Source organism: Centroberyx gerrardi, chromosome 19 (genome assembly GCF_048128805.1).
Source record: "Centroberyx gerrardi isolate f3 chromosome 19, fCenGer3.hap1.cur.20231027, whole genome shotgun sequence".
Classification (NCBI taxonomy): domain Eukaryota; kingdom Metazoa; phylum Chordata; class Actinopteri; order Beryciformes; family Berycidae; genus Centroberyx; species Centroberyx gerrardi.
The window spans coordinates 13,240,806-13,382,743 of NC_136015.1; the positions used below are offsets into that span (position 1 = coordinate 13,240,806).

Consider the following 141,938-nt stretch of genomic DNA (forward strand, 5'->3'; position numbering starts at 1 on the left):
TTTAAATGATCATTTTGGGCACCATTTTTGGTATCTTCGCTGATGCTATAGGTAGAATTGCTAGAACAGTATGCTGAGTTGATTTGAAGATGCACCTTGAGGCCGCTTTCCCACTGAGCAAACACCACCATAAGGATTAAAACTTGTCCACACCTCAGGCGGAGGTCTAGCTGGCAAAGCGAGCTATACAGGCTAACTTATTAGTAACATAAACAACCCTTTTCTCTGACAGTTGTAGACAGAAAACACTCTGCAGGTATGGCTTTCTGTAGGCATTAGAAATTTTAAACTTTTGAATTTCTAATGGTTCCTCAAGACGCTGCAGTTAATCGATCATGCTTACAGCGTAACATTGAATATGTACCAGAAAATAATAGCAGCGCTGCTCTTGGATTAACCAAATGAGGAGCGGCTGGGCGGTGACATGGTGATGGCGCTGTCATTGTGCAGAGATGTTTTTGGGGTAGAGTTGTGAAGAGATGTTATCCTGGGGAGATGGTTAATGGTACCTGGAATGGAAAGTGAGAAGACTGAGAGTAGATGCGTTCCAGCGGTGAGGAGCAGCAACAATGATGTAATGTGTTGCATGATATTAATAAGAAGTGCTTTCATTCTATAACCACCGTTTTGATTTTCACCATCACTGCTCTTGATACTAACAACATTCCTGCCCGAAAGATGATGTTCTTTACTGCAATCATGGGTATGACAGTGAGTACCATTGTGATTGCATCATCACACATTTCACAATACCACAAAAGGACACCCAATTGGTCAGTTGACTATGGATGTTATAAAATGCTTAGCAAAGTATGAGTGCGGTGTAAAAAGCTGTTGTCAATGTAGCATGATGAATACATAAGAATAGAGAAAGAAGGATTGTTAACTACAGCAGCTCCTTGATTTCCACTACTTAGCTTAGCCATCTATTCATAAAGCCTGACTGGAACTACCCGTTGTATGAAGGTCTGTATCCTGGCATCCACAGAATTGGTCCTGGAATCCAATTGGAATTTCAAGTTATCCCTGGCCTGGGGCTAAAACCTCTCCTGAGGCCTTTTCTAAGACACAGCTATGTCACATTTCAAATCACATATTCAGTCAGACAGTTCTATTCTTAAAGCAACAAAATTCCAGACATTTTCTTTCTTTAAACATCTGCGATATTGACCCTGCTTACTTTGCAACTGCTGGCTTTTCTGGGTTTGACTTGATTGGGTAGCAGCTAAATTGAGATGATCCTGGTTTTGTTACGCTCAACAAGGAGCAGGTTTACAAGTTTTGCATCACCACTGAAAAACCTGTAGCCTGCATTTACAAGACCCTTATTGTCTAATTTCTATTCTTTCTACTGAGGGTATCCAGGTCTGCAATAACATGTTACTTCAACAACATAACAATGTTGTTGAAGACACCTTTCAATCAAAGATCAAATTGACAGCGTCGCAAGAGAAATTGCCTGTTTTACCATTGGCTTTATTCATCTGTTTTCTTTCTTGATGAAACCTCAGTTTTTAATGGTTTTGTGCAAGTGCATAAATGTTGAGTGTCAATATCTATTATCTAACTCTGTGTTTATGAATATGTAATGATGCCTCTCAGAAATTGCCATGCGGGAGCGAGTGCCGTCAACCTGCCTTTGATTGTTGTCATGCTTAAGCGCGGCTGCCTGTCTCTTTCATGTGCGTTCCCGCCCCGCATGTGTTTGCCTCTCATGCCAGAGCGCAGTATAGCCAGCTATCAGAGGAGCGAGAGCCTGCGCTTCCCGAACTTCCCTGACACATGGCAAGATTTTTGTCAAGCCTCCCCTAGAAAGCAGCAATGCTACCAATTACCTCTGTGGAACCAGCCAGCCGTCTCCCCGGTTTGACAGATGACTTTGACCTCAGCAAACATGAGGACCTTCTTACTGCTGGGTCGACACATAGGCCCGCCGCTGAAGGCAGAGGATGGGGGGTTGATGTGGGGATATGGAGGATGAGAGGCTGATTCCCATATTGCCTCCTCCGTAACACTGTGTGAGGCAGACTGGCAGGCGAGGACAGGTAACTTGCCCTGATGACTTCGTTCTGTTTGACTCCTGTAAATGAACCCCTATGCAGTCTTATCTCTTATCTTACACACACACACACACACACACACAGTGACAGTTTTTTTCTAATGATAGAGGTCATAACCTACTTCCCGCTGGGACCGAGAGCTTGGCCATACTTTCACTGAGCCATGAGCTATAGAGAAGACTGTCAGACAGGCTGCAGGACCTGAATGCAGCTCGCTGTGGTCCAGATAGCTGATAACAGACATTGAGGTTGATGAGTGACTCTTCTAGTGGCTGATATGTTGCTGTGAGGGTAACAGGAAGACGGTTTTTGTCTCTTCTGAACAGTGTAGAATGAGTAAGCATCTAACTCTTAGTAACGCTATAGGTTCCCTTTAACTTCATGATGAAATAGATACGACTCAAAACTGTAATGCTACTATGAGAAGGAGAGTAAGAAGAGCTGCATACTTGTTAAACTATTACCCTCCTAGTAGATATACAGTATACCCCAATATACCCTCCTCAATATATCAATGATATATCAAGGTGCTCTAATGAAAATGCCAAACACAGTGGAATATCTCAGGTCTAAATAAACTCTATGTTCATATGCACCGTACGCACTAGGCAATGTAATCACAACTCTGATGACAATTGGCTGAAACTGGAGCACTGCTCTTTCAAAAAGTGGCACTGCATGACTCTTCATGCTGTTATTAACATTCCCTGTGATATTACACATTGCAAAATCAACCTTGTGTTAATCAGAATAAGGCTCTCAAGCCCTGCGTACCCCACGCAGTGACTTGATCCTTTGTTTTCTGTGCCACTGTTATTATCAAAACCCAGCATCGTAATCAAGCCTCTTGAAGCAATGGAATTTCTGCAGCTTTGACCCACCAGGCAGAGAGTGATGAAAATATGCCTCTAGTGTGTGAGCTCATTGTTGTAGGATTGATCCATACTGTGACCACAAATATAAAGAGCACATAACTGGGTAGTAAATTTCACACCTACTGTTATGCTGCCCGGGTCCTTAGTTCACTCTACAGAGGAAAACTATAATTACTACAATGCTTACAATTTGATTTACATTGGTATCTTTCAATCAACTTCTTGAAATTCACTGCTGTCAGATGTTTTTGCTTTACAACAAATCCAAAGTTGAAAACTCAGAGCATTTTGGAACATTGGAAGCTAGAACATTTCCATTTACGTCGATAGTGTTCATTCAGCAACCAAATAGCTTTTATGAATATATCATCACAATCATTCTGCCTCTGAAGTTCAAAAGAGAACATAGAATTGAGAAAGGAAAAATATTACCGTCCAGTGAAAGAGGGTTTGCTAAGCTTCTGAGTGTTTGGCTTTTATGGTGCATGGAGTAATTGATAGAATAAAGGATAACTACGCCATAAGGTGAAATACTGTGTCTCAGATGATGCCTTACTAATAATTCATTCTGAATGTTGTACTACTTGACATTGCTTGAGTACCTCTAAAACTGAGTTGTAGCTTGTACCTTATAATTTCCTCTCAACAAACAAGTTATTATTTCCCAAAAGGCCTGGCGATATTGATATTTTCTACAATTTAAGCCCTGATTGTCAGATTCATTTCTCCTTCATATCAGCCTTGGGTTAGTTTTGTGTTTCAAGGTTACGATTTGAAAAGGGCTCTGTGCCTGCCTGGCAGCAACTGCAGTGCAAGAGCTGGACCCCATGGTGGGCACCAGAGGCATGAATTTGAAACAGTGTCTGTCAATTCATCCTCAACTCCCTCTCAACACAGTTTGGATAGCAAAATAATGAGGTTCACCCATCTCATTTCACCCGATGATGTTTGACAGAGAATTAAGGAAAGCGACTTGAAAAATTAAATCGCAAACTTTGGACATTCAGCGACAGAGTTGGAGCTACTGTAGAGGTCAGAGTTCACTCACACATGTCAGAGTGGCGACCCTTAGCCCCGGCCAGCTGTCATCACAACTTGCCACACTCCTGGCATCTGGAAGCCACACATTTATGCAAATGAACAGCAATTAGTACGTGGCTGCTCATTTGCCCTAATGCGCTCCCCAGACACGACCAGAGATCAAGGAGGAGAGAGCCAACGGATTTTAACAGGGGAAGGTAAAATACCATGAATACTGATTTGCCACCTAACACACTGGCCGACCCTCCTCCAGTCAAAGCTCTGCAGAATATGAAGAATTCCAGAAGAGTCAATTTTCTCCTTTGGCAAGCTTGTTAGTGACAGCACACAGGCCGCCACTGGAATCATTAGTATAAGGGAGTTCACCATACTGACACTACAGCCGAACAAATGGCCCCTCAGAAGAGACAGGTAAGGCAACCCCCATTACGCTGTGGGGGAAGACAGGAATGACTAGCTCCTGCAGCTGATTAAGTCACTAGGGGCATCCCAGTCCCAGCCCATTATCTCCCCACAGCGCCAAGACGAAAACTCAAAAGCTCACCTTACTTTAGACCATCAGCACAGGTCCAAGATCATCTTAGCTTCGCTGAACCCTGACCTTAACTACTGAAGCGAAAAATGGAAAAACAACCCGAGATCAGCTTCTGAGTGGGACGCATTGCCCTCCTGCTCCAGTTTCACAATGAAGATGACAGTGACACACATTTGGAGCAACACCTTGGTCCCCTGATCTCCAGACAGATGGCATGTGCCAGTTAGAGTGCGCCCTCAGCTGCCTGCACCGGCCCGGCAGGGAGGTGCTGTTGCTAGACGATCTGCCCATCGACTACACTCCATCCGCCATCAAAATTATATGACCAATATGCTCTGCTTCAGCGGGGGCTCGGGAGAATATGCCATTATGGCCTATTTGCATCATGCGCTGTTCCAATCCAATAAAACAGAATGTCTGAAGAGCAGAGTAAGATATGGGTAATAACCTTGAAAAACACTGTGCAAGACGACCGCTGTTGTATAAGGAACAAGTTCTGCTTTTAACCATTCTGACAGAGTGTACTTCACCTTATAGTTATATGTTAATCAGTATAGACATCTATCATGAATTTCCCATGGGCAAATAGACCTAATGGCAGCGGATATAACTAGAAAGAGGGAGGACGCTACAGTGGACTCTGAAAATTACCTTTTGTATGAAAATAACTGTGAGCTGATAATAGTAATTCAAAAGTCGCATATGCATTCATAACTAATATGAAAATTGGCAATGTGATGCAGTACAATTTTCTGTGCTTTCAAGAGCATCACACTTTAAACAAGTAATTACCCAGGCAGCATCATGAAGATTGCTGTTTATTTGTTTGGTAACAGGAAATCCTGGCTGCACAAGGAGAGGCGGAATGCAAATCAATTTGGAGTACCTCCTTCCTGCTCATTACCCCTGCCTGTAAGCTTCACTTTTCTTCAAACCGCCACTGAAGGGCAGTTTGAAGAAAGGCCGATGGTTTCAGGCACAAAGAGACACACAAAGTCAACCCAGTCGACAAATAACTGCTGGCCTCTCACTGCTCCAAGAGGCTGTCGCATCGTGTGGATGAGAAAGCAGTGATACAACCAGAGACATGTTAAAACTGTAGTACATCCCTCAGATCTGTATTAGACACACACAAACATGTTTGCATATTTACATATCATTCACACATTGCTTAATCCAGTCCAATCCGTTCTGATCTTACAGACGTTTCTAGGTGCTGAGAGGTAGGCAGGACAGAGCCATTTATACAGCAAGCACTTTTACAGCACACTCAACCCACCTTCACTTAACACAGTCTGGAATTTATGCAAAACACTAGTTAATGACTCAGAGCTTTGATTCATCTTAGGTGTTATCCAGCAAACAGCAGCATGTCAATTTCTCGGTTTAGACTCGCAGCATATATTTGACGAGCACATACATGATAAGCCCAGATGTTAGAAGTAAAATTACCAACTAATCTTCCGCTGGCAATATTTGCATAATTTTACACATGGCTTAACAGAATTAAGGAGACACTTCGCCGCTGTCGAGCTTTGGGGAAAACAACCCAGAGAAGACTCTGCGAACAAGGATAATTAGAAATAAGGCCATGCTCAGGTAAATACAAGACATCATTACTCAATAACGGCAAACTCTTCACGCCATAAAAGGGACATTATTGCCAGATTAAATGATAGAACCATCCAGATGTTCAGATAAGAGCTGCTAATTGAGTTGAGGCGGGGAAAAGTTGGGTGTCCTCATAAAATACGCAAATGCAATGAAAAAATGATGAAGTTCACACTAAACAGTTGGTCTCCATTGTTGCGGTGTTTTCGCCCCTTGCAAAGCTGGTCTAAGCAGAGCGCCCTGCCAGAAAATACAGCTGTGTAAACAGATAAGGGAGAGATAGGAAGAAATTATTGGGCTACCGTGTCCTATGACTCACACACTCTGCCCTCGTGTCCTCCAATTTAGCAGTTTAATGGTGCGTTAACATTGAATATAAATGAAGTGAAAAACCTTTATTGTTTGGTGACAGTATGTAAATTTGCCTTTGATTTCCCAGCTTGATGTCATACAGCGTTGTATTGTCCACAAATAGAATGACTTTCTGTTCCGAAGTGTTTCATAACTTGATTAAATATTTCCTTAGTATCTTTGTAAACATGAGTATATAGTATACTGCTGTGAGACATGACACTGATGCAACTAACACTGTTGAACACTGGGGATCGTGTTAGGCAAGGGTTTACCAAGCCTGTTTATCAAAAGCACGGTGTAAATAAACTTGACTTGACCTTCGTGGTTAAATAAAAGTATCACGTTAGCTGAAGAGAATTACCTTTAAGCACATAGAGCTTATTTAAAACAACAATCGATTTCAAATGACCCAACACCACAGCCAACACAGGCCCTGTCATCTCAGAATGACCAGTTGAATGAACCGGTGCCAGTAAGTGGCGTCATGGGAAAGAGCGGGACAACAGCAGAGATAAACAAAGATTGGGCAGACAATAGAGCCACCTGCCTCTTCTCTGCCTGAGCCTCCAGCCACTCGGCGCTGCCATGTGGCTGTGGACCTCAAACAGAAAGACATGGCTTTGGGCAACATTTTGGGCAATATACACAGGCAACATTCCCAGCAATGGGAAATGAAGTGAGGAGAGGAAAACAAATTGACTCCAGTTTATCTAGGAAGAAAGAAAGTGTTACTGTATCAACAACCAGTGAGGCGACTCCTTACCGACTCCAATACCGCCTCGGCAAAAAGCAGCTCTGTGGGTCAGAGACTGCACAGTAGTGAACAAAACACTACTCACATCAGCCTCTCTGAGTCCCAACCTTGAGTCCTAGAGACACCATAGCACTAAAAGTGGTTGATTATGACATAAGCACAAACAATACAGATGAAAAAGAGGTTGTGTATCAGGATACTGATGTAAAACTGACAATTTTCTCTGAAAATGTTGCATAGCTCTTGTGCAGAACTTAGGGAAAAAAAGGGAGAACAATAAATACAGATTCTAAATTTCAGCTTTCAAGATGCACGTAACATCACTACAAAAATGTTAAATTGGAGCCCATTCCATGCTAGACTGTCCGCCTCACGACTTTCCCATGATTCACCGCGTGAGTGATTAATAATGATTGCAATTTGCTGCAATTAATGCTCTAATCCAGCGGTGTTCCGGCTAATGCAAGCTGTTCACTGCTTTTTCCTCTGAAATCTTTTTGCATCAGCTCATCTTAACGCGCCGAGTCTCCAGCACAACAATGACATCACACCGCTCTAATCACCCTCGAGCCGCCGGGGAGGCGTCCTGGCATGACTCTTCTACCTCGACGACACACAAAGAGAGGCTGTGTTGCCGCTGTGGGTGGCCATTACTCACTCCCAGCATGGCAGGTGTAATCACCCAACCCTTTCCCAGCATCCTCTCTGTTTGCCTAGAGAGGTCCTGCCATGGGGAGAGTGGGGCTTGAATCCTAAAACACGTGCAACTTTGTCACAAAGGGTTTGAGAGTGCGCATTTACTTTAGACTTTTTAATGAGCTAATTCACTTTTGATTACCTATTAGGAGAGAAAGAGCAGAGCCCAGGATGGGCCTCCACGTCGGGCTTAAAATTGAGGCTCTTAAATTACCTCGCTGTTGTTTACTTTGATAAAAGCGTGTGTCTGTGGGTGTGTGTGTGTGTGTGTGTGTGTGTGTGTGTGTGTGTGTGTGTGTGTGTTGACATGTTGTTCAGTCCTGTGGCTTGAAAAGAATGTGTCTTTTCAGATGCTGCAGGGATTCAAGACATTGAATTCTCTATTGTGTCATTATTTTTAGAGCCACATTCTGGCCATATATATTGGGGTGTATTCATTTAGGGTTGTGACAATATACCTGATTCACTTTACCATGGTGAGAATAAAAAAAAACAATAAAGGAAGTTACTTTACTATGCTTTGGCACTAATAGCATATTTCCCCAATCATTAAGAGACATATTTTTGGCTGAGATCACTGTCATGAAAATTTGATGTCGGATCATATCTTAGGGATTGTCAAAGAGTTTGACTTGTAAATGGAAAATGGGCATTTGTAAATTTTCTTCTACCAGAACTCAAAGTGCAGGTCTGATTCGCTCCAATGTTGATGAACATAACACACATAGAAAACTCTTAGCCTAAAAATAGACCCAAGATTTAGCTGTCTCTTAGTCCTCGTATTGAGAGCTTCGTTAGGGTTTTGGGGGACCAACAAGTACCGTGTTTTGTCTTTGATGGAGTGCCAGGTCTGTTATTACTGTTTGGATTACAGATTGGAAAATTAAGCATTTCCCTTTTCAAAAGCTAAAATTACAATCATCTGGTGGGAGTGAGAGAAAGTCAAGATCACCTCAAGTTTCCCAATCAGGCTTTTAAATTCTACTTTTTTTTCTGCTTATGTGTTAATATGCATATCTGCTTATCTGCATGTGCACGTGAAGACAGTGGACAGATAGGAAGTTAGGCCCACAGTATTTTTTCTATAAGGATAAAAATCACATTTATTGAATGGTGTTTTATATTCCTCATCCACTATGTACCACTCACATGTAAGCAAACACTTTGATCCGTTTGATATTGTTTCATTGAGCCACAGTGGGACTATGCATTATGAATTCTAATTTGTTGCTCTGTTACAATGCAGCTAATCTCATCAATTCATTAGCATCCTATGGAAAAAAACGCATGTAGCGACAGCAGGCACAGATACCTGTAGGCAAGCGCTGACAGTTGATTATAATTGGGTTGGTAGTATGCCCCATGCTTTCACATCACATCAAGAGGAGTGGCCTGAGAGATAGTTAATGCTGGATGGCTGCTACTTCAGACTGGTACTCCCTCCCTATTCTCCCTTAACACTACAAGGGAGCTGCTGTGTATAAAAATAAAATACGCTTGTTGCTATTATTCTGGATCTGAGGATCTGAACATCATGTTCTAGAGTACCATATGCTGCCCACAGATGCACAGAGACACGCACATTCAGAGAAGTGGGGGGTGGGGGGGTGGGGGGCGGAGCCTATCCCAGCATACATTGGGCAGAAGGCAGGGAGACAGGTCACCAGTCCATCACAGGGCGAACACACACAGACAGACAATCACTCACACTCCAATTCAATTAAGAGTCTCCAATCCACCTGGCCTGTCTTTGGAAAGTGGGAGGAAAACCACGCAAACACAGAAAGAGCCAGGAACCGAACCAGGCTCCTTCTCACTGTGAGGCCACAGTGCTGCTGGCCACTGGGCCAGCGGGCCGCCCCACATGCATACACCCACACCAAGTCCATCCTTTATCCATCCTTCAAGTTCAGATTCTGCCAAACTCCTAGAGAACCAGTTGTAACTTTGTTATAGCTAGTAGCATCTGCACAGCTGCACTCCTGCCTTGTTGAAATAGCTCCTGGTTCAATACAGAAATTGTCAAATACACTCAAGTATGGTTGACTGAGCTTGCCAAGACCCTAAGGAAGTTTTCCGAAGTCCTAATTTGATTACAACCTTACCTAAGCAAGTGCAAGGAATATGAAAGCAATCCAGCAGTGTGTGTGTTAGGCTACTACGAGATAACAATCAAAGTGACGATATCCTATATAACACATACAGTAAATGCATCAATGTGTGCAAAATAAATCTAATAGGTGGAGTGCTGGCATCATATACACTCCAAATGAAAGACATTATGCCAACATTACACCTGCACTACATGTGTCGAACGACTGGGTCTCCATTGTAAGTCTATGTAAATTGTTGGCATAATCTTAGAAGTTTGGTCAGATGTTACAGGTGTTGGCTCTGATGCTTGGTAGGCGCTGCAGGTACTGGTTCCCTAGGATTATGGCAGAAATTAATTTTCATATCCACGGCATCGTCCACTCTCTCTTGCAAGAAGTCTGTTTTGCATGTAAACAATGCAGCAAAATAAGCTTGTAAATGAGACTTCTGATGGGATGAAAAACCTGCAAAAAGCTAATTTTATGCCTCTCATTTAAACAATCAAAAATCCAGATTGAAGCTTTAACTAGACCAATAATTATTCCTTGTCAACAGGGAAATGGAGAACTAATGTAATGCATAAATGTTGCCTCTGTCTCGAAAGCAATAGAGCATTTCAGATTGCAAAAGCAAGCATACCAAAAAGAAAAACAACATTCAGGATGGTTACTCAGCCTGTCGGTAAAGCTGATTTGCTTCTTTGGTAATAGCCATACAAATATAAGCAAAATCTACCTCCCACTTCAATGGAAGTCATAGGATCGACTCTGACATTTGAGATTTTGGGTAAGATCATCCTAATTTGTATTGAAATAGATATAAAGTGATTTGACCAAGAAATGTGAAACATGTCACAGTTACCCCGCATTCATGTAGCATTAGGTGTGGCTATATTTTGCTTTTCGTGTTTGTGAGAAACATGCCATACATAGTTTCTGTAAAACTATGTATGGCATGTATGCTGGCTTTACACAGGAATAAAACACAGATTGGGAATTCTTTCTGGCACAGATCTGATCTTCAAAAATAATACATCTTATTTCCCCCTGTTTAGACAACAATGCAGAAAGTGCATCTGTTGCATAAAGAGTTAAAAAAATTTCCCTGCATGAATCCAGCAGCTAAAAACTAAAAACTCCCTGAATCACATGAAAATAACAGGACTAGATCTTTAGAATACATACCAAAATCAATATTCATAGACCAAGCAGTAACAGATGCATCTCAAAAGGTACTCTTAAAATCTGAGGATGAATCTTAAGTATGCATGTGATTAATACAACACTGTTACTTCATACAGAATGGGACACACAACAAGACTCAATTCAAATGTGACAGGGAGTCATGGTTTACTTGACATAAACTTTTGGTACATTGAATACCCATTTTGATCAACTTAATGCAGGCGAGCTCCACAAAACGTTTTCCAAAGATGCTGGTGTAAGAATTAGCCTTAAAGGCAGAATCCTTCTTGTATTCAGTGAGCAGCTCTGACACTTTTCTGTCTTGGTAAACTGAGGGATGAAGTCAGAGTTGAACCACACAAGGATCAAGTAACAGGACACGTTATGAATACAGACACAGTCACTGTACTTCGTGGTGTATGACAGTTTAAGACAGTGGTACAAACTTGTAAGGCAATTATAAACTATACATTCTCTGAGGGAGGGGGGGCTGTGGGCGTATCATTTAATTGAATCAATTCAATTCCTTTTAGGTAATTGAATTCATAATTGCTAAGGCCATTATGCATCAGGGAATATTGAGGATTGTGGCTTTAAGGCATTCACATTGTTGTAGATCTGTTTTAAAAAACATGTGGACCTAAAGGCATAATTAAGTAAATGACAACATCCTGGTGTAAATTATAACACATGTGCTTCAATTAAATCTTTAAACAAAAAATGAACGGGTAAAGGTTTGCTATAGATCAAAGCAGGGTATAAAATGTATGTTTGGTAAAGGCTACTCTACTTGCAAAGCAATGATTGTGAAGAAAACCGTCAAGGGAACGAGTCAGACGGGACATCACTCAGCGCCCGGTTCACTTTTAATCTCCTCCACACTGTTGAAGTGATTGGCTAGCTCGCGCAACACGGCTGTCCTGCCCAGATGGTCGTTCCTTCTCTTCTCCATGATCATGTCCTCCAAACTCTGAAACTCCAGCACGTGGGAATGTTTCTCGGACAGGAATATTTTCAACCTGTAGGGCTGTTTGCCTATCCGTATCTCTCCACCCATTTTGAACTCGCGCTTGCCGAACCTGCACCAGGCGGCGAAGCACTCTGAATTTCTCCAGCTCAGCTCTCGGTCCTTCAAGCCGACTTGCTCCATCGCGTTCTGCACGGCCACGTCCGGCGCGAGAGGCTTGAACCTGTACAGGTCGTTCACAATCCGACACCTCCTGCCCTGACTGGCGTCTGTCAGAAAGCTGTTCTTCACCTCGGACCGGTGCAGGTGCACCACTTGGAAGTCCCCCACATACACGGCCCAGTGCGGGTACTGGCCGGTAGCCACGAACTCAACCAAGTCGCCCGCTTTACATTTGTTCAGCAGATTCTCCGGGGAGTAAGCCTCCAGGTCGGCGGACTTGACGCTCTTCTCGTAAATGCATTCATCTCTGTTGTAGACGGCGCACTCCACCTCGTCGCGCTTGTCGTAGTGTTTCTCTTCCTGATTCTGGTCCTTGTCGGTGCCGTCGGCGGCACTGCCATCCTCCAGCTCGTCGTCGTCGTTGGAGAAGATGTAAGAAACGCCGATCCGCGGGCCGTCCTCGGTGTCCACGCCGTTCGGGTCCACCGTGGGAACTTCTGCGTAACTTAAATGTGACAACTTGTCCACCTGGTTTCCCATGCCGCCGCCGCCGCCGCTGCTCCCCGGTGGCAGCCTGTAACGCGATCTGATGCTGAGCTGTTACCAGTCGCCAAACATCACCAGCGTCTGCCAGCGGCGCACAAACCTACATAACAATAGAGGTCAAAACTTCCTGCACCCGGCGGAAAGGGGGTTTATCCAAATTACGCATAGGAATATCTCCAAGCTGTGACCGCGAAGGCAGCCTGTTGGTGATCTATCAACAAGTGGAGTCGGGAGGAAAACGCAAAGTGGTTTCAAATGCAGCGAGGAGAAAGATCCTCCAGGTGTAGCCTCGCTCCCGGAGACTCACCTGCCGTTTCCCTGCGTAAAGTTCCGTCCGCCGGCTGCCACACAAACAGAGAGAATTACAATCCAAATCCTCGCCGCACAGGAGCCACGATATGTATCTTTTCTCCGCCGCAGATAAGGTAGTCCTGTAGATGGCTTCCGCACTGTACAGCACACATGACGGTGAGCTGAGTGTGTGTTTGGAGGCAGATCTGTGGCTTGGCATCGCCACGGCGACTGTACGATCTGCTTTTAAAGCGGAAGTGCGCGCTATTTTCACGACCGCCCCTTTAATACCTGCATGCTCCTCATCCCCCCACACACACACACACACACACACAACTGCGCTCCTGAATGATGTACCAGAAATAAATGTTCTACTTTCCATTTATCAGCAATTAAGATATAATTTATTGCCCATTTTAGATACAGCTTCTTCATTTGATGCACCTTGGCTTTTCACTGTGGAAGCTGGAATACAAAGAATAAAAGTATATATTATAAATATATAATTACCATCACGATAAAAGCCTGTAATATTCCTAAAAATATTCCTATAGGGAATATTTGGTGTAGTCACTAGCGAGTTTATAGCGAGCTTATATTATTTTATAATGTTCTTTATCTCCTATGGTATTCCTATAATATTCCTATAATATTCAAATAGGGACTTGTAGTTTTTCTGTAATATTTCTAGTATCCTTCTAAAGACTTGTAGGATTAGTTAGGAATAGTTAGGAATAATTAGGAATAGTTCTTTTCTGTAAGGGAAATTAATTTGTGTGACCACGAAATCTCTCAATTTATCAAAAACTGATATTAAGTAGGATAATAATTTGCCCCTTTTAGATGACCGTTTCTTTCTTTGATGCACCGTGGATTTTCACTTTGCAAGCTGAAAGAAGAAAAAAGCGGAGTGGGGAAAAAAAACTTCCATCCAGGGGCTAAGTAGCTGATTGGAGACAAATCTACCGGATGACAGGGGGAAAAGGTTTCCAACATCTGCATTGATATTTTACTGTTTTGACCACCTGTCTGTCCTTGGGTGAACTGCAGCCGCACAGTCATTTGCTCGCTCTCCTCTCCTGGTGGGACCGTAATGTCTCCATTACTTTTGTAGTGGCTTCTGGCCTGCCTAGACTCGCTCTCAGTCATGGGCTATTTTCTCACTATGTATCCCACAGGCAAGGGGAATGTGCACAGTATGCCCCAAAAACGGCACACTGCAGCAGCCTCTCCGTGAAAACACCTGTCCTGAAAGTGTGTGGCTGTGAGTGAGAGACTGGAGAGAGAGAGAGAGAGAGAGAGAGAGAGAGAGAGAGAGGTGGATGAGAGGGAGGATGAGATTAGCTGTGGGGTGTTTGACATTTGACAGGCTGCAGAGGAAAACATGACTGTTAAACTCTGTGAGTAAGACAGAGAGACAGAGAGGTGTACTTTGTTAACACGGAGCAGAGCTTGACCCTGACCTCCGTTTCGAGCCTGGTACCCACTAGAGAGATGGGTTACAACCAACTGCAAAGTCTCCCTCCAGAAGTCATAGATACAGTAGATATGACTGAGGACGTGTCATGTGTCTCAATAGAAAAAAATACTCTCCTTCTTATCCCTTCCCTGTCTAGTCTGATTTCAGCAGACAGGATGGCTTCAGTTGCCACAGTGGAAAGAGAGGGACAGATTAGGAAGGAGGCCACTTTAGACTTTGGCAAAGCTCCCTAAGACTATCAGGTGAATTAAGAGACTGGGCTTGGTTAGAGTGACACAGGATCAGAAAATGTGATTTTCAACTCTATGTAATCCAGATTGGATGGTTTTTCTTTCCTGTTTACTCTCTAATGGAAAGATTCAATCTGGGTCACAGGGTTCAAATCTGTTATTTCTCTGCGTAGATCCAGCTCTGGACTGTGCCAAAGTCAAGATGGCTTCTGAAACTGACTTGCATTTCTGTTTTGTATGAGTGAGGAAATGATTGGGTTTAGTTCGGCATTACTGAGAGCTCACAACAGAAGTTTTCTTGTGCTCCAGGGAAGTTTGATTCAAAAAGTGTACAGCTATAACAGATGACACCAGGAGGGAGATAAACTACAACCCATCATGTACTGACCAGATAACAAGATGCAACATGATTCATTCGCAGCTGGAACATTGTCTGAGGAGAAATCTCATACTTCCACAGTTTGCAGACTTGAAATGAGGTAAAGATGGCAAACACAGATATCTAAGCAGCAGAATGGCAGTGCAGTGTGTAAGAAGGCACTATAATTTCCCCGTCACCTTCACTGACCTTTCATCACCATTGGCTCAGGCTGTACATCCACAACCTAAAGCTTTCTTTCATCCCATTCCAGCCTCAAGTCGTGCAGCATTAGTTAGTGGCAACAATGTATGTGATGAAGTCAAACATAATGCATATACTCCGGAACATTTTCATATCAGTGGAGGATAAGGTGAGGACATAAGGAAAGAGACGAACTATTAGAGCCCATTTGACTGCTTATTGGAGCTTGTTATCCTCGGGTGGTGTGACCCAGTTTACGCCCCTGGTGCCCCCTGGTGACACACTGTAATTTGTGGTGCTGGGAAATTACTGGAGCAGGGAGACCTGGGAGACGTAGTCAATTAGGCAGGGCTGCACCTGTCTGGTGGGGGCACAGCCAGGGGCGAGCACAGTCACAGACCGCAACCTTAATCTTCACCCAGGATATCCGTGGCGTTCATAGATTTCAAAAGCTTCAGATCGGTGAGTGTATCAGAGATGGTGCTTGTGTTTTTATTTTTGAAAGCGCCCAATGTCCATCTAAATCTATGAGGCTAGGTGAACGGGTGTATACTTGAGGCAGATGGACAGAGCATCCGGCTCGCCGCGTCTTGCACACCATCTGTTCCACCTGGCTTGGAAAACATCGACAGAGTACAGCCTAATATCATGTAATGTGATTGGCTATGGTTCAAAGCCAATGGGGGGTTGGAATCAGTCTCATCAGTCTGTGACACGGTGATGATCAAGTCCAAGTGTTGCAAAACCTGCAACTCATTGATACATACACTACCAGTAAAAAGTTTGGACGCATTTTTCATTCTCTTAAAGCCATTTTGATCTAAAGGCTTATGCTTAAATGCTTGAAATTTGTTTTTAGACAAATATAAATAGTGAAGTTGATGCCTATGTATGGATTTCTTTCCAAAGCCTTTGCCTTTCCATCAAGGTAAAGGGTGGCTACTTTAGTTTTGATTTGTTTAACGCTTTTCTGGTCACTGCATAATTCCATTTGTGTTATTTCATAGTTTTGATGTCTTTACTATTATTCTAAAATGTGGAAAATAGTAAAAATAAAGAAAAATGTGGTGTGTCCAGACTGGTAGTGTTTAAGGAAAGATGACACTGCAGACAATTTAAGGGAGGAAAAAGATTTTTTTCTTATTACATATTTATTTATATTTTCATATACTTTTTACATATTCATTTGTAATAATAACACGTATCTCTGGAGCAAGGGGAGATAGGCGGGGATGGAGGAAGGGCATGTTGTGGAGGAATGTCACTTTCTTTTTTTTTAACCCATTTAATTACAAGAGCATCATATCATTATTATTCGGTCAATAATATTCACAGTCCCATTAAACAAGCTACAACAAAGATTTCCTAAAATGTAGGCTGACATATAAAACTAGCATTTTTTTTTTAAACACTGGTGGATGGAAGGGGGGAATCTGGGATGACTGAGTACTGCAGGGGGACCGACTAGATAAGGGTCTGGCAGATCGTGGGACTCTTATTGTGAAATGTAGGTGTGTACGAAAACACACCGTGGGACTGAGTGAGGTGTACAATACACACGCACACACAACATACGCACAATGGTCTCTACACAGTCATCATGCTTCAACGGGACCTCATGTTAGTCTCTTTTTCTACATCACCATCATGTTATTAGAAACAACAACCACAAGTCGGTCAAAAAACTGCAGAAGGCAAATCCCTTCAACAATAAAGAAAGAAAAACTCAACAAAATGAGTTACCACTCTAAATGCGATAAAAAGTACTCTATGTCCTCGGAGCCACACTGAAAATTCATGACAGACATCAGACACTTTTTGGGCCATCACATCTCTCACTCGCTAGGCGAAACATTAGCATTTCTATCCCATGGGTCTGTGGCAGGGCTTTGAAACAAAGTTGCCTACTCCTCTCTGGACTACAAACCCTATTTTTCAAAACACGGTTGTAAACAGAATCCCTTGGAGAGTGCGGTGGACTGGCCAAGAGTGCACTGCACACTAACTGGAGTCGAGCCAGGGAGAGATCCTGGCAGGCAGCAGTGGCAACGGGCCTGGGTCAAACACATAGACTCGACTGTTCTGTTGGATCACATTAGGTGCACTTGGTTAATCTTGTCAGATTTTTTGGAAAGGGGTGAGGGTTAACAGTTTGTGAACCAATTGTGTTGATTTCATTGATTAGATATACTCAAATGCCTCTAAATCATTTCAAAGAATCTTAGAAAATCTAAAAAATGTGAAAAAAAAAAAATAAAAAAAAAATAAAATCAATGGATTTGATCCAAGACCTGGTAGCTGTTGATAGGCCAACATTAATAAGGCAGCAAAATAAAAAAATGACAGTAAAACAGAAGTTTCTGAAAAAAATCACAATAAAAGAAAAAACCAAAACAAGAAAATTTGGTCTTTGGTGTTCTCTCATGTTGAGAGAGAAATGTTCTGCAAAAAACAGGATAAATAACAGCAGGTTCCTCTGATGCCCAGTCAAATTCTAATTCAAACCTATTTGAGTTCCAAGATGAAACACTGCCTAGTGGCAAACAGCGTGAACTACAGCTCTGAAATCATGCGAGCAATACTAGGGATCCAACCGATCCAATGTAAAAAAACAAAACAAAAAAAAACATTTCACATGACATTACTTCATCCACAGGTTTGGAGGAATCCCGCACAGTGCAAATTATAAATGCCTCCAATATCAAGAACAAGTCATGAGGAAGGTATTCTTATGACATAAGTTGTGCAACGGTATCATGCATCAGATCACTTAATGTGAGACAATACAGGGAGGGGGGGGGGAGGGGGGGTGAGTCCAAAGACTTGGTCCTAAAATGCATATGTCACATGATTCCTGAAGACGTCCATTCAACACTTAGGTCATTTATTCTGTGGATCATTTTTATAACATCTATAATATTAACCATGTTACTCTCTCCTCTCAAGGATAACAACAACACCCGTTGACTGAAGGGCAGAGGACCTTCGCCTGTCAGTGGCGAACAGCGCTTTTGTTTCCAGTAGTGTCCCATTATAAGGTCTTCTTATATGCTGCACCTGCATCACTGTTATATACTGTGATGTCAGCACCACCCCAACAGATAACACTGCCTTGTTACAAACACGAGCAATCACATGGGGGAATAGCTTGGGGGTCGGTACTGTACTAGTGTTGACTAGTCTTTCAGAAGGGCGATGCCTCATAGGCGAATGACGGGTGGGGCTTAGTTTCCCATGACAAGATATGGATGGAAGAGGGCGGGGCTTGTGAAGGTTGGCGTTTCCTTGTGACCGGACATGGAGAGGCGGGGTTGGAGCATGTGTGAGAATTTGCTCCCTCGCTGGGAGGTGACATTGCAACAGAAGGTGGTCCTTTTCAATGAGATGGCGTTTCATCGCGACCAAATGTGGAGGTTTTGGGGCCTATGTGGCCTATGTGGGCTGGTCCTTCTGCAGCGCTGAGATGTCCAGAGAAGGAGGGGCCCGCCCACTCCACTCCTTCAGCTGGCCCTCCTTGAAGAGGAGGTTGAGAGCGGGCAGGGGCACGCCGGACTCGGCCGGCGGCTGGCTGAGAGGGCCCGACACCCCGCTCTCCGGGTCAGCGGTCTGGCTGCCGTCCTGCCAACACAGGGCAAAGGTCACCGGTCAGAACACATGGTGCAACAGACGGCATGTGGAGCAAGGATGAATTTTTCTGGGATGAAAAGTGTAGGCAAAGGCCTGATCTAGGTAGAATGGTCTCATATAGGTAGAAGGCGAGATGTTCAAAACTAAAAGTTATTAATATTTAGGCAAAACACAGTCCCTATGTTTACAGGCATGGAGAATTATGTTCTTAACCTGGTTTTGGGTCAACACATGTAAACATTATAAATAATATAGATAGAATAACCCAGGTAAGCTTGTACTCCTGACACCTGACTTACAATATTAAACATGTTACTGTGGCATGTTAATATCTTACTCCTTTCACTTTTATTCTTTGCAAACTCAGACTGGCACAGCCTTATGGGTACATTTTGATCTCATGAGACACTTGCAACTGCAGCATGCCGTTAATGTGAAGCAGTGCAGTGTTTTTGACTGCTTGAGAAAAGTTTCTACTGGATGTGATTGCTCAAAATACCAGCTCATCCTCATCCAGTCAAGGTGCCGTGCCTTATCAAAATAAAGGAGTCCAACAGTATAAACTTAGGGAAACAGATGAAAGAGCAAGGCGACTTCTTTCCCAATGGCAGTCTTTCCCCCCCATCACCCTTAATTTCTATCTATAGATACTAGTCAAGCTGCAGCCATCACTTGCTCCAGTGGTAGCGAGTTGTATCAAACTGCCAATCCCTTCACAGCGTGTAAAGGGTTTCATTCTAAAATGCTGTAAGCCTATCCCTTTTGGGAAAAAATGATACAGTACCTGCTGTTCACTGCTCCATTATACCATCAAATATGTTTTTATCTTAAATATGTTTTTGTATCTTTTTGTAAGCAAAGATCTAGTTAGCCAGTAACAGCAATAATCAATAGTAAATTAAACATTGATGCCAGCAATCAATTTGTAAGAGTGAGACACATTTTCAAAATAGCAGATATCTCATTTTGGAAATAAACTCTCTATCTGTTGTCCAGTACTGACCACAACCAGAGAGATCTAGTTGTGTATAAAACCTAATTCTGGTTGTTAATATTTTTCTGCTGTAGGTAGATGGCCCTCAACCCCAATCACCACCCTCCTTCCAGGGAGGCATTAGCAAACACCCTTATACCTACTTTTGCAAAAATAAGAAAGTGATTATGTGTTTTGACTCTTTCACCCAACAACCTCCTCTCAAATTGTTAATTCTTCTTCCATGCAGGTCTTGAAGACGCCCTCATCCGCCACAGAAACAACTTCAAGATTTTCAAACAAGAAAAAAAAAATCCAACCCACTCTCCTCTTTCATTTCCTATTGAAGCCTTATGAGTATTGGATTGACAGCGCAAAGTGAGGTAACAACTGATTCCTGCCTATTGGAATCGGCAGCAACCTCACCCTGATTCACCTGCTTCACACCAGCAACCAATATCAGCTGGGATTGTGACTGCTGGAAATAATCATATATCATTTTGAGATACTCATACATCATTTTGGCCATTTTCAGAGAGGTTTAAAAAAAAAAAAAAAGGATAGTTCTGGTGCTAATTTCTGATTTGATGAGTCATGTTCAACGTTGTTGAAAAAAATACCTGACAAACGCAAATCTGTGACCATAAAACTGTTAATTTAAATATTGATCACACTGGTATTAGAGCTACTGTATATTTCTTGGTGCAAGAATACTATTTAATCATTATAATTTAACTAATATTGACTCAAAATAAAAGGTTTACAGAGTATTTGCATTCTTTTTATTATTGCTGAATTACCAGTTCATGAAAGCCATAGGCCACTCGAGGGAGTGCACTGTGCTTCACATCATGCCGAACAAAACCTCTTGCGTGTCACAGCCTCTTATAGCTCACTGTTTGACTGGAAATTTGAATGGGGTGATGACATCACTGGAGGAGGCCTTTAAATATGCCAGAAACCTTTGCTGTTTCTTCAACTGTGACCAAACTGGTTTTCAACTAGCCTGCATACTAGAGGTAGTTGTATCTGAGCTACATTAAAACAACAGTGCTGATAAAGTCAGATATAAATGATTAATGATTATCTTGAACCTTAAAGCTGTAAAATGAAACCTTTCTTATCTCTAAGTCCTCATATTCTCACTGGACCTTGTTGCTTCTTTTCCTTGCTGCAAGTCGTCTCAAGTGGCAGAAAGATGGGAGAGCGCTCTTACCTGGAATGACTGAACGAAGCTCAGCACCTTCAGTGATAGCTTTCGGCTCGAGTGAAGTAGCTCTTGGAGGCTGAAACCACCAAAAAGTTGAAGTCAAGCATTGCTTCAACACTCGTTTTAAACAACTGTGAATTCATTTTTCTGGAGCGGGGGAATGAAAGTGGCACTGAGTGCTGTTTTACCTCTCTTTGCTGCACAGTTTGTGCGAGGCGATCTTTCGACACACTTTGCGGTTGAGCTCGGAGCTGAAGAGGGGCATGCCGAAGCACAGCTCCAATGGGACCCACTCATCTTCAGATGACAGGGCTGAAAAACAGGGATTGGAAGGGGAAGGGAGGGATGGGGAATAAATACAGCATAAATTGTTAAGAAATCAGAGCGGCACACAAAAAGCAAGGGACAGAATTGTTACTTATCACAGAAAAAAAAACTTTTTTAAACAGAATTTTAAACAAGGGCATGGATGTAGGTTTTCAAAAAAGTATATTTTGCTTAAAAGTTATTTTACAAGTCATCTCCCATAATAAACTGTTCCAGTCATTCCAAATGAGTATGATAGCAAGAGATTGCCCAGTTACTGAACTGTTGTATATTAAACCTAACTGGATGCATATCATGTGACTACAACATCCTGGGATTGAATCTGGCCCAGAGCCTTTGTTGCATGTTATTCCCCTTTCACGCCTGTCTTTCTCTACTTTCAACTAATCTAATTAAGGTAAAAATGCCCAAAACATAATCTTAAAAAATATATACTGTACATATAAACCAAAAAAAGAAAGACCTACTGTCCGTCTTTCCTTTGCCTTCTCCGTTGTTCTCCTCCGTCACCAGCTCAAAGGACTCCGTGCTGCCGTTGGTGTCCAGGCCTCCGCCAAGATGAGTGTCTCCTTGGAGACGAACAACAACTTTCAATCAGCATTAAGGCATCGAAGGCCTGATTCTGGGAAATCGATTACGGCTAAATTACGGCTTGAATGACCTTCAATTAACCTCCATTATATGCACAACTTCAATCCAAGCTTTGACTTAATTTGTGTAGATTTGTTTTGTTATTGCTGAATAAAGACCATGGGTTTGTCCATTAAAATAAATTGTGCACTGTATTAAAATGCTTTTATGTGCGTAGCTATCCATGTCCAACAAAATCTGTGATCAATTAGATCAACAAAATTGAATCAGAAAATCTCAAGGAAAAGGCTAAGAATGTTCGATCTGCATCCATTAGCAAGGGCTTTCACAATAAGAGACACAATTATACAGACAAACAGCATAATTAAACTGGACTGCTAGCAATCCTTATCAAATTTGCACCATCAGTGCTAATGGCCATCAGAGGCAAGGACATCCTTACTAATTCAACTATATGTCTTGTCACTCAAATGCTCACACGCACACACACGTACGTAGGCACGCACACACACAAACACACACACACACAGTCAGAAACACGAACTTCAAACTTCAAAAACACATTGGCCAAGAAGAGTCTTTGCTTCTCTGAACAAAAGTGAGTGTGTGATGGAATAAGGGATCATTTCAAACACAGCATGGGTCTGTTTTGGGGTCCCATATGTAGCTGAAACTGTGTGTGTGTGTGTGTGTGTGTGTGTGTGTGTGCGTGTGTGTGTGTGTGTGTGTCCTTGGCCCCCACCCCTGCAGTCAGTGGTGTCGCTGGCCCTGCGGCGGTGCCTGTTGTTGGAGTTGAGCATGGTGATGTAGCCGCACTGGTGCTCCAGATCCACATGCTCCTTCAGCGTCCGCAGGGCCTTGTGCACACACATGTTGGAGTAGGAGAACTCTGCAAGGGAAGGAGAGAGAGGGACGGGCCACATCACTTCAACTCACATCTGGGTAAAGTTACTCTGTGGCAGACATCCTGGGAATGTTTCATCTTGTATGGCAAAAATGGATCCAGTGGGAACGTCCCAAAAGTGCACTCTTGCACTCCAGACGGGACGAATGCAAGCACTCAAAGGAGTGAATGGGATTTTATGTGGATTATCTTATTGAAAAGTACTGTGCCAGTTTCATATGAAAGGTATTTCTCTGGCGGATATAATATTCTGAAAGCAAAAGTATTAGGAGGATGAAGGATGAGAATCGCATTAAATTGTTACCATTAAGCTGGATACACAATAAAAGGATTCAAAAAGACGATTCAAAATGCTTACATAGGATGTTTGGAGAGTTAAGCCCTCAAAGCCAAAATAGGGATGCACCGATACCGATACTGGTATCGGTATCGGTGCCGATACCAGGCTAAAATGGAATATCGGTATCGGAGATTTTACCCAAGACTAAAATCTGATACCGAAAGCCATGAGTAACATGTAAGAAATAAAAGCAAACTGTCTTGATTTTATGCATTTGTGGCACGTAGAAGCCTGTATTTCTCAAACAGTGGGAAAAACAAGGATTTTATCTCAATAATTTTGTCCATTGACCCCAAACTAAGGAAGTAAGCCTGCACTGTTCAGTAAAAGTAATGGATCGGATCGGTACTCAGTATCGGCCGATACTTAAACTTTCATACTCGTAATCGGTATCGGCATTGAAAAAGTGGCATAGGTGCATCCCTAAGCCAAAACAGTGAATATTTGAGTCACCAGAGAAAGGACCACAATTGGCTTGCTGGATTGAGGTAGTGTTAATCATTTACACACAACTTGGCACTGACTGATAATCCAGCATCAATTTTAACAGTGAATAATGATATTATTATTAGCCAATAACCTATTCCTACTGTATAACCTAGGAAAGTTTGGCCTGTGCCAGTGAACCTTCAACAAACATCCCCTGACGACAAAGTCAGTCTCCCATTCTGTTTCAATGGATCAGCTCCAGGCTGTACATTAGTCAGGCATCACACATTAGTCTTCACTCTGTGGTTTTGAGCTTTGGGCTATATAACATCAATTACCAATTAATTTTACAGCTGTATTCACATAGCTTACCTCCTTTCAGATCCTCCTCATCGAAGGGGAATGGGATGTGAACTGTTTCTCCGTGGCCGTGCATTCCATGACCCTGAGGGTACACACACAAACACACACACACACACAAACTTTATCAGGCATTAATGTGGTTTAAAGTTTTTCTGTATGTGTGTGTGTGTGTGTGTGTGTGTGTGTGTGTGTGTGTGTGTGTGTGTGTGTGTGGGTGTGTGTATGTGTGCACACGCGCTCACCTGGATCAGTACTGCAGAGTGTGTGAGGGCATCATTGAGCATGGTCAGCACGTTGGACGTAGGGACGACTCCGGGGTCGTGACCCCAGGAAGTGATCAGCAACCTGTCATAAACCTGAAACAGAACACTGGTTCAACACAGGATGTTTCCACAGCAGACACCCACTGCCTTAGCTGTAACCATCGGGAATGCAGTATGATGGTAAATAGCATCATGTACTGTATGTGGAAACACAAGTAGTTTGGCTCCAGCAGCTCATGATTGACCATCCATCTATTATCTCTTTCTACTATGATTTGAAGATTCTGGGATTTATCAAATTAAGTTTCTACACATAATGAATAATCCTGCTAGTATTGCTAATATTAGAATTGGTTAATTCTAGGAAGTGAGAAAGATGTAGAGGAGGAATCATCTCTCCTTGCATGCTTCAAAACTGACATGTCAACTTGTCAGCAGAACATGCTCAACGTGGGATAATGACAGACCATGTGTCTATTGATATGATGTCATCACCCATCCCACTATGCAAAACATTAACATCGGTTCAAAGTTCCCACTGTGGCCCTGATGTAAAATTCCATGACTTTCTATAACTATGTCAGAGCGCTTCCATGACCTAAAAATGTTATTCCTTCCTGGTTTGTTAATGTTGTTTTCAGCTCAGAAATGTAAACAGTCTGGTTTCCACTGCAGTTAGGATCGCTGTGGAGAAAAACATCTGAAAACCACCATCTAATGCAATGAATGTGCGAAACAAGTGGGAAAACACATGCTGCTATATTGCTGTAAAGTGACCCATTTGTAAAATTCCTTGATATTCCCCGACTTCCCTAGAGAATTTCTCAAATTCCCTGATGTTCCCTGCCTGGGGAAGCAGTCTTGGATTTGCTTCAGACTACCTGGTCCTCAAATCAAAATGGCAAGGTCACAGTTTAAAAAAGAGGTAGGTGTCAAACAAGACTGAAGAAATATCCAATCAGGTCTTCGGTCTGACACTGAATATGTCTTGATTTTCACTAGCAACATGTGGCTTTTCTTATCTGACCTCAAAGAGTTATCTAGTCTAGGAAAGACTTAATTTTATCTGTGTACACTCACACACACACACACACACACACACACACACACAAACTCAAACTCAGACTTAAATTCAAACTCACACAGCAGTTTGGACTAACCTGGAATATATCTAGTAGTTTGGACTAACCTGGAATATATCTAGTAGTTTGGACTAACCTGGAATATGTCTAGTAGTTTGGACTAACCTGGAATATGTCTGGCAGTTTGGACTAACCTGGAGTATGTCTGGTAGTTTGGACTAACCTGGAATATATCTAGTAGTTTGGACTAACCTGGAATATGTCTGGCAGTTTGGACTAACCTGGAGTATGTCTGGTAGTTTGGACTAACCTGGAATATGCCTGGTAGTTTGGACTAACCTGGAATATATCTAGTAGTTTGGACTAACCTGGAATATGTCTAGTAGTTTGGACTAACCTGGAATATGCCTGGTAGTTTGGACTAACCTGGAATATGTCTAGTAGTTTGGACTAACCTGGAATATGTCTAGTAGTTTGGACTAACCTGGAGTATGTCTGGTAGTTTGGACTACCCTGGAATATGTCTAGTAGTTTGGACTAACCTGGAATATGTCTGGTAGTTTGGACTAACCTGGAATATGTCTGATACTTCAGACTAACCTGGAATATGTCTGATACTTCAGACTAACCTAGAATATGTCTGGCAGTTTGGACTAACCTGGAATATGTCTAGTAGTTTGGACTAACCTGGAATATGTCTAGTAGTTTGGACTAACCTGGAGTATGTCTGGTAGTTTGGACTAACCTGGAATATGTCTGGTAGTTTGGACTAACCTGGAATATGTCTGGTAGTTTGGACTAACCTGGAGTATGTCTGGTAGTTTGGACTAACCTGGAATATGTCTAGTAGTTTGGACTAACCTGGAATATGTCTGGTAGTTTGGACTAACCTGGAATATGTCTGGTAGTTTGGACTAACCTGGAGTATGTCTGGTAGTTTGGACTAACCTGGAATATGTCTAGTAGTTTGGACTAACCTGGAATATGTCTAGTAGTTTGGACTAACCTGGAATATGTCTGGTAGTTTGGACTAACCTGGAATATGTCTAGTAGTTTGGACTAACCTGGAATATGTCTGGTAGTTTGGACTAACCTGGAATATGTCTGGTAGTTTGGACTAACCTGGAATATGTCTGATACTTCAGACTAACCTGGAATATGTCTGATACTTCAGACTAACCTGGAATATGTCTGATACTTCAGACTAACCTGGAATATGTCTGGCAGTTTGCGGAGCCTGGAGCCCTTGGAGAGCAACAGAGACGGCGGGCCTTGGCCGGTCACATGGTACAGGTACAGCTTGAACCAGATGGAGCTCACCTCAGGGATGGCCGGGCCAATGTGCTGCGGGGACAAACACACACACACACACACACACACACGACGTATACACAAATTTAAGTGCACAGAAGCATAAATAATGTATACATATGTATACACACTCACACAGACACACTGTCTCATTTATCACATACACACAGAATTTAAAATCAAACAAAAAGCAAAAAAAGCCAAAAGAAAATTTTGGTTTGTGTCATCTCACAGGATTAGGAACCTTCATTCTCTGTGTTGTTCTTCTGTCAGAGAGTATAAATTGAAACTGCTGTTGGAGATGTGAATAGAAAAAAAAAAGCACAAAGAAAACAATTCATCGATTCCCATTTCACTGAGTCCCAGCAGTCTGAGAATAAACAGCAGCCTGAATGTTACAACAAGAGTTTAACTTCTCTCTCTCTCTTTCTGTCTCTGCGCTCAGCCAGAAAGCTGGAGCATGGCCAGGCGGTGGAATTGCTTATGAGTCTTTCTCTCTCTCTGTAGCTTTGTTGTTGGGGGCAATTGCAGGCTGAGCATTCACACACAGCACATACACGCAGTCACACACCACCCCGGGCTGTTCACACTGCACACATAAGAGTATACACACAGCAAACACACACCCACCAAACAGATCTCTCTACATCCCCAACACACATGCCACTTGATCCAACTTCCCAGCCTGCCACAGAGTATCCTCCAGGCTTCAGTACCTGAGGCGTGCAGCTGCTGATGGGCCTGATCTCATTGCTAAGCGGCGCCATGGAGACCAGCAGCTTGTAGTTCTTGTTGAGGACGCGGCTGCAGGTGGCCTGGTCCAGACCCAGCAGACTCTCACAGCGCAGCATGTCCAAGGGGAAACCTAGAGGGGGAAGAAACGAGGGGGCGGAGAGACAAAGAGAGAGACAGAGGAATTTGGTATGTGGAGTAGACTGGGAGCCAAGTGAGAGTGATTGGGTCTTTCTGAACATGCCTTCTTGTGTCCTCCATGATGTGCTTAACACTAACAGTAACATTGAACGTCCGAGGTACGATTCCAAAACAACAGAACGCCAAGAACAAAGGGCAGATAAAGATCCCAGAAGTTTACTCGCCAGCCGAGGAAGCATTGGATGGTGATTTGGCCGATGAGGATGAATGGGAAGCCCAAAGATTCATTGCGAGAACAATCATGTCCAAAAAGCGCCACAGTCTATAGCACAGAGCCAGTTTTAATTGATCGCATGACTTCAAGCACACAGTCTATCCCAAACTATAAAGATGCGTTCTCTGTGCTCATGTTCTTCAGAAGATTGTTTTCTCCAAGACAACTTGGGAAGAACGTTCTCCACAAGAATACAAATATCAACTTGGATCGGCATTCTTGGATCTGATAATCACCTACTGTCTCTGGACTTACTGACAGATATACAGTATATCAATGCACTGATATGAACTGCTGATATTGCCCTTTCACAGACAAATCAACATCAGGGTATAGTTCTGTGGATATTTCCACCATCACTTAAATTTAGTGAAAGAGGTTTAGGCACTAATGTTTTACACTGATTCTACAACCTAGAGAAGAACAATCATTTACAAAACACGGTTTATGCAGTCTGATCGCCGTTTTCATTTTGTCTCAGTCTACAGTAGGTTTTGATGATGATTTGTTTACGATGAATAATTTGAGTTAACCATTCAACTTTACAGCTAATTTAGGAGGAGTGCAGTGCTGAAGCAATGAAGAAGACCAGAGTGTCTGGTCTGTTGGCAATTCACAAAATTTGTTTTTGTTGGCAAGACAAACTTTCCTGTGTTCCTAAGTGAACAATTATCAACTCATCACTACTAGACTCAAAAATCCTGTATTAGTAGGGGCTTAGTTTGAGCCAACAGGCTCTCACAGCGCAGACCATCCAGAAGAAGCCTAGGAGAGCAGATGAGGAGGATTGAGAGATAGACAATCAGAACTGAGGCACCCAGCCAACTCAAACAAACAGCATCTGGTGGCACAATGGTAACTACAAGGAGATTTGCTTTGTTGTGGCTGGAGGAGTTACTCTCTGCCGCTCCCCCTGGGGACACTAGTCAAAAAATACAGCTTTATTATGGATTCAGTGTATGCCACTATCCAGAAATACACCACCATATTCAACAGAAACCGTCCAGAATTAGACAGGTGTAAGGCAGACAGACAGCTGAGAGTGACAGCAGTAACGACATGGTGCAGTCTGTCTGCCACAACACCACAAGTGGAAGAACACCTTCCTCTTTGGTAACTCCAGAGGAGCTTCCACCCTGTTCATGAACTTTCACATGAAAATGACACTTCAATACTTCAATATTCATCGACCTACTAAGACTAAAGGGTTAATTCAAGTGTTAAGTGGGAGTTGTTCAGCTGGGGAAGAGAGACATGACATCCCAGACCAACCCCGTCTACTTCACCACACAAAACACTGCAGTCATATGTTCTGGACTGTCTGATGAGCCAATGGCAGTGATTCAGCTTCTGCACATTTGGGTCACAGTTTGGGATGACCGGTTGGGATTTTACTAATTGGCATATAGAAAAACAAAAGCACTTCCAGTAACAAGACAGTCAATTATATTTAGGTCAGAAACATATTTGCGGTTCCATGGCAGAGCAGTTTTGGCATTTTATACATTTTTACTTTCTATTTTTTGAGAACCCTCCATCTCCCTTAAGAGAATCCAGACCTCAAGCCTACGACCATCAAAAGAAACATCTAGTAGAGGCCGACCACTTTCATCGATTCCGGGGCTAAATTTCATAAGACTTGAATCAACTGCTTGCTCACATTTCAAGTCACAAAGATGTAGGCTAGACTGATCCTGTGCTTTGAATGTCACACACACACAGTTAATGTCAGATGACAATGTCAACAAGACAACTTCCTGTACACGCACACGCACACACACACACCTAAATCACTCTGCACAGAGTTCTCACCCTCAATTCCGGTTGTGGCTAACCAGTCTGACTGATATCTGCAGTTTTGAAAGTGTGTCTGCAATATCACTACAAAATGATGACTGCATTTTTATCATTAATCATGTTATCTGTCAGCAGAAAACTAATTGCAGACAACACAGAGGGAGCAAGGGAATTGTGTGCAGGCTTACATAGAAGTAGACAGAAGTATGAGTTTCCATTTTGTTGGTTAGCTGCTGAGGAGAGGGGGGAGGGGAGGGGGTGTTCATTTTAAATTGCAGGCTCATTGGGGCGGGGGGAGGCAGTAAGGGGGCCTGAGGACGACTGGAAACCAAATTCAGTATGCAGACCAGATCTGACCTGCAGGCTGGGTATTTAACACACGTGATCTAGAAACATGTATAGGAGTGTGATGCATCTAGGTCTGGTGTGATGTTACCTATACTGGGTATGAGAGGGAGTGTGACAGGTCACTGTGTAGTTACCTATGTTAGGTATATCGGGCCCCTGGTCCTGAGTGAGTTCCTTGTTGTAGCGCAGGAAGAGGATGGTGTTCTTCAGGGTCAGAGCGTGGTCAAAGTATCGCTGGGCCTCGCCCTCTGCTGTGCTCTCCACCTGGGGACAGAGACCAGGAAGGAGCTTGAAGCGCAGTGTGTGCGCATGCATGTACTGATTCCATGTGAGCATGTATAAACATCAAGTTTTTTTCACACATGGCCAAACATTTGGTGCCAGCACTAAGGCTTTACCTATGTGTATATCACTTTGCTACATCGAGCTAGCATCCCTTAATGTCTCATAGCAAATGCTGGCTTCCATCAAGGTTCAGACTGAGGCCTCACAAAGGGAACACGTTAAATGAATCTTTATTTTCAATGTTGGCATCATTGGTCTCACCTTTTCCAACTCGGCCAGGAAGCTGTCCAAAGTCTCGTCAGACAGCTTACCCACCTCAAACATGGTCACTGCATGGCTCTTCAGGTTCTGGTAGGAAGACAAAAATGCAGAAGAACCTAGTTAGACACAAGCTGTGGGATCTACAGTCAATGTCCAATGACGACGCTACCAAGAGAACTGGCTGTGCATTTATTGTACTTGGAGATTAAAGTCATCTGTTTCTATTATGCTGTCAACATTGAAAGCTTTTGTGTTGTGTGTGTGTGTGTGTGTGTATTCAAATCCCCTCACTGACCGGAGACAGGTTGCCCATCATGAGGAAGGCGGTGAGGGTGGAGTCGAAGAGGAAGGCGATCCTCTTGGTGGGCGCAACCGGGATGCTCAGGCTGCTGACGCTGGCTGTGTCTGCTGCCGAGAGACAGAAATACAAGACAAAAATGAAATAAATTCTGTGCAGTACCATTAGTGCATATATTAGTAAGGTTGGCCCCCATAAGAAATCAAAGCCTTAACACTAGTACTGTGAGTACAATGCTCTACCCGTTAAACTTAAAGTGACTCCAAACTACACAAGTGCTTTCTCGTCCCCCAACATTTCGCCCCGCTGTCTCATAAAGCAAGTTCAATATAGTCTCACATAGCTGGTTATCAACTGGCTCTGTCAACCCAGGATTTACCTATCCAGAATGAGAGCATTCACATGAAAGAGGCGGGGTTTGTAACAAACAGCCAATCACATGCAACATGGACAGATCCAGATCAGTGGATTTACTCATCACTGTCGTTAAGTTGTTGCAGCAGCAAAAGTAATAGGATTCAGTGGGGAAAAGGAAATATCATATAAGCACAAAACTAGAATATAAAAAAATAATCAAACAATTAAAACAATACACTATAAATAATTTTGGGATTATGTAAACATGCTGCCGACAATTTTAACACGTTAAGTAGATTGTAAAAGTGTGTATGGGAAAGAAATGGATTGCTAACATTTGTGTCCTTCTCTCAAATGGCAGGTAGCTTACATTACTTGACCATAGTTATCAATAGTGAATGAAATTTAGGCCTACTGTTGCATATAAATTGCGCTGAAATTATTTCATAGGATTCCTGAGAGTGGTTTGTGCAATAGACTTCACTTATTCCATCACTGCAGCCCTGGGCAACATGAGGCCGGCTTTGTGAATATGAAATCTTTTCACAGCCTGAATATGATAACACAATATTGCATCAATGAGAAGAATGAACACGTCTACATGACGGGCAGTGATAAGAATTTACACATTTACACTATTTGCAGTTTGCAATACTATTACTTTTCACTGTTCAAGTGTGTTTTTGTATTGCTCATATTTATTCATTCTTTTTGATAGAAGCCCTCTTTCATAGCCAGAGTGGGCCAATGGCCAGGGAACGCTACAAACATTTATTATATCTGATGTAGCCTAATAAACATTATAACTCTGATATAATAAATCATCACAGAAAACAAAGTGGTTCTACCGGTCTGTAAACACAGTCGCCCTGCTAACAGCCCTTCTCACTATCTGTTAATTCAATAGTTTCCCCGTATAGAGTTCTTTTTATTACTTGTCACTTTCATTTGAATTAAATGTCTCTGTTTCTCTCAGGATCCTGTAGGAATGGTGATTCCATGTTTCCACAGTGCTGATTGGTCAGGAGGCGGGCCTTTTATATGTTCTGATTCCATAGTCTGAACTGAACCTGCTCCGGAGCAGGTTAGCCGTGCAGTAGAGGTTACCACGGTGATCTACCCCGGTTATAAGTGAGCCACCTTTGTGAGACTGAAAAGCCAGAGTTAAGCCCAAAGTTAGCTCGCTAGCACTTTGTGAGACAGACCGCTGGTCCAGTGTTTTGCTTTTCTGTTCACTGACACTTTTTAAAGGATTTTTGGGGATGTACATATATACTTTTGCATTTGAAAATAAATCCCAGCATGCCCTGGGGTGACCCCCTGGGGCCCAATCGTGGGGCCTGTGAGGCTGCCTGAGCCAAGGGCTACAGAGTGGAAACCCAAAGGACTGAGTGGACACATCTATTTGGGTTAACAACACACAATGTTTAAAATCGCCACTTTGAGAATATCCAATTTGTAAGTTTGAGTATCTCCATTATTCATAACGGCACCAACGGGCATTATAAAGTTAAAATGAGACCAAAATGCTATTAATGTGAGCATAGCTTTCAGACCTGTGATTCACCTTTCTTAGGGACTAATTAGCACTGTTGTTTCAGAACGTTTGAAGTAACAATCAGAAAGTAGTGTGTGCACATACACCACACTGTGTGTGTGTGTGTGTGTGTGTGTGTGTGTGTGTGTATTTGTTTGCATACATCACAGTGTATATTCATGTGGATGTGTGTGTGTGTGTGTGTGTGTGTGTGTGTGTGTGTGTGTGTGTTCAGCCAGGCAGCCAGACCTTGGTCCTCCAGGCTGGTGGTGTCTGTGTCGGTGGCTGAGGAGCCTCCCTCCATGACGGGACTGCCCTGCTCCCAGGACAGCAGCATCTTCTGGGGGTCCATGGTGCTCCTGGCACACAGCAAACACACAGCCACACTTACTAACCACAGAAAGAGTACAGACACCACGACTCATGCACTCAAACCATGTGCGAGTTGAGTTTGTTGTTGTATAATTGTAGCTCCCTTCACAATTCAGAGAATTTCCATACTGATGAGTTGTAAAAACAGATATGGAAGGAGAGATGGCGAAGAATTTACTAGATGGATATGTATCAGATGGATGAATGGATAATGAAGCCCCAAATTTGAATTTAATTTGTCTACATAAGACATAAGTATCCTCACATATATAAGAGTTTGCTTTATATTGGAAAAAAACAGCTTTTTGCAACTTTCATAACCCATTGTAATTCAAAATACAGGTTTGTTTTACTTCAATGTTTAAAAATATTACTATAGCTCAACTAATAAGCAAAGCAAAATGTCTCAAATCCAGCAAATCAAAATGTAAACAAAGCCGGTGTTTCAACAGGGGGCACCATACTGCTATTGCGGACTGGGATGATAAATGGATGGATGGATAGATGGATGGATGGATGGATGGATGGATGGATAAATGCATGAGTGGATGCATGAGCAGATACATGATAGTAACAGATGGATAGAAAGATGGGATAGATGGATATTAAATGGCTGCATGGATGAACAGCACATACTTGAGTCTGTTGACAGAGGGGGCGCTCTTCCAGGTGGGGTGCAGCTGCTCTGAGCTGAACACCTGGCCCTTCTTCAGGGCGAAGCCCAGGCGACAGTACATGGAAACTGCATTCTGATGGGACACAGCAGAAACACAGTCAAACAGCCTTGTCCTTCGATCCCACTGACTTTTGACATTGTACATATCAGCCTGCTGCAATGCAGTGAAATGGTATCAGAGTTTGATGTCATTAAAGGACAATTCCACCCTCAGACTCAGTCATATTGTTATTTATCATCAATCTGTGATGTTCAATACATTCCAGCAGTTATTTTGTGATGAAGTGTTGTAATTCACCTTTTTGTTGTACCCACTTTTCCCTCAACCTGCCTCGTCTACCTCTACTTCAGTTTGTGATTTCCTACATTTCCCAGAATGCCTTTCGACAACCTCCAGAGAATTTTTGTACGTGTAGGTGGAGAGGGCAATAACGACAGTAACAGTAAGAGCTTGACAGCGAGAGTTTCCAGTTGAGCGTTAGAGTCAGCTCTTAAGTGCTGAAGTGTTTCAGGGTGAATTTTCCTTTAACTACTGTCGCCCACAAAAGTGTCAAAATCCAATGTTGCTACACTGCATAAAATAGCCCATTTAACAAGTCATTTAGTATACTTAAAATCCCATCATCCTTAAAGCAAGTGGAAAAAAAAAATCTGGGGTGAGATAGAAAACATCTCAAGGGGTGAGACAATATCAAGTGTTTGCAATGCAATTTCATCTGTTTTGAGAAAGTCACAATATCTTGAAATAAGATGGACCACTCCACTACTATCAAGATAATGTGATGGACTACAGTGAAGTCCAAAAAACAACATAGCAACCCTTTAGTCACTTGGATGATGTCAAGCCAGAAGACGACCACTGTTCTGCACTCGGGCCGCTGGTTGGAGGGAGACTGCACTGCCACCACATGGTCAGATTCTATTGATGTCGGTGCCGATTTGTCACGGTTGAAACGAGATTGTGAAAACTATCCAAATACTATTTTGAGTGATGCTCACTTGATAGCCCCACAGAAACTACAATACAAAGCCATTACTCTACTCAGATGCCAGATGGCTGAAACTTCCTTAAAAAAAAAGAAAAAACAAAACACTGTGTACTTTCCACTTGCAGTTCTCTGACTGGCTGCCCTTTCCATCTTTTCATTTGCTAATTTATTCAGTCTTAAACTTCCCTTGCCATCCAATCTTTTATTCAGGTTGAGGAAGCCACCTCAGTCAAGTACGGTGGGCTTGATTGCTTCCTGCCCCTCAAAGCTCTCTAAGTGCGTGCCGAGGTCAACTCTTAGCCATCCACTTCCATATCAAAAGAAGCACAGCAATGGAAAATTGTCAAGTCACTGAGGCCATTAGGTAGTCGTTACAAAGGAAACAGTTTAATGCAAGACAGGATGGGGAAAAGTTCTGCACCAAAGAGACCTCTCAGACATCTCAATCATCTCAAAGGTTACAGGCTTTCTCTTGGAGAATCATCGCCGCTGCTACCTTCAACCGCCTCCCTCAAGTGCTGCTCTTCAGCAGGAGGAAAGTGATGGAACGGAGGGAGAGGGGCGTTCAGTTCTTCACACTGGAGGTCATGCCACTGAAAGGGAGTCTAGCTCTGCGTCTGATAGAACGTGAATGGGAACTGGGGGAAACTAGGTCAAACCAGTTCACCCTCAAATGGCCTTGCTCGGTCTGTGGCAGTGCCAAGGGGCATGGCGGATCTCATCTGACACAATATGTGTGTGTATGTGTGTGTGAGAGGGTGTGTATCCATAAAAGAGACAGCCAAATTGTGCAGAAGTATTTGCTTGCCAGGCTACACACCATGCCAGCTTCTCCCAACAATATCAGCAAAACCGATTTGCACACAATTTCATTTGAACAGCCCGGGGCCAAAAAAAAGAGACAGCAATGCCAATGTACTGTTCTAATAAAACAATATCATATATTTAGCCTGCAAACTGCCAGCGTCTTAATTTAATAATGGCATACCTTTGGAACTCAAATGACTGGAATACTATTACCACAGGAACAAGAAACAAGAGTTTAATCTTTCATTGATAAACTTCCTATGAGATTTGATGGCAAAGATAAATCTGTGTATTTGGGTCCAATTAATCATTTAGCAAAAAACATATATGGTCCCTTTAACTTTCAGTCTAAGCAGCCAAACTGTGTGCCTTCACGCATACTGAGAGAGCGAAAGTGTCTCCTTTCAAAATCCCATCAAAACCGCAATGGAGCCCAAGAAAAATTGCCTCCTCCATTTTGTCGCTGTCATTTCTGAGAGAGGGACCACATTCCACAGTTTTTCATGCTCTGGTGAAAAGGGGCATTTTAGACTATACATTACAATAGGGCTCTCACACTCTCCAGCAAGTGGATACTCACCTTCACTAAGCCCAAGTCAATCTCCAACACATTCGCCAGCTGAGAGGCACAGAAGGAGAAAGAAGATTGAGAAAAAAAAAAAAAAAAAAATGATTTGGTGGAAAAGCTGATCAATAAACACACACAGACACACACACAATCATATTCAATGAGCACAGCAAGCATGCACAAAAAAAAAAAGCCTACCTCCGATACATTTGTCTGCTCATCAATGGACACAAAGATTTTGTAGAGAAGCGTTTCAAAGTAATCGCCCTGGACCCGGTTCATGACGAAGCCTTCCAGCGGCGGCACTGACAACGGATCAGACATAAAACACTGTAACTTCTGAACTAACAATGCCAAACACTGTTTTATTTTGGTCCCTATGCAGTCTAATTGATTTCTCATGCCTAGGTTTTAATATGTATTTGTAATAGCACCATTAAGCCTCTTTTCAGATCAACAGACGTCCATTACCCATAATGCTCGGTGATGGCTCCCCCATTGTGATTTAGATAAGACTGTTCAGAGGCTAGTCAGTAACTCAGAGGCAAATAATAGCAAGTAGGGAGAAGGAGGAGATTGGTGTGTGTACTTAAAATACCTGTATGTGCGTACGTGCATGGACGTTCAAACACACACACACACACACACACACACACACATAGATCCACCTGAGATGCAGCTGTCATCGGATATGGGGACATCCAAGTAGATGAAGCCACGGTTATACAAGCCTGGATGGAGAAAACAAATGTTTTAGATCCCATGCAAACACACTATGCTGAACATCAGAGAATCTATCACGGTCCTGTAATCCAAAAAAATGAGAGAACATGAAACTGTACAACAAACCGTGTTGGGAAAACCTCAAGCCAATCAAATCTCATTTAAACAGCTACTTGTATTGAAATGGGCCTAACGGAGTCTCCTGTGTTTAATTCTATTTGCTCCAGTCCACTTTTCTCCAACTTTTCTCCAATTAACATTTAAACTGCATGGACAGATACTCAGTCCCAATGCTCCTTACTTGAAATTCACACCAGACCTTAAACCACAGTGTTGGCATCAGCATCCATATTCAGACTCAAAGCCGCAAGAAAACGGCATTTTGGTGGTGCCTTGCCTCCGTAATTCAATGTATTTCCAGTTGAAACGGGATGTTAGAGCGGGACATAACGCGGGGAGACTGTTCAAAAGTGGGCGGGTTGGACCAGAACAAACGTGGAAAGAGGAAAGCAGCGCAGTATATTGCATATTGCAAATTCCAGATTCTTCAAAACGAATAAATTCCAGCCACCGGGACGCAGCCATGGTGTCGTGTTGGCACTTCTGTCACTTTGAAAGCCGTTTCATGTGAAGGGCGGAGGGGAGGAGTGTTCAAAAACCTGTGCTGGTATTTTTGGTTGGAATTTTTATGTATGCCTGCTGGTACACCACTAAAAATACTGTGGTCTCCAGGGAGAAAAAGTAAGGATTTTGATATAAAAATAGAAAAAAAAAAAGAATTTTTTTTTTTTTTTGGCAGCTACTGTTAAATGGTGTATGCTGTGATATGGAGAATTAGCTACCAAGGTGAAAAGTAATTTTTCATTTCATTGTGCCTTTAACCCGTGCAGCTGCAGTTGTTTTAACTGGTAAAGGGACGTGGGAGGGGAACTCACTGAGGACCACGTTGTACTCCATCGATCCAGCCAGCTGGGGACCAGAATCTATCATCTTATCAATGGACTTCTTCTCCGCTGGGGAACAGATCTGTAACCACACAGCAAACAGACACCATTAGGCTACACATACATGTGTTAGTTTGTGTGGGTCACAAACATCTAAAATGAACACCTGTAGTGCTGCAGTGGTCGGGAGGATGATTATAATTGTGTGGATCCCTAGGTTGTCTTTCTATCTTTCACATTGTTTTTTCTTCTGGAAGGTAGACGATCTGGTGGGAACTTGGCAAGTCTCTATATTTAGTGAAGTGTGATCTCCACACGGTGCAGAGGCTCATGGGATGAACAGATGTAGATTGCTACGAAAGCGCGATGAGATGAAAATCATGCTAACGTGACCTTTTCTCACTCGATGTGAAGATCAGTAATACATGTGGGTCAAAGGAAACCAGTCCTCCCCTCACAGTGTCTCTGCTCTATGCCTTCAACTGTTGCAAAAATAATTAGTCAAACCACTGAAGATACAGTAGATCAGTTGGAATTCCAAGCTCAAACTGAGAAATCACAACCACTTCATTACCGAACCTTTTGCATGTCATTCTCTCGCCCCACTCCCACCACTATATGTGTAAATATGTGTAACAATGTGCATCTTACCCATCCCAGCCTGCTATTACTACAAATAAACTAAGAACTTGTGAAAACACACATCTATCAAATTAATAGAAAATGTGGAAAAGAGAGACAAGTAATGCAGGTGTCGCACCCTGATGTCGTCCTCAGTGATGAAGCCGGTCTGTGCCACCCACCACGGCTCCACGGAGATCTCCACTGGCTTGGCCGGCAGCAGGTCGCGCGCCGATTTCCTGCGGAAGAATTTCTGACAAAGGAGACAAATGGGGAAGCAGGTGAGGTGAGCTGGAGTCAGAAATTCAAGAGTATTAAGAGACGATTGGTTATGGCGTTTTATCTTGAGCATGCTACACATTTTGGCAATTGTCATTACATTTATGAGCTGAACAAGTTTGCTTATACGTTATTGCTTTGCTGTAAGTTATTGGCCAATCTCGATAGAGTGGAAAGGGAGATACCACTTGATTAAAGATTCACACAGCATTCCTATGGCCTTAGACAGTTCACTCTAAATGTGTGAACAGGAACAAAGTGTCCATACTATAAAAACTAGAAATCTATCAGTCTAATCTATGATGTTGTCAATGAATAACCAACTTATTAAAGAAAGTTTATTTGAGTAAGATGTCTCACTTTGGAGGACCTGCACTGGTTCATCAGGTCAATGTACTGGTTTCTCCCAATGCCAAGCAGCCTCAAACCTGTGGGTTGATGGGAAAATGAGTCCAACAGATTAAAACGTAATCATGCCTCAGTAATTGGCTGTGAACTTGTAGAAATCACAGCACATTAACACTATAGCAAATAAATCTGGCTGCAGTGCAGCGGGAAAGTGTCTCTGGCATTTTTCAATTATAGCCTCTCAGGCTCTTCAAAAAATGAGGGAGAGTTATAGTAAGAGGCAAAGTAAGTAAATTGGTTTCCAGAATATTTCCAACCTCATATTGGGGAGTTATTTCGGCACAAGGAGTGGTGAGAGTGACTCATCCCAGCTCCGCAGAGGGAGTAGTTGCACACACACAAATTTACACACACACCTTCTCTCATACAATCCCCTGACACACACACTGAAGCACGACCAGCCCTTCTACCAACATACACAGAGGGATCTGAGCGGATAACAATATGATACCGAGTGTGTGTGTGGGTGTGTGTGTGAATTTGTGTGCGTGTGCATTTTTATCTGCGGCGAAATTAGCATATGTGTCAACATTCAATATCTGAGTTAAGTTAGTATGAGAAAATGTTACGCCTATAGCACAAGTTTGGCGGTCATTATACTGCACAGATAAGCAAATTTTGGCCCTAAATCCCAGCCTGTCCGTGGTGGAAGGTGCCCCTCCTCTCCCCTCCCCTCTGGTGCCGAGGCCATGAAGGGGCAGAGCAAAACGTGCTGGGCCCGCTGCCAAGCCAAGCAGGGACCGGTCAGAGATGCTCGCCTTTCAGCCTCTCAACCTAGCAGAGTGCCACACGCACATCCTGCTGCTTCACAGAGACACAGACACAACACACAAACACATTCACATCATCCATCCTCCCACGTAAATCTCTCCCTCTCTCGCTCTCCACACACAAACAAACACACACACACACACACACACATTCGCTGCCTCTCTCTCCCCACCCACTTCTGCATGACACACTTCCAAGCCCCCTCCAGGGAGATTAGAGGAGAGAGGCCCCTCTGAGCTCGGCTCTGACAGCCTGCTGGCAGCCTTCTGTCTCAGCAGCGTGAAGGTCCCGCTCTGCCAGGACTCAGTCCCTCCTGGGCCGCTGCCTCGGCCCGCTCCACCTGAAAGTCATGGAACCCTGCAGCTGGCCGTGCGTTTCACTTTCAGCTCTGATGCAACGGTATCAGGTTTTGCAATCATTTCTGAGGAACGTAGTTCCCCAATATATTTTTGTGATGCAGGAACACATCAGAAATGTATCTTAAAGGGGCAGTTCCATTTTTTGAGAAGCTAATTTGATTTACCATGAAATGGGATTTATTTCAGTCTATCCAAAAACCATTTGGCCAGTACTTTGGTTATTGAGATAAACAGAAAATATTAACATTTATTAGCAATACTAGGGCAGTGGGATTGAAAACCATTTCTTTGACAAATCAATGTCCATTCATATCCTAGAGTATGTTGTGAAATAGTTTGGAAATGGTTGAAAAGATGCTGCATGTGGTTTATAGAGATGTTTTTTTATCCCAACTGACTTGCAGTAGCTTTTCTAACAAAAATTAACAAATCCTGCCTCCAGTGTCTCAAAAACAAAAGCACTGAGGCAATGACTGTTTCTGGCTAAACAAAAAAGAATTCTAGTTTAAGACAAATCAAAAATACCTCCTGAAAACCTGAACTATCGATCTGAACTATTATTTAAATAAACATACGCTACACCTACTGAAGGCAGTCCTTGAGTACGACACTGACTCGTTAACAATGTCAAACTGGGAAAATTAAGCCAATTTCTTAAAAAATCTTTTTTGTTTGCCCCAATTTAACTTGCAAAGCCTCTGTGTTAGAAATGCAATTTTAAACTAATGGAAGAAAAACAACAGCAACTGCTAAATAGGTATTTCATTATGGGTTGCCAGGGCAGCCAATATGAGTTCTGAGTTTCATAAGCCAGTGTAGAGATCTGCATGCCACGCAACATGAATGTTGTACAATGCCAAATATTCCTCAAAGATCTTTAAGTTTAAAGATAAAAGAGCACTAATGTCACACTGTACTGGGGGGAGGTTAATGTTTTGCAGCACTTCACAGTGACTGTTCCACCATTCACTGACAGCTCTTAACAAATAAGGATTGTGGACTCAGAAAAGAGATGGGAGAGAAAGGGAGAGTAGGTGTGGGAGGCACACAGAACATAGTAAATAAAGTGATTTCTACAGCGTGGGAGAGAAGGTAAATTGAGAAAGAAATACAGAGAAATAGAATGGAAAAAAGAAAAAACTCACAGTCAGCAGCAGTGAAGTTGGGCAAGGAGTCGTAACTCTTCTCACTGTTCATAATATCCTGGAGGGGCAAAAAAAAAAGAACGAAAGAAAACGGGGGAAAGAAAAAGAGAAGAATTAAACCAATTTTTCTTCTCCCCACTCTATGCCCCTTGCGTCTGATTAATAACAGGATTAGCAGATCTGACTGCTGCACTAATTTCTACTCACCATTTTCATTAAGTGCTTAAGACGGATTATCAGAATATGACATAGCCTTCAGCAATTTAGTGTCCACGGTTACAGCTCAGTCAATTTTAGTTTCGTATGCGTATGGGTGAAGCATTTTCACGCATGAGCCGAAAACTAAACGGTTTGTGTTTGTTCATGTTTATGAGTAGCATTGTAAGAAAGACCACTGGGCATATTAGTCAAGTCTGTTCAAATGAAATGGGAAGTATGCTAAATGAGGAACAGTTAGATGGAGGTACAGTAGCTACGACCAGCACACATACTGAATGTGCAACATCGCTGCGCTCAGTCTTTCTAACATAGCTGACAATGTCAAAAGTGAAGGAGAAGTGCACTGGTCAAAGTCTACCTCAGACTGCCGTGTGAGCCTGGTTATGCCAGTCTCAAACAATAGATTGAGCTTTATCAGTGAGAGTGAACCGTTATGCAGACCAAGCCTAAACTGACCACAGTGCAAACAGCAAAGATTTTCTCTGGGCTTGTTTGTCCTGGACTCAGTCCTCTGTGTCTCCGCAAGCCGGTATAAGAGGCTTCATTAGACGCTGAGTGACACCTAGTGCCCGACTGACACCAAACCTATCAGCATTTGAGAAGCATTACGTTACGTTTTACTCTGAAACAGCAGAATGAGGTTCTACTCAATGCAGAATGCTTGATAGACTAGCTCAATATTTCTTATGAATGTACTGACCCTAGGGCTTGGCAATACATGCCATGTTACACTACTTTCCCTATTTTTTTTGACAGTGTAACGATATTTGACAGTTTTTGGCTTTTCCTACACCATTTAATGAGAAGTGTATGACTCACTGATACCAATGACTTACACATTAATCAAAATGTTTACTCTTAATGCTCTGCTTAAAACATTTTTAAAACTGTGAAATCGATTTGTAGAAAAAGAAGGTGAACATATTCTAAAAATAAATAAAACATCAATGATAGTGTTACTGTAAAAATGCATACTTTTATGTGGATCCATTCCAGTATACCCTAAAATATGGTTTATTGCCAATCCCCAGGTAAACCCTGAACTCATCGGGCATGACATCAGGAAGTCTGTTGTAAGACGCATAGTGCAGATCCTTCTTATTAAAATGGTTTTAGTGTAGTGTTTAGTTTTGGTCTGATGCTGTGGTCTGATTTTCAACGATGCCAAAATAGAGGACATTGTTGAATTTAATGTAACAGTGACTGGATCTTCCCTAACCAATTAGAGAATCTTTGCTATTGCACAGTAAGAAGTCCTGCTTTGCTCCTGTGAGTTTACCCAACTCACTGTTTCTTAAAGCACTGATGAAATAGTTAAAATCACCAATGTTATTGTCTTGCTCTTCAGAGGAAAGCAATGCTAGACTCCTAAAACAAGGCTGATTGCCATAAACTGTTTTTCATGGCTGATACAGACGAAGGGAGTCGTGACGCTCAGACATTCCACATCATGTGCAGATCTTTCCTATTCCACCCTGTTCTTTTCTATTCCATTCTGCCGTGGGGTGCAGCGTGTCGCTTACCTCCATGATTCCTATGTAATACGAGAAGGGAGTGACACGCAGCCCTTTGACCATGATGTCAGACAGGTGGTAGGGGTAGAGCATCAGGTGGTCCCGGCTGTACTTCAGGAGCTCCTCGTAATACTTGCGCTCATCCTTCCTCACGTGGCGCACTACACAGAAAACACACACACAGGTTAAAAAAAGGAATATTGATTTTGGACAACATGCTGACAGCTCCATTATATCGCATGGGAATCAATACAATTGATCACATGAAGGTTATATTATTACATATCTATTTAAAGATCATTATGATATAATTTCCACTGAACTATTATTTAACTGGTAGTTTAAACACGTTTCTGTTAACTGAACAATGTCTGTGTCACTCATCAAACTCATCATGTGTGCAAAAAGGGCAATAAAGTATTTCAGTGATCCAAGAGATGTATCTGTAATTTGTATGCTGGTATAGTGAATCTATTTGTTGCCAAGCTGAGATTTAATGGTTGACCTGATGCAGTTAGAAACACTGTTAGCCTATCTAGAAATAAGAGAGTGGGTGAACTTACTCTTGATCCATGAAATACCGTGAAATTCTAAGGGATAAGTAAGCTCCTTGTTTTGATTTTTAGCCTTACACTGATGAATAATGCATGGTGCAGTGTAGTACAGCATAGTGTCAGTGTGTGTGTGTGTGTGTGTGTGTCTCTAACCCTGGGGTTTCTCACGCAGGAGGGGCAGACTTGCTCACCTAGGTTATTGCGGAATCGCAGCTGATTGCGAATACTGTACAGCAGCACGTGCTTCTCATACTCGCGCTGAGAGTTTCCCAAACTCTGCAAGAAAGAAAAACACAGGAGAGGTGAAGACTGGATACACGGCAGCAGGGAGGTCGGTCAGCTGGCATAGTCAAAGTCCCTTTAAGAGTAATAATACAATACTGTCTCTGGTATAGTAACACAAAGCACTCCTGCACTCTCAAGCGCCGCTATGCACCCGCCTCCAGTTACACGACATCTTGGCATAATAGCTCAATCGTTTAGCAGGAGGTGGGATTTGTGCAACCTATTAATAGTATAACAGTCTTCATATCTTTGCACATTGCAATTATTTTGAGTAGGATAGCCCACAAGGGTGTGATTACTATAATAACAAGTGATATCCATTCGATATCATCATCATGTGGTGCCACATATCATGTCAATCTGTCATGTGATGCAAATGTAGTTAGCCACAGTCACCGTAGCTTAGCTGTAATCTAATGATGGGTAGTTATGGCTCCGGCTGAATGGTAAAACCCTGCCGCTGCAGATGAGGTTAGCAAGCCGCTCGACATTGACAGCTGCCTGGACCACACAGAGCACGCTGTCATTGACTGTTCACCCCCAGGGGGACAGCGGTACCCACTAACCCAGCTCGGTGGGAACATACCTGTTTGACATTAGCTGGTAGCTTGTTCCACGGATAATTCTGCCTGATGTGAAATTCCACGTCCGTGTTCATTGCTAGCTAGCTGGCTAACGGCAGAATCCCACAAGACGATCAGAAACGGGCTTCTGGGCAAGTCCACACTGACTGTACCCCCCGACACCACACAGTCGAGTAGACCGACTTTCGATTCTCAAAGATTTATTGTCTGGAGATGATTTTCCTTTGCAATAAACGTCCACTTCCTTGTTGTATTTTCGAACGACCCGTTCGTCACGCTTATGGCTATATTCGTCACTTCCGGTCGAGGCGTGACCGTGGATGTGAATGGAGCGCGAGGAGGCAGATGAGAAGTGATGAGGTCATCAAACATGATCGAATCATACAAACTATAATTGTCTCCCACCTAGCTCTAAAGTGTTTGTTTGCAGTGTCATACAGCATACAACAACTGCTGTGGCAGAAGACATTATGACTTTTAAGACACAAGTTTGACAAGTTTGGTATGACTCATACCAAGATGTCAGATGGTGTTGGGGGGGGTGGGGGATTGGGGAGGGGGGTGAGCAGATCCATAGACTATCAGATAAATGCTGGTAAGGGGGATGAGGATGACCTTTTAGAATAAGCCATTTTAGAATAAGATAACATAATTTAACACAATTTGAGCAGAGTCTGGTCTTGCTGTTCACTGAACTAATTTCATTTCATTATACATTCATTATCATGGCCAGAGAGCCTCGTGTTGCTATGGCTAAAGCTCTATAGTCAAAATAAAAAGCTGTGCTTTTCTCAGTATTCTCATAGCTTTGTATGTCTATAGAAGCACCGATTCTTATAGGATTTGATTTGCAGAAGGACGATTTTTGTAGCTGCTTCTATAATAAGTGATATCCATGCAATATCACCACCTGTTACAATTACAAAACATTCAGGTCTATTTTACAGCGATATTGTAGTCTTAGTTCAGTTAATTAGAACTTCATTTGTTTTCTTGTTGCATAAATAAACCAAACAGAGACCATCAAAACGTCTTCAAAGATTTGGCTTTTGTAATTTCTACAAACATTCAGATTTGAGAATACAGTTCCAGCTCAAGATTAGCTGCCACACATCCTACTGTCAGTCCTGGCATCAACAGCCCTTCAGTGAATTGAAAGAATTGGGATAGGCACAACAGAGAGTGGAAAAAAGTCCCCAAAGTCACTTGATTTTCTGTTGCAGAGATATCATCGGATCAAGGCTTTGGGGTTTTAAGCTGAGGCAAAATTGAAAATCAGAGTCTCCCCCATGCACCCCAACCTGTATTTTTGGGAAGTGCCCTTTGTGAGATGTTCAGCCCTGCTGCTGAAGGAGTCTGTAATACACACCATGACCTACCAGCATTAAGTTGTCACTTGGTAACCAGTAGCAGAGTGTAGGATTTCAGTGTGTGAGAAAGTCCACCAAAGCTGTGTGTGCTGCTGTCATGATGTCTGACTTGCTGACAGCTCACTTCCATGTAGCTATGTCATTCAATCTGTCCACAAGTATCTCCAATTCCTTGTCATACGCAGCTAAACAAACATGACAATAACTCATCTCGCTGCCCCAGGAGCTGCAAGATGGACAAGTGAGGGCGGCTGAAGATAAGGCCTCCTTTGCAGTCTGGAGATAAAGAAATGCCTACTTAGAGATATCAACCGTAAGGAAATGGAGGCTTAAATATAAGAACTGTATCTCTTCCTGGAGAATCTGAGTGGAAATTGAAAAAAAAAAATGAAGTAGAGCTACAGCGTAAAAGGAGAAAATATTTCATTACTTTTTAATCTTTAATTTAATCCGTGACTTCAAATAAAGTTACAGATTCTGTCCAGGCTCGTTCTTATCTTTCAGCAAGGTATGAGCACATTTCTACTGTTCGTCTGCTCTGCATCAGCCACAAAAGTCTCTATTGCTTTTTTAATGGGGTGCTATGGTAACCTAAAGAAACTCTGGATTATTAGACTGTGAGACTTACATATATACCCAGAGATAATCAGAATCCAGACTCCTTGAGGCCTGAATATACCACTACAGAGACCACAACGTATCTCCACCATGGATACTATTTGGCACCTTGGCACACACCTTGGCACAAGGCAAACAACGCCTCAAACAGGTGAATGGTTCTCCACTTATACACACGCATATACAAACAGCACCACACCTTGAGGCAAACCAAGCCTGGGTCTTTCAGCTGTTCCTCCTGATCAGGCCGGCCCATCAGCGCTACACTATATTTACCTGCTTCCTGGGTTACACAGCCCGGGGGAGGGGGGCTTAAACAGCACAGGAAGGTGGATAAGGGTCGGCAGCTCGGGGACACTTTCATTAAACGGCATCCTTGGTGGGCTTCAGGGCTGAGCCAAGACCCCAAGATGATTCTCTCTCCCCAGGCTATTGTAAACACTCACTCCACTGGGTCCTGGCAGAGTTGTTAAGCCGGCAACTGGGTACCAAACAGCTCTGTGTCACATGAGCGGCCTGGCTGGAGTCACAGTGGCCCAGGATACTATTCTTAGCTGCAGGAATGTACACAGTGGCCTCATGGCAAGCTCCGAGAGCTCCTCACTGGAAAGCCTCGTTGTACCTCTGCTTCGCGCTCCTTCTCTCTCCCTGACCACGCTGCGCACTTGACTCTCCTATTTGCTTTGGACAATGTTTTGGTTCTTTTTGGATTCCAGCTGATTTGTTTTTCTGCCTAGTCTAAGGAGACACTGCGGATATTTCTGATTTACTGAGGACAGGAGGTAAGAATTTACCAGTTGGTGCTGCTGAACTGACAACAGATTTGGCATACTTATCAATATAACACTAATGTTGTGATTTATTTTTTCTATGTGTAGTTTTCATTGTTTAACCGCACTACTCTTTAATTTGTTAAGTGATATCATTAGTACGTACTTCAGCTGTATGTTCCTCCTTCTCGATTTTTTCTAGACGTTATTATTGTTCTTCATCTCAGGTCTAAGGGAGTCAGGAGTCACAGACACTGCAAATGTTTTACAGGGAGGATATTCATAAATTAACCTTGGCATTAAGACACAATATTATTGTGACAGTTTCCCAGGAATAAATGAAATGATATTTTGTCACTAACAAACTATACAAAGGGAGATTTATTACATTATTAATGTCTAGAAACATCACCGAAAGTATCCAAAGGGTGTAAATACAATTTATCCATTAGTGTCTGACTCCTCCTAATGAATAAGCAATTTAAAATGTACATTCTGAAGCAGTCCACTATAAGAGGCTTGGGGTCTCCACCAGCACTGGTTTAACAAAGTCTGAGGGAATAATGCCAGTTGTGGAATGTCACTCATGGCCATTGGCGGTTCATAATATAGAATAATGATTAGAGGTCCAAATATATCAGACAGGGTGGGCCTGCGTGTGTGTGTGTGTGTGTGTGTGTGTGTGTGTGTGTGTGTGTGTGTGTGTGTGTGTGTGTGTGTGTGCGTGTGCGTGTGTGTGTGTGAGTAAATCAGTAGCTGTCGCGGGGGTGATTAGAAGACTTAGTGTTGATAATAGCCCTATGAAATTCCCCCACTCTAAACAGCAAGATCATCACAAACCCTCCAACCAGGGAGGGAGAGAGACTGAGAGGAAGAGAGAGGAAGAAAGAGAAAATATAGAAATAGCAAGAGAGACAGAGAGGAAGAGAGAAATACAGAAAGGTGGAGAGACAAAAACAGATGGCCTGTGGCATAACTCTGATAAAGTTAGCAGTGATGAGTAGCTGGATAAGGGAGATTTGGCCTAATGCTACATGGATGCATCAAGATAATTTAGGAGAAGGGGTTAAAAATAGAAAGCTGTGAGTAAGTAATTGGCACATTAAGGACAGCTGCTCTAAGAGTTCTAAGAGTTGGAGAGTGGGTTAATAAATGGAAGAGTTCGCTGTCAGCTCTGTACTGTAACAGGAGGGATCTGCGTGCTGAGGAGGGTCAGAGCCAGGTCAGATGTCAAATTAGACAAGGACTAAGTGAAACTGTTCTCATATTTCTACTGGTATGCATAATCATTTTACATGATGTGATGTTGTGGACATATAGTTCCATATAGTGAAGAATTTACAGATGACCCTAATCAATTTCTGATATCTATCAATTCAAGCATTCTCTGTAATTTACTGTGATTTCTACATTCATTGAAAGCATTAATGCATTATGCATCATTCATTAAAAGAACTAACCCCAACCTAACCTGTGTGGACCAAAGCAACAGCCTTAGAAAAAAGGAAATTCATGATGGAGCAAATAAATTAGTAGGAGGAAGGACAAGGTGTGCTAAAGTAGTTTCCCAGGCTAAGTAGCTGAGGATAGTGCTGGCAGGTGTAAGACTGTTTGATGCTGAGGGGTTGTTCTGGGTCACCAGTATTTACTGTTGGGCCCTCTGAAGGTAGGCCTAATTAAACAAAACATTTATCATGCAGAGTAGCCACTTGATAACCCCACTGACCTGCTCTCGCCCACTCACCCTCTTCTTCATCACAACATCCAAGCCAAGTTTCTACCCTCCCCACAGTTTAATAGCGCAGGACAGCATAATGGCAAATCCTTTGTTTCTGTCAACCTTTCCCAATGGAAAGTAGAAATACTCAAAAACTATGATCATGACGTGATTCCTCCTTCTTTTGCCTTTCTCTCTTTCCTCTCCTTCCACAGAATGGCCTGTAGATCACGTGAAGTTTTTGCTTTCAAAGACTTGGAACTTCCCTCCCATCTACTTGCCCAGCTCAACGTCCTCCGGCAGGAGCGTATCCTGACAGACGTCCTGCTTTGCACTGAGCACCGGGAGATCCCCTGCCACCGGAACATCCTGGTCTCCAGCAGCCCATACTTCCGCGCCATGTTCTGCAGCAACTTTCTGGAAAGTAGCCAGGCCCGTGTGGACCTGAAGGGAATCTCGTCAGACGTCCTCAGTGGCATTGTGGACTACGTCTACACAGGCGCCATCACTATCACCATGGAGATCGTGCTCCCACTCATGCAGGCAGCATCCATGCTTCACTATGGACGTCTCTTTGAGGCCTGCTCGATGTTTCTCCAGGAGCAGCTCAGTCCAGACAACTGTCTGAGCATGATACGACTTTCTGAGATCCTTCATTGCGAGAGTTTAAGGGAGAGGGCAAAAGAGATGGCTGTGAGGTGTTTCTCTGATGTGGCCGCTACAGAGGACTTCTGTGAGCTGTCCCTTCCTGAACTCATGTGTTACTTAGAAGACGACCGACTTTGTGCGGAGGAAGAGCAGGTGTTTGAGACCCTCTTGGCGTGGATCCACCATGACCCATTCTCACGACGCGGTGCTATCCATGATCTCTTCAAGAAAGTCCGTCTTCGCTACATACACCCAACTTACCTGTTCCAGTTTATCGCTAATGACCCATTGGTGCAGTCTTCCACCCTTTGTACCGAGATCATTGAGTCAGTGCGCCGCCTCATGCTCTCTGTCAGCACCAAGTGCAGCCGTGAGCTCAAGCCACTTTGGACCACACCGCGGCGTTACACCTGCCGAGAAACGCTGGTGGTGGTTGGAGGGCGCAAAAACAATGAACAGACTTCTCGAGAAGCGTTGCTATATGATGAGAGGACCCATCGTTGGCAGTGGTTGGCCAAGCTGCCTCTGCGCCTCTACAAAGCCGCGTACGTGTGTATTCATAGCATCCTGTATGTGGTTGGTGGGCTCAGTCTCTGCATGACATCAGGCGACAGCACAGTCAGTGCTACAGTTTATACACTCTCCCTTAAGACCAACCAGTGGCGGACTGCTGAACCTATGTTGGAGCCACGATATGCCCACCAAAGCGTGTCCTATCTGCACTTTATATTTGTCCTAGGAGGCATTGGGGTAGACAAACAAATCTCCCACTCAGTAGAGAGGTATAACAGTATGTTTAATCAATGGGAGCCCATGGCGCCAATGCCCACACCGGTGCTGCATCCAGCAGTTGCAGCCAGTGATCAGAGGATCTATGTTTTCGGAGGGGAGGACGCCATGCAGAACCCTGTCAGGCTGATTCAGGTAGAGAAGACTTCTCGCTTCAACATTATTGGATCAACATGAAGTTCCAGTTCAACATTATTGCCAATCCAATATGGCCATGGCCTTTGTCAATATGTGCAGATAGAAAATATATTTACTGTAAAAATCCAACACTCATGAGAAACTCCAAAATGTTTGAGTAATTATTATGTATACCAAATATCACACAAGCGGATGGTGAATTACAATCTTATTTTTTGATGCTATAGTAAACAGGTTGGCTAATTGTCCAATGATATGTGTGGTGTGTCAATAGGTGTATCACATCTCTCGCAACCTGTGGTCCAGGCTAGAGACCAGGACAGTGAAGAATGTTTGTGCTCCTGCTGCCGTCATCGAGGACAAGATCTACATCATAGGAGGTGGGCCCAGGGAATTGTTTAGAGCCTGCTTTTTCATGTATGGAAAACAAATAGGTTGTTTTCCCCAGCTGTTACATATTTCCACATGAAAACATGTTCATGAACAGCTTTAGATGTAATTTCAAAGAGAATTTTAAATGATGTATAGCGTGCATCTTTAAAGATGGCCTCAATGAATATTTAATTTCCAGGGTACACCAGACGAATGATAGCTTACGACACCAAAGCCAACAAATTTGTCAAGTGTGAGAATCTGAAGGAACGAAGGATGCATCACAGCGCTACGGTGATCAACAACAAGCTCTATGTGACTGGTGGACGCATCCTCAATGGTCATGATGTCATCGAGGACTCAGACTGCTTTGAGTGTTATGACCCCAAGACGGACGTGTGGACCTCGAAGGGCTCCCTGCCGTACAAGTTGTTTGACCATGGCTCCCTGCCATTGGTCTGCGTTTCCAACAGACCCAATCCGCCATGACCCACCACCCAACCCAGCCACTTTAGGTCAATGCCTTGCTACATGTTCTACATCCCCCCTTTTGCCATGATTAATTGGCCTGCCTCTAGCTACAAATGGGAAACCATCTCAAACTGATTGCGTTCCTTCACGCAGCTCAGCCTCTGCTGCAACTTAGCGGCATGTTAGGCCAGGCTGACCATCATCTGTGGCGTTTCAAATCAAAGGAGACCTCAGCTGGCAATCAGAAGTGTCATGGCTAAGGCACCTGCGGGGGAACTGAACTGAGAACCCCAGAGATAACGAGAGACAGGCATACTTACACAACAAGCAGCTGTTCAGACACATACGTAATCCAAAAAAGCTCTTTCCACAGATGGCTGCAGTGTTTTGACGCTTACTAAAGGCGTTAATGCTTTAATTTCTCAGACATTTATTTACAGCGTATCAGTCTGTGTGTCAGTTGCAGTTGAATTACCTAGAACAATTGAATGCACAGTGAATTCTGCGTCTGCTGGTTAACTGTATGGGCTCTGCTTGTCTTGTGAGACGGCAACAGACAGATCAGGCATAAAATACATAGGCACTTTAAAGAGTTTACATTCCTCCTTGACCCACATGCTTCTATCAGAGTTCACTTCCTGATGAGAACAATCAAGACAAAAGATGGACAGCTCCTCCTGCTAGCAGAGCCGCTGGCCAAGTTAGCTGTGGCTGCTACCATATTTGCTGGAATGTAGCTGGGAAGGAGAATTTTGCTGAAATGAAATTATCTGGGCCAACACAACTAATTTAGCCAGCTTGATTTATGACTTTGGGAATTATTACTGTATCCCTCAACAAAGTATGTACATCATTCTGTCCTATGTGATGTTGTTTGACTTCCAACATCACATACTGAAAGTAGAATATGTCCAAGACTTCAGAGATGTTGTAGATTAGTCTAAGCACTGTATAGAAATTATTTACAGTGTTTCCTTTAGTGGTGATTTATCTTTAATTTCACCATGTGCTATTGCAGCTAGATGAAAGAACTAGCCACTGGTTCTGCGGGCAGCTATGTTGATGTGTGGACATGTGACGTTGCTGCATTTGAATGCCCAAGGGTGATGCAGTGACCTACTGAAGGGCAACCATGAGAGGAAAGGGTGTTTTTAAGGGTTTACACCATGTGCTCATTTGCAAATGTAACGTGCAGAAGCATGTCCACAGATCAAACCTTCCATTCATCTGATAAAATTCCTGTAGAAGAGAACAAACAATTGAGAACATTGTCTTTAGATATCCAAGAAAAAACAGTGCAGTTGTGCATAAACATAAACAGCTCTCAGTGGTGTGTATTGGAGTCCAAACTGAACCACACTTATTGTATGGCAAGAAGTTGTAAGACACTGGCCACTGAGGCTGTGGACACCTGCCTACTTTTGCCTTTTCCTTCCTTACCATGTGACGCTCTTGACCTCTATGGAACAGAGATTCACCATGGTGCTCAACCAGTCCCTGTCCCTGGTAACAATCACCATGGCAACCCTATTATCACATCACTGGATCATCCTGTGGCATCCTGTGGCAGTGAATCTATTTATTTCAAATCGCATCACTGCTCAACTGCATGATGCATAATGTGTTGCTGTTACTTGCACAAAAGATAAACTTTCTCTTTAAAATGTATAATTTACCACTGTACAATGTACACACATTTTGGATATTTATTACCTTGTGTGTGACTTGTGTTTTTAAAAGAACAATATGTTATTTGTGTATGAATGTAGTGATACTACAAAAAAATCCAGTTTCTAATTTATTGGTTTGAATCTCCCTAAAATACAAGAACAACTGATAGAATCTCTCTTTGACAGTGGTGCAGATTTTGTCTCTCTTTTACTAGACTGTCTTCAGTTGAACTAACTGGGATCTAAATGGGTCTCCCTTTGTAGAGTGGCTGAGTCATGTTCCTTCATACTCAAGGGATGATTGTTGATGGTGACACAGGAACATGTTCACTGGCTATCAGGTGACACGTTGGCAGCTATGCATACATCAACAGACCAGTACCAGTGCAACTTGCACTGAAATATTGGATTACATTTAACTTTGATGCAGACGTACTGTTGTATACACTGACATTAAGTCAAAAACCCATTTACAGTCCATTCGGCATGATATGGATACATCCCTTATGTTAGCACATGACGGTCCTGTGCCGAGCCCCTTGACCCCTCAGGGCACGTTCTGTCCATAAAGTGTGTCTGGCCTGGGAGGTCGACCTGTAACAGCTCCAGTTACTAACTTCCCCTTGAGAGGCTCACTGTGTGTATGGTATGGCCTATTTGTATGCGGCCCTCGGGTGAAGTTGACCTTAGGGGAAGAGATCTGGGATCAGCTTTCGCTTTTAAGTTTTAATCCTTGCCCATTAGTGGGGAAACCTTGAAACCTGCCCAAGAGCAGCGACCAAGGGCTAATTTCATCACACTCCACATTAGCAAGCCCCGACTGTCATTGGGTTAAATGGCTCCTCGTTAGCCTGGTCACTCTGAATGCCTCACAATATCCCTGTGTGTGTGTGTGTGTGTGTGTGTGTGTGTGTGTGTGTGTGTGGCCTGAACACCTACAGCCTAACCAAATCATTTCAATATGGCATATGTCACCCAGCAGAATAGCTGTTCTTTAACTCTAAACCATAAACCTTCAAAGTTTAAACCTATTGAGAATATGACTGTGACCATTATGAGTAATTTGCCATCAGCTGGGTCAGCTGTCATTGGCTCCATTCAGTTAGCCAGTGCAGCATTTGACAAGAACAGCCTATGAAACTTTTTTTTATTAAGCTGCAGCTAAATACACAGCCTATTCGGACTGTTTATTGATGTGTGTTTGCTTGCTGCCTTACCATAGAAACCGGTGTGTGAGGGTCACCCTTCAGGGAGGCTGTGGCCTGGCAGGTTATTTTCAGTGCCTGTTACTAACCCATCAAGGGATAACGTTTCAATGTTAGCCCATGCACGTACCCACATAAGTGTGGTTAAAAGACAAACATGCACACAGAGCAGCATGCATGCATCACCACACACACACACACATACAAACAAGCAACCCCATCAGTATAAACCATACCCCATATAACCCACATAGATTCTCCAAAACAAAACAGAGTATTTGAGCTCTTTCAGCTAGGGTTGAATCACCTGTTAAGTAAAGATTACTTCCACTGCAGTGACAGTAAAACATTCTTGCCACTTCTGTGTTAAAATGAGGCAGGTAAGGAATAACCACATTGAAAAATATAGTTTGAGATCACCAATGCCATCCCATGCTAGTTTTAAACAACTTTTTTAAGTCCATCTCATTCACTATGGCAGCTTCAGTTCTCAACAACAGCAAACACTAGAGATGGCGTGTCTTTCCTGGTTGGATCACAGCACCCAGAGGCGCCTACACGGTGGTTGCCCTTAGTGCTGTTTTGAAATACTAAGTGAGGGGTTTCCCCGCTGTGTCATGTGAGAGGCTGTATTGCCTTGGCCAGGCTGTAACTTTACCCCTGTGTTAATGTGATAGACAGTGGGATTAGGAAGGTTTACCCCTACAGTATACAGCTATGGGTGAGCCATACTGCCATCCGTTCCTGGGGTAACAGGTGGTTTAGAAATGCGAAGAGATAAAGAGATTCAGCCACCTGTGTGGCAATTTGATTCCATTTTTACTTAAATCCTACTAAGATTACATATCAACCTTTTTAGATATGCTTGTTTTGAAATTGAAATGCAAAATGCATGTCTTTTTTTGTTTGTGAGATTATATTGTTTTAGTACATTAGTTCAAGTGTTGGTAAATGGTAAAAGTGTTATTATGTATTATATACAGTATATTACAAAATACACTATGGGAGTCATGTGTGTTGTCACATCTGAAGCTGCAGCAAATAAAGGTTTTGTCTGACCCCTATTGGGCAGTACTGGGCAGTACATAAAGCTACTAAAAATGTATTTTACCACTCTCAAACATCACTGAACTTTTAATAGAACGTCAGAACCAACAGCAACAGTAGCTCACTGAAAATAAGCAATGGAATGAATATTAAAGTTGTGAATGGCTTTCATTTTTCTAATCACTGGAGTAAAACTAAGTAAAAAATTCCTAAAAAAAAAAAAAGTCCTAACTTTTGCAGCACATATTGAAAAGATAGTTTGAATGCCAATACAGTTGTTATAAGATTACATTTGTCAAATATCTGCACAATTGGACATGTCAATCCAATATTGACCAAGTAATACAGTTAAAAAGGAATGTAATATCCTTCCTCTGCCACCTGATGTCCCCATGATGATGTGATGTGTTGAAACAGAGCAACTTGCCTTTCACTGCACCTCTATCGCCCCCTGCTGGTTAAAACAAGCATCTTCACTGAGTTAAGAGACCCTGCGCTTCAAGCTTGAGGCTTTGCTCTGTAACACTGCAAATTTGTGGTACTAAAATTCAACCCCACATAATATGTTTCAAATAAGAGATATTGGAGTCTTACATAAGAGTCTTGATCATTTTATTATAATTTCTTTCATAAAAAAAAAAAAAAAATCACAGTACAGCATGCACACATTCCTTACAGGGGTCTAAAATAATCTGGTCAGACACACTATTTCATTGGAGTATGGCATCATCATTTAACAGGCTGGGTAGGCTTTCTGCTCATTTGGTAACAACTGTCACAAAACAATCAAATTATATGTACATGTGACTTTTTGACTTTTTTGTGTGCGTGTGTGTGTGTGTGTGAGTGAAAGAGAGAATGTGTTATTTGAAAGGATGTACAATTCTATATGCATATTGCAATGACAGAGCCATACAGTTAAAATACAATAGCCTACATTCAATTCAATGGGATGGTTTTTTTTTTGTTACAGCCAAATACTAAAACTTGCAACCATTCACACAGACCTTCATCCATGAGGAACCCTAAGAAATGGCACTATGGACCCCCAAGAGGTGAAAAACAGAGATTTAAAAAAAGAATGAAATTAAGACAAACTCAACATAAATAATACATTGGTCCAGTAAAAGTGCTATTTGAGACTTAGAAGGGTATCTTAACAGGAAGTTTATAGACCATACAAAAGAAATAAAATCTCAATATATTAGATTGACACAAACCATAATAACACTAATAATAAACGTTTAAGAGAAGAATTTCAAACTCAAGAGGCGCAAGGAAAAACTTAAAAGAAACACGGCAAACTTATACTTCTAATATGTAAAAGCATAAAAATCAAGACCCAGGCATGACTGCGGTGCGTGTGACGATGCCAAAATGTGTCGTTTTTCTATGACGTCTAAATGAAGGCATTTCAGCTGTGCCTGTATCTGGATTTTTTTACTTTTCCATACACAAAATCCAGTATAATTTCCCCATTCTTTACATCACTTAGTAAAGGTTTTTGAACATTAGAGTCAGGATTTTAAACAATTTAGATATACAGCATGTACACATTCATAACCCCACAATGCTGTGCTTCTATTGCCCAGCTTGGAACACGGCAGGGCAAGAAACCAGACCTTGGATTCCTCCTGTAATGTCCCCCCCATTTAATTTTAATCATAAATATGTACAATAGGTCCATAATTACAAAGGCATTCAGAAAAAAGTTATTATTTTGGCACCAGGCACAGACTTTAATGTACATCATAACCAAGTGGCTAAAACCCACCCAGAAAAACACTATTCTTGCCCCTCAACTTGTCATCTCATCAGAAAGAATAGTAAATATGTATTTGACAAATCTCTACATTTGATGAAAACTGGCTAAAAAAAATAAATGATGTAACATTTGGCATAATCTTGTTGGAAGGAGGAGGGAGGGGCGGGGGGGGTGGCAGACAACTACCCCAGCAGACCTGACGAGTGGATCTACAGTGCATTTCTGTCAACAGACAATCGGTTGTTCTTCCTGAGTGCTAGTAGTAAACAGGAACAGGAAAACTTATTTACAGCTAAGATTTGGGTGGGGCCTTTGTACTATTTACACAATATCACTTCAACGCCTGGCCGGAAGAACCACGGTATCCTGCGACTCGTCCCACTCTCGTGCCAAATATACAGACTCTTACTTGGTTCACCATCGTGACATCAGCAGCTTTATTTACCCATGTTACCACCCATAACATGCCCTGAATCATTACTGCCACTCACTGAAAAATGGTTCTCTCCACTGCTATCTGGCAGCCAGATGGATTACAACAAGGGGGCGTCCTGACCAGTGGTCTTTTTCACGAGCATCACAGCAAAGCATGCCAACTTTTCCTGAGAGGGGGTAAGGTATGAGAACCCTTACTAACTTTGGGGTGGTGGACTGGGTTCATGGTCACTTCTGATTTTTATTATTTCATTTTTTAACCATTTACAAACACTGCAGTGAACCTACAAATGACCAGTCAGCCTCAACTTAGATCAAATAAGATGTTTTTTTGTTTTTTTGTACCCTGGCAAGATCCTTTAGAGGAGGGGGGTGAACGAAAGGAGGGAAGCGTACATGGTGGTTCCTACTTTCTACACCTCATTGATGGTGCGCTCCGAGGGCCGGAAGTTGGTCGAGCTGGACGACGACATGTAGAAGGACTGGGTTTTGCGGTTGAGACGGGCGCGCTTGGTGGCCACGGACAGGCTGCGCTTGCTGGAGGAGATGATCTCTGTGATGAACTTTTTGCAGTCCACGCAGACCTCCATGGAGGCCCAGTCCTCAGTCAGCTCCTTGGGAAGCTCAGGCTCGTCCTGCGACCTGCCCTCCTTGCTGCCACTGCTGCCGTGCTTCGACAACCTGAGGACAGAGAGAAAAGAGGATGTGTCTGTAAGATCTGACGGATCCCAGCCTGTTGCTAGACACAGGGTGGCATTATGGCCGACTTTGTCCAGTATATATATATATATATATATGAAAAAAACAGGGGATTCTGCAGTGACATACTTGTAAACAGTCCTGCGTAGGCTGTGTCGGTTGTGTCCGGATGCAAACGGGGTCTTTTCGGGCTGAGCGGGGGCAGAGGCTGCACTTGCCTCTTCCTTAGCCATGGCACTGGGGCCCAGCGAATAGATGGGCAAGGTGGAGTAGGGCTTAGATGGCAGCCGCATCTGAGGTAAAAATGATGAAATTAAATGAAACGCTATTGAAAACTGCTTTTGCAACTCTAGCTTGATGCAACTGCAGCTTTATGCACCATCTGTTAGTGTTCCTGGAGCAGCTGACAGGTGTCAAGAGTGTCGACACATCTTGAAGCGAGTGTTCGAGAGTGTGTTAAAGAGAAGTCAAGAGTCACCTACCTTTTTACAGCATTGGGAGCACACAGGCCTGGAGAGGAAGATAAAAATAGTGTTTTAGTTAAGCATTCCTGGACTGCTGCTACACTTCAGTAGAGTAAAAAGATGACCTTTTGTTCTAGTAATAGTGATTCAACTTACCGTTTGCAGAACTGGCAGGTGTAGGACCAGGTAAACAAGGAGAACCTCTTGGTCCGACATGAAAAGCAAACCTAGAGAGGAGAGGATGGGTGAGGAAATCTGTTGCATTTGAATGGCTGTGGGAAATGATCAGTCTGAAGACAAAATCTACCCATCTTTGGGACAGCATTGAAACTCGGACAGAAGCTACAGAGGATTTGTACCTTTCCTTTCTTGAGGGCGTTGTAGATGTCCTTGTACTGCTGAAACTTCTCCAGCTCGGCCTTGACCAGAACCTGTCTGATGTGCATCACCTCCTCCACCGTCAGAGCCAGGCACTCCACTGGGTAGCAGAACTCCTCCTGGAGGGAGAGACACGTCACATTAGGAAACTACCCTTACACATGTAGATGACTAAACAGATGTCCTGTGTGCCAGTGCAATAGCAGGAGGTGATTGTCAAGGAAATGAGGTCGACACCATGTGAATGCAGCGGAACACAAAAAACAAGGGATACAGTCATGCTGAATCACCCAAAATATAAGCACCCTTTACCTGTAGACAAACATGTTAGGAGATGATAAAGTTGAAAATGAAAGTCTTCCACCCCCTGTCTGAACCATGATGCAATACAAACAATACATGATGTTTCCACTGACATGAAGATGCAATCATGAAGAACAGGAATAGAGGGCTTTCAGGTGACATAACACGCCTGCTGGGTGCCATATTGGAGGTCCACATCTCTTGGCTACAACAGCTGATTGTATTTCTAAACTTAGGACTCGACCAACTCAACAGTATGGAATAGACAAGGTTGATTTCTTTTCTCAAGTTACATGTGCTTTTGAGTAGAAAATGGGGCTAAAGAAGCTAGGACTAAAGGCAACACTGTTTACTTTGTCACAGTAACCGTAATTTGGAAAGAAATCTTCCTCATCGGACCATTCACTTTTACTTATAAAGTTACTGAATCGACCCACACCACAACTATGTTTCCCATATATCTCTTTATTTCTAGCCTGGATAATATTTAACCATTATTTGCACACGGCCAATAATCCAGTGGACCACCATCATGGCGCTAGCTTTCATCGCTAGGAGATTTGTGACACAGCAGCCTCTTTAATTTGCTCGATATGGCATGGTTTTCCTGTGGTAAGTTTTCCCATTCAAATAATTGGTCATGACACAAGGTCTCATTCAACAGATTTATGTCAAAATAAAACGCCTCACTCGGCAGCCCTGATGAACCTTAATGATTTGCATCTGTTGAACTGGATGGTATTATGGACGGGTTCCCCACACCGTGTTAGTATAAGAGTTCAGAGGTGCTTTTGATGATGCAATTGGATGATATATAGCAACAGTGACGTACCCCGCCCTGAGCACCGCTGTCGACTTCCACCTGACCAGCAGACAGAGGGAACATGACATTCAAACATAAACAGAACCTTCTATTCCAACAAGCTAATCACATAATATGCTTAAGGAGGTATAACATAAGAACTGCATGAATCTATTTGAGGCAGTCAGGACAGCTGGGAGTTACATCATACACCTAGACCTAGTTACGCCAGTCTCTGAACCTTAACCTTAACCTTAACCTTAACCTTAACCTTAACAGGGTGGGATAATGATAAGGAATAATCTACAAAAACACAATGTAAACTATAGTTTTTTTTAAAGTGTGCCTAACCTTTCTATATTCTGATTCATACATTATTTATTAAACTCAGTCCCTGCATGGACTCAAATTGTAAATAAACTCAAGTCTAATTCAATAAGCAACACTGTAGTGCCAGTCCCATGATGGGACAATCTACTGAGATGGCAGCATCCATCTGATGACTGGACTGACAAAGAGCGCATTCTTTCTGATCATATTTTCCATCATACACAGTGTGGGTCAGTGATAACAGCTGGTGCCCACTGATGGTGTAATGGTCAGAACCCCTGTCTCTGGACCCACATGTATCCCTGCTGGCCTACGATTGAATCCTGCCCCTAATCTGTCTGCCTCTTAGCTTTCTCACTGTCTTAATAAAGAAAAAAAATTCTAAAAATGATATATAATAAAACATATGAACTGACAGACAGACAGAAGATTGACCAAGTTACCTTGGTGCTGGGATCCGCCATCAGCTGCAGCATTATATAAAAAAGGAAACAACTAATTAAGTCTTTGGGAGAACAAGACAGCTAACCAATGTAACCATAATAATGAGATATAATATGGGAACTGGCAGGGAAGGAGAGCTGCAGGCCAAGGACAAAGGCTTTACTGTTTGCTGTACATGCCATTAGGAAAGCTAAACTCCTATGTGAAGGGCGGAAAACGTGTATGAGCACGTGTGTGTGTATAAAAACACATGAGAAACTCTGCCTCTGCTTAAATCAATTACTGTTTGGTTTCGTCAAGCAAAAGGATGACAACATTGGACTTGAATGGTTTTTGATTACACAGAAGTTGAATTATCCTGATTTTTAAAAGGTAACAGAGGATGCAATCGCCAATTTGGGAGGTGTAATGGAAAAGTAATATAACAAATACTGTAATGAATGACACCCAATAATAATAATATTACTTTTGAAGTGAGTAAAGAGTATTTGTTTTGATTAATAAGTCCAACATTGTTCAAAAGTGAAGTTTGAGCAGCGGGCAAGAGTGAGAGTCTCCAGCAGACTGATCACCATAGACTGTCCTCTGGATCGTTGCTTGCTCTTACCACACTCTGTCACGATAGTAACATGAGGACAATGGCCACTATTTAAAAAGCTCAGGATTTTAGCTTAGATTTTAGCCCACTGGTCCTGATTGGGTGATCTCTGGTCAAACTAGGGCCTCTAGGTTGGTGCCAGTGGTCTGCCATTGTACACGCGAGTGGTGGGGATGGACTAACTCCATCTCCATCTCCTTCATTCTGCAGCCTGTCCTGTGGTTTCAATTACATCCATCAACCTCACAAAAATCAAATGACCGGCATAGGGTCACTCAGAGAGCCAATGACCTCACGGCGAACAAATGACCAGTCACAGGACAGCAGTAAATTCAACAGATATAATGTACATCCAATGTTGTTTGGTCGTTTTGAATGGGTTGCATCCATTCAAATTCTATGTGATGCCAAAGTTTATGATTGGGATTTCACAGACTAAACTCATTCAAATGTATGCTTTAAGCATACCTTATTGTTCTGGCATATTCAGCATCCCATTTAGTCACATCGCATTAATATGCATATTGATACATATTGATTTACATTCCCACAAGATTAGAGGTCGTGACATCAGTGACATTTCAGGATAATCTGTTATACCATTAGAAGTGTGAAACCCCATCCTTACATAACTGCCATGTGTGAGCATATTTGCAACTGAGACAAAAAAAATCTGAAATCTGCCGTTAAGTTTGTGATGCGATACATTTTCAAAGTTGGGTAGGATTTTAGGAGTCTTTTAGTGTGTCTCCAGGCTTAGAGGCTTCCTTCATGCTGGCCATGATGCGTAAATCCAATAGAATTAGCCCCAGTGGTGAACTTACCAAAGACTTGGAGCTCTGTTTGGAGGGGGGCACAAAGGGACGGACACTGGTGGGGGTCTCCTTCTCGATGGAGTGTCGCCTCTGTGGAGACTGACGCTTGTCTGGCTGCGGGGTGGCGGAGATGGGCAGGAACTTTGGCGGAGCTAGACAGATGAGACGAAAAAGATGAGAAAGGCATGGAAAGACCGCCGGGTGTCCGGTGTGGACATTATGAAGACTTGGCACCAAAAGTTTTGTGTCAACAAGTAGATATGATTGGAGCTGTCAAAGAGTAGAGTATTACTCCATTCCATTCAAAGTAAGCTCTTACCCTTCTTCCCCGTGACAGACTCAGGAGACGTGTCCTCCAACAAAGATGTGGACATGCTGGAGCTGCTCCGTGTCGCCTCCTCCTTTCAACCAGAAGATTATAGACATTGCATCAAATTTTCCCAAGGCATTTTAATATGTTGGTCATCTTTGATCTTATAGTCAGATAAGCCAGTTTAAGCATCCTCATTGGCTATGTTTACATGAATGAAGAATTCTGTTCCTAACCTGGTTATGCAGGTAACCTGGTTTTGGGTCATTGATGTAAACTCTAACTCTGTTAAGAGTAAACTAGGTAAGCTTGTACACCAATTATGAGAACCCCGAGTAAGATGCCGGACATACTCTAATATTAAACTGGTTACTGTGGCATGTAAACATCTTACTGCATTCAGAGGGAGGGGCCAACTAGGGGCCACAGCTGCACAGGAATATGCTGTGAATTGTGTTTTTCCTTGGCAACAGGGATACTCAATTGCAAGGTATCAAAGGTTTAGGTAAACGGCTTAACCCCGATATGACCTTAACCGGAGTACGACCAATAGCCAGGTTACTCCATGCATGTAAATGTAGTCGCTGTGTAAAGCCCTTATCCTTTTCACCAAGTGCACTGACAGAGAAAGTCTACCAGATAAAGGATTATTTATTGAGCGCAGACAATTGACATTGGGACTGCAGTCTTACGTCAGACTCGGAGCTGTCCAGCTCGGCCAGCGTGGGCGCCCTGAGCAGCCTTTTCCTCTGGCTGAGCGGCTGCACTCCGCCCCCTTGAGTCCTGGTGCCGTTGGCCAGCGACTGCGTGCTGACAGCCAACTTCCTGGGAGCATCAGGTGTGTTCATGTCTGTGGGCGGAGGATGGAGCAGTCAGTCAATCACAGGGAGAGGACAATAGGTTTTAACATATTTTTTGAACAATGTTTTGGTTTTGAACAATGATGTATTACAACGCAACCATAAATCCCCATGTACGATCCCCCTATCTAGACAGCTGGCCATCATGCTTCCCGTGTAAACTGTGGGCGTCTTTGTACTGTGACTAGACAGTACCCACACACCACATGTTGAGCGAGATAAGCCCTCGCCATATGCTAATGTAACAGTCTTTTCCCCGCCCAATCATTTCCTCTAATTGAAGCAAACATGACTGGCAATACTTCAACATATTATATTACAAAACGCCCAACAATTTGTTTTGTAGAGCAATAAAAGCCGCACAATGTTATTAACCATTTTAATATCCACCAGGTAGTCATTTCCGTGTGAATTGCACATAAATAGATTTGATACGCATGTACATGTTCAAGTACATCAAGTTGACCTTGCTGTGTTAGTTTTAGATGGTCAAACACCATCTGAGATCAGACCTCCTCTACCCGCAATGAGAATGCAGCAGTAAAGCTAATATGCAACTGCCACACTACTTCTAATGCCTAAAGAAAACAAATTATTACTCCAAAATTTTGTTTACAGATTGATGTCTTCAGTTCAGCAAAAATAAAATGTGGCATCTGTGTCACATATTTGGTGACTACTCAAGACTTTTATGTCATGAAATAAATTCAAATGACAACAAGATGATACAGTCTAGGTTCACTCAGCAAGTGAATTCAAATGCACACACGCCTTCCTACACACGGTGCGACAAGACAACACTTTGTGTACTTTACCTGAGCTGCGGAACAAATCCTGAGGGGTGCTGATGCTTTTCCCTGCACCTGCAGAGGAATCGAGGGAATATAGCCTTCAACAGGACCCCACACTCATTAACATTTTCCTCCCTAACAGCAGTCTGGTGCTACAGTGGGGAAACAACAACGATGAGCACCTTCACTCAGTCGCAGCAGGTGTGAAGTGAGGGGAAGCTGTGTAATTCTGGGTTACATTCACACACAAATACGTGTGCATAGCTGGAAAGCACAGCAAACACTTAGGGATAGGTGAGGGATTCAGACACCAAGGAGGAAGAGGAAGATGGCGAGTGGGGTCACAGTGCAAAAGGTCATTCTCATACATCCACCTGCATTATGGCAGTCCTGTGAACTGCAGTGCTACATTCAGAGGCAACACTGTAGTGTGACATTCGACTATTAGGCTATGTGAGGGAAGCTGCTGTGTTATGTAATTTATCATATGGCACAGTGAGAGCGGATTAGGACGACAAGCAGACCAGGCTGGCTGCGGAGGCAGAGTGATGATCTGTAATCTCACCCTACTGGCTCTGGCTCAATGGCTATCCCTCATCACCTAGAGAAGAGACAGCCTTGGTGAGTAGCTACTACAACTACAGCATTTCAAATGCTGTTCAACTTAAAACATTCATAAAATGCCTCAAATACATTTCTGCTCTTCTGCAGCAATATATTTTCATTCTACCTCTTGGTTAGCCCTGAAATAGCCTCAGTTAAGACCTAACAAAACTGAGTGACAATTTCCGACAATCTGGGATTCAAGTTGCACTGCACCGACCCATCTTTCCCTCAGGTAGGTGTCTGTGTCACAACAACCGTTGTGTGACAGTGTTGCTGCAGTAGCATGTCTCAAACACGCTTCTCACAACACAAGCATGACATGAAGGAAAATAGGAGAGGGGCGTGTGTTTAAATTAGGTAGGAGCTGGAGCAAAAACCAAAAATAGCCAGGAAGGAAACACGCATACACCAATACGCACACAATGGGTAAAGCAGGAACAACTTTACCTGATGAGTCAAAACTGTAAGACATGCTAAGCGGCCGCATAACTGAAAGAAATGCCCATGTTAAACAAAAAAGACAGAAGCAAAAGGGAGAAAAGGAAAAAGAAATCCATGAAGTCAATGAACCATCCAGATCTATACAACATATCCCTCACAAAAATACATTTTCCCTAATGAGTATATGCTCTTAACAACCTGAGTCTTACCGGTGTAATGCAGCACCACATGCATTTGCTTTTTACAGAAAACCTCAGCAGTTTGCTGTATGTAATATTACGCAACAACTGGTCCATGTTACCCTCCTAATTCCCCCAACAAAAGGCACCTTGTGTATTCTGTATAGATGCATTGTACACTATAGACTGACAAAATTATTTGCCGTTACCATAATCCTATTAAAGCCTTAAAATGTTTTGAAACATTATAGATTAGGAACATTGGCCAATCATGACCACTGCATACCTAACAGATTATTTATATCCTATACACTGTGTTTAGCAAATGACAAAACCCGCAAAAGCAGCATTACGCAATGTAAAGGAAACAAGAGATCCATACTTTGATCTGTTAGGCTATTTCAAATCAGTTAAAACCAAAAAAAAAACATCAGCCCAAAAAGGAACTTTTGACAGCAACCACAACAGTTTGAACTTTAGTGGTGCCAGTCTAGCAAACAATTGAAAGCCCTATGCAAGCACTCAAAATGATCCTTGTTTAAACCCCATGAAACCTCTGAGCACATGAGTAGAACTGTGTAGGGAGGGGCAGCGCTACAGAAATCATGAAGGCTGCGGTTTAGTATGATAAAGTCATTCCTCTTAATGGTTTTGTCCTCAATTAAGGGGTTTTGCTAGTGAAGAACAGCCATGCAGAAAGAAAACAGCCACACTGGGCCGGATTAAAAACAATCAAGGGCTGTTCTGAGTTGACACATCATTTTAATAGGAGGTTCCAATGTGTATGATTTGTGTGCAGGAGAGTGTTGCACAGGTATTTTGTTTTTGTGTCTGTTTGTGCATGTATACCAATGTGTTAACTGTGTGTGTGTGTGTGTGTGTGTGTGTGTGTGTGTGTGTCATAGTCTCACCCAGGCGGTTTCTGCGGATCATGTCGGGTGAGACAGGCCTGAGCTTCCTCTCAGCCTTGATGTCCTCCAGCAGTCGCTCGTGGAGGCTCCGGGGCCGCGGGGGGTGAGGTTTCAGCTTACGGGCCGAGACCTGCCATGATAACACACATGAGTGACGACACGTCTGCCGTCACCAAGGAGACCAGGGAGGGGTTTCCCCCAGGCCTCTGCATCATGAGTCTGTGATTTGTTAATCACATGAAGTCAACTAACTATTCTACTAGTGAAGTCCATCACTGTGCTAGCATTATCGGCATGGTGATGATTGGCATGCATGCGTCATTAAGTCTCACATTACTCATCTGGCCTGGAACATGGATGAAAATTATCTATATCATTCTTTCCCCCTAAACCAAATGTATGTTTTGCTCTGATGGATGAGTCAGCTGTGTATACTGGATGCTGTATTGGCCCTGGTGAGGAAAAGTGGGTACTGACAGTTAATCAGCAGTGTGTGTATTACTCACAGGGTTGAGAGGAGGTCTCGACCTGATGAATTCAAGAATGACCTCATGGGCGCTCTTCTTTAACCTAGGAGGGATGTCTCCATTCACCTGCAGTGGCATTGGTAGAGAAAGCAATTTGTTAGAGTTCTTGTCATTCTGATGTGGCTCATGATCTCTAAAAGCCTATCTAGACTCAGAGGTCTTGATAAACTGGAAAGAGCAACTACCACAAACGGCTCCTGGACTCATTTTATCATGTGCGCACCCTTGTGTATCAGTATGGCCCCTTTTGTGTTCTTACCAGGTAAGTATAGGTTTCAAAGGTCTGAGGACATTTCTGTAGAGAGCATAAAACTGCATGCAGCCCATGAATGGACAGGGAACAAAGGTTTGTTGTGCTGTAACACATCTCACAAACAGGACACATCTGGTTTTAATTGTGGCATTTCAATCAAAAGGAAGCTTCTAGTGAACTGAAATGTCCCTACAATAAGTCGGCATCATAGTGCCAAGCATTTTTCCTGGCAAGGGTGTCATGTTTGCGTGCCAGTTAAGTCCAACACATTACATGAAACATTGTTAACACTATAAAGCATGCTGAATATCTGCCTATTGTCTGACAAGACTAGCAGACACTGTAGTACCTGCTTGTCTGGTAGTACACTGATGAAAATATGATCAAAATGTATTAATCACAACAAATGACTTTACAGATATGCGAATGAGTGGGCATGGGAAAACATCTAGTAAAGTGTTGCGTGTTTGGAGCAAATAAATCATTTTACATCTAATCGCTGCAGAAAAAGACTCATTTTTCATTGGTTACTGGTCAAAACAAATTAGCGTCTTACTAACCCTCACTAGGAATGAAGTGAGGTTGTTATCTGGAGTAGTTGGCCAAAAGTACCAACACTAATGGTCGCCACACTTGTATGCAATACCTTGACCTTAATGCAACTGAGAGAATACTTTGAAGAAGTATTTCCTCCGAGGTGCAGCACTTAACTAATACATCTGGAGTAAAATCTTTATTTACATCCAAACTTCATGCCCAGTTTCAGCAGTGGATAAATGGTAGGAAAGTTACAAGAGAGAATAGCTAAATATAAATAAATGTGTTATGTTGGGGCTGTGCAGGTTAGTGACAGCCTCACCATGACTTTTCGCAGCTTGTAACGTTTGGAGCGGATGTCGTCCATCAGCATCTCGTAGGGCGTGAGCTGGTACTCGATGGGCAGCGGGTTGTACTGGCGCTCCTGAACCTTCTTCAGCTTCACACCGTTCCGTAGGTCTCGCATCACCTGCACCCAGAAGCGTGCCTGGGGGAAAAATGATGTGTCATGATGATTGCTGTGGTCACGATTATGACACTTACATCCAGTACTGCAGTGATGTAGTTACCAATGAATGGTCATAGACTCAGACTGTAACACATAGTGGTGTTTACTTTCTGAGATGTTACTTACCCAGTCTGCATTCTGCAGCTCATTCAGGTCTTTAACCGGTTCGTCCCGAGCATCACCTTCCATCTTCCGAAGGTTCTAGCCATTCGTCCCAGAGGAAGGAGGAAAGAAGAAGAAGGAGGAAGAAGGAAAAAGAAACAAAACAAAGGCAGGGAAAGGAAAAGAACGGGGGGGGGAGAGAAAAATTAGAAGCTTAAAGGATAAGGCTGGTGTTTTTTAATGCATTGCTTACCATCAACAAATCCTATGAAAATAACAAAATCAGCAATGATTTTGTTTTGCCTCGTCCATGTAGCCGGTGTGCCCAATGAAGCCATGTCCCAGCAGCCATAGAACTCCATTGTATTAAAAAAAAGATTAAAAACACATCAAAGAGCCATGCCGTTGCTCTGGGCAACATATTTCATCATCATGATGCACCGGGCATTGAACATGTGTATTAAGGGCCACCATTGTATTCACAGCAATGAGTGAAACCTAACAACTGGTGTCAATGGCAAGCTGCCCATATTGTCATGGCGGGTTTGTTAATCGATGGCTTTTGTTTCACATGAGCATGTCTGGTATCCACTTCATCATACATCGACAGCCTGCCAAGGGGGAAAAACAAATTCAATAGCCAACTAATGACTGCTTTTAATGCCTGTCTCTCTGCCAGATCCTCTCTGTGGCACTTCCACCAGCTAGCTATGGAAAGTTTTGGGTGACTAGTTCAAATGTCAAACTGGGTCGGGACAAAGGGGCAAGGTTTAGGACAGCATTCCTTGTGACATTATTTATATTTGTATCCTTTTTCATTATAATACAAGTTAGTTGCATTGTGGAGATTTAGAATTTTGTAAACGGGTATACACTCCGACAGGTGTACCTGAGTAACCTTTCAGCTGATTTGGTTTAGTACTGAAGCCCTGTCATTGTGATTTCACACTAGGGAAGATGTTTTTAGACGTTTTTATTTTCCTCTCTCAAAAACAGCCACATATTCCACTCCTTCATCCATCAAACACAGATATAAGAAGGTCTTGTCTCTGATTCCAGTTCTGGTTAATAAAGAGTTGTTTTAGGCCAGATGAATCAAACATGATTTGGGTATCTCTCCATGCCAGACTCTCAGATCAAAGGAAGAAAACCTGAAGGAGCAGCTACCGACTGGCTTTTCTTCTTACTCTGTTCCCTCCGCACATCTATTCATCGCTAGTGTTGCATCTCCCCCGTTCCTTCTTCCTCAGCCCCCTCCTAGCTCCGTTGATCTGACCTTCCTCATCTAATATCCCAGTGCACCACCATATTCTCCTTTCTCTTCATCCGCCTTCTTACCCATCATTCATTCCCATTTGAGACATGGTAACATTTCACTCGTCTCTCACCCACACCCCCTCACATCTAAATGAGGGATTCAGTTTATTTCTAGATTGGCTGAAAAGACAGGAGAATCCCATGAGAAAAGTCTGACACACTGACAAAAGAGAGAGAGAGAGAAAAAAACAGACAGCAACAGAGAGCGAAATAAAGAGACTAACTTGCAGGTTGCCTCATTCATATGTATGTGTACTGTATGGTGATGTGTATGGTTATGTATTAGCAATTATCCTGTGACATACAGTGGTGCAGTGAGTGCAAAGCAGCCTCTATAGCCCAGTGTTTCCCTTTGTAAGCTCCTTACACTGGAGCAATAAGGCTACGCTGGCTTTTAGAATCATATATTACATAAGATGGTATGCAGGAGACACGTCTGCTACGACAGTCATAGCCAGCACCTATTGCACACATGTGTACATACATACAGACACACTGTCTGCTTATCAGACGTAAATCAATCAGGGCAAGCACAATCGTACTAGTGAGTGTACAAGCACTTGACTGTGATGTCCTTTTTTTAAATGCTTGAGTACATATTTAATAAAGGTAGTGCCATTAATATGGATGCACTACATCATCATTGCCAGGCACAAATTGAAAGTGTGATAAGACAATGCTGCCCCCAGGCATTTTGGAAACCAACAGCGCAGCTGTCACACCCGTCTTTAAAAATCATTATGGAGCGACCCATGAGCGAACTGTAGAGGTGAAACACATTAGAGACACATTCAGACACACAAAACCAAAACATTCAAACGGTTTGCAGAACAATTTGCTGTGCCTTTATTACAATTAGTTGTCTGTTACTCTGGACAATTTTTTATTTTTGTATGCAATTCTTTGATTGGGAAGGTCAACTTGGGACCACTGTTGTTTTCCTCGAGTCCGCAACATTCAGTGTTGGTTCAATTATTCATTGGGCCATTTTAAATATGGGGCCACTACAATGTTTATATATCATTACCTTCATGCTGAACAGATTTGTTTCCTAGTGTGGCATAGCGAAATCAGAGTCTCACTTCAGTGTATCTGTACCTATTATTTACACTCTATGATCTGTACATGCAAACAATGTTTTCATTTATTGATCAGCATCAAGGAACAAGTCGGTGTTGTCACACTACAAGATGCAGGACAAAAAAATTCCGACAAGCTAGACTTGACGTCGGAAAGTCGCACAACTTTGAATCTGCTGTCTTCCATGTCACACTGCACCGAGTAAAAACGGCAGGTTGTCGTTCACAAACTCCACTTTCATGTCTTACACAGAACATTTGTCTGAAACGTGGCAAAATTGGGCCAATTTTGTGTAGTCTGAGCTTGGCATTAGCTAGCTAGTAGAGTGACAACAGACGGAAGGGCAAATCCAATCCATGCAGAGCCAAGTCATGTCAAGCGGTCCAAGGGATCTTGAGCTCTCAGCTGGCCTGACACGGTCTGCCATGCACAACACACAATCTCACTCCTTGACCATTAACAAGTCATGGGCTACTACATTCACTGGCCACAATATTTGATCTTATGGGCCAAAATGAGGGTATGTGTGTATAGAAGCCATGCTCCTCCTCCTCTCCTGACACCCTCAGGTAGGTGATTCTGCTCTCACCTGGCACTGTACATGATTTGGACACCATAAGCCTTTGTGTTTCCCAGCACCGGGACACCTGGTGGTCTAACTGACCCGTGTTTAACCATCTTAATTCCACACTGCAATTACACATGCCATCCCTGGGGTTTACCAGTCCAGTAGCAAAAGGACAAGAGAGCTTGGCACTTTCTACTGTATCCTTACATCTGCTCTGTATTTTCCAACATACCAACTTGTCCCTATCACTTTCACTTTGTTCCAATTTGTTGCATTTGACTCAAATGTTCCAGGTATGACTCATGGTCACTATTAACCGACTTCAGGAAGGTGAGGGTGAGAAGCAGCGGCCAAAATTATTAAAAGTTAGTGTAAAACTCAATCATATTATTTCTGAAATAACTAAGCTACTTGCCATCATTAGTGAAGCATTAATCCTGTAGTAAATGTATTACCACACACAGATTTAGAAATATTCATGAATAATCCATAAGCCATTTATTTCTATGATCCCATCTAAGGACCGTGAATTATGTATGATTTACTTAAAGTGTCACTGACTCACTTATTAATATGTTGTGCTATGCGTGTTATGTATGTTACGCAATATCAACTGTTGTGGAAGACAACTTTTGGACTCAGGTGGGTGAGCAGATGGCACTGCATACGCTTCCTTTGATGTGACTGATCCTCACCAGATGTATTAAGGACTAGCAGATGCCTGAGTCTCTTACCTCCTTGGCACTCTTGATCTTCTCCAGGAAGGTGCGCAGCTCCCTGGTCTCGGCGTAGAGGGCGCGACACACAGCCTGGTAATGGTCGGGGGCATCTGACGGGCTGGGCAGGTGGGAAGAACACAGCTGTACAGGGGAAAAGGGGAAAAAAAGGAAAGGACAGTGTTATATATTGGTGCTTATGCAATAATCATCAATTAAACATGGCCAATATACACTAGTATCTTGCATAACTGGTACAAACATATGCAGGGCCCAGGTTCTTCAAGCTTCTAAGAATTATTTTGAGTAATGGTCACAGGTCAAATCACATGACCACTAATGTCTGAACCATTTTCAAGTTGGTATCCCCTTTCTGAGAAACATATTGCTATAAACCACTAACTTTTACTTTTCAGTTTAGTTTTACTTTATTTGTGCTTGACCCTACATTATTTAGTCTGAATATAGAAATCTTTCATCAGGTGACGTAACACACCCTCTGATGGCCATATCGGAGGTCCTCAGCTCGTGGGCAACATGGTGTGAACAGCTGACTGTGTTTCTAAATGTCTCAACAGAATTCACTAGACGTGGTTAATTTTAGTGCTGTTTGTGAGTAGGAACTAATCATTTTGCCACTGATGAATCTGTTGGATTTTGTTTTGAGATAATGTCAGCTTGTTTGCTAGCTAGTCATATCTGTCTTGTTGTAAACACATCTGATTTGTACACTACTTAACATAACTAGTAAAACCTAGTGTGGCTAGTAGTTGCATGCTAAAATTAACATTGGCTGTATGGCTAAATCAGCCTGCTGGCTTGTTAGCGAGAAAAAAAGCCAAAAACCAAGTGGTTAGGTTAACTGAGATCAATGTTGTCAAACTACAACTCAGAGTGTTTTGGATTAGAGGCGAGGGCTAAACAAGACAGTTTTCTGCGTCACAGTAACATACATTTGGAAACAAAGCTGCTTGTCAGACTATTCACATATACTTACAACATTACTGAATGTTGCAGCCACATCAGAACAATGTTTTTCAGGTATTTCTCCTTTAACAGCCCGGTTGTTATATATTTAGCCATTATTTGCACACAGCCAATTCTCCACTGGCTCTCCATGATGGCACCAGTTGTGGTTACTAGGACATTTGTAACTGCAAAACCTCTATAGCATACGTAGAATTTGTATGACTGCTGTCCTAATATTAGCAGTAATAGTTAAATTGGTAAATAAACATATTATGAACAATAATCGACTATTTTCTGTCCCTCATTCACTCTTATAACCTTTATCAACTCAAACAAAATTTGCAAAGATGAAATCTAGAAAAATGAATTTGTAGGGTTGGTAAAATATGGCAGATTTGGAAAGAAAATTGTTGATGTTGGTTGTTGTTGACTGAGGGACTTACATGACTTAATGTGGCAAAAAACTGGGACTTTCTGTAGCATTATAGTTGTGAATTCAAACTGTAATCTCAGTATACTGATAAGTAATTATTTCTGCCCTTTCAGACCTACAACATGGTTGGGTAGACACAGACATCACAACTATAGCTTGCACACATATGCATGAAAGGCAAACTCCTCCTCCGCCCCTGCTCTATAGGCTTCCCTTCTCTATCTCAGTCATAGTAGGACATTTCCTGACTCTTCAGGGCTGCATTCAGAACAAAAGCCAGGCCATGCACAGCCAACATGAAACTGGTCCTTTTAACTGTGTGAACCTGATCATCCAGTGGCAGCACCTTTGGCTGATTAGCATCACCTATGCACCATTTAAAGCTCTGACCCCTGTGGTATTCTGCTGTGATGACAATGACAATAAAGGCAGCCTGGCAGAGCTGTCAAATTATCTCCAGAAACACAAGGAAGGAACCGGACAAATGACATTTTTCATCTCCTCTTGCTGGGCTTGGCTTGCCTCAGGAATGTCTGACTCGGCACAAGTTGTCTTCTTCCTCCTCCAGCGCGTCGTCAAAGGAAATTCACAGGTAAAATGACACCGGGGCCGTGAGAGTGTTTACCAACATGTTTAAAATACCTCTGCATAGGTGGTTTCCACAGTTCCTGCTAAATACACAGATCTTTATCAAGCATAAACTACTGAACTGAGTATTCAAGTAGGTTATTAAGAAAATTCAAAGTGAAGGCAGGTTAATTGCACCAACAATTGGTGCCAGCGACATAATAATTTGGAGCAGTGGTGTTAAATGAATGGCCCGCTTTGTGATTGACTGCTTTGATATGAGGATGACAGCTAGTGTAGCCACTGCTCAGACTTCACTCCCTTACACTAAAGCAATGACCAAATCCATTCAACACATTAAACATCTCACTACTCCTCTCTCCTCTCCTCTCTTGCACTAGCAAGTCCTGTCATCTCCAGTCACCCTCAAGTCTGACCAAATCCTCACCCACCCAATCTACCTCAGCCCGACAGAACAGCAGAGTGCATGGGAAGAGAGGAGGTCAGTCAGGAATGCTGTTATTTAATCTAGCTATGTCATACCCACATATTATAGTACACACTCAAGAGAATTATTGTTGCAGGAATTAAGGGCTGAGCAAGCAGGCTAGACACACTCTGGCAGCAAACAGCCCCAGCACTTGTGTTATACACCGGGTTCATTATATGGACGGATCAGGCCGTGAAAGTTTCTAAGCTTATTCCCCAAATACCAGTGTGTTTACACAGCTATAATTACCAGTCTCCTATTTCAGAAGCTACTTGGGCAATTTTGAATGTGGAGGCCTCTATCAGGGGGATTTGCCTGGAGCTGTAGTGATGACTATGTCTGGATGCGCTGCTCTATTAAAACAGACTCAATGCACCCAGCGATACTGTCTGACAAGCTAAGCTCTCATTTCCTACCAGAGACACAGGCTGGGAATTTCTCATAGCTCGCAACTGGTGGAATCTAAATTGTTGCACATACGTCCATGTCAGAAGTAAAAAATATAGGACAAGGAAAATGCACGAAATTCATTAGAACGTGCATCTCAGTTTGTACTGTCCGTTTTATCAGTATTGTTCCATGCATTTTTGTCATCTGCACTGACCAAACCAAAATGTTTTAATTATGGATCGCTTTCAGTTGAGCATGGTGTTCATCTTAAAATCAGTTTCCACCTTTCTGAACACGCCCATGCCCCACCAACCTACCGTGATGATGTCTCGATAGCTGCGAATGCTGCTGACTGCACTGGTGGTGGTAGCAGAGGCCCGGTCTTCCTCCCCCTCGCCCTCATCCTCTTCCTCGGTGGCCTCGTAGCCCTCGTCGGGACAGGGGTCGCTCTCGGTCACTGCGTTGTTGGTCATCATATCAATGAGGTGCTCCAGTGGCGGGCTCAGTTCGCGCTCCTCATTCTCCTTGAGGCCATAGTCCAGAGCCTTGTAGATCATGATGCCCAATGAGTCTATCACCTACACAAGGGAAAATGGCCAAATAAGATGACTTCACATTATTCTCCAATACACAATAATAAGATGGTTTTATAGTTTTATAGACCTGGATTCAAATATTAAACAGTGATAACAAATGAAACAAACAAAATGGACAGAATAAACAAAATATGAACATCATGTCCTAATTACAGCAATTATCGAGGGTAACATCATGATCACAGCTATTCTGTTTTTTTGTTGTTTTTTTAACAAAACATTCCACCCTCCAACCCACATCCAATACACATTTCATCAGCTATCAATTTCATGCCATCCCTGTCTCAGTTAAACAAACAACTCCACCCAAAAGTAACTCCATTCACCTGAGCAGACAAAATGATATTCCATGTCCTCAAGCCAGATGTGAAATGAGGCTACAATGTTCCTCCTTGCAGCATGATTATTAACATAATTGCATCTCTGATTCCACTCATTAGGGTACCGTATGACCCATCTTTCTTCCGACCGGATGTAACTCATGAGTCTGCACCTGATCTTAAACTCTCAAACTACCATTAGACTACCATCATCTGAGATGGGACAAAGCCGTTCTTTCAGTGTGGGATTTCCAGCAGGCTCTACTCTGCCATGCCCTCTCCAAACAACTCAATCAAACCACTGCCATCGGATCAACAAGTGACCATTTGTTGCAGCTTCAAATGTGAGCTCACTGGTCAGGTCGGCGTGGGTGTTCAGAACCAAGACAAGCAAACAAACTCAACACAGGCCAGAAGACCTGGCACAATCTTTAGAAACCTCAAGACGATCAGGCTCCTATTAGGGCCAATACAACTGAAGTACGGGCCAAATGGCCTCAAGCAGTGGTCAGTGAGGAAGTAGTTATTCTGGGACAGTAGCATTAAATCTTGTTTTCGATTGTGGAGAGGACCTTTAAAGTATTTAAAGTAAAGGAATATCTATCACGTTAGGCATTTACACCAACAGGCAGCGAGAATGTGGACACACCCCTAACTGGCCTAGCTTATATTTAGGATCAACAGCAGCTATGTTAATTTGCTATATAGCACAAGCAGCACTGCAGGTTTAGCCCATGCTAATTGCAGCAACAGAAAGCAACACCTCAAAGCCATTGCAAAATGCCTAGGGTAAGGTAATAAAATCCTCAGCTAGTTGCTCCAGTATGTACTGTGTACTGCAACTTCAGCTGTGAGTCATTATCTTCTTATACAGAAAGGAGTGGAGCAACGCTGTTGACGAAGGGAGGTGCCCAAACAGAGCAGTGAGGTGAGAGGGGGTGAAGCTGGTGAGGATGGGCAAGGCTGCCTGTGCTTGAGTTAGGTGGCAGGGAACAGGTTCTGGTGTCTGGGAGGGTGGTGCGCTGAAGGGAGGGGTGTTGACTGAGCACGTTTGGGCTTATTGGCTTTAGCACATAAGATGAAAAATCATTACATAACTGACAAATGTGCCATTCCACATTGTGTTTGTACAAAAAAATACCAATACTTGAAACCATTAAATCAGAATGATCATTTATTTTGGGCTGGGAGTTCTACTGCTATCAATTATCAGCCATCTCTGTATGCTGGTTGATAATCCGGCGCCAGTGCTAAAAAAAAATATCCTATTCCTTGGTGTCTTATTATGTAACCTTATAATCCATCTGTAGGCCAACGTGCGCTCTAGGGGGCAGAGCTGCTAGGAGATGTCATGTCAGAATGACCGTCAGTGTAGGGGGTCTCACCGGCTACAAGGATGCAAAGGTTTATATTGGACCGCATCTCATCAGTGCTTACACAAACGCATAAAGTCATACAGCCATGTTCTGTAGGAAACAAAGCAAAATAGCTTGAAATATTAAGCCTCAATAATCATACTGGAAACCGTATCACCTCCACTCTTAATCTTAGTAGTTGGGAAGTAGTTGACCTGGACTAGATATACACACAATTATTGTGGAACACTTGTTATATTGTCAAGGCACAAGCAGCTAGACAACTGTTATTGTTTAGCAAAGAATCCAATTTCCCTGCCAACACCTCTGTTGAACCAGAAATAGCTTGTAAAATGTAATTTTCCAGTGGCTCAGCAGTAGGTAGCACAGTAAAGCTCACTGTTCAATAATCATTAATAAAACACTGTACAATAATCTGGGTTATGCCAGCTAGAAAAAGCCCAGAGTACTGCTGCAAACCACAAATAAGCACAGCTTGGACCCACTCTGCCAAAAACACAGCTCAGTCCGAAGAGTGGGTCACTCAAGCCAACCCTGCCTGGGAACATGGAGACCTTCACAGTATAAAACGAAAAAAATAACTCATGACTGGTAGACAGGTCATATGATAAAAAATAATATAAAAAATCATACATCTTGCCAATTACCAAGATTGATATCTTCCATGTTCTTAAACTATGGGCTAGTTCATAGTTGCCAACATTGCTGTGCTGCTCAATGATTGTAACTGCCAGCAGCAAAAGTTTCATCTTTTAGTTTCCTATATGGCCACTGTAAACCGCATCAAGCACCAATATTGGCCTTGTGTTGTATTATAAGGTTAGGTCAGAAGGAATGGGGAAGAAGATGGGCTGAGGTATGGAAGCCTCTGCAGACTGACAGAGGGAAAGAATGGGTTAAAAAAAAAAAACTTGGCTTTCCAATTACACATCACAATCTCATTTGAAGACTTGTGACTCAGAGGAATGAGGCAGGGAGGCAAAGCTGAAGAGCAGGAGGGGGGTGTGTGTGTGTGAGGAAACCAAGCATACGGATAAACACTTGGGAAAGGCAGCCAGAAAATCCACTGCTGTTTCAAACACTGAACGGACTGAAATGTTTTATAGCAAACTACTAATTTAAACCAAAAGCACATAAACCCTCCATTGTTTCAGTACAGCAGAGCGAGCGGTGTGTCAGGCATCAGTGATGGTTCCCACTACAATTTACAGCATGTCTGCTGCTTTGTTGGCAACTATGCGGAGACTTTCAAGTGTGTAGCAAGGTGCTAGGTGTGACCCTAGGTGTGACCCTAGGTGTGACCCTAGGCGTGCAGGAGCAAACCACCTTAATACCTGTATGTCCTCATCGATCAAGTCTTGGTTAACTGCAGCTAACGCAGGAAATCTTCTACATTTCCAAACACCTCTTTGGAAGCGCAACGGGATGAGTCATCTGGGTGTCATGGAAAAAAAAAAAACGGTTTGCACTGAGAAAACAAAAATCAGCTTCTGATGCTCTGCTGAATTACTCAGAAAGGCTTACCATGAGCGGAAACCTTTGAGGTCAAACAGTATGAGAATTTACCTCAAATTGCTGTGTATTTATATAATACAGGATGTTCAGAACCAGTGTGTAACACAAAAAGTCATTACACCCTCTCGAATTCGGCTTCTTACGTCCAACTCACCATTCACCCAGGCAAAATTCACCCTCCCTCTGAGCCAAACATTTCTCTCACACTACACAAAACAATGATGATACTCAGGACTGAGAGCAGTATTATGCACATGACATCATTGCCCAGGGTAAGGAGTAAGGCTTATGTTTTCCTATTTTGGCTGACTTCCCATCAAGGTTCCTCGAAGGGAAACAATGAGTTGTTTTTACATAAATCGGTGGAGAATCTCAGTCAACCTTTTCCAGCCAATACCGGTGTCAGAGGCACAATCTTGGGAATCAATGACGAATACGAAGAGAATTCTTCACTCATGAATAACCTTTGTCTCCTGAAGGCAAGGAGATGACATTCATACTCTAGCATTTCATAGAAAATCTTGAATGTCATAGCCGGGGCTAGTTCTCAATAAGCACAATGAATTCAAAATAACTAATAAATGACTAGAGGAATGGGACTTCCTAAAAGCCCTACAACCAAACCTGTCCTGTCCTGGTCTCCTCCCAGGCCAAACAGCTTAGAGAGGAGAGCCAGCCAGTTGGGTCACTCTTTAGTACAAATGCTGTCACTGCTGAGCCTACGCCTCATGTGGCCTCGGGCCCAAGGCTGTACGCTACTGTTTTGGTGAGTATAGTAGTTGACTTGTTTCCCATAACACTGCAGAAAATGGGAAAAAAAAATTGCTTTTCTTGTAACACTGACATTTTCTGTGTCATGGAGTATTTGAAAATGTTCTGATAAGCTGCCAGTTTACTGTACTTCAAAGTGGAAAGTGAAAGTACAATAGACAAAATCATCATGATCCTTAAAAAAAAACAAGACTGACGATTATATATCATTACATATCATTCTGAGCTGTGCAGTACAGTTGTATTGCTTGAGGAGCTAGCATGATGAGGAAAGCATCAGTGCATCAACCAGTATGTAGATGGGAGAGGAATTAGTAGTTTGTGTTAGTGGATGTGGTGCACTTCCACGCAAACACACACAGGGAGGGAATTTAAGCCAAGGTGCTGCCAAGTCCTTCAGCATATAGATCAATACAGCAAGATACCATTACTCCAATTTCCACAGAAATTGTCCATTTATATATATATATAACCTTTATTTAACTAGGAAGTCACATTGAGATTAAAACCTCTTTTACAAATGAGACCTAGCCAAGACAGGGTCAAATAGCAGCATCAAACACATAACAGGACAACATCAAATCACAACAGCAACAATAAATACAAAAAATACATTACAAAATACAGTGCATAAACAAGGCAGCCATATTTAGTCATGTGTTTGTTAGTTGAAACAACTGCAGCTAACAGTGACCACTTCCATTATTCTATGTTTAAAATCAAATCAGTGGTCGAGCTAAAGTCCATGTATAAGATCACCATCTAGGATATTACTGATGAAATATCTTGAAGCAGACAGACATTCTGATCTGCATTATTGTAGCCCCTGGGGATTAAACAAAAAAGGAAATCTGAGGCAGGGAATGACTACGTGGGAAGCTGTACTGAACGTCTCACTGCAATCAATATGAGCTCCAATTGTAAGAATACAAACATTCTAGCATTCTAGCACAACTCATTTTAGCCTTGCCATTCCATTATATTAGAAAATATAAAACCATTAGCACTGGCTGTTGGAAAACAACATTCTGTGTTCATGCAGACTAGTAGCTGGCCTGACATCATTTTTGGAGGAGGGTAACTGTGGTCACACTCTGCGTTTGCAATTGTGTCTCAACTCAACAATGTGGCTTTCTGAGTTGACAGACCAGTCCGATACGCAGCCTTCAGCAGTCGCTGCAGTAGTAGAGCAAAGCCTTCACAACACAGACAGTTACATAACCAGCGCTAAATCTACAGGCCTTCCACTGCAGCAGCGGATGCTCAGCCTCCTCCAGTCTGCAGCATCTCCATCGTAGTCGTCGCACCGTACTGGAACAAAACAACATGCTGCTCTTCCACCTTATCTCCTGGTCAAAAACTGTCAAGACTGCACTGGCCTGTCTAACTCAATGTTCATTCACTTACAGCCTCCCACCACTGCCATTCTGTGTCATCATTTCTAGTTGTCAGTATGACACAGGGGTAAAGAATGTATCCTGACAAAAGTAAAAATAAAAATAGGCTACCTCTCAAACACTGAGAACACATATTGAATGAGAAACCATGTTTTGCAAGTTGAGGGCTCCATTTCTTTTAGCTTAGCAGCAGGAGGTGGTGCACCCAGCAGGTATGTCCCAAAACATCCTCCCAAAAAATGACACAAAACTATTGAGTCTAGTTTCTTTCACGCCAGCCATCATTCATCAGTAGTCCCCACACTGTCCCAGAAACCGCTAATGGAAAGTTCCTCCTGCTGAGTTTGGCCTAAAACGCTGTCAAACCCCCATGGTGATTCTAAACAGCACTCAAATCTGATAGACAGCCTGTATGACAGTGGACAAACAAAAAAACTGGCTCATTCACACAAAACTATTTGTCTCATTCCAAAGTGCCAGGCCAAGGACTTTGATTTTGTCTGTGCCCATTAGCTAGCTAATGGAAAAAGTCTCTGGCAAAAGATCTGATGACTTCATAAACTTAACTGACGGAGGGAAAAACTCAATTCATCTCTCAGGACTGACTACACCAGAAAGAAAGAGAAATAGATTCTCCAGTGGTGGTCAGAAATAGAACGCACTGACTTGAATAGTTAATGCTATTCAATAAAATTGAATTTGTGGCTTTGGGCTTCCTGTGAATATCCCAGTATAGGCAGAGATTTTACCTTGGGGACTGCAATACGAGCTGACAGAGTTGTCTGACACCAGTGCCTTTATTCAAAATCATTTGATTGATTAGAATAAAGGCAGGACGCAGCACAACAAGGTCGCTGGTACAGGTCAGGCACATGGGGGGCAAATTGGGTGGCACTCAACCACTCCAGCTGACTATCTCTGAACTCAGAGAGTGCATCCACAAATAAGCATGCAGACAACTGACCCAAAAATAATTCTAAGCATGTTAGAGTTGATTCGCAAAAGCCTTTAATTTCACCCAAAAAAACCTGGTTAAACTCCTGAGGGCCAAAACTGTGTTAAATATCTCTCTCTCTCTCTCGGTCTCTCTCTCTCTGTCTGTCTCTCTCTCTGTCTCTCTCTTTAAATGTGCAGTCTGACATCAGAGCTGAGAAGAGTGAGAACCAGTCTTTGTAGAGACAGAGCCCATGGCCTGCAGGGACTGGGGTATGGGGGAGGGAGACACCCAGCCTCCCCCTATACACATATACACACACACACACACACACACACACACACACACACACACAGAAGCCTCACATGCAGACACATGCGGGCTCTGTTCACCCAGCTGCAGCATGGGAGCCACTACTGTACACTGACTACATGCAAGAATACCACTGTAGAAAACACAAGTCTACCCAATCTGAGCCAAACAGCCAAATACATCTAACCACAGCCTGAGTGGAGAAGAGTATGAATGGAAAATGAAAGTCCGGCTGGCAATTTGGATTTCAAATCAAGACACAGCAGTTTTGTGAGTGAGCATTAAGTAAGTAACAAATATTAGAGTTGGGGTACGTTCACTTTCAGTTCAGTGGCTATGTTCTGCTGCTGGCTGCAACTACATAATTTTCCCAGCAACAGTCATGCTCTGACATGAATACATAAAACAAACACTTTGAAGTTCAACAGGATTTGGTTAGGAGTTTGGTTACTCTGCTTCAGGTTACTCCATACCATTTGCATATCATTCACTCATTTGGAAATCATGCATGATTTGGATAAGCGTAAATTAGGCCTATTAACAGACTACTAGCATGCATGTAAGTGACTGACTCCATCACTCAAGTCTGAAATCCAAACTACTAGGATTTGTTTCCAAATCTTAGGGTTTGCATGCGATATGATGTATGCAAACTAATTGTTTTGCCCCAAAAGTGAGCCACAGGGACCTGACCAGACCTGGCAAATCTGGGAAACCCCTAATAGGATACTACAACTAATCTCACCTTAATCCTCAACTGGAGACTAACTGGGTTAAGCCTGCATGTCTGTTCCCCTCCCACAGCACGAGCTGCAGGTCTCACACAGATTCAACAAATTCTCCTGTAGGAAATATTCACTACCAACTGCCAACATGACAATACGGCATCACGATAGCAAACCTGAGTCATGACCAGGCATAATGTAAACAACACAGATCATTATCCAGTTGGCCATTATTGAGATTTTTCCTATTGCTAGTCAACACGGGCTCCATTGGGGGCTGAGTGAGATAGGGAAAGTGGGTCAACTCTACACAAGCTGATGATTAGCTCCAAAAGGCTCAAGTGCAAAGAACCGGAGGAGGTTATAACAGGGAGACGCTGGCTGGCTGGCTGGTTAGTTGGCTGACTCACTCACACCAGGGACTGAGACGAGGGACGGACACACAGCCAAAACATGGGGGCTACAGGACTATGGCCAAAGTGTGACCAAGTGTGAGATGGATTGTTGGGCATAATCAATTAGAGCGGGGACTACTGTGTATGTGTGATGATGGCTGTGTGTGCTGAATTAATCTGTTTAACTGATTTGGATGCAACTGGACCACGGGGAAGCCCAAAGTGAAATTTACTGTTCCAGTTAATGCTAAATGAACAGCCGTGCCCGCCTCGGAACCTAAGATTACATTAGGTAACTTTAATGTCCTAAAAGAGGAAATTTGTTTTGTAGCATGAAAACACCAAATGACACTCAGGAGCTAACAAATCAAACAGGATAATAGACAAATTTGGAAGATTTGGAACAAACACGCCATTGGCGGTCACAGAGCAGCACACAGAGGTGACAAGTGATTATATCTAGGCTTCGGCTCTCAACATAAGAAAAAAACGACAAAAAAACAGGGGTTGTGCTCGAGGCTCACCCACTTTGTGGCTACCACACACACCACATATAGGCGATGGGTTTGTCATGCTATGCACCTCTCTCCTCCCTTTCCTCTCACTATACTGTCACTATATACTGTCACTAAATGCAATACATTATTTGGGGGATGTTAAACTGCCCACTGAGGAGAAACACAGTAGAGGGAAAGCTCATTATGCAAGGAGCAATCCAATATCAGCTCGTGAAGGTAGGTTGATTTAAAAGTGGATGGAAGATTAGACCCAAGCTTATCATTCTCACTCATCATCTCTTCGTGCGCTTCAGTGGCAGCCAGAGTCAGGCCGACTGGCCACAGTTCGGTCATGGGATCGCATCCGTGTTGGATATTTGGCTATGACTGCATGTCAGCTGAGGTAGAGGAATTCAAAATTCCAATTCAGTCATGCAAAACACACATACATACCCGTGATCACATGAACTACAAGACTAACAGAAGGAGGGATGATGGGTGTAAACACAACCGGACTGTTCAGCGTTGACAGAGCGCTCTCTGTCTAATTAGTCTATGTACACAGAGTGAACCTTTGAGAGAGACTGCATGAGTACCTTGCTAGGCCAAACAGACACTGGACACATGTCTGCTTCACGTGGTTTTGATGCTGGTGGCCTTAACATTGTCAAGAGCGTCAGCTACAGACGTGTTTGAGTATATAATAATAAGGAAGAGTAAGGCATTTATGAATAATAAGAGGACAACAAGAACAAAGACGTACTCTTGTGTAAGTGCTCTTCAGCATGAGAGTGGAGCAAACACGTTAAGTACAGAACAAAATGTAGAGAGCAATTTGTACAGAACACACTCCCACTCACTCATGTATTGTACATGGCAGGCCAGGGCTTAATCTCTGGGAAAAAGCACTTGAAAGGATGTCATGTTCACGTGTGTGAGTATCTGTACTAGTGAAAGTGCATTTTATGTTGGACAATTTTTTGACAAGACACTTGAATGCTGTGATCATGTTGTATTGTTGCCAAGAAGTAAGCATCTGTGTGTGCGTCTGTGTGCACACAGGAGGAGCAAAATCCATGCAGGCACGTCCATCTGTGCCTGCTGAGCTGTGCCATATTTACATGTAGATTTCAGCTCTACTGATGTGGCACGTTGAGCATTGGTACAGTTCCATCCATTTCTGGGAGAGAGACAATGGGCTGCTGTATATACAAGAAATCACCACCATTATTCATCTGTATTGATTGTCTTCTTACATTGGTATGACTGAAAAGTACTGTGTGTACTGGAAGTGCTCAAGGCCAAAATCAACAGTATTGCAATAGAGTTGTCACTCCAACCTACTTCTGGTGTAAATGCTTGCTAATGATGTCAATGGTTGGCAATGCAGTAGAAACAGATTCTGAAATGGTTTTCCCTGTGTTAAAAAAGTTCTAGAGTTTTAAGTGCAGCAAACATGCATATCAGCTATGGAGGGAGAAAAAAAAGCTCAGATAATTTAATTACCCAAAACATTCAAGTTGAAAAAAAAGCACAGACTAAAACATGAAAATGATATCAGTTCTCTCCCTAGGGGAATAAAACTACTGGGTCACGGGCACGGCTAAACATCAAACCCGCTCAACCAGTGCCACACAACTACCAGCGCCAGACAACTCATTTAGTGAAACTGGAATGACTGAAGAGAGACAAGCACTCACCTCTAATGACGTGTGGGCCGATCTATATTTATCTGTAATGACAAAACAGAGAGGGGCGTTATTCATACTTAGACATTCATGAGCATGTTATAGATGTAAATATCTATTTGTCATGCAAGCATTTGGTATTTGTAAGAAACAATCAACAAGGCAGGCATGCATACCCTGTGAATCATTTACGAACATGTACAGCTACGCAACAGCTTCACATGAATAGATTCATAGAGCGAAAACACACACACACACACACACACATATCCCTCCTCCCAGCCTCAGGGATAACCTCACACAGTGTTAGCAAGCATGAAATATTAAACTTGGAGAGGGAGGAGGGGGGTGAAGGGAGACTGCAGGTGGCCATATAGGAGGAGCTGAGCAGGAGGGAGTGAATGGGGAATCACTGACACTACTAGAGCTGACTACAGTTCTTTAGAGGAGGCTGTATGTCCTGTGAATAAATGAGCATGTTTTCCTCTGCAGTGAGCGACTGCATACAGCCTGAGGCAAATCGAGGTGTCAAAACTTGCCGTTGGGGGTCGGCCACGGTAATTGGACTGTTCATTCATACTGGGAGACTGCCATCTAACCATCTCCCCCTCTCCGTTTCCATGGGAACCCCTCTCTAAATGAAAGGTCAAAATAAAGGAACTGATACCTCGACCTTGACCTTGGCCTATTCATAAATCATGGCATATGAGGTTGAATGTGGCCCATTGATTTTTATGGTAGACTATAAATCTGTTCTAAAAATACAACTGATTACAATAATCTAAATGGATGGAAAACTGTACTTCCCCTTTCCCCTATTGAACTATAAAAGATTGAAATTGTTAATTGATGATGTGGTTCTAGCAGATAGTGATTTGAACACAGGATAAGCACATGTCCTACATCTAGACAGTTGTGCCTGTGTGCATATTGAGTTATGATATGGTTAACATAGCAAAATGACATGGCCTCATGAGTGGACTTCTCTACTTCCTCAAGATAACAGTAGCGTCAGGGGTGAAAGTACGGACAGAGTGATAGGCCATCAGACTTTGATGCCAGTCCAGAGTGTACAATGAGGCTATCTTACACATATGAGACCCTTGGCCAGATGTGCTATCTCTCTGAAGGCTTATACTATAAGTGTCATTTCAGTTTCAGAGCCATCAATTGAGGAAGTAGCCTAATTGAAAGTTCTTATAATTTTAAAATCTCTCAATTTCCAATCAAATGGGGCCACTCCCACAGCTGTTAGGCAACTACAGCTGCATATTAACAATAACAACTTAATATTTCCACTCAGAGCTTAAGGATACCACCATTGAAAATACTTCTGTCATAGTGTTGCTCAGTTCTGTGCAGGTCACTATGACTTGTAGCTGGCAGAAGGGGGAAAAAAATAAACACCAATCCACCAACGCTCATCTTGGGAACACTAGGTCCTCTGTTCGCCCAGCCAAGGAGAGGTGGTTTGGCCAGGGCGCTCGTCTCTCCTACAGGGTCAGTAAATCACACTGGGCATATTTGGAGCAGTGCACAGTGTCACCCTGACTATCCTGTCCCAAGGAAAATGTCAACCTTTGTTTTACAGAGAGTGGGACCCAGTTGGACGGTGTAACGCTTACGCTCACCTTATTAAATTTGCAACATTTTATCTTTTATCCAACATTGGCCTCAATTCTAACAAACAAATCTAGAAGAGGATGCTTCAAATAAACTGACTGTACGTCCTTATTGAAACCCAGTCAATGTGATAATTAGGCCTAACCATATCAAAAGTATAAATACCGCCCAAATACATATATTGCTTTTACTGAAACAACTAAAAATAAACTGTACCCTATGTATGAATCATTGTGAATCTTTACTGGGTAAACAAATGTCTCATCTTGATGCAGCATCAGGCTTGGCCCTTCTCAAAGCGCTGAGTGGGAGTGAACATATTTCCCCCCGTTCTCCATGTGAATTGATCTGACTGCAGCAGGAGCTGCGTGCATTTTGCATCAGCGAAGCCCAAAATAACACTTGGCTCGGAGTCTGCGCTGCTTATTAGTCCGATTCCCTTTGCTCTACATCACAAAGGTAAACACTTCCTCATTTGCTGTGATCGGTTGATTGTTGACCATGGCAGCAGTACAGGCTGATATGACTCTAGACAACATCCTTGTGGGATCACAGTGGAGGAGTGACACTGGTCAGATAGGTCATAGGGCTAAGTAGTGGGTGTCTGGGTTATGGCCAGCACTTGGCTGTCAAATCATGCCACCTTGACACCGACTCACTAGCTTGCCATAGGTTACATGAGCTTTGACTTTCTGCTTGGGTAGTAACATCTTGAACCAGCCTCTGAGCTAATGGGAGCTATAGATGGGTGGCTATCTGCTTAATAAATCTCATGTCTTTCTCATCTCCCGGCCTAATGAGAATCAGGACTGGGCCGAGCCGTCCCAAAATACCTTGGCCACTGGCCAGAGGAGCGGCAGAGGAGGCTCCTAATCTCCAAACTCATCTGCAGTCAGGCCTCTAAATTCTGTGCATCTAATCATCACGTTTGTTCTATTTTTGGTAGTGCAAAGATGTTCAGCACTGACGGATTCTGTTTATTCTCAGGGCTTATTTTCCATACACAACAGACATTACTGATTGCTTAAATATTACTGAGATGAAGGAGAACTGGACTGAGGTGATAATTCAGGAGGAATGATGGAATAAAAAGGGGAGGGGAAGAGGAGAAGGAAGGTAGCTAATAAACTGCCAGCAGAGCTAGGAGGACATAATCAACCCCAGCACCTGAGGCTGCATTGACGCTGTATTGACGCTGTACTGACGCCCTCGCCTCCTTTCCCTCTGCCTGCCTTTGTGACTCAGATATTAATGGCATGCCAGATTTGTGTGAGGCTAAAAAGTGACAGGGTATACGGAGTTGAGACATTCAGTACATCTCACTAACAGGTGAATTTGCCTACTGGATCAAGCCTTGCTGGAGGCCATTTTGAATAGAGATTGTGTTTTAAATAACAGGCTACATTATGGTGTTCAACTTCCATCATGTATTAGGCTACTCATAGTATTCTGTTACATCACCACAGGGCCATCTTGGTAGGAAAATAACAGGCGACTGTAATAAATTAACAGGTGATTACAATCAAATGACAAACACAGCCAAATGAGCTGTGTGAATTGTGAATATGTGCCATATTGGTAGGAAATACATGTGACATCATGGGAATACTATGAATAGTCCAGTGGCCTTAAATCCTGGTCCTTGGGACCCAGAGAAGCCTAGTACTGGTTTTCTATAGGTAGTTACTCGCATTCACCTTGCATCCCAGGTGTAAATCAGTGCCTGATTAGATGGCTTGAATGAACACCAGCAGGGCTCTAAGTCCCAGGACTGGGATTGAGAAGCACTGGTATAATCAGTTTACTGTATGTATCCCCACGTGTAAGGATGTACAAGAGGGATGCATTAATGATTCTGAATGAATATTAATTGTAATCATTTCTATTTATCCAAATACAACATTCCTACAGGTTTAAACCAGTCAAATGTAGTTTATTTATGTTAAAAAATATCCTTTAGATGCATGTAGCCCACCATGCACCCATCTCGAACTAAGCCTAGAAAATGGGCAACATTCGAAAGGTGTGTTCCAGCAGTAGGCCTTTTCACACTAAACGTTACGTCTCGCGTAAATACTGGGGCAGTTTGCAGCACTGTGAATCATCTGTTGGCTTTTTGCTAATTTGTTTCACTGTATCCTTGATGTTGGCTCACAGCGATATTTTTTTCCTGGACGCAAGGTGCTCTGCAGTTTGAATAAATCACATGGTCCATTGTTTACAGTGGCTAACTGACCGCTGTACAGTAACGTTACAGCACTTCAAACACAAACACCCCAGCAGCCATTCTGCACAAGACCTGCCAACGCTGTTGAACCACCCTTTTGAATAAAGCAATGATATACCCATGAACACAAATATCGATAAATAGCCTATCTAGTTATTAAAAATTGATAAAGCAGCTCGCTTAGTCCTTTTAATTCACAGCAGCACTGCGGTAGCCTAATGTGAGAAATTATTAATAACTGCATCACCACGTCTGTAAACACATTCACCACATGGCTGGAGGCAGACAGAGCCACAATATGGCCACTGTGTTGGGATGCTCCATTCTCATGGCCTGTGAGTGACGTGAAGGAAAATGCATCGTGTTGGCAGCTAGTAAAGACAGCAGTCTTTGTCATTCAACTGCGCAGTTATTCAAACGAAACGCCCGAGTAAATGTTCGAGTAAATTCCAACACTTCGCACTTGGTTTGTTTAACGTTAGCTACCTGTGCTGTCTTGACAGTGCAATTTGACAGTCCCGTCTCTCCGGATCCTGACATCCCCGGGTCCTTCAATCCTCCTCGGATGGTCGACAACTGAAGCACCGGCAGACTTGGAGTTTCTCCTCCGATGTTTCCGAGCCAAAGTCCTACAGCACTGATAGCAAACCGCCCATGCTTGCTCCTCATTAATCGGCTGGCTGTATAAGGTGAGGATTTCTTCCAAGGAAAGCTCCTCGACTCCATCGATACAATCCATGTTGACGTCCCCGGCGTTCAAACCGACGGCGAAATCCCGGAGAATGGTCGGCGAAATCAACATCCCGTCGTCAGTCCCTGGTCGCTTGGCCATTCTCACATTATAAGCACACAAGTTGAAGCAAAGCGCGAAGGGAAGAAACCAACAAACGTTTCAAACTAGCCCGGCTACATAGACGCAGCCGTTGGCCACGCTAGGTCTCAATCAGCTGTTCTCTATCTAGCTAGTGGTCGCAGTACCAGCGGTTGAAGATTGTATGAACGGCAGCTAGCGAACAGGGCGTTCCGCGTGGTCTCAGTGCCCGCCGGTTTACAGCAGGACTCTCCATCAACTGTAAAATAGTATAGTATACTGTATAGTATGATAGCGAGCTTTCTGGAACCTCATAAACGCATTCATGCTATTCACACTATAAAATGAAATAATCATTATTATTAGTAGTAGTAGTAGAAGCAGTAGCTAGTGCTATTAAAGAGAAAGAATGGTCTTTCAAGGAGGAAAGAATATATATTATACAATTGATTACAATCACTGATTATAATGATATCGTGTCCTGGGCTAGAGAATTATAGCCCTATTTCTAAACGTCTTTATTAAGCAAGTCTATAAGGATATGTGGTATAAAAAGAAATACACGAGGTAATGAAAAACGACAAAGGCAAGCTATTGGTCTATGGGTTTATTGACTTCTGCTATAGCCTATCTATAGCTAAAGAAAAATGATTGCGCACGTCACATTTTCTCTGGGTTATCACAACTTAAGGAACTGACAACAATTAAATACAAAGAAACAAAGGAAAAAACAGTCGTGGTTGACAAACGATTTAACCTGTGTATTTAACTTTCGTTTTCAGTCACCAAAGTCGTCCTGTACACATTTCACAGGTATCCTCTCACACAATCATAAAAAATAATCACTCCTCCCCTTGACAAGCAGCTGTTGCCGTGAGCAGGGGGGGTTTTAAAAGTCAGACTTTCAATTTACTTAAAAGATATAACCAGTAGATTGCCTATTGATTAGTCTCAAGCAAAGCTCAGCTTCCTCCATTAAATGAATGGCTTTCTTTTAAGTGGTCGTTGTAGTCAAATTTGCAATCAATAGCAATCCTGTGTATGAGCTCTTGACTGAAGACCTAGGCTGGTTGTGAACGCCACCTGCTGGACAAAAACCTCCTCATTCAAACCATCCTAGTACCCTGGCTACCCATCCTGAGTATGGCTTCCACAAAAATATCTCACTTCTTTACATTTTTCTATGTTCGTGTACATTTGAAGGGCAAAATATTGTACTTTGAACATCTTGTTGCTATAGCCTATGTTTGGACAATGACGGTGAATTGTCATCAATGCTGGGATGGAAAATCAACAAATTTGAGATTGATTTATACATGCAAATCAATATAAGCCACACATATGACACATCATTACAACATAGTAGGGCAAATAATACAATGTGACATCATAGAACATAAGAGAAAATGCGAGGGAACTCAAGAGCACTTAAGAAACTCTGTCAAAGTGAACACAGGGGCAGCTTAAAACAAGACGAGTCATAGGCACATGCGGGTGTGTTTGTTTCGTTACCTTGCAAAGGCCAAAGTAAAAAATAGTCCTCAGCCTTCGAGCTTCAAACCTCTACACCTCGATTTCTGAACAGCACTTCGGGCTCATCTAAACGTAACGTATTTACAGCATTCACTGAGGTTAAACAGCATCATCATTGGTTTCTCACTCACTGTATCAGTCGTTCAAAGGAAAAGGCGTACTCTTGCACACAGAACTGAAGCAAATTCTTGAGTAAGGCCGCACACAGAAAACATTTGATGTGCAGAGTGAGAGCGTCATGTGCGAAGGAGATGGTCTGTTCTTGTTTTCTTATGGTTCACTGAATACAACGCACACATTCCCTGACCGGCACCATAAGCATGGGAGAAAAGCATGGTGGAGAGTGTGTGAACAGCGTTTGCGAACCACTCTCTGCTTCACACATGCATTTGCAATGGCACAACAAAGATGCAGCATCCCAAAGATCTTTGGATGGAGACATATGCAAGTGCTTATGTTAGAAATCGCTGAGAAAGATAGCCAAGATCTTACAGAGTCACACAAGCACACATCATCCACACTACTCTGTAAACCATCGCCCTCCTCTTCTGGTGAACTGCTCACTGCACTGGCCATCTTCTTCTTCTTCTTCTTCTTCTTCACCGAGTCTCAGGTTTTCTTCATCTTTCGTCACACACTTTCGCAGGTTCGGTTTCTCCACCGCTGCTGATGCTGACGGGCTGTGCATCCTTAGACAAAGCGCTGGCCTCCTTTGATGCTCTCCTTTTGGAGTCACGAGTGGTTTGCTGTAAAAAGATGTACGATTTTGAATGTCACATCATTTAAATGTCACCACACTGGACAGAGAGTGTGTGGGCGAAGACAGCCAACTGAGCCCTGAGTCACTGAGGCATTGTTCATAAGTGGAAGGTTAAATAAATAAAACTTAGTAGTGCTCGTTTTTGAGTCAATGAAAAGATGATTTTATGTGTAAGTGGAATTGATTTTCATGTTTTCAATTTTTTTTTCAATTGTATCATGAGTTTTGAAAAGGACAAAAACACACATCTCAATCCTCAACAACAGGTGCCAGACTGAATCCAATACATGGAGAATAAAGGAGAGTCTGCACACTGTTATCTGCTCCCACAGTGTGTGAATGCATTAGCACCTGTACTACAGGTGACGTTTCAAGCACACTGCTATTCATTGCTTTAGGCATTAATGAATTTAATCTGGTCTGGGAGCAGATAACAGAGTCCGGACTCGCTTTCATTCTTCATGAGTTCACTTAGTTCTCAGACAAGGCAATCAAACTGTAATGCCTGAGGTGGTTGAAAGTCATGTTCCAGTACCTATATTAAGCATCTAGATTTTTTTTTTTACACAATTCATAATCCTCAGTTTGTTTGTTATTATTGTTACAGGAACATGGCCAAAATTTTCTTTCAAAATAGAACATTTTAGGAAAGTGCCTACTCTTTTAGAGCAACAAATAAATTAAGGTGGAATGCCTTTTTTTTAACACTGCGTATGAAAAAGGGGTGTGAAAGGACAATTAAGTCACTATGCCTGTACTAGCCACGCACAGAAAAATGAAGGCACGACCTGGAACCGAGAATGGTTCTTCGGAGTGATGCCATAGAAGAACCACTTCTGGTTCCACAAAGAACCTTTCAAGAACCTTTTAATATCCCAAAGAATCATATATGGTTTGTTAGGATATTAAAAGGTTCTTAATTCTTAGTTATTGGATGGTAGTTGATGGCATAAATGTGGAAAATAACCAAACCCCTCAATAGTATATATTGTGCAATTGCAAATGAGGCTATACAAGGGCACATAAACAAAAACACAATGCAGGTGTCTAAGCAAATGAGTGCAGAAATGGTTCTTTAAAGAACCTGAGTCTGAAAGGTTCTTTGTAGAACCAGAAATGGTTCTTCTGTGCTTCTATGACATCACTCCAAAAAACGATTTTAAGAGCATTTTCAGCACCTTTATTTTTCTGTGTGTGTATAAAGCATCTCGATTTAATAGAATTCGAATTTGATGTTTATTGTTTGTTATTGTTACAGTAACATGGCCAAAACTTTCTTTAAAAATTTTCAGAAAAAGGACTTTAGGACTGCATATGAAAAGGGGGTGTGACAGGACAATTAGGCCTAAGTCATTATGCCTATACTAGCCACCTGGGGTCTCATATCCTGTCCGTCATGTTGTGTGAGCGGTGTTGGTTAGAGATGACTGCACGCACAGCAGGGGGGGGAAGCTACACACTGAGGGACTCCCAGTACCTGTGCTACCAGTGAGACCAGTGAGACCTACATCATTGAAGGAGCGTCTGGGTCTCCTCGGGTGGTTGGAGCCGGTGGTGGTGAGGGCCTGCTTCCCGCACTGGGTCCCTGTGTTCACCATCCTCTTCTCCTTCAGACCGCCCTCCAGACCTTTACCTGCGGGTGCAAACATTAGGAGGAGAGGCACGCTGTTATCAGGCTCGCTGCTTCATATAACCAGATTCTTCACTTGGCTTCAGGCAAAGAAGTCAATATGATGGTGCATGAAGCTTAGGTCAAAGGGGAAGATATCAGTGAGGTGTGAGAGTTTTGACAGCTGGGTATTCATATTCTGATTCATTTATCCAGTCAACCCTACACATGTTGTAATCATTATTCGTATCAAAAGGACATGCAGAGTCGGCCTATTGTTTACAGACTCCTTTATTCAGCAGGGTGGATCTGCTCATCTTGTATTTAACAAAAAAACCGAACAGGACGACGGCAGCTGCTCTTACTGTTTATTCCGGGGAGAGGAGTCTCTACGTCGGTATTCGTGAGCCACGTCGATTCCGTCTCCCTGGTCCAGCTTTCATGATACCTCGGCTCGATGATCGCGTCCGCCCGACTCCCTCCGCAACCCATCGGAAAATATCATCCACGGCAAGTGTTACCGACGGGACCGACACGCGGGATAAACTGGGTTTTCTCGGGGCTTCCTCACTGCTTCGCCCACAGCCGCAGCAGCATCGCGCGGATCTCGGTGCAGCCGCTCGGTGTGGCCGTTTCCATCCGACGCACCGGAGACGACGACGATGATGATGATGATGGTGGTGGTGGTGGTGGTGGTGGTGATGATGCGCTCCTCTCCACACAGACAGCAGCTGTCAAGCATGAATTATACACCTGCCTGCGTCATCCGAAGCGGGGAAAATTAAAAATGCATCTGTCTAACAATTGTTTATGCAGTATGTAGAGGTAAATAAAAATAAAAATGAAGGTAAATCATCATAAGGCAAACATCCACCAATATAAACAAAAATAATTTATATGTTTAGAAAAGCATTCATATTTTTTATATTTCCCCATCCCCATCTTCATACAACTTACAGAGTTTGATAATTACTATGAATATCACATCATTGGGGTTGATATCAGCCTAAAAAGGGTAAACCGAGGGTAGGTGTCTTTTACATATACACGTTTATTTTAGATATTTGGTTCAAATTTCAATTATATTATAGTGACAATACAGTATTCGCACGTAAACATCGTAATATACAGAAATCATGGGAGCATACAATTAACAAACATATTGCTTCTTGATAAAATGACCTGTCTGTCTCAATATAATTTCACATGTTGATAGCTTGGGTGGGGAAAACATAACAACATTGGTCACATACTGTATCTACTTCTACAGAGACATTCCTCACATGGAGCTAAAAACACAGCACCTTCAAAAAAATAAACAAAAACAAACCATTTCTATCAACTGATTTCAGAGTCTTAAAATAAATACTATATTTAACATACTTTGTTTTTTCCATTTTCCCCAGATATGTACCTTCCTTGTTACTTTTAAAGACAGTTAATATATAAAGGGGAAAAAACAACAATATACACTGCAGTATTTACCATGTTCTTTGTTGCCAAAGGGAATGTCCACCCTGTCAGTGGGTGGAAAATGGGAAATAGAGGAAGAGAGACTGAGACTGAGAAGAAGCTCGGGGTCCACATTTATCAAGCATCTTCGAATAGGAGTTATGACCGGAGCCCAGTTTACTTCTTGAATTTATGCCGCTATGTGACCCGACTAGTAATCGCCAATCAGCGCTCCTATTCCTAATAGCTCATTGAATATGGACCCGGGAATGTACCAGGAGCATGAGCGGGAGAGAGAGACTGGGAGAATGAGGAAAACAAAAAGGTGAGAAAAGAAGAAGAGTGAATAAATTAAAGCTTGTGGTTCAGCATGTCACACCGCAACACCATCGCAGTAACAGCGAGGTTTTCATGATGATGATGATGATGATGATGATGATGACGACAACGGTTACGAAGGCAGCGCATCTAGACTTTGAAGTCCAGCAGGTTGCAGTCGATCTTGTAGTAAACATAGGGGTAGTACTCCTGCTGGCTCAAGTTCAGTCCTGGGATGTCCATGGAGGCCTGGGAGTGAAAAGGAATTATACAAATAAAACAACAACTAACACAGACACTATACAGGAGAGAAACACAGCAAAGCAATAGAGCAGAATGGAGGAAAAAAAACATTTAGACACTACAAAGTATAGTGAAGAATCCCAAAATGTGAACTAGTAAGTGGGACTGAGAAATGAGAGTGTGAGGAGACTCACGTCAATGATAGCAGCACTGCTGTCCAGGTGTTTGTACAGGTCGTACAGCACCTCTCTCAGCTTCTTCATGTTCTTCTTGTTGGGCTGCAACAGCATGGCCTGGAAGTTGACTGGCAGGCCATATCTGCGAAATACAGGAAGACCGTCAATGCCAATCCATAGCACAAGTTAGAACATGAAACAATGGATGTGGTGGATGTACAAGTAGATGGAATCATAACTTTGCTATCTGATAGTTGTTGGTTATATATTTGACTTGAATTACTTGTAACTGTTAGCTGCTTGTAACCATATTTCTCCTTTTCTCCTTCCACCATCTTTCATATTCTTCTTAGTTCTTTCTCTTCTTACAGTATATCAGCCCAGTTTATAATGTTACTGGTTTAGGTTGTTACTCATGTAAGCTCCCGTGTCTTTACATTTCTCACCTCAACACCGACTCCACAAACACACGCAGGGCTTTTATGTGGATCCATGCGATGAAGGCCTCGCTGAAATTCACTTTCAGCCATCGTACCAAGGGCCCCTAGGTGGACAGTAACAGCATTTAAATAGGCAGTTTTCAATAAAGATAACATACCACTCAACTTGCAAAAATAGCATATAGTGAAGCTATATGGTTCTAAAAATGCAGTTCCATTTTTAAAATATATTAATTCATTAAGCAAAGTGTTAGATTTGTTGAAGATTTGTTGTTCTTTCAACTATTATTCAAGACAGTTACAAGCTACAGGCCTGTCTTACTGTGTCAAATCAAATCTAAAACTACGAAGAAATACACACACAATCTGGTCCAGTCTGCGGCCAAATAGCTATGCAGCTGGGGGTCCTTGGCATAAAAAAGTCTGAAAACCCCTTCTGTACACAGCCTGCTGCATGAAATTGTTTCTTTCCTATTTGGCCGGTTATGTTGTTGGTGGAGAAAAAGGCAGCCGTACAAACTGTTTCTTCTTGTCAGTGGACAAACGCGTCATCTCCTCTTTGTCTGCCTTCATCTCTTCCTCATTGTACTGGAAATCGCGCACAGTAAACCTAGGTCAGGATGAATGGGAGAGAGCTGGCAATCAGCTGTGATTTAACACAAAGAGATGCATGCCTCCTCCAAACTCACACACACACAAAACACTTGTGGGAAACCCTGAAAATACATACAAAATACCAATCAACAGACAGACAACCACAGCACATACACACACATCCTGCATCGTGCTAATTGGAGTGACTGTCAAGTGCCAACAAAACCATGTTTATAATAGACTGGCTGTCTATTTTTAGGCCAAAACAAAGGAGTGGTTGAGTTTGTAAAGAGGTACTTGAATCCTGTGTTGTCATGACTGCTATTTATCTGTGGCCGACTAGATTCAGCGTTGTGGTCAGGAACAATCTCTAATTCAAAACTATTAAATAGAATAGCTTGAATTGTTGCAGGCAAGTGAGAGATGCAATTGAAATGGAATAGTTTACTTGTTTTCCCTGGCCTTGTGTTTGAAGTCGTCAATGGCCTTCCTGAAGAGAGTGACACTGAACAGGCCGCTGTCGTGGTCTTCAAACAGCAGGCTGGGGAGCAGACACAGGATGATGTTAGCAGGAGAACTGCAGCCCAGAGTAACGCCCATGGTATACTGGCTGCGGAAACTAATTTCGTCAGGTTCTTACAGAGAAAAGGACACATTTGCAGAAAAAACGAAGAGCATTGGCTTCGCTTTTCCGACAGCATTTGAAGGCAACATCTGCTTGCTGCTGTGGTGAGGGTTGGTGCGGTGCAGAACAAGCGCGGAAGATCCAGCAGATAATGAAGTAAATATTGGACTTTTGGACCCACAGTGCAATTGTTTGGCTTCAGAACACTTGGATTATGCTGTTTGAAGTAACTTTATGGTCGTTTTCTTTATGGCCCCAGTTTTGGAACTCTAAAGAAATGGTCTCCATTCACTCCAATTGTTTTGGAGAAGGCTGCTATGGAGCAGCGCTAGCTACCTCGCTGTGTGTTATATTGACGTACAAACTTCGCCAGTGTTTCAACTGACATGTGAGTGTGTAGATAATGACAGTTTTGGGTGAACTATTCCTTGAATGTTGTGGAGTGTAGATAAATGAACAGCACAAAGCCACAGCGGGTATACACAAATTTGTATGTGGAGCTGTGTTCGACTGCGTTGCCATTTCATGCAAGTTCAACTTTGTCGCAAGTATACTGACACCTTTAGAACAACATCACAAAGAACATTAAACTGCAAAGAGTTAGGCTCAAAATGTTGTCTGAGTTATATTTCTTGTGTTGCAGCATTTCAAAACACAAGCCCACCTAATTAACTAGTGCGATACTATAATAAATCAACACCTTAGTAAGCATCAGAGCTACAATTTAAATTTAAGTCTGCATGATCAAAGTCCTCAATCTACCCAGGAGAAGTTATCTGCTACCTTTACATTTATTATCAAAGCAGAGCTTGGAATAAGAAGAATGATTGAGACCACAGGGAAACATCTCAGCCAAAGAAAAGTCCTCTCTGTCCATATTGCTCCATCTTTCCGCACATCGGATGTGCCGTTTTTCCAGGTCACATCGGCAGATAGTGCTCCATATCCGGTCTGGCAATACAGGTTGCTAGGTTACCGCACCACACTGTGCCTTGTCCATCCAAGAGCCTGAACATAATGTCTGCATATCATCTCGCCGCATTGGCAAAAGGTCAATTGCTCTCTACAGGTCAACCATATAATGTTTTCTATTCTAATCAGAGTCATTTGCTTTTTACAGGTCAACCATATGATGTTTCCTATTCTATTCAGAGTCAGGCAAAACGATATATACCAAGTGCACAGGACACAAGCCTGACAATGGGAGCAGCCAAGGCCATTGCAAGTTGTCGTGTCTAAGAGATTTTCTAGAAAATAAGACTCAGACATTGTTGTGATTCAAAGAGATATGAGCTTCCATCTATGGTAAAAAAAAGACAACACTTCAAACTGGGCTGCATTCACAACAATGCATTGAACGGGTAAGGTAGAAATGTTTATTATCTATCTGTATGTTGCACACTGTTTCACTGAACACTGCTAATGAATCACTGAGCAAAATATTCTTCCCCATTGGTTGATCACAAAATAAACAACCGGATGTTGTGTGACAGTGCTGAATCTACTAGTTAGTTAGTACTTACTTAGTGGAGCGTGGCACAACCATTTCTGCCAGGGTTTCATATGTCTTCTGCCAGTCAGCATAGTTTATCCTGGTGAGCGTGCATGAGAAAGATGAGAACAGTGTATTTCCATATTAACATGTTGTCTGAACTAGGATTCTACTGATACTGATATTTTCAGACTGAAGTCACCGATAACCACTACTTCAATGTCTTTAAATTTGACCTTTTTCATACCAAAAAAATACTCAGTGTTTCTCCCAGAACTGTATTCTTATCAGGGTGGAAAAGCCTCTGAAGCAGCATTTAGACCATCATGTGACACTAAAACTCTCCATTGAAACAAATAAAGTTTTTTTAGGGTTAGCAGCTCCTTAACGCACGGTGACCCACACCCAATGATAGGGGAAACTTTGGGATACATTGGGCCTTTAAATAAAGAATTAATTTGAACAATAAATGGACAAAGAAATTACTAAATAAAACTCCATGTCAGGGTTTTACAGACTGTTTTTATGACGCTGTGGTCAGGGAGGAAAGTTATTCAAATTGGGATATGTGGAAAATAAAGCCTACTTTAGGAATTCCACCTCACTTTATATTAAGGTCTTGCAGATGGTGATGTACTTACTTTGGGACGACCACCAGCATGGTTATCAGGTATTCTGAGTCCAGCACGAAATCCTCTTTCTTCACTATGTCAGCCAGACTCCTGGTCAGCAGGCTCCCCCTACAGGACAACACATACAGTTCAGATCCTCATATAACTTTATCCAGAAACTTCAGAATTCCAAACTGAGCGGTTAAATGGACAGGTAATACATGAAACATTCAAAGAGGCAAAGTCTTAATTGTGCATGTTGGAATTTGTTTATGGATATGTGCGATGAAAAGCGTTTCAGTCTCAAGTGGCACCATTTAGAGCTCACATGAATACGTGTTTCATGTTTTGAATAATGTGAAATGAGTAAGTCTGAAGAATCTGCACACTGCTTAATGTTAGAAAAGAGTCCTTCCCACAAAGGCATAAAAAATATATTTTCTTTTGTTTTTTGTTACAGATGCGCTAAATATACGGTGCATAGTGCACTCTTTATTTACATTCATTTTCAATACATTCTCAACAAATTTAAAGTTAATTTTACAGGTTGACAAGATCAGTGTTTTTCACACAAGATCTAGCTTATATTTTTATTTCAGTTTACAACAACGTTTTTTAAAACCTAGTTTCCATCTTAGTTTAAATTAACTATAATAATAACAGCCTTTTCCAACTTTTTGATATTTTGAGTAATGTCCATGCTTGAGGGGTTCAGGTTAAAAATATTCTGCTGTACAATAACACAACTTGCTAAAGGATAAGGAAATGATCAAAGACAAAAGAAAAGACTGTTCAGACTACAAAGGGCTTCAGATAACACTTCTGAGTCATCAAAGCATGTTGGCTATATACAGTAAGTCAGTGGACAGTGTGCTGTTGGTTAATACAGTGACTGTAAAACAATATGAAGTATTTGGAACAATCTATGTTTAAGAACAGATAACTAATGGCATTACTCACGCGTTCTTCCTCTCCAGGTTCTGCAGGTTCCCCTTCAGGTTGTTGTAGGCTGAAGCTCTGGCCTTCAAGTCATTGTCGATCTGACTCACTTGCTGCAAACCAAGAGGGACAGGGTGAGTGCTACAGGATGCAGACTATGGGGCATTTCCTGCTCAAACATATGCAAATGCACTTCTGTACCATCCACAAACATCACTGGAAGTGTGGGTGAATGGAGACGCAGAGATGGGTGATACATCAAGGTCAAATCTAGAACACAGTGCCACGTCCATATCACCTACATTACATTAAAGAGTACCTTGGAGACGATCTCTGAGATGTTTTTCAGTGACTGCTTGATGGGATACTTAGCCATGTCCCACTGGAATCTGGTGACATAGGTGACCAGGTCAACTGGGAAGAGTAGAAACCAGACAAAGGTCATCAACATTGATTAACTGATCACCTCCAGTTACGCAGGCCTTGAATCCCATAACGCTTGTGCAACTGAATATACAGCAGCCTTTCACTTCTGGCTGGAAAGGGAGGTCTAACCAAAGAAATCAAATCTATGCTATTTTAGCCTGCTACCACTTCCTTCAATTCACCAAACCTGGTTTTGATATACGTATACTCCTGTGAACCAACCAAGCCAGTGAGTGCCTGAGCATAAGTTGTTGACGATGATTACCTCCGTTGGCCAGCAGGTTCTCCTGGACTTTGTCTCGGCTGTCCTCCAGGACATCGGCCATGTACTGGGCAACCTTCTTCACCACACTGGCCGGCCCAACACAGGATGAGGAGCGGGGTTGAAGACCAACAGAGGGGACAGAAAGACAAGAAAGACACACAGTAGGTTGAGGTACTGGAATGTGACAGACATTCGTCATACAACTGAGCTTCAGAGTCTCTTTTCTGACTTTGACTAGATTCCTCCTAAGACCTAACAAAAACAGACCCGCCTCCTCACAATACAGCCTTTTCACAAAAACTATCAATCTAAACAAACTATTTAAAGTATAAAATAATAGGTACAAATACATCCTTGAACTTGGTTATAGCAACAAAGTTTACCTTTCCACAAAAGTGTCGAGTTTAGCCAGCTCATCTGACAGACCCACTAAGACATCGAGCGTTCCAACCTGTTGGGGACAGAAAACAAAACATTAAAAAAAAAAAAAAAAACTGGTCAGCGCTATTAAACTATTTGAGCTCCCTAATCCTCCCTGTGGTGTCCACTAATGCATCCCCCACAGTGGTTTTAGCTACAGATGATGCATCTGTGGCACATGCAGGAGGGATTGCAGTAGTGTAAACCTGCACCACAGGGGAGCAGAGAGAAAGCCGAGTGTGAGAATTTGACAACAACACTAACAGATGGTGCCGGCTCTTCACCTTGAGGTCGGGGATGTTGAACTTGTTGTTGGTGGAGAGGTTGTTGGTGCGCGTGGTGGCCACCATCATCTTGTCCCAGGTCTGCTGGCACGTCTTCTCCCCCGGGGCGGAGATCAACCAGAATTCTGTCATGGCTGCGGGCAGGAAGGTCGTCCACCGGGCCTCTGATACAGGGGAGTCACTGGGGTAAGGGAAGGCGAGAAGGACATTATTAAGAAAGCTCCATTGGTACCTATATTTTTACATAGTGACAGCAAGCATCCGCCCTACTTAAGTGTTTTTGAGCAAGACCCTGACCTCGCTGTAAAGGCGGGCAGGCAAAAAGATAAGTTTACCTTCAGGAATCAATAAAGTACATTATTATTATTATTAGTATTATTATTATTATTATCTAGACAAATCAAATGGTGGGTAACTGAAAAAGCAAGTTCTTAAGCAAAAGAAGAGTATGAATCATGACCAGTTACAAATCCATATGACTGTGTTTACAGCAGAGTGAATTTCGGGGGTAAAAGCCCCTTGAAAAATATAACATAGTCCAATTTTGCATTTTGATATACGCTCCCATCAGTGAACCCCTAATTTAGCATCTCAAACATGTAGGCTACACTTTGTGACACTGTCAGTGATAAAAGATAAAGAGAGAAGTATAATTGTGAATCAGTGTCACATTATGAAGCCCCTTCTTCCTCTTTTTGGGCTCCATTCTGATTCTGACCCACGGCAGGACTTCCTCACGTACACCAACGGTCACAAGCTGTTCACTACACAGCACACACTCAGAGTTGGTTGATTGTATCATTGCTGACTGAAGTAGTGAGGAGACAGATAAGCCTCCCTATCTGCTGATTGACTGTCATGTGATCATGTTTCCGTGTTGTAGAAGACATGATGCACACGCTTCTGTATGTTAACCACCAAACCCATGGCTAGCTCGTTAGGTTAATTTGTAGATTCCCATCCAATACAAATCACTGGTACACAGCACAATATGCCAGACTCATATGTAGCATTAGCCTGCTGACATAAGCTTGCTAGCATGGCAGTCCAACGCTGTCACGACATCGAAACCCGAGTATTTTCACACTTACCGACGCGTTCACTGGCTTCGGTGTTGGACCACACGGTGTAATGCAGTAAAATAGTCACAACTGCCGATGCATCGCTCAGATAATAGCAGGTTTTCGATTCAGAGGTCCTTCAACAGCATCACACTCAAAGTCAGCTGATCAGGGGAGAAGTTGTGCGTATGCGCAAAACCTGCTGCGCACTGTGCTGCGTTTAAGTGCTCCTCGCAAGCTCCTGTTTCAGAAATCTAAAGTCAGAAATACGACGACTTGACTAATAATACGTCCATGCTTGCCAGGAATTTAAGTGCTTTTGGTTGGAAATATTAACAACATGGACCGTGTAGTTTTTGATGGTTGCTTCATTTTAGAAATCAAGCTGCAAATAGCTACTTTGTGCTGCAGCGGTAGAATGAAGAGGAGAAAATGCGTTTTTATTCATTTGTTAGCAAAATGTTGTATCCATCATTTTTATCATCAGTTGTTGTCTTACATGCTCTCCGTCTACTAAACGTCACGCATCCCTGAAACTTCTGACTATTTCCCAGTAGCATTTAAGACTTTGTTGTGTCGTTCATTTGCGCTCTACTAGTAATTCCAATAATTCCGACTGCACCTGGAGGCAACATGAGTGTTTGTTTTGAGACCTGTCAGCAAGCCAGTGCCTCTCAATACCGACCTCTTGTGGCAAGGTGCACCTACTACATCACTCAATAATAAGCTTGCCATCCGTCAGAAGTGTCATTAGATGGAAGTGAATCAACGTCAATAAAACAGCCTTTGCATTTTAGTGCTCACTAATTCAACTGTGTGCAATCCCTCAATTCATTCATGTGCATTCATGTGCATTAATCTGATATTAAATGCAAGACTGAATTTCAGACTACGCACACTTCCTTTCTGCCTAGGCCACAGACAATAAAGGTCTCTCAGATTTACTAAACTATGATAAAAATCAAACAAATAGACCAAAGAAGATTAATACTACTCCTTATATGACCCATTTCCCTCTGTTCGACCTACCATTCCAGTAGACTAGATAAATAAACATGGTTGCCAGCTGTTACATGATTACATTTTTTACCTGTACCTCTATCCCTACCTGCACAGTGTCCAAATGTCAACATTCCTCATATCTAAGTGTGTAATAACCATAGACTCGGTATAAATCATTCACCGAACACTGTGCCTTCTATTTAACCTTTTAGCCTTTTTAATCCAGTTACAAAAGACCATAAAATATGTCATTATTTTTCAGAAATGGCACATTTCCAGTCCACTTTGATAAACTATTCCTGGTGTGTCTGGCACCTCAGGGCCATTGGAATAACTGAACAGCCCTAAACTGCACATTTCAGCCAGTCACTTGGTTTCTAAACATAGTAAAGAAGGCCAGCCAGCCTCCAGCCTTCAAACTCTCAGGGTCGTGTGCTCAAAGGAAGTGTTAGCATAGGGCTTTCCCCGCTGTCTACAAGCCAGCGTTTTCTAGGCCACATTGTTTGTGAACATGGTGTGACTGTCATAAAACAAAGATAAGGGCCAGAATGGCTAGACAATTAAATACAGATAAACTGCCACATTACTCCAATGCCACAGAAAGACAAGTCATACGACCGAGTGGCTGCAGGAGGGTTTCTAAGCTGGAACAACACGTTCTCCTGCCAGTCTTTTTTTTTTTGTATTATTTCTTCTCATCCAATTGAATGGTGTTCGCAAGTGAATGTGACAAAGGCTCATTGACAACAAACAACAAACAACAAAATATCCAGTAAGCTCTTAAATCTTAATAATCCGTTGCATTCCATGAGACACTGGCAGGAACACCGTGAGAGCCAACATGTCTGCTGCCATTTCTGAGACACTGGGGCATTTTGGTTGTGTCTTGAAAGTCTGTGATATCAATTCCACGCCATAATCTTCCACTGTGGCAAACGTGTTTATTCTCTGATTATAAGTCCAGAGTACCAGGCTCCTTTAAAAACCCGTGCAGGGGCATGCTCAGAATCAAGTTCAGCAAGGTTGTGAAAAGAAAGATCCACTCATTCCATGATTCATTCAGATCCTTCTGGTTAGAAGATTTATAGGCTTTTGACCCCGTAACACGCTCCACCCTACCCGTCCCAGCCACAGTCAAACAGAGGCCTGTGTTCTTGCAGTCACAAATGTCTTCAAAGCTTGTGGAGAGCGTGTGAGAAAAATCAGGGATGAAAACACTGGCTGAGAACTCATTCATAGATTTTAAAAAAAAGTCTTAATCCAAAGCACTGCATGGCTCTTTCAGTGAGCACCATGCTGGGAAGAGGATCATACTATCACAGTTAAGATGATTGTTTTTGTTAGCACTTGACTTAATCAAGGCCAGTTCCTTTGGGTTCTCAGACAGACTTGTAATGAAGATTTTTAAAAAAAGGAAAAGCCAGATATCTAAAGCAGATATAATCTAAAGGCTTTATGAACAAAGGTGAGCAATGATCTGCCAAGTCAGTCAAGTTCAGTCACGTTACCTTTTCCTGCATATCATTTGCATGAGGCTTGATGCGATGATTGTGATTTCTGCACACTTATGAGAAAATGTCCAGATATTTATACAGATATTTCCAATCCACAGAAATCTAGCTTTATATGTTGCTTGCCTTGTGTTTCCACCTATTTACATTGCCCATTACACTATACTTATGCAAAACTGGGTCAAATCTGTGAACATTTTACTAAGCCAAACAAGTAAGCCCAAAGTTTATCTCACTGCCCTCAAAGCACCGATGTGCTGTCTAGCTTCAAACAGGGGTACAAAGTTTCCATCACACCCTTACTGTTTACAGCAGAGGAGTGTTTGATGAACTTTGGAAATATAAAAGGGCTATAATGTCTGAAAGGGTCAGGTGTCTAGCGAGGTGTGTATCAGTGGCTAAATGTGACACTTCAGTACTGTTATAGGCTATTTTAACAGATTAAACAGGGAATGGATATAAAGATTTGGATTTGTTGATGGGATTTGTTGTGTTGTCAGATACTGTCTCTATCACTTGTTTCTGTTTGCATGTGTTGACAAGGGGTGGCAGGTGAACATTTGTCATAATTACACCAACAGGTGCATGTTTTTTTTTTTCTGGGAAAAGTCCATCAGCTTTTATTTTTAACACTGTATCCTTACAAATTATGCTTTTGTGACTGTAAATGGAAGTGTATGAGTGCTTTTGCCATGGACCCATCTCTGTAATTCTCAATACATAAACTATAGCAGGTAGAATATCCCAACTGTAAGTAAGTGTAATTTCAAAGGTCCAATAAAAGATCAAGAGCCGCAGCGGCCAGGAATGATTGAGTGATAACGAGTTGCCATCTATGGAAAGTTTTGGGGTTATGTAACCCGAATAAACATAACAGATCTACACTGGCCTGTATGTTATTCGGAAATACATATTTGGTATTTGCTCAAAAACGGGGAGAGGTGATTGGTAGAACTGAACGTGGAGGGCCCGCCCCCAGTCCGTTGATTATCTTTTCCACTTCCCCTCGCTTCCAGTAGTTCTCCACCCACCAGCCGAGAGAGAGAGAGAGAGAGAGAGAGAGAGAGAGACAGATAGTGAACCAACGCTCGCTCCTTGTCCGAACATATGGCAAAAATAGCCCACTTTCTTTCTTATATCGTTGTGCCCACTACTCTTTAAAAATTCCGCCGAAAAAGAGAAGACGATTTTCCAAAACATTCTGGCCGTTATCTCACGTAAGTACAATGAAACACTTCGGTTGCTTTCCTTGGATTCAGCTGGCGGCGTAACATGGCGGGCTGGTCTTTCTGCCTTGCCACACATGACAGGCCGATTCATTGCTTTCAGCGTTTATGGTCACGTTATGTAGCTGTTTTCGAAAGTATGTGTTTATTATGAAACTATCTTAACACTCCAGACGAATGCTTGCTTCATACGTGCTATCAAGAGTAAAATGGAGGTTTGTTGTGGGGTTATTAGTGAAATGAAGTGCTAGCGATAGCTTGTTCTACAGCGACATGTAGTGTTACTAGCTAGGTTAGCTCTCAGTCACCAAGAATGTCAACAGCGCCGCTGGCGTTTCCTCCGGCCGGTGGAACTGTCTTAACGTTTCAAAATGTTCTGACATTTCCCGAATCTGCCATGATACAGCTAGTCATGTCTTGTTTTGGTGACATATTGCAATATTATGTGTCATTTGTCAAGTCTTGACACCAGTGTGCACCACCGTAACGCATGCGCATGTATAATTTAAACAAGCGTTATTCAGATGTGAACTAACCTTAACTGATTTGGTGATTGGTTTAGTTAATTTAGTTAAATCATGGGTGTTTATATGACTCAAACACTATCCAGGTAAGCAGACGGGAGAGAGTTGCCTAACATATCGATCGTGTCGGTGAATTTTTGACCACAGTGAAAACAAATGTCCCGGGTAGTCGAGGTAAATCGCATAATCCTAAAAGAGATCAAAACGACTGACCAGACTAGCCAAGGATACTGCACTGCTTGTACTTTCCCTAGTTATAACGACTTAGCGCCTGTCTGGACAGTTGTATGTTTGATGTCAACACAGTCTGTGCCAAACCTGAATTTGGCAGAGCTTATTTTTCTCTGCATTAAAATCTAATGATAATGTGTTTACTCCCCAGGGCTCCCCCGTCTCTGCACAGGTGTATAAGCGCTACCCAGAAGGCCTAGGGGCGGCTCTTTACCGGGAGCACTTTGACTTCAACGCTGAGCCGCCTTGGGATCCTAGCTGATAGTGGGACAGGTCCATCTCCTGACTTGTCCATGTGAGTAGCTGGGTGCCTAGTCTACACACGAGGACACGCCCTCATATATCATATAGATATATATATATATACACACACACACACACACACCGCACCACACACACACGTGGCCTGTCTTGCCACATGCTCTGAGAAGAATTTGGCAGGCAGGTTGTAATGTGAGTGATCTCAGATGTTTGCAGTGTATATGAAGTGGCTTGTCTGGTTCATAGCAAGTCAGTGAATGATATGAAACTAAAGGTAGATAGGCACTGCCTCTTGTGTTGGAACATCAGGTGTCTGGTGTCAATACTTGTATTGATTAAATTGGGAAAGGAATTTGGTTCTTGGGTTTTGTGTCAGTGGAAGTTAATGTTTCTTTGAGAGTCTTCATATGTAAGAGAAAATTCACAGTTGCCCTGAATGTAATGAGGACATGCATGCACATTCCAGCCTGAGTTTTGGGCAGTAAACACAGATAAAAGTAGGTGTGGGTGTGCATATGCATCCATTTATAGGTGCTGACTTTGAAAGCAAGAAATGTATCTGGGTGAAAGTTCATCGGTGCCATGCCTGTATATTCCATGTGTCTGATTTGCTTAATCAAATAAACTTCTTTTCGTGATGTGTTTTCTTGTCTCCCTCTGTCTCTTTGCAGTTTGTTGCATACCGGCAGGACCCCATTGGCTCAGTCGTGACCCCCCTTGACTTGCTTAACTGTTCTTTATGATTGTCGGCTCAGCGGATTACGGTTGAGATGAAAGGCCTCGCTGACAAACCCAGCTACATCATTGAACTCCTGGAGGGAGGAGTGACCCTTGAAGATGTCATTGATGGACACATCTGCGAGCAGGCTCTGGTCAGTTCAGCTCACAGACCGCAGCAGCAGATTCTGGATCAAAAATATTCATCATAAAACAATGGGCCACTCATAGAAGGAGCCTGACCCTTTTTATCTGATAAAGGTTTTCCCTGTTGATTATTGAGACACACAAATCCTCTTGACCCCTGTTAAGATATCCCTGTCAATCTGAAGGGATTGGATCGGTATAAGCAGTGTAATCCTCACCCAATAGCATTACTCTACTGCTATTCACTCTACATATCTTGGAGTCCTGGGGCAATATTCACTTTTGTCAGCTATAGTATATACTGTTCATTATAAAGGTCACCAATTTCCCAGAGAGAGGAAACAGAGCCGCCAGTGGCTTTACCTGTTGCATGGTGTACTCAGTGCAGCCTCTATCCCCCCTTTGTGTCCCCCAGGTGGAGAAGAGTGCATTTGTGGTGGGTGACTTGGGCGCTCTGATGCGGCAGCATGTGTGCTGGCAGAGCATGGCACCACAGCTGCGGCCCTACTACCCAGTGAAGTGCAACAGCAGCCCGGCGGTCATCGAGGTGCTGGCCTCCTTGGGCCTGGGCTTCGTCTGCACCAACAAGGTAAGCCGTCATCTTTGGCATTGACTTCAGATGGCTTTGTTGGTTTGTTACTGTAAGGAGTGTGTTGTTGAAGGTGTTTTTGGTGTACAGTATGATGATGTGCACTGTTGTCAGGCCTCATTTTGTTGCCAGGTGGGCTTCACTGGACAGTGGCTCATCCTCTTAGGAAAGCACTTGACATTTTGGGACAATTACATGACAAGCACTCAATTGATTACTAGTTATCTAATAAGTGCTGTCCTTTCAACTTATGCGTCACACCTAACCTTCGTACCCCTTTTTGTGATTGTATTGATGAGGCTTTTAGATTTTTCTGGGTTAATGTTGCTAGCATGATAATCTGAGGGTGTGTGTCTGTCCTTTCTTTCCCCCCAGGCTGAAGTGAGCCTGGTGCTGGAGCATGGCGTGTCACCAGAAAACATCATCCTGTCGGGTGTATGCAAGCAGCTGGCCCACGTCAAGCATGCTGCCAAGAACAATGTCCAGCACCTTGTGTGTGACAGCCAGGCCGAGTTGTGCAAGATCTCCCGCCTGCACCCCAGTGCAAAGTAAGTGAACAAAGCAAGCTGTAAAAGCAGGCATTTTTTCTTGGTTTTGATCCATTTGCATTTATGTAGAACTGAAAAGATGAGATAAATGTAATTACTCTTTTAATAGGGAAGTAGATCCATTTTGCCTTTGGCTCAGCATAAACAGTGGAAAATCCATAAAGCTTATTGACTTTACCAGCTCTAATCTGAAAGTCCTGCCTCTTGGTGAAAACTGACCTGTCAGAGAAAGCTGCAGTTAATATGTCAATCATAAACTTGAAATAGAAACCCGCAGTGTCTCAGGATCATTGGCCCTGCTTGGCGCGTGAATGTTATGTTTATGTTATAATCCCTGACTCGTGCTTGTCCCGTCTCTCGCAGGTTGCTGCTGCAGCTGACCACTGAGGCCCACGCGGCTGAGACCAGCATCGCTTTCGGCTGCTCTCTGAAGAGCTGCCGGCACCTGCTGGAGGCGGCCAGGGAGCTGGGGGTCCAGGTGGTGGGGGTGACCTTCCACATCCCCCCCTCCTGCCAGGACCTGCATCAGGCCTACACCCATGCACTGTCAGACGCCCGCTGTGTGTTTGACATGGGGGTGAGCATTGTGGACTTAAACTGTGCTGGTAGAGGGATAAGCTTGTGGGAGAGAAAGGGTTCCTACATATGTCTGGAAAGTGGAAAAGTATGGAAAATGAATTTGATCATTTCCAGATCTTAAACATTTTGCAATTGGACAAAATGTCTATTAAAATTATGGAAAATGCTGTTACGGTCAGTGCTGATACATGTGACTGCACATCTTATTGAGTTGTAGACTCACTGTCGTTTCACATATTGTGATATTTGGTTTTGTAAAGAATAATCATCTTTAGGGAGTTATTTGACAGTCATATTGCCCTGCAAATATCAACATACATCATGCTGAGCATCAGCCAAAATCTTCAAATATAGTCAAGAATTGAAGGTCTGGAAAATGTCTTTAACTTTGAAATCTGTAGGAACCCTGTAGAGGACAATTCATTTATGAGATTTTTTTTTTCCCTTTGTAAACTTTGTGTCTATTCCATTTAGAGTAATAACTAAATGTGACTGTTGGCTGTTTCTGTTCAGGCGGAGTTGGGCTTCAGAATGAACATCCTGGACATTGGTGGCGGCTTCACTGGCTCAGAGTTTCAGCTCAGACAGGTAACCAAGCAGCTTTGATAACGTGTTATTAACGCGTTATTCAAATACCTGCCTTCTAAAATTATAAAACTAAACAGCCTGGTATCAAGTACTAGCCGGGTAAATGAGAATTATATTTCACCATTTCAAAGAAGTTGCTCTCAAAAAGTAAAACATAGCTAAAAGAACATTAATAAAAGTACTGTATGCCTACAGGCGAAGTTGTTGTACCCATGCTTCCTGTATATTGCAGGCAGCTCCCTGTATCTGAGTGCTAACTCACTGTATCTGCTGTGTGTGTGTGTGTTTGCAGGTTGAGTGTGCAGTCAGGCCGTTGCTGGATGCCTACTTCCCCCCACTGTCTGGTGTGCGAGTGCTGGCCCAGCCTGGCAGCTTCTACGTGGCCTCTGCTTTCAGCCTGGCTGTCAACGTGATCGGCAAGAAGGTGGTGAGCCGCCACTGGGACAGCCTCGCCCAAGGTGAGATACTAGGCTCTTTCAGATGGCTTCACTTGGTCTTACCTTTATAGATGATATCTCATGTTGTAAATTTCTGACGTGGACACCCTGTGTGTTTGTACAGGTGAGCTGAGCAGCAGCGAGGAGCCCGAGTTCCTGTACTACATGAACGAGGGCGTGTACGGCTCATTCAGCCGCAAGCTACTGGGAAGCAACATCCCCGCCCCATCAGTGCACAAGGTCAGTAGGCCTCCACTCAAGAGAGCTCGTCCTATTCAGTGCTGAATCAAACATCTGATAGGAAGTCTAGCTGAATGGAAAAGGAGGACATGCATTATGAGCGTTGATAGGAAGCAGGATTAGGATTGCTTTGGATGGTGAACTATGTTGACCTGTACAAAGAACGTATACGTATACTATATACACGTTCTGGGTTTTTAACACAAAGACAAGGTACTTAAACATATGGGGGTGGGTGATGAAAGTCATTGTAGGGCAGAAATGAAAGGTCAGCTCTCTAGTATTACGTTAATGTTTCGTAAGCACATTTCACACAAAAATGTTGTCTGGAGATGTGACGTAATTGGCCAGGAAGGCTAACTAGCCGATTGTTGTCCTTATTTTGACTGCTTTCTTTCCTCCGTCCAGCATGTGCTGCGCGCTGAGGAGGCGGTGTATCCCAGCAGCCTGTGGGGCCCGTCGCTGGACCAGCTGGACCAGGTGGTGGAGCGCTGCCTGCTGCCTGAGCTCAGCGTGGGAGACTGGCTGCGCTTCTCCAACATGGGAGCGTGTGGCCTGGAGGAGCTCAGCTGTCTCTCCTGTAGCCCCGAGCCGCCCGTCTACTACACTGTCTCCACCTCTGACTGGTGAGTGTGTGAAGGTCCACCTTTGGTCTCATTCTCCTTCTTCCTGTGTTGTCATTTACTGAGTGTGATTTTTCTGATTGAGGAGAAAAGACACACTAAGCTAAAGCCTAAACTGAGGTGCCACTGTACTGTTAATGTCATCGTCATTTCGGAGCTGTTGGGTTCTATCTGGATGCTTGTCTTATTCCCCCGCCTATGGCGAAAATGTATGGGATCTTTGGTCCCCGCCAATTGTTCTGTTTTTTTAAACGGGTAAAATAATGTCAGTAGAAATGACATATGACAAGGGTATTACATATTTTAAACTGAATTTTTAAAAATATTTTGCTAACAACCATGGTGCGGCTGCTGCATTACCCTTGCTTCACAAAGCCACAAAATGCTGGAATGCTAAGCATGGCTTGGAATTTTTTTTTATTTTTTTTTTGGTCACTGCAGCTTCAGAATCCACCTCAACAAATAAAGAAATGCATAATAGAGCACCCCTCGAAAGCAAATATAGTCAATATTAGTGTTGGACGTAGTTAAAGGCAATCATTTTACACACCATTTTTCATTCTCACGCTAGACTGAAAGGGGGCGGGATCTGAAATCCCCTATTTGGGCCGAAAAATTATGTCACACGTGAGAGGACAATTGAGTTTGAGAGGTTGAAACATCAGTCAAGGGTTTTCCCGGGTTTTCAACATGTCAGGGCTTTCTGGACTCCCTTTTTAGCAGGGCTTCTGTTTTCTTGTATCATTTCCTGCTTTTTATATTAATTGTATGCTGATCAGGATATCAATATAGATGTAACAGAAATGTGAGGAATATAGAGAGCTGATCCCATTGCTTTCCGTGTTGCCCACAGGTACGAAATGCAGGAGGCCGGCGTGGCTCTGGACAGCACCATGAAGAACTTCTCCATGGTCCAGTACAGCATGTAACCCTGTCCTGTGTCCCTGTCCCTCTAGGCCAAATTATATTGCACAGATCCCCTGACCTCCACTCTCGCCCTGTGAGAGGAGGGGTGAGGGTGGCGATGGGGGCACGGGGCTAAATGTGGTCAACATTCCAGCCGCCTCGGAAAATGCAGTGTCCTATATTTTTTCTAGGAAATGGAGACTTTTTTTTTTCTCTCTGGAAAGAGAAAACAATTGGCTGTTCCGTACCTCAATTGTCCAAAAGTTTCTGTGGAAGATGATATTCTCATTTTTGCCCCCTCCCCTGCTATGCTCCTCCCTCTGACGGACTCCAACAATCTGTCAGCTAGAAGAACTCCAGGCCGACGACGACAACATTATGCAACAAAATGGACGACTCTGCGGAGATGGAACCCCCCGCCATCTTTGGGGTGTTTTGTTTCCTAAATCAAATCCAGTTTACATAAATGTACACTTGATTTTAATCTTGCTCTGTATTGATTACCTGTTGACAGTCCTGTAAAAATCCTGTGTCTATTCAACACCAATACATTTTTGTCTATAGATGATTTTTTGAGAGGTATTTTAAAGAATCAATGCCTTCTGTGGATTCTGTACTTTGGAAACCTCACCTCGCATAGTTTAAATGGAAGTGTGACACGATGACGTAACCTATTTCTTTATTGCAGTTCACCTTTTTGCATTTTTTTTTTTTGTTTTGTTTTTTTTGTTTTTATTTATTGGATTCAAAGATCACTGGGGCATGTTGAAAGCTCCGTCTTTTAAGTGTGTTTTGCCCAAGTATATGCTGTGGCCCATCTAACAGTATTTCCTGATAAGATATTGATGTATTTTTTAACGCTACATGAATTAAGTGTGCTGTGATTGCCATTTGTGACCTCAATGTTTTCCCTTTACTCGAAAGGCATGAAGGAATTGGTGAGGGATATTTTCTCTACGCTGAGCCATAGCTTGAATACAGTGAAGCTGCACCCTAAGGCACTCCTCCTCCTGAAATAAACTTAGATATTAATCTGGTTTAAAATGCACAAAATCTGTTGTAGGTTAAACAACTACTGTGACGTTTAAGACAATGCAGTCCCTAGTTTTTCAAATCATCAGATGTGCCACGGGTGCCTTGGCAAGGGATTGGTCCATATCCGCTCAGCATCACTCTGAATACAGGCTCTCTACCACCAGCAAACAAGGATCTATTTCAGGAGAGTGCTCACACATGAAATGCTTTATAAGTGGCAGGTATACATGTCTATATCTGCCAAGTGGAAGACATGCTAGTTGTACACAGACAGTTCTGAGGCAATGCAGAGGGTTTGGCAGATAAGCGCCAGGCTTGTCTGCTTATGTAGACGGAAACTCTTCCTCATGCCTCTCTGAAGTTATGAGGGACGTAATGCGGAGTCTCTTGTACAGCTAAATGTCTAATTATATTAAAGGTGACCTGACTAAACTCCAGTTTTTAAAAAGAAAATCCTGCCCCAGTGTGTTACACACGACTAATGTATTGTTAATTACTTGCTGTCTAAGGCACTAATGGACCATAGCCTGTTTTTGACTGTAAATTGTGCTTGTTAAAGTAATGAAAGTGATTAATTTAATACATCTCTGACTGAAATCATTTGCTTTGTGTATGTGTGATCTTTTGGGAGTGGGGTGTTTGGGCACAACGCTCACCTTGAAGTAGACAACACATTTTTGGGAAATATTTCTTTCCAGCATTGGCCAACATAATTTATAACCATATGTTTCTTATGTACTTTGGCTCTAGTTTGATGTAGTTAAATGTCCTAGAAATATGAATCTAATCAAGCTGTAGGACGACCAAGAGGGATAACCACAGGCTCAGCTTTAATCTTACTAGCAAGGGCTCAGGGAATGAAACACTCTTTTACTCTGATGCTGTAATCAGGAAAACAGTAGATAGGAGATCTCCATTTCACATAATGAAAAGATTCCTGGCCTTTATAATCTAACTGCTCCAATATCATCAAGTCATCAGATCATTGATGTTATCCATCAGCTCATTTCCAGATCTCCCCCTCCACCTAGACATCATAGTAAAGCCTGATGGAAAAGCTCTCCTTCAATAGGCAAACACAATATTGTTTGCCTAATGTTGGTTAATGCCTGGTTAATAATTTTCTCTCAATACCTGGGAAGAATTCTGGACCACAGCTGTTTCAACTTTGATGGATGTACAGCTTGTGTAGGCTTTTATAATGGATCTCAACCAGCCTTTGGTTGTGGCCCGATTCATCTTAACTGTAGGCTACATCGGTGTGGTATTTTATTGTGTTTTGGCTTTGAAAGGAAGGGAAAGAAACTGGGATATTTATCCTCCAGGACAGTTGATTTCACTGATTAGCACCTTCAACAAGAGAGGAGCAATTAATCAGTGAAATCAGATGTGGTGTTTGGTTGGAATGAAAACCTAAGTACTCTTGGGCCTGGATGGCACATACATGAGAACCACTGCTCTTAGCCAATGAAATTACTGCTTGACTAAACAGAAATTAAAACAGACTGACCTTTAATCTAACAGAGCTTTCCTTACAGGCTCAGTGATTGAGTCCTTAGGAAGCCAAGCAGCTAAAAAATGTCACCCTCTTGCTGCTGTGCATTACATTGTATATTGGTCCAGAAGGCTTACTCCAAACTCACCAGCCATCTTTAAATTGAGTTAAAGAAAGTTAGCTGTGCAAATTAAGAGCTAATGGATGGCAGCATAGCCTGCTGGCTAGAGAGACTGTGTTATTACCATAAGGTTGCAGGTAAAATCCCAGAAAGAACCATGTGTCTTGTCAAAGTGTCCTTGAGCAAAACACTGAACCTCCACCTGCTCACTCATTGTATGTTGCTCTCAATAAGAGCGTCAGCTAATTGTCTGTAAAATGTAATTGGCAATGTGAAATATTGTTGGTGGTAGCTTGGCTCCGTTGCTCACTCAAGGCCTCAACATCATTCCATCATTCATCATTCATAAAACATGAATGCACATCTGATTGGAATGTTATGAAGTCAATATTGGGACTCCACTGGAGAAACTGGGTGTGAAATCTTTACAACCATTCAAACATTTGTGGTCCAGAATTCTTTGCAGATATTGTGTGTGAGAGAGATTAATGATTAAAGGAAACATTTATCTTAGGTTATTTCTGTTAAAGGTGCTACATTAGATGTCTTATGTACCTTTTATCTATATTTGAACTGATGAGCAAATGTTATTTTGATTCGAAATCATTACTTCACTCCATACCCGCTTATTCCTATTCAGGGTGGGGGGCTGGAACCAGTCCCAGCATGCATTGGGCGGAAGGAGCCCAGCAAACATTTCCTCAACCTGCGTCGAGGCCAACAAGTCCAATAGACGTCGAGTCACAACGTGACTTTATTTCGACCATTTGCCGACATGAAAACATAATCTTAGGGGAATGGTGATTTCGAGGAAAACTTATTTTAGAGTGGTGTAACCGAATAAACACTCCCAGCAAACATTTCCTCATCCTGCGTCGAGGCCAACAAGTGTCATGGATGTCGTGGATTGATGTTGTCTATGACGTCGAGTCACAACGTGACTTTATTTTGAACATTTGCCGACATGAAAACATAATCTTAGGGGAATGGTGATTTCGAGGAAAACTTGTTTAACAGTGGTGTAACCGAATAAACACTGTATTAAATTACAAGGATATAATTTTGTAACATGAGTGCGAATGGTAGTGTTTACGCATGAATCGCAATGGTTATTATTCTAAACGCAGTATGCTATCATGTATATGGCCAATATAGGGGCTAAAATAGGTTTATCTTTTATTCCAGCATTTCCTCTGGTTGCCTTTGTAGGAACTATTTTTCCTTGCGCATCAACACTTAGTAATCCCTTCGGCCTCCGACGCATGCGCCAACGGTGAGATCAGTGACCTCCAGGACCAACGAAACACCCTGGACAGGTCGTCAGTCCATCACAGCGCTAACATGATTCGAAATAAGACAAAAAAATAATAGATTAGTGGAGGGTTCACATACTTCCCTTTGTCATTGCATGTCATCCAGGTCAAAAGCACGCTTAGAGATGCGATGGTCATAGGGAATTTGATGATAATGGTGATGATAATAATGATGACAATTCATTTCTTTGCATCATACAGCTGTCACACCACCAAAGTAGTATACAAAAAAGTTAGGCGACATGTTTTCAAGCTTACAACAGAGTTGCTGGGTTTGTATTTACATACTCAAGGACTCAGCTGTCTTACTTCACAGCATGCTCAGTAGGACTAGGCTGGCAAGCATGAATGAACTATGAATCTGGTTGATTTTATGTTTTTGGGGAAGGCATTTTTAAAGTAGTTAAAAGTAGAGAGAGACAGGAAAGATTTGGGGGGGGGGGGGGGGGGGGGGGGGGGGCAGTTCGACATGACAAAGGTCCTGGGTCAGATTCAAATCCACGACATTGTGGTTACATGATATGTGCCTTAGCCCACTGATCCACGAGGGCCCAAAATTGGGTGATTGAGTGGCGGCACTCTATATGATTGGCCTAATGGCATAACTTCATATTGATTCAATAGAGAGGGCATTATACTGTGAATAATCACTTTCTTTTTCTTTCTCTCTTTGGGCTCAGAGACAATGTCATAACTCAGTTGTACTTCAGCGACCACTGTGTACCACTGTGAGATAGTCCGGCTGCAGATGGGCCTGCCGGCGTCAGTTGCAGTATAAAAGCCATTTGACACTTTGTGTGTTTCTTGCATTGCTCCATTGTTAACCCAGGAAATTAAACCCTGGTTTGCATTGTCTTACTCAAGGGAACAATGACATAGCTGTGACCTCATTCGTCAACCTGTAAATTAGTTTAAGTTAAAATACTCAGACGTGGAATTATTCGATTCTCTACTGAAAACAAAGGATTAGGAGACTGTGATGCACCAGATCCATTACAGTAGATTATGATTTTCCAAGGAATTGTACTACAGCGATCCACCACCAGGAAGCACTAGACTGGGTGATATCAAATGGATACTTTGTTGGGTAGTGGATTTGTCTTGTACCAAATGGACCTAGCTACCTGCTAGGTTAACTGGTAAGTACCAATTTAGACGGGTTGCTCAGTTTTTGTGACTGAACTCTGCTCAGCTCAGTCATTCAGTGAGCATGTTTGCAAAAAAAGTTGATAGTTGGGAAGGGTGACCATAAAATTGTTAATCCAAAATGCGTAGAATCACCTTTTTACAAATATTACCAAGCATAAAGAAACTCTAAAATGAGGTTTTGTTATAAATGTCTTCTAGTGCAAATTCCATTGCAGTCGGCGCTAGCTAGTAGCTATGTTTTGTTTTATCTAACAAGCTAGTTAAACTTCAGATTTTATGCAAACCAAAAAACACCAAATCAATGTATACATGACTACTCCCCCAATTAAAATGTTAGACCAATGTAATTGGCTAAAAAAAGTAGCATGATATGACGTAATCATTGAATGTCTGGAGGACCGCCCATTTAGCTCATTTTCTCGACAGCTCATTGGCCAGCCTAGACATATACCACGTGACTGTCTGTAGGGGTCGCGATAGCCACGCCCACAGACCTAGCTATCTCATGTAGAATGTAAAAGAGAACAGTTAACAAATCAATTATTACATTGAGTTGAAAACTAAATTGATAAATTACCACAAATGCACTCTGGATCAGTGGCTTTCAGCTTGGGTTCAAGAATAAAAAGTTATTCAGTTTTAGGGTGAGAAGACTCCCATTGGCTGCTTTGTACACTATGCAAATTAAAACCCCTACGTCAGATCCTGAACTTGAGCGCCATTTTTCCTCAACAGGAAAAGGGGACAAAAGCTCGATCAAATATAACTTATCGTCGGCGGGGTTAGCAAATATATTTGAATAGATTCACCTTAGCTGTATGGCGCATATAGAAAGAGGATGATGGCTGGATGAGGATCTGTGCGCATCGTCCACTGCGGAAGTACCGATACAGACGCACTCTGGCGGACCGGTGAAAGTAGATAACGTTAACGTTAGCCCTGTTCGCGGTGACACAGCGACAGCTACCCTGAAATCAAACCAGGTCTCAGGTAAATAATTGTGAACCGTCTCTGAGCATCCTCAAGCAGCAAGGAGCGGCGTGGCCGGCGTGGTGAACCGGCTCATCGCTGTCACCGTGCTGCATCGTGCTTTTTAATGATAACGTTACTTTTGTACACATAGTGTTAGCATGCATGCCAGTATTTATCTAGCTAAGAGATTGTGTAAATAGCCAAATTTGCATTAGTAGCTAACCTTAGCTAAATCAGCATCGACACATTCAACAGGCTAAATATCAGGCTATCAGGTCAGAAAATAGCTAATATGTCTATAATATTGTGATGGGGACGTTTCCTATGTGTGGTACTCAGTAGTGACCTTATCGCATCGTATGCTCCTTTTTTAACTCATATGGTATAATCATAATATTCCTGCAGAGACATAATCCAATAGACTTACAGTTTTGCTGTGATATTTGTATAGCATCCTTCTAACATGTATTATTGGATTGCTGTAGTTCTTTATAGTAAGGCAGGCCCGGGGATGCTGTGAGGTTTCTTACTATGATTTGTCATTTTGCATAGAAAAATAGATATTCTCATTTTCATGATGCAAACCACGTGATCGTTTTTGTGATCATTTATAGTTTCGAAATATGTCTTTTAATGAAATGGAGTGGCATTTCATAGCTTTATTTTTTTCTCTGCCATGTGCTTGGTGAAAATGTTATTGGCTTGCTTGTATGCATACTGTATACTACATGACCACAGCCAATTGCATTGCTGTTATTCATAATTAGCAGTCGCCCTATATATGTGCCATTCTCTATTTCCTATTCTTTTATTGCTATAAAATGCCAGTCTTTCTTACTGGTTTGCCTGTTAATTCTACAACCTCCCTCCACCAAAATACTCTGCTGGGGGCAGCAAGTAGTGCAAATCAGAGTTGACATTTTATTGAAATAAAGGCTGCTTGGCAGATGACAGGTATGCCAAAGTTACCAGAGGACCCTGGTAACATAAAAGGCCTTAACTCATGTTCTGGGAGGTGTGTATTTTTGCCAATAATTAAGGCACCATTAGAGAATGTGCAGTGGAGTTTGATAAGACATTTTATCCCGTACAAAGAGGGAACGGCACAAATCTGGGCTGTAGCAGTAATGGTTTAGTGGTGCTTGAGGAGGTGGATGTCGTTTTTTGATTAGATTTTATTTGCACATAACAAAAATGGGTGTAAGGGAGAAAAGAAAGAGATATAGTTATTGTGTAGGAGAGGTCAGAAGCCATGGGCTTATAAGAAGGAACTCCCCTGGAATTAACACACAAATTGGCTGTTGATGCAATTTGGACACATCAGAGCCTTGTAACAGTAGAACAGAAAATATGTTTATATTATACTGTGATCCCACCAGCACATACATTTGAGTATACTCTAAATACCTAGAAAAAGGTGAAGTATAACTGCATATACCATCGATTACACCACTAATTAACACATATTTTATGTGCCTATCAGTTTTATATTTTTGTAATGGTTTTATAATAATTCTATGTGGTCCACTTAGAAATTCCTAAAACTTGATGCTCCATAACCTGACAACACGGTACTCTTTCTTTTAATGTTTGCTAGGCATCTAAGAAATAATGTATCAGCTTCCGGTTGCAAATATTGACAAGATCCGAAAAACGCGGAGGAAGGTGAAGAACATTCTAAGCGACATCGGCCTGGAGGACTGCCAAAACCTCCTGAAGGTATGCTTTGTTCTCAGAGAGATGTGGAGTTATTGTTACTTAGCCTATACTTGGGTCTGACTCAAGTCACAAATTTGAGAATGTGGGACTTACTTTCTCACAAGAGCTCGCACAGCTGCAAACTACAGCAGTGGTGATAACATTTCCTTGCACACACCCAGGCTCTTGGTGATGATGCAGTCAGTATACTGGTGTGTTTGTGTCCAGAAGCTTTGGAAAGGTTGCTCTCTTTGCTTGTGTTGGATCCAGTTGTAGTAGTCCTAGCAACGTGCCACTGAATGGCTGTTCGAGTCTAATCATTTGGATTTAAGGATTTTAGCACAGTACATAAGAGAGTAGTATGCAAAACATGGGTGTCAATAATCACAAACTTGCAGTTCGCCATCCCAATCATCTAACACAAATCAAATCTGTATTTAAATTTTGGTTCGGTAAATGTAAGGCTAGCTAGGTGATGTTAGCTAATCAAGTTATTTCTGTGGTAACACTAGATAAGTAGAGTCAGTCAGGTCATGGTCATTGTTTCAACACTGTGCTAGATTTTAATGTTGTGCTAGATTTTAATGTTAGCCATTGATACACCTAGACTGTGGTAACAGTATCAACAACAGTCTGACAACTATGCTGTTTTTAAGATCTTGGAAATAAATTATGAAATGCAGTTTGCAATGCATGATTTGTTTTGTTTTGGGGTTGGGATAAATTCAGTTTTAATACACTCAGCTTAAAATGTAAATTGAAACTCGATTTAATATAATGATGGCCATGATGAGAGCATTCCTTCTCTCTCCCTCTCAACATATTTATATGTATTGGATATAAAAACCTATGGCAATAAAACTGAATTGACAACAACCCTGGTTAGATTGTTTTGACAAATGAAATGATAACTGTGGGGATGACAAGTGAAGCAAAGCTGATTGGGTCACACATACCTACGGACTCTTACTGACATCAAAGTACTAGACTTGACTTGGCTTGCTTAATTGGGATTGCAAAGTCTTGAGACTTGCTTGAAACTTGCATCCTATAACTTGGGACCTACTTCAAGCAAGGATGACATGGTCCCAACTGTGTTTTGATTTAATTATTTGCCAATACAGCTTGAACCAAATATGAGAGGAGAGGTTCCACTTAAAACCTTTCAACAGGGGTGCAGACTTGAGTTTTAATTGTTTGTGTGTCATCATTGTACAGGATCTCCATGAAAAGTCTGAGAAAAACTTGGATGAAGATGAGGTTTTCGGGGACACACAGTGGGTTGATTTCACAGATGGATTCAATGGCAGACAAAGGAAAAAGGTGAATATGACACTTTGCTCCACATGACAACTTTGATCTTGAATATCTGTCAATAAAAATGGTCTTGTCTTTCGAGGCACATTGGGTATTATGTGTATTATGGGTATTGTGTCCTGTGGACTTCCTGACCCATCTTCTCCTTTTTTAAGAGAAGAGTGGACAGGTTATTCCTGATTAGTGTTCAGGAAGGTTGATATGGATGTAGTAAAGTACATACTCTACACCTTCTAATACTGAGTTGCACAACTCTCATTTGTCTCCTTTAACCTGTCTCTTCCATGTACTCTACACCTCCCTTCCAATATGGTTAAAGGGTCAAATCCATAAGACATTGTAGCTTTCATCTGAATTCACTTGGTCAGTCTAATTATATGGAAAAAGCAGGTCCCAAATATTTTGTATTGTACTTTGTAATGCAGTTGAGTGTGTAAAAAGTCAACTATATTGTGCACACAAGCATTGTGCACGTGGAAATGGAGATGACAGTTGGCACATTTGACCCAATTAATATGTATTTTGAGGTGTGGGAACGGTAGGGTGCAAAAATGGGAGAGGAAATTATTGAAATGGATCACTAGTATTGATATGTTCATATGTTGATTCTATGTTAGTAGCTGTTTCCTTTATTTCTTTATTACCTGTACTTGACATACTTTACTTCTTTGGTATTGTCCGTCAATTGCTGCTGTGGCACCTGAATTTCCCCAAAGGGATCAATGAAGTGCTATCTTATCTTATCTTATCTTATCTTAAACCAAAATGCGTCAATTTCACCTGTAATTGTGTGTGGTATTTTACCACACAAAGCACATCTTAACTTCTCACCCTGAGAAAGCCATGGCTGCTGTGTTACTTGTCTAAAGGTACAACAGGCAGAGAGGACAACAAACAAGAGAGAGCATTCCATTTGAGAATTACTCTTTCAAATGTCAGAGAATGAGATTAAAAGAAATTAATTCAATTTAAAAAAAAATAATAATGCAATTACATGCTCCGTGCATGAAAAGTGTGAGAAATACATTTTCCCACCACAAAAGGATTATGTGAAGGAGACCCGATTTAGAATCAGGCAGTAGTTGGACATCGAAGTAGCGCGGTGGACAGTAGGTGTTGTGGTCAGAGTAGTGGATGGGTGTAAACATCTGCCTTCAACTCCTAACCCAGCTTCAATTCTCAATTTGTGCTAAGAGGTTTTGTACTGAGTGACGTTTTTATTTTTAGCAAAAGTGTTTCTTATTTAACCATGACCAAAACTTTACCCTAATCTTAACCAAATTGTTTTCGTTGCCTAAAGCTAAGCCTAACCTTAATAATGTTTATTTATGTATCAATTTTAAAATCAAAGTTACAGAGTGCTTCACAGAGAGAGGAAAAACGATTAAAGGACAGAAAGAAAACAATTGCAATAAAAAAAAACCCTAACTTTAACCAAGGTTGTTTTGCAGGTGAATATGGTGTATCCAATTCGTGCTATTGTCACATAATCCAATTTATGGTGGAGGAATGTAATCACATAATTTGTATCCACAACACACAATCTGTGTTTCAGAGTTCATGCTCATTTCATGAATTTGTTTTTAGACTGTGTTGGAGCATTGACAAAACTTTTGGTAACTGTTTATCTCCTGGCCTTTGGCTTGTTCCTGTGATGGTTGCAGCTGCAGTGGGGATCTGCTCCCTCACCTGCACTGTCTGTTGTTTTGAGAGTGATGCTGAGGCGCGTGGGACTATGGTTAGCACTTAGCTCAATATTTCCCAAGGACTCTTGAAGGTCTTGTGCTGTAAATGTAAACTTGCCTTTATCTGAAATAACACATGACTGTCTTTTTTTGTCTTTCTGTTTTTTCCTGTTTAGTGGCCGTATCGGTCTCGAGCACTGTGCTGCAGCCTGTGCAAGTATTCCACGCGGAACATCTACAACTTCAGGAGTCACGTCACACGCAACCATGAGTATGAGCGGTCAGTCTGTGCACTGGCACCCTGTTCTCAATGCCACTTCATCGGCCACCCAAAGGCTCTCAAGAGGCACATGCTGTTCTTCCATGCCACACTTTCCAACCATAGTCATACCGCCGTAATGGCGAGGGAGGGGCCTTTACCCACCCATCGTGGAAATGAGAGATACCACTGTCGAAAATGTGGATACCCAAGTTCTTCTGTCTTTGCAATGAAGAAGCATGTCATTATCAAGCACCTTGATCGTTTGGCAGAACAGTTTATTGGTTACAGAGTACAAGTTCAAGGAGCTACTGCTACAAAGATCTACTGCTGCAAGGTGTGTAAGATCAACACTGGAAGTCTAGATCAAATGTTGCATCACATGCTGGTTGAGCCATCACACTATTGGGTCAGCAGCCAAGTGCAGAGTATGATTAATGAGAACAAGAACTACACCATTAAACCAACTCCTAATGGGAATGGTGTGTTTGTAACATTCCCAAGTATCGCTCCTAAACCACAGCAACCTCAAATGTTCACTAATAGGTCATTGGTTTTACCGAACAGTGGCCAACACGCTGGGACGGTGGTGTCACTACAGCAATTACAAGGAACTCCAAGCGGTACCACTTTGATTTGTACCCCCGGGACCAACCAGGCATTTCTGCCCCCTCAAGCTTCAGCCCTAGTGCAGCTAGCTAGTGCTGAGGCTAAAGGTTTGCTTCAGCCTGGCGCCACCATAGCCCTCCAAGGTGCTTTGCCCCACGGACCACCTATGGTCCAGCTTCCCACAATGTCTAATGTGTCTCTGAAACAGGCACCACTGACCCTAGCTCCTGCCCCTGGGCGGCCACCACAGACTCCGCAAGCCCAGCAAATCCTTCTCCCACCAGGATTGCAGGCCAACATGGCAGTGGGGACTAGTTCCGCATCTCAGCCTACTATGGTTACCCAAAAGGCATCAACAAACCAAATCACCCCACAAGGTACCATGCTGACTTCACAGTCTCTTCTGAGCCACCTGATCCCCACTGGCAACAAGATGAATGGCATGCCGACATACACTTTTGCTCCACTACAGGTAGCAATGCCCGTCTCTCAGAGTGCAGGTACCCCTCTTAAGCCAGTTGAGCCAGCAAGTAATTTCTCACTGCAAACTAAGAAATGGATTACCTGCCCCCTCTGCAATGAACTTTTCCCTTCCAATGTCTATGACATGCACACAGAGGTAGCCCATAAGACTAAATCCAGTACATCCAAGTCTGAAAGTGTGGCTGCCCGAGCACCATTCCTGAGGAAAATGCCCGACAAAACTGTCAAATGCCTAATGTGCAAAATTCTCCTGTCGGAAAAGGGTGTGTTCCAACACCTGCTGCATGGCCTGAATTGTCTGTACTGTTCAGCGTTGTTCTTCTCCATCAAACAACTTCTTGAACATGTAAAGGAACACAATCCTACAACCAAGGCATACTGTGACTTCCTAAGGCGGGAGTACAGGGTGTACACAAATGGTGTCGGGAGAATCCTGTTCCCTTACTTTGATGTCAATACCACTGCCCCAAAAGAGGTCCTAGGAGATACTGAGGTCAACCTAGCCCTGGTTACAAATTCCCTTGACCTGATCTTCTTGAAGATGCTGCCCAGCAGCCTTCCGGACGTCTGCCAGACACCTGTCAAAATCAACAGTGCATACTGCCCCTTCTGCGATGAAAAGTTCCAGAATGCAGCCAAACACCTTCAGCATTTGAAGCAAAAACACTTTGTAGCACCCACCATCCATGCTATACTCAAGACGGAGGCATTCAAGTGCATATACTGCAACGGTGTGTACACAGGAAAGGTCACACAACAGGCAGTAATGCTCCACATTCAGCGTTGCCGGTGTTCACCTAAACAACCAGAACCACCCAAGACTACAGAAAGTAATGAAGTAGTTCCTGCTCCAAGAGGAAGACCACGGCAGACACCAAAACCAGCTGAGCAGATCAGTCAGCCACCTGGATTGTACTTCCTCCAAATGCCACAAGCGCTTACTATGAAACAAACTCTAGCTCCAGTTCCATCTATTCTGACTCCAGCTCCACCCACCATGAAGCCTCCCCTGAACCCACCACCAGAAAGCGAAGCAGAGATGCAGAGCAAGAAGAGGCTGGAGGCAGCATGGAAGGCGGTGATTGAGACCAACAGACGAGAGAGAGAAGAAAGGGCGGCCATGCGCAAGAAACGAGAGCAGGAGAAGGTGGTGGCCCCACCCGAGCCCGAGGTTCAGATCGACCCTACAGTGAAGCTAGTGTTGGAGCCCACTCCAAATGAACGTCGCTCTAACGATGAGCGCAAAGACTTCATATCCAGATACTTTCACCGAAACCCCTATGCGAACAAAGCCGAGACCGACGAGCTGTGCAAGAGACTGTCTCTCTCAAAAGCAGAGCTGGCAGCCCACTTTGGCAACAAGCGCAGCAAGTGTATGAAGAGTCTCAAGAGGAACACCGCTGTAGTTCTCCTCGGCTTCAACATGACAGAGTTGAGCAAAGTCAAGCACAACCTTTTCATCCCGGAAGTGCAACCCGCTGAACCATCAGAGCAGACAGACAAGCACAAAGAACCAGAACCAATGGAAGAAGGTGGAAATGAGCAAACGGTGGACTTGGAGCAGATGGAATGAATTCAACAGTCGAAGAAAATGGAACGACAAACAACTGATGCTTAAATGGTGGCCTTTTGTGTTCACGCTCACCAGAGAACTTGGACATAATGCAGTACGTGTGTATTTCCCAACATACAAGTTAACTGTAACAGTGCATATTCTTGATGTAGCCTTCATTGGACTTTATTTTATTTTCAGTGGTCCCTACAGTACATGATGGAAGATACAGATGATTTGAGTAATGTCAGTGAAATATGATGTAAATCTGTGTATGTGCAACATTTAGCTGGTTACAGTCTCATTCAACAATGGCTACTGACTTCAAGTTAAGCACTGATTTGCTGCTGTTTTTTTGTTTAATTTCTTGCCCCCTGCTTGTCTGCCGATGTCATGAATTTAGTGCACCTCTCAAGATAGAGCTAGGGTGTTACAAAACCCTATTTTGTTGCCCCCCCCACCTCCTTTCATAGATGGATACATCATTTAAGAAAGCTGCGCCTTTTTCTGTCATGTTCACAGCACATTCAATATTCTTTCTTGTCCATGTTTTTTTTAATTTCACATTGTTGTCACATAGTAACCTGTGTTCAACCCCCCCCCCCACCCCCCTTCTAACAATTGGGGAAAAAATGTTCTCACTTACCAACCCCTGCAAACGTTTTAGATGAATGTTCCATCAGCCTCTACTTAAACCAAATTGCAAAGAATGTACAAATGTTTGAAGAGTGTTCAGATTGCTAAATTCCTACAGTTAGGGAACACTGGTTTTAAGTCCCATACCATGTTGTTTGCATGTGCTTTTGTTTAATGTTATTTAAATCAAATTATGATTCGTGCCATTGTGACCTCTAAAGTCTACCTATTTGCATAGACTTCTGTTGTGGAAATTTACCTAAAGATTCAACAAAACATAAAACCTTTCATTGTGTGTTGATACTGTGTCACCATATATCTTATGTTATTCATAACTGTTCCTGACAGTTGATTTTTGTACTATACCTGTTGTATTTTCTATAAATTCATAGAGGAACAAAACTGTTGGGAGTGGTACCACTTCTGATTCTGTCCAGGGCCACTGTGGTGTAAAAAATAAAGTGGTTTCCTTTTAAGTAAAACATTCATTAATTTTTTCCTTTACTATTCACTTGTAATAAAAACTATTATTTTTATCACGTTGTGCCCATGCATCCTAAGGTATGTTTCTTCCCTTTGTGTATAATAGCATAATCTGGAAATAGTCCTTTAATCAGCAGGAATAGAGTATGATAAAAATAATGCTGATGCATTTTGTACAATAAAAGGCTGACAAGTGAAGTAAAATTGACAATGGTTTAATAAAACACTGATGTAATCAGTATGCATTAATTCAAGAGCATGTTTTTAATATTCCCCTGAGAGATAGCAAAGCAAAACGCTGGCTCCATCACATTGATTATGGTCTTCCATGTTAACAGCTCTAAAATAAAACATAGGACATTCACCACTCCACTTCTCATACATGTATCTGAGTGGCCAATAGCTGTTTAAAGTAAAAATAAATAAATCTTCACAGGTATGTTTTGGAATGGGCCAGCCAACAGCTCATTACCCAGCGAGTGCAGCTCCTACTCCTGGCCACACGGTGGTGCCGGTTCTACTTCATCACTGTTTCGATTTGGTCGAGGATAGAGGGACCACTGTAGTTGTTAGCTTGAACTGCCTCCAGCCTCCTCAAGTACTCCACTGGGAGCCCGTTCTGCTCTGCACCCAGACACACCACCTTATGAAATACACACACACATAAATAAACATAGTTCTTAGGTGAGACACATAAAAGGACAACCTTACAGTAGTAATTTTGGGTGGATCTTCTGCTCCGCTATACTTAAATGAATACTGGGAGGATTAAGAATATGTATGAATAAAGTAAGAACTGATTCCCTAGTTCATATTTTGTAAGGTGTCATTCAATATTGGATTTCTTAATGGGAGAGTGTTTCTGCAGTTATGTTCATTAAAAAAAGATGTGTATTTTACCTGTTCTACTGTAAGCAAATGTACAAGGGGACAGGCCTCATGCAAATTTGTCTTTGGCCCTTTGTGTGTGTGTATGTGTGTTTGCGCGCACACACACTTGTTTGTACTGAGGAGAGGGAGGGCAGGCATGGAAATGGTTCATCTGATAAGTCCTGCAGAGCATCAGTCCGTGATTTGTCTCCACTGTGACCTCCAGTGGAGAATACATTCCCAGGTTCACCCCTTCCTGGCTGCAGACACACACACACACAGAAGAGAAGCAGGATCAAACCTGTGGACTGACTTGGCATAATAGATAATACACACACCACTGCACTCTCTTTTGAACTCCCCTGAAGAGCCAAGTCCAAAAAAGCTGTTTAGGGTGTGTCCATGGTTGACAGCTCACACCACCCTTTGTACCAAATAGCAGTAATCATGCTATTATCAGTAATAATGAAGATTAATAATCAAAATGAGTAATGTATTGTACATGTTGACAGAATGGGTGAACTGTCAGTATGCTCCGACAACCAGGCCACACTGTCTTGATGATGGCACAGATGAACCAGCATACAACAGCTGTGTGTGTGTGTGTGTGTGTGTGTGTGTGTGTCTCACTTGTCCAGGCTGATGAGGTGTTCGTTGTTCAAAGTCCACACCACCCCCCAAACCTCTCCTCCTGGACAGAATTCAATGGTGGCCACTCCGCCATGCCAGCGGTTGTCCACATGTTCCTCCCAAAGGCCAAACTTCAGCACATAGTCCTATAGACACACACACACACACACACACATAAAGGGTGGGGGTAGGACACAAGGCCATTTGAAACTACAGTCATAGACAAGGTATGTGTGTTTTAAACAAAAATGCATTGACCGTTTTTAGTTTGATGTAAAGAGGGATGTGTGTTCAGCCATGTTCACATTTTCACTTTCACTAATCGTCTGGCCACAGTCATTACGTCATCGTGCTATGTGGTGCCAGACCAATAAACCAGAGCCACAAGTTTCTCACTGGACCTTCACCATGTTGCCACACAACAGTCTGCCTTTGTTATGATTAGGATTTTTCAGTTGGTTAATAAGGGCAAGGGCTACAAATAATAAATCATTTTTATCTCATTTGCTGATGAATTTGAAGATAATTTAAAATTCGCTAGCAACTAGCAATCCCATATGTGGTTTAAAAGTTGAATTACCAAATAACTAATTTCCGTCGGCCAAATTGTAGTTAAGGCGATGGATGCTTGTCAAAACTCAGCCGAATGGCCAAGATGGCCTTCTTGAAATAATTTCCGTTAACCTCGCTGGCAGCATTAAATCCATATTGTGATTATGGTCCATGCTTTCACCGGGGGCGAGCTTTACTAATGAAGCGTCCACAATGTGACTTTCGCTTTATTCCCAGTCCCAGCTGAACAGTTACCTTCAGTCGGCCCGTGCAGCGGAATATCGCCGAGGGGTTTGCCAGCTGCAGTCTTTCCTTCAGCAAGTTGCTTCCAAAAGCAAAATACATGAAGTCCCCAGCAGCACCGGACATGTTTCTTCGCGCGCCCCTGCGATACCGTCAATCTTCAGGGCGCCAAACGGCAGACGTGAAACCACAGAAGAGCTGCAGGAGTAGCGGAAACCAGGACACGCCCCCAGGGGAAGTACGTGGTTTTTTTAGTGGATAATATTAAACCTCTTGGTATAGATGGATGGCACAACCGCCTCTACGGGTTGTACAGGATATTTTAAACACACATTGTTCAATGACTCAGCGGTTTAATGTTTGTTATATAGGTCGTCGTCTCCATTCTCTTGCGGGTCTGGTTTTAACAATATAGATTTATATTTTTTTATATAAGCTATCTTCCGTCGTGTGACATCACACAAATAATTTGCATACGATAACAGGATTCAGAAAAAGCACAGCCAAGATGTAATCATTGATAAAGTTGAATTTTCACCATAATGCATCTGTTATAGGCAACATATAGCTTTAACATGATTTTAAGAAAATTATTTTTACCAAACCATGACAAAAGTTTCATAGCTCCTGTTATAGATCACTGCAGCAACTTAAGTTAGAAGTAAATCAGTAAGTTATTACACTGTGTGGTTCAAGGGGCAACGAGTAGGCCTATGATGTCTTGCTACTCCAGAACGCAAAATGATCATAACATACAGTGTTACAAAAGGAGGTAAACAATTTTTTTTAGTAAACTAATATTGAAATAAAGTTGTAAAATGTCAGTCGTTTCAACATTCAAACAGGGAAAATATTTAATAAAGTATAACCTAAGGTACTTACTTTTGAATCAGGCTGTATATGCCAGGAGGTTGACCGATTTGTTAATCAATACCAAGGACTCGTTTACTTTGTCAGATGCTGAGATTTCTGGCTTTTAAAACTCCCTGTCCAGCTCGTTCTGGAACAAAAGCTCCTCACTCACTGACATTTCAACACTGCAAAGCTTAAAGACAAGTGGAGCCGGCGTAACCACATACTTTAATGCATCAGTATATATACACTCTTTTGTATAGAGCCATTGTTAGCCATCAGTTTATGGGAGCTGTCCTATATAAAACTTTAAATTTTACAGCTTCACACTTTCAGTTTATGTTGAATTTCTCATGACACTCAGGGATACACATTTCCATGCAAAAAATACTTTTATTCAACTGTAGTTCTGAAAACTCTGTATCAGAAAACAAAACGCCTGAACGGACAATCATTCACAAACCGAAAAGAGTCCAGTCAAAACTGTAATAACGCACAGACTCAGTCTTTCTGTTCATAAGGAACATTTTAATGTACAAAATAAGGAAAAACAAAAACAAAAAAAAAGACACATGGAATTCACAAAGCGTTTCCTCTGAGAAAAGTAAAAATCCTGTACAAACAGTGGGGGGACGGCTAACGACAGTCCGGCCGTGGTGATCATCTCCTGGGCCCGCCCCGGCCTCGGCCCCTGCCTCTGCCACGCCCCCGTCCTCTGCCCCGCCCCCGACCAGCCACTGAGAGAGGAGAGAGAGAGCCAGGGTTAAGAGAGGAATAAACGGCATCAACATGTATAAGCAGGTATCACAAAGTGTAGAGGTGTGGATCATTCATCGGGAATGCATCAATGAACACATGGGATCATCAGCCTGCACTCGGTCCCAGGAACGGCTAATTTGCACTAATTTGAACATCATGTGCAGTTGAACTCTGCCGTTCCCAGGACTGACACAGCAACCCACAAGATTGCTGTGTTAACTTTTCCGGCAGCACTAGTGGTTTCACACCTTTAGCTACCATCTGTAAAATGTCTGTGTATAATGTGTTCACACATGACATGATGGTCCCAGATAGGAGAGGCGAGGTCTGATCTTGTCTTTAAGGTATGTGACAGAAGACGTCACGTTGTTAGCGTTTTAGAAAAATGGTGGATGAGAGGCTCCTGTGGCCAAGTACCAAATTTCTCCTATTATTAATGAGCATATTAATCTCATCCTCCAATTGGATGGCACTGGCTAGTAGCTCCCTTGTCTCAGAGCCGCCCAATTTCCGGACAGGGAAGAAAATTTGCTCACTTTGCCAGTTTTCATTTGTTCAACTCTCCCACTCCAAACAAATGCTTTCTGTGAGCAAGTCGCAGTATGAAATACGCCTGCCCAGTTCTTGTGAAAGTGTTTGAACAGGGAATCCTACAGCTTTTGTTCACACTAGCGTCGCAAAAGGAATATTCCCAGGAATTTCACTAGCTCTTGAGGGGGGAAATTGCCGGATCAACTTTTCCAGAACATTGACTCTGGCTCCCATTCGCACATGACCCCGACAGAAAATGTCGAGGTGAAGTTGCATGTGTGAAAGAGTCATGTGGAGTCACTGGGCAACTATGAGTGAAAAGTAAACTCAGCAATTCATAGGGCTGGATCAAGGCTAACAGGGCAGACCTGTTGTAATGTCCTGAATTGAAACCAATCATGTTTGTCTTGGCCAGCATTTCATATAAACATGGCATCGACACTATATAGGCCTTCTTTCCTTGCCCCCCCTCCACAGGGAGGTCAGAGGTCAAGCTCAGCTATAGAACAGCGACCCAGGAGCCGGTAGGGATTCTGTGTCTTGCTCAAGGACACTTCAGCAGGGTGGGGGGGGGGCCTGAACCTGCGCCCTCTGGTTGAAGGATGGTCCCCTTGCTCAATTCACCACCCTACTGCCTGAGAGGATTTTGCCCAGAATTTTAAAGTTGTTCCAACTTCCCATCACCACTACAACTCACCCACAATTCATTCAGAATTAGTGGTGGCTTAGTTTTGCCAATATTGCCTGCAGGTATTACCAGGTAACCAAACCACACATTCCAATTTCCCTTGTTGTTAAACAGCTCTCAGGCCAAAGAACCATCTGAGTAAATAGCTAAATAAATTTAATTCAAAGACCGCTGGTCTGAGACGAGGGATCCGACATCTAGATTCTTATGGAATTTGTATGTTTTGGTGCCAAGTGTACAGCAACTCAATCTTTCCTCGCCTCCTCAAAAATCTCCACCTATGTTTCCTTCCTTCTAATTTTACATTTCCTGAAATAGGTCAAATGTCAACCAACCATGCACCAAAGGCTCATCAGTTAGTATGTACTATCCATATGCTTGCACACACACACACGGTCCTGATGACAACAATTTAAAGTCTCAAGCTCGACAAAGTGTGGTTTGAGAGATCCTCCTTCTCTCTGTAAAGCCTGTATAAATTAATCTAATGGGATTATTCAGAAATCTCTCAAAATGATCATATTGTACCCAGCAATTTCTCAACACAGACAGTCAATTGGGTATTGACAGCCTCTGAACCACGTACCTCCAGTTCTACTTACTCTGCCTCTAGTCACTTAACATTTTTCTTTTCTCCATGTTCGCAACCAGCTGGACAAAACCCACACCAATCCCTCTACTGCTGGATCTTTTTGAACTGCCACCCTACAAATCCAGTTCACTGTATCCTTGTTGGTAGACTTGAGTGCAGACTAATGGACTGAGAAGTGTCAATCAATTTTATAGTTTGGCATTTTATTGGATCATGTGGCGTTTGATGGGCCATATGTTTGCTAAATTTACCAGTGAACCCTGACAATTTGCAAAAGGTACTAAGACAGATTATGCAAGGTCTGTTTGCCGATGCACAATGTTCCTCACCTGCTTCCCTCTTCTTGGACTTGACCTTTGGCTCGATGTCGACCAGCAGGGTGTCCAGCGGCAGGCTGTCGGGCAAGATGAAGTAGCGGATGTTGTTGCCACGGATACTGAGTGACTCCAGCTGAGTGGGCTCCCTGTTTTTCAGAGTCATTTTGACCGCCTTCAGGTGGGTATTCATGCTCACGTCCACACCTGAGTGGGGAAAGAAGGATAGCATAGGGATAAAAATATATGCATATGAACAAAAGCACACATGTTCAGACGGCCCACCATCCACTGACTACAACATATTCAGATTTAAACTGATCTACACACATCAATATATAACTACGGTCCAGGCAACTATGCATTGAGGAAGAGAACAGATACCAAGATGAGCCATTCAAGATGTTATATAACCCAGGACCAGGTGGGTCATACCTGTTATGGTGCCATGGACCTGGGTGCCATTCTTCAGTTCAATGGTAACCGTCTCATGGCTGAGCTTCATCAAAAACCTGTGGGTTATTAGAGAAAAGGGTTAGTGGATGAGCCAAACATTGAGCTTTGAGCACAGCCTTTCCAACTTCGCTCTGAACATCGATCTTGCAAACTGCAAAATTACTATATATTAAGTTAGCTAGCTAACGTTAGCCATTAACTATGTAGCATTCACCACCAAAACAAATACTAACCGAGCAGTTCGCTGTTAACTCCATGATAAAGTGGCTGCCCATTGCTTTGTAACAATATAACAACTGCAAGTAAAACAGTAGCTGAAGATGAATTAGTAAAACTTAAATGCCAATTCCATTTTGAATCCCCCTCCATAGGAAGCGAGACAGGGCCTAACAACAATACCACCGACCCTGACGGTAACTAACGCTAATTAGCTAACGTTGCAAAGCAATGTAGTTTTACAGCTAAACCACTGCTTGTTAATTACATTTGAATACACAGTGTGTGATATGCACGCATTTGTAGAGTTATTTCATATAATGAAGTCCATTCATTGTACAACACAGGGCAGCCTCCATTCATTTTCTACACCGCTTCCCGCCTCCCATCTATCTCACAATTAAAATCTAACTCCATCCAGCGGCATCAGATACTTTTTCTCCACGCAAATAACAGCACTTAATAAACAGTGACTTTTCAACACCACTCACCTGACTAGTTTCATGATGGTGACGGACTGTAGAGACAAATCCTCCACCAAAGAGAGAAAAATTACAGCGCGCAAGTGAATCCACAGGCCGCTGTTGTACGATTTACGTTTTAGGCGCACTGATACTACGTCATTAAATGAGCGACGGCAACGAGTTCAGGGCAAAGGTTCAGGGAAGATGTTTGATGGAACGTTGCCCCCTACCGGCCGAATGGACTTACCAACTTCTTCCAGACTAAAGCCACATATGCATAAACATATTCGACAATGAACCCCCATAGGTGTCTTAATGAATCCCATCTGAGGAGATTATTATTATTAGATGATTTAGTAAATATGATTTAGTATATAATTGCATATCTCTCCATAGTGCAGTTAGGATGGTTACAGATGGGAGAGTGAATCCTCTGATCAAAACAGTCATCCTGACACACTGTACTCATTGTCTAGAATGATCAGGGAATTAAAATGGTGAAATAAAACTACCGTCTTTTGCTGAAGACCCCCTGGAACTCCCTCCAACACCCCCAGTGGTCCCGGGACCCTCACTATCTTAAAGCATTTCAAGAAAACAGAGCAACACACTTTTCGATTCTTTTTATTGAGAGTAAACTTTGCACTGACACTTTCATTTACAGTATTGGCCACAAATCAAACATCGCCTCCTTTCTTATGGACCGATTGGGAATGTATCAAGTATAATCTATGAAAGTGCAATTAACTTTTCTGAATTTTGTAGTCGTCGGTTGATGGATCGTTGTAATATAAAAAATCAGATGGAATACAAAATGGCACAGGCCCCTTCCCTTGACACCACAAATCCAATGACAAATCAAAGTAATAAAAAAAAAGAAATACGACTTAGAATAAAAGCCATGCACATCATTCCTCCACAACTTGCCTGACAGCAGTGAATTAGTGCCGACACATAAAAAACACATAGGTGTGCAAAATAAAATTAAGACCCAACATACAAACAAGACTCAGACTGAGTGCTTCAGCTGTGTATCCTGTTGCACCGTGAAACCCATCAAACACATGCAGTCCTACATCTAGCCCTTGTCTCGTTCCCTAAGCACCTTAGGGAGCAAACTCTGAAAGGGTTATGGGCGATCCGAGCTGCCCGGGCATTTCAGCAGGCTTCGTGAAATTTCATCATCTGCGCTCATGACCTGTCCGGTACTTTCACAGTTTGATGTTCAACGGGGAGAGAGGACAAGGTGTCATGTCAGGATTCTGCCAAATATTGTCACTTCCACTACATCCAGGTTCACTTCAGTGGATCACTCCAGACCACTACACTTTAAACAAGGTTAAAATGCACTGCTAAATATCTCCATGTATGCTGCTATGAAAAATCCTCAGGCTATAAAGAGTAGTGGATGCATTTTTGATTGCATATCCCATTCTGTTTAACTGGCTACTTCCATAGAGTAGAGGGAGGAACAAATTCAACAAAATCAGAATCTGGTCTTGGGAAGGATATCACTATAATTTCATACACTACATCTATGTTTGGCATACCAACAAAGTACCATTAAAACCCTCTAGTACTACCGTTCTGGCTCCCAAAGCACCTAAGCATATCTCAACACAACAGGCAGTGTTTAATTCAATCACTTGTAAACAATACAGCTGGGCGTTACAGTTGAAGATGGAGGCTGAAAGACAACCTAGGAATCAAGAGTGTTACGTCACAAAGCAAGATCCTTACAGAATCGGAGGCCGACTACATTTGAATAACATTCAGATACAGTGGTTATTAAGTACGGACGAAAATCTGTGTATTAAAGCCTCATCTTTCCATGTAGCTTCTGAGCAGCTTTGCACTGTGAATCAAGTGATCAAGTGCAGAATGTTTTCGACAGAGAAAGCTGGCTAACACATGGACGTTGCTTCGTGGTATTTTCCTTCCGGGATAAAGAGAAGTAAGCTGTGTGTGTGTGTGTGTGTGTGTGTGTGTGTGTGTGTGGGGGGGGGGGGGGGGTAGTAATAATGTGCACCGTAAACCTCAGTGTATGGCAACAGTCACACCAAAGGGGTGTGTAGTCAGTTATCTTTCATTAAGAACTCTTAAGCTTGGAGTTCTGTATTAAAAAGTAATAATAACACTAATAAATACCCATAAATAAAATACACAAATTAAATATGATTGAAACAAAAAGGCACACAGACCCAGTAACTCAGGTCACACTTGGGAGGAATTTCATCTCCCAGCAGGAAAAAAAATGGAGTAAAAGGATAAATAACAGCGAAAACCCAACCCATTTCCCATTATACTAGCATTATCAATAGCACCCTGTACTAGCCATCAGTAGTGGAATAGATATGATAAAAAACAAAGCCAATTTCAAAGTGTCAAAACAGATTTTGCACCATAAAGCCTGATAGTCGGCCTGAACATCCATTTCTGATTAATACGTTAAAAAACCTTCAAGTTTCAGGAGTGTTTTTACTTGGTAACATGTACTTCACCTGCGGATGACAGCTCATCTCTGATAAAGGCAGAGAGAGAAATATGTGGAATGGGCAGCAGGGTGGAGTAGCGACTAGAAAGACAACAAGCATCCTCCCTACTGAAGTGTCCTGGAGCAAGAAGACACTGAAACCCTACCAGCTCCAGGGCTGCTGTTCTGTAACTGATCCTGACCTCTGACCTCCCTGTGGAGCAAAAGGAGAATTTTCCTTCGGGGATCAATAGAGTATCACAAAACAAGTATCGCTGTCATAAATTCCAGACAAGCTAGTTGTACTGGTATGACCAGAGCTGTGACGTTAGGTGGAAACTCCACTGATGCTTACTGAGCAGAAGAGTGTATCATGTTTCTCTGCAGCCTACCAAAAGGAAAGACCAGTAGTGGGTCGGCTCTCTACCAAAGCAGGCACAGTGTGCATGAAGGTCCAAAAACAGAATTAGTCCCTCTGATTGTACAGTACGCTAAACGAGCTCCAAGGTTGCAGTTATCATGTTTGGCTCTTAGAGCCCTTAACAGGCTTGTGGTTGGGTCAGAGTGTTGGTGCAGTGTGCAGCCACTGTGGTCGACAGCAAGTGCTTGGAGGATGTAAGAGGCAAGTTTGGAATTCAGCGTGATCAGCACCAAAGCTTCACCCTTAACAACTGAGAAGACAAACTCAAACACAGGAGGCAGTGGAATAAAAAAAAATAAAAATGAAAAAAGAAAAACATGTTCAGCATTACGTGTATATGATATCAGTAGCTTTCCATTGATGCGCTCAGTTTCGAACACTCATTTGTTTTGAATGTCAAAGAATAGTTTGTCTGTTTCTACAGCAGACAAAAGCACTTTTTTTTTTTTTTTTTTTTTTAAATCACACTGCTTATGACATCATCTTTACTGGACAAAGCCCTCAGGGCTTTATGTCCTGTCTAGATACAGTATAATACATACAGTAAACACACAAGCCCCAAGAACTAGATCTTCCATTGAAGCTTCACTATTCCATCTTATATATTTTTTTTCTTTTTCCATCTCTCATTCTAGCAGTGCTACTTTACAGTTTGCCCAGTATTTCTTTGTCTTTCCTTTTTCATGTTCATCCCTCCATTAACCCATTCAATTCTCTTATTAATTTCTCTACGTCTCAACCTTCTTCTCTCTTTTTCTGTCTCGTTCTCTCACTGTCACACTAAGTGTACTTGCTCCTCCCACTCCTCAGGCGATTGGTCCTCTTCTAACTGAGCGGCGAGGTCTAAGTCCGTCTCTCTAGCCTGGGCAGTGTGCGCGGGACCATCTCCACATTGGGAGTGTGAGCACGGGTGTGTGTCCGCTTCGTCCAGCGACACGTCTGCCACACACCCGGTGTCCACACCCTCCTCAGCAGCCTCCCTGTGTTCCAGCTCCAGCGTGTTGGGCCTCGACAGCTCTCGGCCCTCCGCACCCCCGGCACCAGGACAGGGACCGGTCGCCCCTCTCCCCGCCTCGGGCTCACCCTCCGGGGGCTGCCAGGTCGGGGCGGGGGTGACCTCCCTGGAGGTCTGGCTCTCTGACCCAGTCTCAGTGACTGTGTCAGGGGAGGAGTCGGTTTCTGTGGTGGGCGGGGAGGGGATGAGGGCCAGGCTCTGGGGGTTGTTCTGGGGGTTGATGTTGTTGCTAAACCAGGCCATGATGTTGTCCAGCAGCTGGGCGCTGGCCGCGGGGTCTAGGGGCTCCAGTCTCTGAGGGTCACTGGGGGTGAAAGCGCCCCCCGGGGGGATCACTGGTGAAAGCATGAGCTCTGGCTCAAGTTCTGGAGAAGGGAGGCACAACTGGGCGGGGGGCTGGGGGGCTGACTTGGGGGTACGTTCAAGAACATAGGGGGCAGGACGTTCTGGGGTGTAAGAGCTAGTATGTTCTGGGTGAGGGTTGTAAGAGCTGTCTGGTTTTGGGGTGCTTTCATAAGTGGTTGCGTGTTCCCGATTATATGAACTAGGATGGGCAGGATTTTGGGTGCGTTCAAGTGCGTAGGAGCCAGCGTGTTCAGCCTCAGCCAAATAAGTATTCGAGTGGCAGTGACTCTGCTCTTTGCTAGGATCTGAGCTCTGATTGATAGTGATATGGTCAAGCAAATAAGGAGTGGTCAGTGCATTCTGATCTTGTCTATGGCTGCGGTCGCTGTAATTAGGTTCCATGGGGTAAGGAGCAGTGAGTGTGCTATGGTTGTATGTGTGGTGTGAGCATGGCTGGTCCTGTGTGTGTGTGTCGAAGGTGTGTGTGTCTAGGTCATAAGGAGTGGTTATATTCCCCAGTTTCATAAGGCTGTCCCCCAGCTCCAGCAGCTCTGCACTGAGGGAGGGGGGAGGCGGAGGGAGAGGGAGGGGGTTAGAGGCGGGAGGCTGGGGGGTGGAGTCTGTCCTGGTGGGAGGGCGGGGAGGATCCAGGAGAGAAGGTGGAAAGGAGGAGCCTCTGGCCCCCAGAGGACCGTCTGTGTTGGGGGAGTGCGAGGCAACCCCACCTAGGTCTCCTGGGGGACCCGGCCGCCTCTCCTGTCCTCTGTCTAACCCTCTCTCCAGCTCCGGCCTTCCCTCCATCCCTCTCTCCATCCCTCCCTCCAGGCCTCTCTCCCTGCGGGACTCCTGGAGGGACAGCTGGATGGCCAGCAGGATGTTCGGGTCGTCCTCGTCCAGTGAACCCAGCGCTCGTCTCCGGCCCTCGCTCCTCTCTGGGCCTTCTGAAACACAAATGGTAAATTTAGACATACACAAACAGAAAAAGGACTGTGTTTGTGTAACTTGATCCCCACTTCACCCCAGTGATCAATGCCCTTTATGTGCTTAGACTAGACTATTAAAAAATTAAAATAATTTTTACCGGTTGCCTGGTGTACTGACAGATCAATATTTATACATGAAAGTATGTATGGTGCTTGACTGAGATCCAGAGTTTGTCCAAATATATATTGTTATACACATTCTGTATGTTGTATATGTTAAGGTAAATCACATTGAGTTAATTTCCTAAACGCTACATATCCATTTTGAAAAAAACTGTACCTTACGTGACCTGAGGACTAAAGGGACCTGAGGACCAATGTTCTCAAGGTTTAATTGAGTATTTTATTATTATATTTGTGCTACTAATCATTTTATGAGTGCACACGTCACTTTTTTCCAAATGATGGATATCTAATTTTAGAATGAAACTCTTCATATAAACGATTGTTACACACGTTATAAACACTGTGTGTGTACTAGACCTGTGTTGTCACTCCTCCTGCTAGTCTCTGGTGTGTTGCTGTTGCTTCTTAGGCTGTGCAGACTCAGCATGTCTCCTCTGCGCCGCGGCCTGTGTCTTCGGCGGTACTGGATGTCAGCATACTCCTGCAATAAGTCATTTAAGTTAAGTTATTACAAACACAACAGGCTCAATAAGTGTCAAGAATCGATTTTGTGTCCCTAACAGGTGCAAGCCTACAGCACCGATCTAGCAAACAAAACAGGATTCAGCCCATGCAGGCAGGAGACTAAAGTGCATTTTCTTTCAGTATGTGGAGATAATAACAGATCTCTGTGCATTACCTGTGTCTGTCTGTCTCTCTGATCTCCTCCTCCCAGTACAGAGTGACGACTCAGCATCTTAACACACATAAGTAAACTAGGTCAGCTGCAGCCATAGACACGCGCATGCATATGACTTCATACTCAAGTGGGTCACTGAACACATTTTTAGGGAGTAGCGTTAGCTTGGCATGAAGCAAAAAGAGAAGCAGAACAAAAAGTTAGTGTGTTAGTGTATGGTGTGATATAGGTCGGGTTTTTTTTTT

General features: G+C 42.7%; 11 protein-coding genes across 16 annotated transcripts in view; 3 read left to right on the forward strand and 8 right to left on the reverse strand.

Moving 5' to 3' along the window:
• Window positions 1–11,608: 11,608 nt before the first annotated feature.
• On the reverse strand, window positions 11,609–13,378 carry lratd2a (LRAT domain containing 2a). Its single transcript, XM_071909056.2, has one exon. The coding sequence runs from the start codon at window positions 12,871–12,873 to the stop codon at window positions 12,049–12,051; it is 825 nt and encodes a 274-aa protein (XP_071765157.1). The 5' UTR covers window positions 12,874–13,378; the 3' UTR covers window positions 11,609–12,048.
• A 3,184-nt stretch (window positions 13,379–16,562) lies between these two features.
• fam91a1 (family with sequence similarity 91 member A1) lies at window positions 16,563–44,960 on the reverse strand. 2 transcript variants are annotated; one of them, XM_071909044.2, is made up of 24 exons: window positions 44,713–44,960; window positions 44,033–44,117; window positions 43,297–43,448; window positions 41,555–41,612; window positions 39,232–39,299; window positions 38,732–38,845; window positions 37,963–38,053; window positions 36,973–37,035; window positions 36,503–36,609; window positions 36,317–36,355; window positions 33,901–34,013; window positions 33,142–33,251; window positions 30,996–31,105; window positions 30,701–30,787; window positions 30,289–30,418; window positions 27,579–27,727; window positions 26,761–26,895; window positions 24,449–24,562; window positions 24,216–24,288; window positions 22,913–23,059; window positions 22,047–22,148; window positions 21,441–21,564; window positions 21,259–21,328; window positions 16,563–19,060 (listed from the first exon to the last, which is right to left on the reverse strand). In XM_071909044.2, the coding sequence occupies exons 1-24, from the start codon at window positions 44,782–44,784 to the stop codon at window positions 18,875–18,877; spliced, it is 2,499 nt and encodes an 832-aa protein (XP_071765145.1). In that variant the 5' UTR covers window positions 44,785–44,960; the 3' UTR covers window positions 16,563–18,874. The 2 variants fall into 2 exon arrangements, with proteins under 2 accessions (XP_071765145.1, XP_071765144.1); XM_071909043.2 differs by having other exon boundaries at window positions 30,996–31,108.
• Window positions 44,961–49,392: 4,432 nt separating this feature from the next.
• On the forward strand, window positions 49,393–51,621 carry klhl38a (kelch-like family member 38a). Its single transcript, XM_071909064.1, has 3 exons — window positions 49,393–50,757; window positions 51,035–51,140; window positions 51,332–51,621. Exons 1-3 carry the CDS (start codon window positions 49,402–49,404, stop codon window positions 51,619–51,621), a joined length of 1,752 nt encoding a protein of 583 aa, XP_071765165.1. The 5' UTR covers window positions 49,393–49,401.
• Window positions 51,622–56,120: 4,499 nt separating this feature from the next.
• spire1a (spire-type actin nucleation factor 1a) lies at window positions 56,121–90,435 on the reverse strand. 5 transcript variants are annotated; one of them, XM_078290242.1, is made up of 19 exons: window positions 89,976–90,435; window positions 85,652–85,683; window positions 75,431–75,691; window positions 72,283–72,408; window positions 68,608–68,682; window positions 68,296–68,460; window positions 67,163–67,249; window positions 66,657–66,786; window positions 64,544–64,591; window positions 63,561–63,718; window positions 62,878–62,959; window positions 62,568–62,710; window positions 61,145–61,168; window positions 60,402–60,431; window positions 59,248–59,385; window positions 59,045–59,115; window positions 58,907–58,934; window positions 58,554–58,717; window positions 56,121–58,406 (listed from the first exon to the last, which is right to left on the reverse strand). In XM_078290242.1, exons 1-19 carry the CDS (start codon window positions 90,319–90,321, stop codon window positions 58,139–58,141), a joined length of 2,376 nt encoding a protein of 791 aa, XP_078146368.1. In that variant the 5' UTR covers window positions 90,322–90,435; the 3' UTR covers window positions 56,121–58,138. The 5 variants fall into 5 exon arrangements, with proteins under 5 accessions (XP_078146368.1, XP_078146370.1, XP_078146369.1 ...); XM_078290244.1 differs by lacking the exon at window positions 64,544–64,591; XM_078290243.1 differs by lacking the exon at window positions 61,145–61,168.
• A 1,241-nt stretch (window positions 90,436–91,676) lies between these two features.
• On the reverse strand, window positions 91,677–94,872 carry LOC144542869 (uncharacterized). Its single transcript, XM_078290247.1, has 3 exons — window positions 94,568–94,872; window positions 94,102–94,226; window positions 91,677–92,579 (listed from the first exon to the last, which is right to left on the reverse strand). Exons 1-3 carry the CDS (start codon window positions 94,692–94,694, stop codon window positions 92,454–92,456), a joined length of 378 nt encoding a protein of 125 aa, XP_078146373.1. The 5' UTR covers window positions 94,695–94,872; the 3' UTR covers window positions 91,677–92,453.
• A 340-nt stretch (window positions 94,873–95,212) lies between these two features.
• Window positions 95,213–103,716, reverse strand: atp6v1c1b (ATPase H+ transporting V1 subunit C1b). Its single transcript, XM_071901535.2, has 13 exons — window positions 103,579–103,716; window positions 102,488–102,668; window positions 102,167–102,234; window positions 101,784–101,869; window positions 101,412–101,506; window positions 101,114–101,205; window positions 100,184–100,282; window positions 99,574–99,642; window positions 97,874–97,966; window positions 97,348–97,441; window positions 96,838–96,935; window positions 96,410–96,533; window positions 95,213–96,221 (listed from the first exon to the last, which is right to left on the reverse strand). The coding sequence occupies exons 2-13, from the start codon at window positions 102,617–102,619 to the stop codon at window positions 96,123–96,125; spliced, it is 1,149 nt and encodes a 382-aa protein (XP_071757636.1). The 5' UTR covers window positions 102,620–102,668; window positions 103,579–103,716; the 3' UTR covers window positions 95,213–96,122.
• A 3,397-nt stretch (window positions 103,717–107,113) lies between these two features.
• azin1b (antizyme inhibitor 1b) lies at window positions 107,114–115,312 on the forward strand. The gene is made up of 11 exons (XM_071901527.2): window positions 107,114–107,278; window positions 108,194–108,337; window positions 108,975–109,175; window positions 109,583–109,756; window positions 110,132–110,304; window positions 110,668–110,881; window positions 111,397–111,471; window positions 111,764–111,929; window positions 112,033–112,148; window positions 112,557–112,774; window positions 113,625–115,312. Exons 3-11 carry the CDS (start codon window positions 109,074–109,076, stop codon window positions 113,698–113,700), a joined length of 1,314 nt encoding a protein of 437 aa, XP_071757628.1. The 5' UTR covers window positions 107,114–107,278; window positions 108,194–108,337; window positions 108,975–109,073; the 3' UTR covers window positions 113,701–115,312.
• Window positions 115,313–119,530: 4,218 nt separating this feature from the next.
• On the forward strand, window positions 119,531–128,556 carry adnp2b (ADNP homeobox 2b). The gene is made up of 4 exons (XM_071901531.2): window positions 119,531–119,780; window positions 121,360–121,481; window positions 122,679–122,783; window positions 124,639–128,556. The coding sequence occupies exons 2-4, from the start codon at window positions 121,374–121,376 to the stop codon at window positions 127,384–127,386; spliced, it is 2,961 nt and encodes a 986-aa protein (XP_071757632.1). The 5' UTR covers window positions 119,531–119,780; window positions 121,360–121,373; the 3' UTR covers window positions 127,387–128,556.
• A 129-nt stretch (window positions 128,557–128,685) lies between these two features.
• ggcta (gamma-glutamylcyclotransferase a) lies at window positions 128,686–130,950 on the reverse strand. Its single transcript, XM_071901533.1, has 4 exons — window positions 130,792–130,950; window positions 129,985–130,130; window positions 129,482–129,614; window positions 128,686–129,127 (listed from the first exon to the last, which is right to left on the reverse strand). The coding sequence occupies exons 1-4, from the start codon at window positions 130,903–130,905 to the stop codon at window positions 129,002–129,004; spliced, it is 519 nt and encodes a 172-aa protein (XP_071757634.1). The 5' UTR covers window positions 130,906–130,950; the 3' UTR covers window positions 128,686–129,001.
• Window positions 130,951–132,015: 1,065 nt separating this feature from the next.
• snrpd1 (small nuclear ribonucleoprotein D1 polypeptide) lies at window positions 132,016–135,798 on the reverse strand. Its single transcript, XM_071901585.2, has 4 exons — window positions 135,679–135,798; window positions 134,951–135,027; window positions 134,531–134,722; window positions 132,016–132,368 (listed from the first exon to the last, which is right to left on the reverse strand). The coding sequence occupies exons 1-4, from the start codon at window positions 135,690–135,692 to the stop codon at window positions 132,292–132,294; spliced, it is 360 nt and encodes a 119-aa protein (XP_071757686.1). The 5' UTR covers window positions 135,693–135,798; the 3' UTR covers window positions 132,016–132,291.
• A 474-nt stretch (window positions 135,799–136,272) lies between these two features.
• Window positions 136,273–141,938, reverse strand: part of LOC139913503 (ankyrin repeat and IBR domain-containing protein 1-like) — a 22,296-nt gene continuing 16,630 nt past the window's right edge. The window contains exons 19-21 of the mRNA XM_071901530.2: window positions 141,694–141,750; window positions 141,372–141,495; window positions 136,273–140,846 (exon numbers count right to left, since the gene is read on the reverse strand). Of these exons, the coding sequence (XP_071757631.1) occupies window positions 139,321–140,846; window positions 141,372–141,495; window positions 141,694–141,750 (1,707 nt within the window). The 3' untranslated portion in view covers window positions 136,273–139,320. The remainder of the gene's footprint in view (window positions 140,847–141,371; window positions 141,496–141,693; window positions 141,751–141,938) is intronic.

Excerpts from the sequence above, each read along its gene's own strand:
- lratd2a (XM_071909056.2), bottom strand. The coding sequence starts at position 12,873 with ATGGGAAACCAGGTGGACAAGTTGTCACATTTAAGTTACGCAGAAGTT.
- fam91a1 (XM_071909043.2), bottom strand. The coding sequence starts at position 44,784 with ATGAACACGGACGTGGAATTTCACATCAGGCAGAATTATCCGTGGAAC. Across the intron at positions 44,118-44,712 it reads TACCAGCTAATGTCAAACAG|AGTTTGGGAAACTCTCAGCG; the intron begins GTATGTTCCCAC and ends TCTTTCTTGCAG. Across the intron at positions 33,252-33,900 it reads CCCTCTGTCAACAGACTCAA|GAGCACCATGGACCCCCAGA; the intron begins GTATGTGCTGTT and ends GCTGTGTGCCAG.
- klhl38a (XM_071909064.1), top strand. The coding sequence starts at position 49,402 with ATGGCCTGTAGATCACGTGAAGTTTTTGCTTTCAAAGACTTGGAACTT. Across the intron at positions 50,758-51,034 it reads ACCCTGTCAGGCTGATTCAG|GTGTATCACATCTCTCGCAA; the intron begins GTAGAGAAGACT and ends GTGTGTCAATAG. Across the intron at positions 51,141-51,331 it reads CAAGATCTACATCATAGGAG|GGTACACCAGACGAATGATA; the intron begins GTGGGCCCAGGG and ends TTTAATTTCCAG.
- spire1a (XM_078290242.1), bottom strand. The coding sequence starts at position 90,321 with ATGGCCAAGCGACCAGGGACTGACGACGGGATGTTGATTTCGCCGACC. Across the intron at positions 85,684-89,975 it reads GCACTGTCAAGACAGCACAG|ATAAATATAGATCGGCCCAC; the intron begins GTAGCTAACGTT and ends TTGTCATTACAG. Across the intron at positions 63,719-64,543 it reads GGATTTGTTCCGCAGCTCAG|ACATGAACACACCTGATGCT; the intron begins GTAAAGTACACA and ends CTCCGCCCACAG.
- LOC144542869 (XM_078290247.1), bottom strand. The coding sequence starts at position 94,694 with ATGGGTTGCGGAGGGAGTCGGGCGGACGCGATCATCGAGCCGAGGTAT. Across the intron at positions 94,227-94,567 it reads TCCTCTCCCCGGAATAAACA|GTAAAGGTCTGGAGGGCGGT; the intron begins GTAAGAGCAGCT and ends TTGCACCCGCAG. Across the intron at positions 92,580-94,101 it reads CCAGACGCTCCTTCAATGAT|CAAACCACTCGTGACTCCAA; the intron begins GTAGGTCTCACT and ends ATCTTTTTACAG.
- atp6v1c1b (XM_071901535.2), bottom strand. The coding sequence starts at position 102,619 with ATGACAGAATTCTGGTTGATCTCCGCCCCGGGGGAGAAGACGTGCCAG. Across the intron at positions 97,967-99,573 it reads GTTGTGCCACGCTCCACTAA|CCTGCTGTTTGAAGACCACG; the intron begins GTAAGTACTAAC and ends TCTGCTCCCCAG. Across the intron at positions 96,534-96,837 it reads TTTGTGGAGTCGGTGTTGAG|ATATGGCCTGCCAGTCAACT; the intron begins GTGAGAAATGTA and ends TGTATTTCGCAG.
- azin1b (XM_071901527.2), top strand. The coding sequence starts at position 109,074 with ATGAAAGGCCTCGCTGACAAACCCAGCTACATCATTGAACTCCTGGAG. Across the intron at positions 111,472-111,763 it reads CAGAGTTTCAGCTCAGACAG|GTTGAGTGTGCAGTCAGGCC; the intron begins GTAACCAAGCAG and ends GTGTGTTTGCAG. Across the intron at positions 112,149-112,556 it reads CCGCCCCATCAGTGCACAAG|CATGTGCTGCGCGCTGAGGA; the intron begins GTCAGTAGGCCT and ends TCCTCCGTCCAG.
- adnp2b (XM_071901531.2), top strand. The coding sequence starts at position 121,374 with ATGTATCAGCTTCCGGTTGCAAATATTGACAAGATCCGAAAAACGCGG. Across the intron at positions 121,482-122,678 it reads ACTGCCAAAACCTCCTGAAG|GATCTCCATGAAAAGTCTGA; the intron begins GTATGCTTTGTT and ends ATCATTGTACAG. Across the intron at positions 122,784-124,638 it reads ATGGCAGACAAAGGAAAAAG|TGGCCGTATCGGTCTCGAGC; the intron begins GTGAATATGACA and ends TTTCCTGTTTAG.
- ggcta (XM_071901533.1), bottom strand. The coding sequence starts at position 130,905 with ATGTCCGGTGCTGCTGGGGACTTCATGTATTTTGCTTTTGGAAGCAAC. Across the intron at positions 130,131-130,791 it reads GCTGCACGGGCCGACTGAAG|GACTATGTGCTGAAGTTTGG; the intron begins GTAACTGTTCAG and ends GTGTGTCTATAG. Across the intron at positions 129,615-129,984 it reads CACCTCATCAGCCTGGACAA|CCAGGAAGGGGTGAACCTGG; the intron begins GTGAGACACACA and ends GTGTGTCTGCAG.
- snrpd1 (XM_071901585.2), bottom strand. Across the intron at positions 134,723-134,950 it reads GGTCCATGGCACCATAACAG|GTGTGGACGTGAGCATGAAT; the intron begins GTATGACCCACC and ends TTCCCCACTCAG. Across the intron at positions 132,369-134,530 it reads GTCCAAGAAGAGGGAAGCAG|TGGCTGGTCGGGGGCGGGGC; the intron begins GTGAGGAACATT and ends CTCCTCTCTCAG.